Here is a 121,896-nt window from a genome sequence, read left to right as displayed (position 1 = left end):
ATGAATATATTACATGCTCCTTCATACCTGAATTTTATTAACAGCATTTTTACATGTTTTTTTAAAAAAATTTTTTAATTGAATTCAGAGTAAGGCAGAGAGAGAAACATCCACTGGCTGCCTCCTGCACACTTTGTCCTGGGTGGAGATCAAGCCCACAACCCTACCATGTGCCCTGACCAGGAATCAAACTGGTGACCTTTTGGTTCATGGGACAATGCTCAACCAACTGAGCCACTCCACTTGGGTATTTTTTTAAAAAATATATTTTTATTGATTTTTTACAGAGAGGAAGGGAGAGAGCTAGAAATGTCGATGAGAGAGAAACATCGACCAGCCGCCTCCTGCACACGCCCCACCGGGGAAGTGCCCGCAACCAACGTCCATGCCCCTGACCGGAATCGAACCTGGGACCTTTCAGTTCGCAGACCGACGCTCTTACCACTGAGCCAAACTGGTTTCGGCCACTTGGGTATTTTTTAATCTTTTTCTTTTTTAATCCTTACCTGAGAATATTTTCCCATTGATTTTTATAGAGAGTGGAAGAGAGAAGGAAAGACAGATGCTGATGCAAGAGACACATCAATTGGTTGCCTCCTGCATATGCACTGACCAGGGCCTGCAACAGAGGTACGTGCCCTTGACTGCAGCTGAACCTGGAACCTTTCTGTTCTTCTAACTGAGCAAAAACCAGCTAGAGCTTTTACAGGCTGAGATAAAGGATAATACAAATAGAACTTAATTCTGAACTAACACCTCTCATACTAAGAACTTCAAGGATGACTGTGATAAAAATCCCAAAATTTCTCTTGACAACCACCATAAAACTTGCTTTAAGCTTTTAGACCAGGATTAGTCAACCTCAGTACTCCTGGCATCTTGGGCTGGGCGATTCTTTGTGGGAAGCTAGCCTCTGCGTTGTGAGATGTTTTATTAGTAAAGTAGTCCTCTACCCACAGGATACCAGTAACAACTTTCCCTCCACCCCCACCCAGTCTGACAACCAAAAACATCTCCACATTGCCCAATGACCCCATGGCAAGGGGACCATCTTTGTGATGGTTTACATGTGTCATCGAGACTGGGCCACGGGGTGCCCAGATGTTTGGACGAACACTATTCTGGGTGTGTCTGTGAAGAAGGATTTAAATATATATTTTATTGACTTTTTACAGAGAGGAAGGGAGAGAGAGAGAAACGTCGATGAGAGAGAAATGATGAGAGAGAAACATCGACCAGCTGCCTCCTGCACACCACCCAGTGGGGATGTGCCCGCAACCAATGTACATGCACTTGACCGGAATCGAACCTGGGACCCTTCAGTCCGCAGACCGACGCTCTACTGCTGAGCCAAACCGGTTTCGGCTGTGAAGGTGTATTTAGATGAGATTAACATTTGAATCCATAGACAAAGCAGACTACCCTCTCTAAAGTGAGTGGCCCTAATCCAGTAAGTCAAAAGCCTGAACAAAAGAAAGACTGACCTTTCTCAGAATAAGGCAGCAATTTTCAACCAGTGTGCCACAAGAATTTTTATTTTATTTAAAAATATTTTTATGGATTTCAGAAAGAAAGGGAGAGGGTTAAAGACATAGAAACACCAATGAGAATCAATGATCACCTGTCTACTGCATGCCCCCTACTGGGGATTGAGTCTGCAACATGGGCATGTGCACCAACTGGGAATCGAACTGTGACCTCCTGATTCATAGGTTGATGCTCAACCACTGAGCCATGCCAGCCAGGCGCTATAAGAATTTTTTAAAACATGCAATACCTTACTATTTTAGTCAGGGCAGTGACCTATTCTCCCTTAGATTGTCAAATAAAAAACAACAGCAGCTGCCCTGACTCAGTAGCTCAATTGGATAGAACATCACCCAGAAACGCCAAGATTGCAGGTCAATCCCAGGTCAGGGCACATAGAAGCAACCAGTGAATGATAAATAAGAGGAACAATAAATCAATGTTTCTGTCTCTCCCTTCCTCTCTCTAAAAACCAATAAATAACTTAAAATGAAAAAAGACAACAGTCAACACAATAGTTGTCTGGTGAAAGTCAAAATTATACTTTTTTTTGTCAGATCGACAAAAAATACTTTTTTGGTGTACCAAAGAATTTTAGTAATTAGTTTGTGTTCTATGAGATGAAAGGTTGAAAACTGCTGGAGTAAAGGAGCTTCTGCTTGACTATAAGCTGGGACGTTGGTTTTTTCCCTGCCTTTGTGGGGCTGTTGGCCTTTGAACTGGAAGTGCACCATCAACTTTCTTGAGTTTCCAACCTGCCAAATGTAGATCTTAGGACTTCTCAGCCTTAATTTTTTGGCGATCCAATTCCTTTAATCAATCAATCAATCTCTCATGTGTCAACTTGACTGGACCATGGGGTATTCACACACATACACATTCACTCACTTGCATCCTGTTGGGTTGTTTCTCTGAAGAACCCTAATACGTCCTGGTTGAGAACCACTGTTTTAGATGATTGTTACTGGAGGAGAAGCAGTAGGGAGCAAATAGGGAAGAAAAAAAAAAGCAAAGGTAATATCTACACTTCTGGGAAAAGTGTAGATATTTCCTTTCTTTCCAGAAATGGTGGATGGATTGCTGTTGCTAAGAACTGGGCTCACTGATACACTTTTGCATCACACATCCAAAATGTTACCTGGCATAGACAACTTACCTTGACACTAGGAAGGTATTTAGTAGGTACTATTATAAATAAGAACACATTTTATAAGCTGAGATAATAAAAGATGTTTATGATCAGGTCACATTAATTTATTTTTCATAAAATACATCAAACCCACTGTTTTTCTTCATTGAACAGACTGTCCAACTATAGCGGGAAGGGCAAGGGAGGTTGGGGGGAGGGCTGTAAGAGATCAACCGAAAGACTTGGTTGGATGCATGCATATAAACAAAACCAATGGATACAAGACACAGGGAGGGGGGGCAGGTGAAGGCATATTGGGGGGAGTATGGGAGAGTGGGGGGTAGTTAAGGGGGGAAAAAGGAGAGATATGTACTATTATTTGTAATGCTTCAAACAATAAAAAAATTATAAGAAAAAAAGAATGTTTCTGAAGTAAACTCACAGAACATACAATGTATTATTGATTTCAGGTTCCTGTATCTTGCTGTGTTACTTGTTTTTGAGAATTTCTTCCATGGGCCTTGTTTCTTGTATAAGTGTTTGACATCCGAGTTTCTGTGAAAGTATTTAAGTTGATATCTGATGGTTTTATTTGGCACAAAATAGAAGAGTTGATGACAGTTAATGTCAACTGCACTGAGGCAATTTCTACTAAGAAATCAAGTGCACAGAGACATCCTGAAGCACAGTGGATTCTTCAAGGTCTTGATACCAATCACGGTGTGTGATTCCTTGTATTTAAGACATCCAGGTTTGGGGTTGTGTAATCTCACCTGTTTTCAAAAAGTCCAGCCATACAAACACAGAAGTACAGCATAGAATACTCATTTACAGATTTAACTCTAGACATGGAAAAGTTAAATATAATAAAATGCCACAGAACTACCCTTAGTTTAAAATATACCAAGTCACAGATTATATTATGAAAACTTCAATTACTACAAAAAATCGGTATTTATCAATGATTTCAATTACATCATCAAGACTATATATGCCTGTGCAAATCAACGTTAGTGGAATTATATATTTTCAGGTTCTTTTTCCATGATTTATATGTGTTTCCTTCTGTTTTAAATGAAGTCTTTCCAATACCATTTTAATAGAACATAATGAATTATTGTTATAATTACTACTCCATTTCTTGTCCCCATCTACCTTTTAGATTAGATTAAAAAAATGAAAATATTTTACCATTGCTTTCTTCTTTTCCTATGGATAAACAATATGTTTGGGAAAACTTTTAATAAAGCTGAAATTGATGTTTATTCCCCAAAATGAAAAAGGACTAATATCCTTCTTGGTAAAATCTAAAGAAAATATTAATGATTAAACTATTGTAGAAAAGGAATACTGTAATATTTGTAAAAAGTAAAAACAGGAATATTGTTAATTAATTATTGAGTGTTGAATAGTACATGACTGCTTCTAAGATGTTCTAGAATGTATGGTTTGGAATATTGAAGTTACTAGATTCAACTATACTAGTAGAATACATATAGTTTTCTTTATATGACTGCTTTTTATCAATAATAATAAGAGCTTAACACAGTTTTAATACAAATCCCCACAACAGACATGTGAGGTAGCGATAGCTTGTATCTATTTTACAGACAGAAAATCAGAGCAAGAAATAATAATCTCAAAAGATATAATATAAATCAAGAAATTCTTGCTTTCTTATTAGTCAGACTGCACTTATCAGATAGTGAGTTCTTACAATATGCTAATAAAGACAATTATTGAAATAGTATGTTTTTCTCCAGGGAATAACTATGTGTAGAATCTGGAAAAGAAGGAAAATTTCTAACCTAATCCAAGGGGAAAATGTCTGTTTAAATTTGCCTGATACATTGATTATGGTGCACATACATTTCCAGTTTTTAGTTTGGTAATAATGATGCAAACCATTATGTATGGCTAAAAATTATTAGCTCTATTTTACAGATGATTAGTCAAAATTAAAGGGTTTAGCTGAAAGAACTTTCTTTATACAAAGTAAATCTTCTAAGTGAAAAATAATATCTTTAAAAAATACACTCAGGGCACAGTGTTAAGTCATACCAGTTACTTTAAAAATATGCCTGTTGAACAAATGAAAACAAATTAAGTGGGTCAGTTCCCATACTACTACCCACTGGTTCTCTGGAACCCAGCTTTGGAGATATTTTTCTATAAAATGGAGTTAATATTTTCCCACTTCCTAAATCAGAGAGTATCATGAAGACTAAGGAAAGAACATTTGCTTTGAATTCCTAATAAAATAACTATGTGAATAAGAATAAAAATACAGTTAACCACTATTTTCTCAACCCCCACAAATGTAGATATGTTTCTGCTTTAAATTTATGATGTCTATCATGGTCAATCAACCCCAAATAAACTCTTACCATTTCTCCAGACCCTGTCCTGAACTGCTGCCCTACCCCATAACTTATATGTACCCTAGTCACATCCTTTAGACACAAACTTTTTGTATCAAGGACCAATGACTGAGGAAGTAGTAAAGAACAGAGAAAATGTATGAAAACAATGAAAATGAGAAAAATAAAATTTTACTTGAAGATGACTAAGGAATATATCCTAAAAGACATGAAAATCAATGTTAATATTTGTGTTCATTTTATGAGATGAAATGTTTGAGGGCAGTATGAGTTAGAATAATTACTTAAATGATTTAAATATAACATTTGACAAAGGCCCAGCCTGTGTGGCTCAGTGGTTGAGCATCAACCCACAAACCAGGAGGTCATGGTTTGATTCCCGGTCAGGGCACAAGCCCAGGTTGCCAGCTCAATCCCCAGTGAGGGGTGTGCAGGAGGCAGCTGATCAGTGACTCTCTCTCATCATTGATGTTTCTCTTTCCCTCTCCATTCCTCTCTGAAAAATCAATATATATATAAAATTAAAGTTCTGACCCCAAAGGGCATTTATTTTAACCACTTACAATACAATTGATCCAGGAAGCTTTACTCACTTGTCTAAGGTAGAAGCTTCACTCCTTTAGACAATGCCCAATGGTTTTATTCATTCAACCCTCAAGAAAAACTTACCTCTTCATAATTCGGCTAACCTCAATTTACCCAGAGAAATACTTTGCACCCTTAGAATGAAGTGGATTACTCTTTGAGCTCCTTCCTGACTGAACTCTGATGCTACCAAGAGCTTTAACCCTCAAAGGTCATGGTTGATGCCCTAGCTGATTTGCCTCAGTGGATAGAGTGTTAGCCTGTGGACTGAAGGGTCCAGAGTTCAATTCCGGCCAAGGGAAACATGCCTGGGGTTGCCAGTTCGATCCCCAGTAGGGGGCCTGAGGAAGGCAGCCAATCAATGGTTCTCTCTTATTATTGATGTTTCTATCTCTATCTCCCCTCTCCCTTCCTCATGAAATCAATAAAAATATATATTTTTAAAAGATCATGGTTGATACCTGGTCAGGCATGCCTTGGTCATGTGCTCAATCCCCAGTAGAGGGCATGAAGGAGGTAGCCTATCAATGATTCTTTCTCATCACTGATGTTTCTATCTCTCTCTTTCCCCCTTCTTCTATGAAATCAATAAAAAATATATTTTTAAAAATAAAAAAAACACATTGGATTAGGAAAATAACTCTGTGGTGTTAGAAAATGCAGATCTATTTGAATCTTTATCTCATATCTTCATCTCTGTGTACGTACCTTATTATTACTCTTTAGTATTTTTTATGTCTGACCTTATCTCATATCTTCATCTCTGTGTACGTACCTTATTATTACTCTTTAGTATTTTTTATGTCTGACCTTTCTCCTTTTCTCTCTTTTTAACTAAAATATTTTCTATTAAAAATGGGTATGCTCACAATGTTAAAAGGTAAATAAAAGCCATGTAAAATGTTGCAGAGCCAGTAAGTAAAACATAATTTAACAACTACTAATGATTTGGTATACCTATGCTTAAAACATATTTTATACACTGTAACATAGTTATGCCTTAAAATAACTACCAATTTCCTATATGGCAGAGAATATTTTAAAATAATTCTCTAGGGGCTTATTCATGTGAAACATTAGGCAAAAGTACCAGTCTAGAGTATTCTTTAAAAAAATTTCATTTACTTCATATTAATTTGGTTTTACTGAATCTACAACCTGGAAAAACTTAGAAATTCTATAAATAACTCTTTATTCTAAAGTTCTATATTACTACATTGACTTTTCTTTATTTCTAAATTGTGAATTAATTTATGAGAAGTTCACAGTCTTCGTTGAAGGTGATTTTAAAACCATGAATTAATATCTTACAACAATGTTAAAACTATGGATAAATAGTAAAGAAAAAAGTTAACAGAACTTGAGGAAAATAATTTATGAATAAAAAAAAATGCATGTAAATTCTGTCAGAATTGTTATTTCTGAAGAAACTGCTACTCAACTAGGATAGTGTCCACGTTTTCTGGTGTGAGCTCTGACTCCAAGGCACGAGGTGAGTCTAACTGTTCTTGCGACAAGCGAGAACTTTTCAGGGGGACATCAGACCAGCTTTCACAATACGGCTGGAATCTCTGGGTTAATGCGTTACCAAACCTTTGGCATCGGTTATATCTGTAAGATTTACCTCTGTGTGTATACATGTGTTCCAGCAATTGATTCTTTCGAAGAAACTTATGACCACAGATGGTACAACTTATTTTTCTTTTCCTTGAAAAAGAAAAATTGCAGTTTAATTCTACTGGCTCTGTGTCTTTGGAGATCAAAGACACTTGACTGATCTGCAAAGGCTCTGTGGTACCCCGGTTTGAGTGGTCAGGCTGTTGCTCATTTTCCTTAACAATGAAGGAGCTGAGCCTGCGGCATTCAAGAGCTTCGTTATTTTCATTAAGTGGGTGCACTTCACCAAGGTCATTACTTTCCAGAATAGAAGCAGGGACACCAAATGGGAGGGATCCAGATACATGGGTATGGAGATGTTGTCTTAGGTTACCACGAGAATCAAAACGTTCTCCACAGTAATGGCATAAGTGAATTTTGATACCACTTTCGGTGAAAGTGGGGCCTGTCATCTCGGATGAGGATGAGGAGTGGCTCTGGGCGATCACGGATTCTGGGTCACCTCTCTCCTGCTTGATGGACACTGGAGGCTTCTGGTGTTCCTCCAAGGCCTGGGCTGCAGGATGGACCTTCTGCTGGTCAGTGCCATCATCCAGCCCAATAGCAAGAGAAAGCTGCAACTGGGGGTGGTCACTCTGGACAGCGGCTCTGTTTCCACTGTTATTGGAAGGAGTTTCTTTGACCTCCAGCCCTTGCTTGACAACTGTTTTTTGAGTTGTTGAGATTTGGATGCCATACAAATTTGAGGACTGCACAGTCTCTGGTGAGAACACTTGATTCATTTCAGTTGCAATGTGAGAAAGGTAGTCGGCATGAAGAAAGCGAATCCCTTCCTCCAAACGACTATGATCCACAATCTGTTTTGGTCCTTTCCCCGTGTACATAATGTGCAACAAATAGCTGAATATGTCAGGCTGGATGTCAGTTGGTTGTATTTTTATGCATTCACTGTTAAAAATAAAAAACAGACTCACACAAAATGAAACAACCTAGTTAGTCTTTTAGTTAACAGTATACTCTTAGGATAAAGCAATTTTTTCCTAAGAAGCTCAAATTTAGCAATCTTCCTGGATGAAACACAGCAACAAAAGTTTAAAGTTTCATTGGGTATCAGTTTTATGGCTGAGCAACCAGTTTCCATGTCTCCAATCTACTGCCGAAAGTTAGGAAATAGACAGATATCCTGAATAGTTCAATGTTTATGTAGTGACTCCTAAGTGATACTAGCTGCCAGAGAGCAGAAAAATTACAAATAAAATAGGTATACTGCTTTTAAAGAACTTAAAAAAATCTATTGAGTATATAACCAAAAAAGGGACTCAAATAAATACCCATACACCCATGTTCAGTACAGCATTATTCATATTACCCAAAAGATAGAAACAACCCAAGGGTCCATCAACAGATGAATGGATTAACACAACGTGTCACATAGATACAATAGAATATTAATCAGTCATAAAATGGAATGAAGTTCTAATATCGGGTCTAGTAATAATTAATGTCGTTTTAAACATTCGTTTAAAATCTTGCTTGGCGTTGACTTGTATTGACATAACCTTCAAACACGTGGTATCTACAGAACGTGTGAAGTGCAATTAACAAGTTTTGCTTGAAAAAGTTTGTGTTTGGTTTGGTTTTTGTTGCACAACTAGGGCTAAGAAGATGGCGGATGAAGAGCATATTCGGCACTGCATGCTTTACGAGTTCCAATTAGGAAGAAAAGCAAGTGAGGCTGCAAAAAACATCTGTAGTGCTCTTGGTCAAGATGCAGTTAGTGCCAGAAAATGCCAGCGTTGGTTTGAGAAATTTCGCGAGGGAAATTTTTCGTTAGATGACAAGAGTGGTCGAGGCCGTGTGTCCAATTTTGATCAAGAAGCTCTTCAAGCTCTTTTGGTGCAAAATCCTCAAATTACCCAACAAGAGCTTGTGACAACTTTAAATTGTTCACAAAAAACAATTTCCAATCAATTGCGTGCACTTGGCAAAGTCCAAAAGTTTGGAAAATGGGTTCCTCATGAGTTGACCAACAACAACCGTAATCAAAGAGTCACAATTTGCAGTTCGCTCCTCTCTCGTCAAAACCGTTTGCCGTTTTTAGAGCAAATTGTTACCGGAGATGAACAATGGGTGCTGTATGTTAATTTGAAAAGGCGGCCTCAATGGTTGGACAAAAATGAGGCACCGCAGCCCACGCCAAAACCTGACTTGCATGCGAAAAAAGTGATGTTGTGTGTTTGGTGGAATTTTAAAGGAATTCTTCATTATGAACTTTTACCATCTAACCAAACCATTACAAGTGCAGTGTATAGTGCCCAATTGGAAAGGTTAGCCCAAGCTTTAAGAGAAAAAGAACCCGCGCTGATTAATCGGAAGGGCGTAATTCTTCACCACGATAATGCACGACCGCATACTGCAAGAATCACTGCTGAAAAACTGCGCCAGTTGGAATGGGAAGTTCTCCCTCAACCTGCATATTCTCCTGATATTGCCCCTTCCGATTACCATTTGTTTCGTTCTTTGCAAAACTTTCTTTTTGGAAAAAAATTTAATAATAAAGAATGCCTCAAAAATGCATTGACCGAATTTTTTGCATCAAAATCACAAGAATTTTACAATAGAGGGATTAAAATGCTTCCTGAGCGTTGGGCACAAGTAGTAGAAAACAACGGCAACTATATTGTTGATTAAATTTTGTTGTATTGCCAAGACCCGTTTGGCTCAATGGATAGAGCATCGGCTTGGGGACTGAAGGGTCCCGGGTTCGATTCTGGTCAAGGGCATGTACCTTGGTTGCAGGCAAATCCCCAGTAGAGGGTGTGCAAGAGGCAGCTGATCGATGACTCTCTCTCATTGATGTTTCTAACTCTCTATCTCTCTCCTTTCCTCTCTGTACAAAATCAATAAAGTATATAGAAAAAAAAATTTGTTGTATTGTTTAAATAAATTCGATTTAAAAAAGTATTAGAAAACGACATTAATTATTACTAGACCTAATACATGCTACAACATGGATGCACCTTGAAAATATGATAAGTGAAATAAGCCAGATACCAGGGGACAAGTTTTGTATGATGCCACTTGTAAGAAATATCCAGAATAGGCAAATTCATAGAGAAAGATGGTAGTTTAGCGGTTACCAGGAACCTGTGGAAGTGGTGGTGAGAAATTGTTACTTAAAAGGTATAGTTTCTGGGGAGATGAAAGGTCTTAGAAATAAACAGTGGTGATGGTTGCACAACATTGTGAATGTAATTAATGCCACTGAATTATACAATTAAAAATGGTTGAATGACAAATTTTATGTTACATATATTTTATATTTTAAAATATATTATATTTATTTTTTACAGAGAGGAAGAGAGGGAGATAGAGAGTTAGAAACATAGATTAGCTGCCTCCTGCACACCCCCTACTGGGGATATGCCTGCAACCAAGGTACATGCCCTTGACCGGAATCAAACCTGGAACCTTTCAGTCCATAGACTGATGCTCTATTCACTGAGCCAAACTGGTTTCGGCTATGTTACATATATTTTATCACAATAAATTTTTTTAAAAAAATGTAAAGGGTGTATTGAAATTGGTAATATTTAGAAATCAAGTTATGCTAACCTTATTTTGTCTTCCAAACTATATTAATATATATATATATATATATATATATATATATATATATATACTCTTTAAATCACAAGTGAATACAGGGATAACTTTGGAAAGCTTTAAAAACTCCATATTACAGTTCAAAAGTCATTTTTTACATATGAGTCTAGAATTCAGATAACAAATGGAAATAACTGTGTAACAAGAAATCAGGGAACACCCTGAAAAACTAGGATAAAGACAACCTGAGGGAAGAGTTGGATGTCAAGGAACAATGGAATCGGTCCATGGACTCCCCTGCCCTGAAGCAAAAGTTTGTAAGAGTGCATCAGAAAGCACTGGTGCCGAAACCGGTATGGCTCAATGGATAGAGCGTTGGCTTGTGGACTGAAAGGTCCAAGGTTCGATTCCGATCAGGGGCCTGTACCTTGGTTGCGGGCATATCCCAAGTGGAATTGTGCAAGAGGCAGCTGATAGATGTTTCTCTCTCATCAATGTTTCTAGCTTTCTATCACTCTCTCTTCCTCTCTGTAAAAACTCAATAAAATATATTTTAAAAAAACAACAAACTACACTTAAAAAAAAAAAAAAAAAAAAAAAAAAAAAAAGCAAGCACTGATGTCAGTATGCTGACAATCCATTTCTTTAGTCCTGAGATCTTGGGATTCCCTCTTGAGTTTCACTCTTAGCTTTGACCCACCCATCTCCACAATCTGTGGCAGGTTTTTTTTTTTTTTTAATATCAGCACAGAGCTCTGTTATCTGAGGATTTTTCAATTGCTCAAGAGATAACACATAGCAGGCTGCCACCTTTGTATCTCCTGGATTTACTTTAGCAAGGTACCGGGTACACAACAGGTATGAGAGGTGAGCCAACCCATAGCTCTCAAATTAGACTGAAGGTAGTGTTTCTAATCTAGTTCACAGAGAGGAAACTCTTTGGCATGGCAGAAAAGGCTACCCATTACTTGTCTCCGACTCTAACATCCTCGGTACTTTGTGCCATACATTCCAATCATTCTGATCTAGTCTGGTTCATACCTGCATGTTTTAATGCATGTTTTCCTCTACCTTCAATAAACTTTCTTTCTTCTACAACATCTGTAAAACAACTCCTGATCCTTTAAAATCTAGGACCACTGTAAAACTTGTTCCACTCTTCTCAAAATAGGGCTGCTGACACTCCACTCTACCTTGTGCAACATTTCTTTTATAGACTTACTACATTAATTGTTAACAACAGTAACTTACAGTGCAAAGCTCCTGTTCTAAGTATTTTAATTTTATTAATCCATTTCTTTTTATCAACACCATGGGTGGGTGCATTATTCTAGGGTTTTACAGAGAAGGAAACTGAGGCACAGAGAGAACAATTATACAGCAATTATTTTCTTTACATGCATTATCTTTTATTAGACTACAAATTTCTCCAGGGCAGAGTATAACTTATTTGTTGCTGGGGACTGTTACAGTGCCTAACATGTAAGTGCTCAATCAATAGTTGAATGAATGAACAATTTAAATAAATGTATAACTGAGCTCTGGCCAGGTAGCTCTGTTGCTTGGAGCATCATCCCATACACCAAGGGGTTGTGGGTTTGATTCCAGATCGGGGCATGAATGGGAAGCAACTGTTCGATGTTTCTCTCTTACATTGATGCTTCTCTCTCTCTCTCTCTCTCTCTCTCTCTCTCTCTCTCTCTCTCTCTCAAAATCAATTAAAAAACAACACATATCTTGGGTGAGGTTTTTAAAAAAATGAGAAAATCAACTTTCAAAAAGCAAATAAATAAAATTAAAAATGTATAATTGAGGCTGAAATCCTAGGTATTTCATGTAAGGTCTTTAAAAAAAATCATAGACTGTTCTATCACTTTCAACGTAGGATAGAATAAAGCTATTCTTTACCAAGAGCTCAGAATATGACCACCACTTCTCAGCCCTCTGCCTACATACCTATTCTATTGGGGTAACCTATATTCAAAAAAGCTTTTAGAAAAAATATTTGAAACAAATGATCTTTGAACTGTAATATGGAGTATAAGGTGAACAGAATTATGACATCGAAATCTTGATATGAAAGTGTTACGGAATAAAAATCAACAACTTAATATTTAAGAGCACAGACCTTTAACAGCACAGATCTACGTTTGAGTCTAACTTATTAGCCTTAGTAGCTGTATAATCCTGGATGGGAAAGTTACTTAACAACTGAGCCTTGATTTCCTATCTCTAAAATAGTATGGACAATAGTATAATTTACATCAGGTAAATACTCAGTGCTTGTATAAAAGAATCCTTCAATAAATTTGAGCTATTATTGTTTTTATTCTTATCTTCCAATGTGAATCCCTCACACTGCATTTAATTACTGATATATAAAAAAATATAACATTTTTTATGTGACCTCATAACAAGAATCCCCCAAATGATGTTATAATAAGGTTAGACATATCACAGTATTAAAATTCTTTAGATTTACAAAAGCACATCCTTACCTTGTTTGGTGAATAAATATCATCTTGAAATAGTTAGAAAAAGCAGCAAGCACTGCTCTGTGGGCTTTGAAGTAAACATCTCCAATAGCAACTGTGCAATCACACAGAAAACCAAATTCTCGTTGCATGTTCAGCTGCTGCAGAAGGACAAGGCTATGGCTAGCTGTGTCCATTGTGGCTCTGAGGAAAAGGAGAACATAAAGATTTTATTTACAAAACTGGCTACAGTTCACATAAGCCTGAGTACAAGGAGATCTACATTTAAATGAAATTATTCAATATTTTCTTTATTTTAATCCTCATTGAGGATATTGATTTTAGAAAGAGAGGAAAGGAGGGAGAGACAAATATCAATGTGAGAGAGAAACATTGATCAGTTGCCTCTTATATGCACCCAAACCAGGGATGGAACCCATAACCTAGGTATGTGCTCTGACCTGGGATTGAACCAGCAACCTTTTGGTGTATTGGACAATGCTCCAACCAACTGAGCCACCAAGCCAAGGCAACAATTTTCTTATTTTATTTTATTTTAAATTAGTTTACATTCCATATTATTTTGTATTGCCTTGGCTGAGTGGCTAGTTGGATTTCCCAGTCAAGGCATATAAGAATCAACCAATGAATCACAAATAAGTGCAGCAACAAATTGATATCTCTCTCTCTCTCTCTCTCTCTCTCTCTCTCTCTCTCTCTCTCTCTCTCTCTCTCTCTCTCTCTCTCTCTCGTTTCAGCTGTGCAGCATACTGGTCAACAATTTTCTATTAACTTCACCCCAAACTTAGTTAACACTAAATCCTCCTAATATGACAATTGGTATCAACTCTGCTGAAACCATAAATATTTATGGCTTTTCTTCATCTGGTAAGAAGGTATGAGTTGACACAGGAGCAGAAGGAAGGCCTGTCCTCTTTTATCTATGCAACCACAATGTTTTTAGTCCTCAGTTTTCTTCACTGGAAAAATGGGAATGGGATATTGATCCTTGCCTCAGAGCTAAATGAGAAGTTAGGTGAAAAGCACCTACCATACAATGTTCGGGAAACTCATCAGTCACAGTAAGGTCAGGAGCCCTTAAAATAGATGTCAAGCCACATCCCCTGATTTACAGGAGGCATGGAAGTCTCATGGGAAAGAACCTAAACCCTGATCTTAACTGGATTCAGACACATATACCATTAAGTACAGAGAGTCCTGACGGAAGTAGAATGCAGGATGGGTGCACTAGTCTCAGGGGGAAAATCATGCATGAGGAAGAACTTGCAAAAGAATTCTGGCAGAGCAGTCTAGTGTGAGTACTAGGGCAATCAAGAAGACTATGGTTCTAGAGGTGGGAGGCTGTGCTTCACCACCTTCTCCACCCCAACTGTTCAGAGAGCCCTGGAGCTTTAGGGAGAAGGCAGCTGGTATAGAGGGCATCATGGGGGGCTGGGAGAACCTCCTCTGAAAAAGCAGACCTAAAAAGGGACTGAAGTTTCCTTCCTAGCCAGAGAATCCAAGGGATAAGCAAGTGAGTGAGTGCAGTGTGGGATTAGCTGTCTGGACATTGGCAATAGCTTGAGGAGCAGACAGCTCAGTGATTGATAATATAATAAAGATAGTTAACATTATATAGAGCTTCCTATGTGTCAGGCAATATTTCACTGATTTAATTCTCAGTACAGCTCTGAGAAAGGGACTACGCAATGAATCTTACATATGATGAAAGTAAATCAGCAGAGAGTTAATTTACCCAAGGTCATTGCTAGTAAGCGGCAGAACAGGGGATTCAAACTCGGGCAATGGGTTCCAGGACTCAAATGTCCTCCCTTTCTACCTCCCAGAGAACATGGCACACAAACGAGAGGAGCCAAGGGAACAGTCTGGATTAGACAGCAAGGGGCCCCGGGAAGTCTCTGCAATATTTGGATTAAATGTTTGCTCCTGGGAGGGAAACCAGGGACCAGGGAGTTAAAGATGGGGGAACTGTACTGTTTAAACTTAAAACAAAAACAAAATCTTTTATGCAAGTTTTATATAATAGCTATATTCCTACATGTAATCCCTTCACCTCATTTTTAATTTTTATTTTATTGTTGAAAGTATTACAGATGTCTCTCATTTTCTCCCTTTTTGACCCTTCCACCCCACCCTCACCTCACCCCAGGCTTCATTTTTTTTAAAAAATATATTTTATTGATTTTGTACAGAGAGGAAGGGAAAGAGATAGAGTGTTAGAAACATCGATGGGAGAGAGTCATCGATCAGCGTCCTAACTACCATACAATGTTTGGGAAACTCTTGCACACCCCTACTGGGGATATGCCCGCAACCAAGGTACATGCCCTTGACTGGAATTGAACCTGGGACCCTTCAGTCCCCAAGCCGACGCTCTATCCATTGAGCCAAACCCGTTTCGGCCCAGGCTTCATTTTTTATTTTTTTGTAATTTTTTTTTTTTTTAAATCCTCTCCCCAGAATATTTTTCCATTGATTTCCAGAAATAGTGGAAGGGAGGGAGGAAGTGGGGAGAGAAAGAGAACATCTATGTGAGAGAAACACATCACTTGGTTGCCTTCCGTACACATCTCTTCTGGGGCTGGGGAATCTGCAACCAAGGTGTGTGCTCTTGACTGGGAACTAAACCCCAGACCATTCAGTCCCCAGGTTGATGTTTTAACCACTGAGCCAAGCTGGCCAGAATGAAAAAAAAATATTTAATCCTCACCCAAGGATATGTTTTTTTGTTTGTTTGTTTGTTTGTTTTTAAATATATTTTATTGATTTTTTACAGAGAGGAAGAGAGAGAGATAGAGAGTTAGAAACATCGACGAGAGAGAATCATCGATCAGCTGCCTCCTGTACACCCCCTACTGGGGATGTGCCCGCAACCAGGTACATGCCCTTGCCCGGAATCGAACCCGGGACCTTTCAGTCCGCAGGCCGACGCTCTATCCACTGAGCCAAACCGGTCCCGGCATGGATATGTTTTTTTAATTAATGAAAATTTTAATTTTTTTGAGACAGACGGACAGACATCAACGGCTGCCTCCCACACCCACTCTGACTGGGTATTGCACCTGTAATGTGGTCAGCAGCTATCAAACCCAGACTGTTTGGTGTACAGGTTGATGCTCCAACAAGAACTTAACCTTCATTTAAAAAATATATATGTATATATTTTTTTATTGATTTCAGAGAGGAAGGGTGGGGATATCATTGAGAAAGAATCATTGATTGGCTGCCTCCTGCATGAGCCTTGATCAGGAATCGAACCGTGACCTCCTGGTTATTGGGAGCCAAACAGCTGGGCTTCCCCTAATTTTTTAAAACTGTATTTCCAAAAGACAAGTAGGTACAGGGAACAATGTAACAAACACCCACCCTCCCACCCCTAAGCTCAGAAAGTAAACAATATAAGACCCCCTGGTATCTTCCCTCTCATTCCATCTGCCTACCTTGCCTCCAAAGGTAACCACTACCCTGAATTTGGTGTTTATGACTCCCCTATATATTGTCATAATATTACAGTATCTGTATATATCCCTTACAAAGGTACGGTACTGTTTTCCATTTTTATATAAATAATATTGCACTTCAGGAATTCTGCAACTTGCTTAAGTCTACATTCATACATTACTTTTAAAAATCCTACTTATTCAAAAATAAGTCTCTCCCTTTACTCCAATTAAAAAAGTAAACACAATGCCAAAACCGGTTTGGCTCAGTGGATAGAGCGTCAGCCTGCGGACTGAAGGGTCCCAGGTTCGATTCTGGTCAAGGGCATGTACAATACATTGGTTGTGGACACATCCCAGTAGGGGGTGTGCAAGAGGCAGCTGATCGATGCTTCTCTCTCATCGATGTTTCTAACTCTCTCCCTCTTCCTTCCTTTCTAAAAAATCAATAAAAATATTTTTTTAAAAAGTAAACACAAAACCCTTATCCCTTACATTCTCATTTTAAAGGCCTTTAAGTAACAATGAAATAACAAGATAACAAAACCTATCAAGACTTGAGCCTACCTCTAAGAATATAAACAAAATTCGAATTTTAGGTATTGTTCCAATCGGAAATTTCAGTATGTAAAAAACATGCATCTTAGATTCAGTGAAATGGGTCAAAGTGAAGTACCTTAAACTAGCCTATAAATTATCTCCAAACCGCCCCCCCATCATAAACATTTTCACTAGTTCTCTATACACACACACACACACACACACACACACACACACACACTACATTAATAGAATGAATTACTGAACCATATAGAAATGAAAATGGCACACTAAAAAGCCACATATTAGCCAAAACCGGTTTGGCTCAATGGATAGAATGTCGGCTTGGGGACTGAAGGGACCCGGGTTCGATTCCAGTCAAGGGCATGTACCTTGGTTGCGGGCATATCCCCAGTAGGAGGTGTGCAAGAGGCAGCTGATCGTTGACTCTCTCTCATCGATGTTTCTAGCTATCTCTCTCCCTTCCTCTCTGTAGAAAATCAATAAAAAAATATATATAAAAAATAAAAATAAAAACCCACATATTAAAAAAAAGTTGTGGTTAATGGTATATGAGTAACAATTAAATTCACTTGTCGAAAAAATATTTATTGAAGAGAAATTTAATAAAGAAAAATATTTGAAAGCATGCATTGCACAAGGCATTGGGACAGAAAAAGCACATAGCTGCTGAAATCAAGAAGATTATAAGCTAACAGTGGAGATAAAACATAATAATTACAACATGAAGTGGCAAGTGCTATAGAGCAGCTTGGAGAACAAGTTAAGTGAGGGGGGAATAAATAACAGGAAACCCAATGGAAAGTAAGCCATTTGAACTGGACTTAGATAAATAGGCAGAAGGTGAACATAGCATTGCAGGCAGAAAAAAACAGAATGAGTAAAATTACAGGGAGGGGCATAAATATATAGATAACTGGAGAATTCAGTTTGGTACAGAAAAAAAAAAAACCCAAGTAGTGATTAACAACATGGGGTCAGCTAGCTGACTGAATATATAGCTCACTGAATATAAACTAAAAGGTGCTCCAGTGGTGTCTGTTAAGATGTTGTCTGTGAGGGAGAACAGTGTAGTAGTCAAAGTCTGACCTCTGGAATCAGACAACTTGGATTAAAATTCTTGCTCTGCCACTATGCTGTATGGTCTTCACAAAACACAACTCTAGTCCTCTGTTTCACTTATAAAATATGGGTAATTATGGTATCTACCTTACAGGTTAAGATGATGCATATAAGCACTTAGATATGTGGTCCCATAGTAAGTGTTCAACAAATAGCAATCGTCATCATCATCACCACCACCACCATCATTTGGCTTCGAGTCAAGACTAGTCAGTTTAGTTGGAATATATAAACAAAATCAGTAAGTGAAAGGCATGACTAAATAAAGAACCAGGGGCCTACTGCAATATCCAAGTAATGGTGCAAATGAAGGAAAGAATACGATACACCAGACGTAGAACTGACGTGACTTGGCAGCAGATGGGATGTGGTCAGCTACAGAGATCAAGTCAAAGGTGAGTCTCAGAATTCCAGCGTGGGTAACTGGAAGACTGTTCATTCCTTCAGGTCATATTTGCAGAGTAACTGCCATGCACAGGAGTTGATAGAAAGGCAGGGATGCCAAAGAAGAGACTCAGAAACTGGCTTGATAAGAGTCAAGTTTCACTTTGGACACAGTGAGTTCAAGTGTTCACTTTAGGACATCTAAAGTGAGTACATGTGTTTAGTGATCTGAGTAGAGACAACATGCTGGTCTGAGGTTCTAGAGAGAGCAGGGCTGGAGAGGGAGAGGAGGTCCCCTAAAAGGACAAGGCTGAAGCTGCCTGAGTGAATGGTTCTATTGCGTAAACAAAGAGAAAATAAGGTAAGAATAAATTCCTGAACAACACAGAAAAGATACAATAAGAGAAATAGGAGAAATAAGAGAATACACTGTCATTGGGGTAGGATAGGGAGGTGAGGCGAAGGTGAGAACCTTGGCAAGAGGAGGTGGCAATGACGGAAAATGCTGCAGAGTAACTCGGGGATGAAGCCTGTTACAACACCCCCAAGTGTGTGACCAAAGGTTTTTGGTGACCTATGAAAACAGTTCGGAAGAACAGCAAAAGCAAAATATCTGACTGCAAGGCTATACTGGAAAGCAGCAGCCATAAGGAGTAGCTACATGTAAGATAGGTCATTGAGGATGCTGCAGATTGAAGATAACTTTCAGGCTAAAGAGGGGGTGGCACCTCTAGAAGCCAGAAGGAATGCAATCAAAAGTATAAGCAGAGCAGTGAGTCATAGAGAAAAGAGGGATTTCTTTTTCTGACAGTGGAGAGGAGCTGGTCAATGTGAGGAGCGAGTATTATTCTTTTAGATGTCACTGATTTACAAATTAGCAGTCAGTCCACATGCAAAGGAAGAGATAAGTTTAGGCCTTGAAAGGAACCTAGAATAAGCGTGGATGAGACCATCAAACCTCAGAGGGAAGGTAGGGGGAGGGATAAAGAGGAGAGATCAACCAAAAGACTTGTTTGGTCAAAACTGGTTTGGCTCGGAGAAACCAAGATGGCAGCATAGGGTAGTCACCCGAATGCAGCCTACCACAACAAATTTGAATTTAGAACTGGAAAACAGGGGAGGCATTTCCCTGAAGCGCCGGATGGCTAGCTGAGAGGAGGCTCTGCCATCTGGGAAGGAGAGAGAAGACACGCTGAACCTCAGGAACTGTGAAGGTACGGAGAACTGAGTGCGTGAAAAGGTGCTGGCTTACTCCCTCCCAGCGCGGAGAGGAAGGGCCGGACCGAGATTGCTGTGGGCTTACTCCCGGCGTGGAGAGGGCGGACCGCTAACGCGCGGCTGGTTTTCTTGTTCGAGAGGAAAACAGAATCACCCTATTGCTTTGATAGATGGCCCCAGACAGGGAGAGGCCAGACTGTCAGGCAGTGGGCAGAGATCTCTCAGAGGTGTGTGAAGCCAGAGGCCATTACTGCGAGACTTGGAGAGGAGCTGAAGGGAAAACAAAGTTTGTCTGCACCAACCAGAGACTCTGCCCCATCTCTGGCTGAGCACAGAAGTTCTCCCAGAGGCTGGTTTTCTCTAAGGAGGGACTGGCCTGAATCCAAAGCTTGTCTGCGCCTTTACCAAAGAGGTGTGCATGCCTGCAACAATCTTCCGAAACTCTCCATGAACAGGACTTTTCTAAGGCGAGACTGACTGGGAACCAAAGATTGTCTGCGCCACCCGGAGACCCCGCCCTATCCAAGCGGAGTACAAAAGCCCTCCTAGCTGAGACACTGCTGATCCTCACAGCCAATTGGCTTGGAGATCAACGCTTTCCAGTGATACCAACAATAAGCAAGGCTTAACAAGACTGTACACACAGCCCACAAAGGGCTACACCAAGACTGTCCACCGCAGGTAACTGGGAAGGCTGTGCTACTGGGCTCTACCAGAACACCTAGCACACAAAGCTATTTCATCAAATCAGGGAAACAACTAAAATGCAGACAAGAGGAAGGACACAAAGGAAGGATATGGAGGAAAAGAAAAGATTGGACATTGAGTTCAAAACTACAGTTATAAGGTTATTCAACAATATCCTAAAAAAGGCCAATAAAATAAATGAGACATATGAGGATATGAAAAGGGAGCAACTAGAAATAATAAGGGATCAACTAGAAATGAAGAAAACATTGTCTGAAATAAAAAATATTATACAAAGTCCTAAAAACAGACTGAAAGATCGCAAGAATCAAGACAAAGATTTAGAACACAAAGAGCCAGAGGACACTCCTCTGCAGAAGGGAGAAGATAAGAGAATCCAGAAAGTTGAAGATAGTGTAAGAAACCTCTGGGACAATTTCAAGCGAACCAACATCAGAATTATGGGGATTCCAGAAGAAGAGAGAGAGCAAGATACAGAAAGAATACTGAAAGAAATAGTGACAGAAAACTTCCCCCACCTGGGGAAAGATAGACTTACAAGTCCAGGAAGCCCGCAGAACCCCAAACAAAAGGAATCCAAGGAGGACCACACCAAGACACATCATAATTAAAATTCCAAAAGCAATTCCAAGAAAAGCAGGTAGTTACCTATAAAGGAGCACCCATACGATTGTCAGCTGATTTCTCAACAGAAACCATGCAGGCCAGACGGGAATGGCAAGAAATATTCAAGGTGATGAATAGCAAGAACCTACAAGCCAAAAATAGTCTACCTAGCAAAGCTATCACTCAGAATCAAAGGACAGATAAAGAGCTTCACAAATAAAAAAAGCTAAAAGAGTTCACCACCACCAAACCAGAATTATATGAATTGCTGAAGGGGGTTATTTAGGAAGAGGAAGATAAAGATAAAAATTATGATCAACAAATACATAACTATCAACAAGTGAATCTAAAAACCAAGGGAATTAAAAAATCTGATGAACAATATTAACTGGTGAATATAATAGAATCAGAGGTATGGAAGGGGAGTGGACTGACGATTCTCGGGGAAAAGGGGAGTGGGAGTGCGGGAAGAGACTGAACAAAAACTGTGCACCTATGGATGAGGACAATGGGGGATGGGGAAAGGACAGAGGGTGGGGTGGGAACCTGGTGGAAGGGAGCAATTGAGGGGGGGAAGAGGATCACATTTGTAATAATATGAACAATAAAGATTTATTTTAAAAAAAACAAAACTGGTTTGGCTCAGTGGATAGAGCGTCGGCCTGTCGACTGGGAGGTCCCAGGTTCGACTCTGGTCAAGGGTGTGTACCTTGGTTGCGGGTACATCCCCAGTGGTGGGTGTGCAGGAGGCAGCTGATCAGTGAGTCTCTCATCGATGTTTCTCTTTTCCCCCCTCTCTCTTTCTCTCTGTAAAAAGTCAATAAAATATATTTAAAAAAACAAGACTTGTATGCATGCATATATGCCTAACCAATGGACAAAGACACCAGGGGGTTGAGGGCATGAGTGGGAAGGTGGGGGGAGGGGGGGGAGATGGGAGGATAAGGACACAAATATAATACCTTAATCAATAAAGAAAAAAATACTTGAAATAAGAAATGATTATTTAATGCTAACATAGAGCATTTAAGTTTATAGAGAACTTTCATATATACATTCTTTCTGCTTCAGATAATTTCTTCAAGTTCATTCACTTTGTCATTTATCTATTAAATCCATTCAGTGAAATTTTTTTTATTTTTATATTTTATTGATTTTTGTACAGAAAGGAAGGGAGAGAGATAGAGAGTCAGAAACATCGATGAGAGAGAGTCATCGATCAGCTGCCTCCTGCACACCCCCCATTGGGGATATGCCCGCAACCAAGGTACATGCCCCCGACCGGAATCGAACTCGGGAACCTTCAGTCCCCAAGCCGACGCTCTATCCACTGAGCCAAACCGGTCTCGGCCCATTCAGTGAATTTTTTATTGCATATAGTATATATTATCAGACGTGAGCAGAGCAAGGACTATGGGCCAGGTACGGAAACTCACAGGGCAGAGAGCCCTGGATGCCTAGCAAGGGGCAAAACTAGGAAAACAAGAACCTTGCCTCCAGGGTAACCTATCCTCCTCTAGCACATCACTGGTCATGTGGTTTGGGATGCCTGATCTTCTTGTCCCTAAAGAAAACATCTAGCCCTAGCCAGTTTGGCTCAGCAGATTGAATGTCGGTCTGCGGAATGAAGGGTCCCAGGTTCAATTCTGGTCAAGGGCACATGCCCAGCTTGCAGGTTCGATCCCCAGTAGGGGGTGTGTAGGAGGCAACTGATCAATGATTCTCTCTCATCATTGATGTTTCTCTCTCCCTTCCTCTCTGAAATCAATTTAAAAAAAAAAAAAAAAAAGGATAACATGTAGGCCTTCGTTGTATTTCAGCTCCAGGCCCAGAAGACCAGCAAAACCAGACAAATGGCTGCCTCAGGACCAGCCACACTGACTAATGACCCTGCCCTGGCACCAGCTAATCACTGGAGACCACAACCTAGAAAGAGCATACCTGAAAAGCTGATGAATATTCCATTAAGTTCCTCCCCTGGAACCTCCCCTTTGATTTCCACTGCAAGAGAGATATGCTCAGGACAAAGGATCCAGTGCTTGCTCTCCCTCCAAGGAGCATGCCTGTGCCATTCCCTTCTCCCTCTCCTTCCCCCAAACTCTAAGGAACCCCATGAGACTAGCAACCTGGTACATTGGGCAGCTCATCCTGGGTTAATCCCGAGCTTGTCTCCAAGGCCCCCTTTTCTCGGACTTCTCAGTGAGCCACAGCAGCCTGGTCTAGGCTCTCCTGGTACTTCTTTTATGTCCTTCCTTTTTCCACTCAACTACTTTTGCTGCCATAATGGACGCAATACCCTCTAGCACAGTGCTGTGTGGCCCTTCCCTTTGGATATCCCCCTCCCACAACTGCTTTTCCTTAATTTAAAAAAATATATATATTTTATTGATTTTTTATGGAGAGGAAGAGAGAGGGATAGAGAGAAAATCATCTATCAACTGCCTCTTGCACACCACCTACTGGGGATGTGCCCACAACCAAGGTACATGCCCTTGACCGGAAATGAACCTGCGACCTTTCAGTCCGCAGGCCGACGCTCTATCCACTGAGCCAAACCGGTTCGGCTGCTTTTCTTAATTAAAAAGTTCTTTATTCACCGTTTGAGCTATTTAGACTGACTTTAATCTTTCAGTGTATTTTCAGGTCAAAATTTTTCATCTTATTGTTACTTTCTCTGTTGAGATTTTTTATTTGTTCATACATTACTAATTTTGCTTTACATCCATAAGCATAGTTATAATTGCTGCTTTAGATCTTTTCTGCCAAATCCAACCTCTGGGTCATCTTGGGGTTAATCTTCATTAATTAGGGTAATAATTTCCTGTTTCTTTTTTTAAAAAAATATTTTATTGATTTTTTACAGAGAGGAAGAGAGAGGGATAGAGTTAGAAACATCGATGAGAGACATCGATCAGCTGCCTCTTGCACACCCCCCACTGGGGATGTGCCCGCAACCAAGGTACATGCCCTTGACCGGAATGGAACCCAGGACCTTTCAGTCCGCAGGCCAAAGCTCTATCCACTGAGCCAAACCGGATTTCCTGTTTCTTATGTGTATTCATTTTTGGTAATATCCTAGACACTGTGATTACTAAAGATTTTAGATTCTATAATTGTCTTCTGAGTACTGATGTTTTTGTTTTTTGCAGATAATTAACTAGGCTGGACTTTAACTCCAAGTTCTGTCTCCCTATGATTCAGATATTTCAGTGTTATGCATGTTGTTTAAAGGCTGTTCTACACAATTATAAGTTTAGGAGTTGGCAAGAGATTTGAGCTGAGTTTATATGCAGTATTTAGAACTTTCACTCATCCTTTCTAGGGTTTCCTGCTTAGTTTCCAGCTATGTCGTCACTCTGAACTCTGTCCTCCTTTCTTCAAGCAAATGATTATAGGTTATTATCCCAGTTTTAGCCATCCCCTCATGTCACCAACTGGGGCCTTCTCTCAGAATAAAAGCCATAAAGTGGAAATTTATCCACTGCTGTTCCCTTCTTCAAAGTACAGTCTCCATTCCAGTTTCTGCGAGCATTTTGTCACTCGTGGATGACATCTGGTAGTTTTCAAACTTTTTTTTTTTCAAGTTTATTGTTTTTATCTCAATAAAACTATAAATTTTTATATATCTCAACCTTAATAGAAATTATTCAGCTATTACCCTTGATCAGCAGTTCTAAAAAGTTCTGGTCTCAAAATCCATTTACACTCTTTTAAAAAAAATTTATACACACACACACACACACACACACACACACACACACATATATATATATATTACCCTAGCTGGTTTTGCTCAATGGATAGAGCCTTAGCCTGTGGACTGAAGAATCCTGTGTTCGATTCTGGTCAAGGGCATATGTCCAGGTTATAGGCTCAAAGCCCAGGAGGGAGCATGCAGGAGGCAGCTAATCAATGATTCTCTCATCGTTGTTTCTATATCTCTTTCCCTCTCCCTTCCTCTCTAAAATCAATAAAACTGTATTTAAAAACAAGATGTTTATATATATACATACATATATATGTGTATATACATACACACACACACACACACACACATATATATATTGTATATATTTTTAATTTTTTTTTTTTTTTTTAAAGAGAGAGAAACATTGATTGCAACCCAGGCATGTGTTCTGATCAGGAATCAAACTGGAGATCTTTTGCTACATAGGTCCACACTCAACCACAGAGCCACACCGGCTCCATTTACACTCTTAAGAAAAGTATTACAACTGGGAAGATCTGTTGTTTGTGTGGGTTACCTTAATCAACAGTTACTATACAAGAAATTAAAGATGAGAACTTTAAAAATTTAAAATTTATTAATAACAAAACCCATTATTTAACATAAATAATATTTTCTTTTCTAAAACATTTTTTAAGTGAGAAGGGTGATATTGTTTTATATTTTACAATCCTTTTTAAAATATATATATATACTTTTTTTATCTTAGAGAAGAAGAGAAAGAAACATCACTGAGAATCATTGATCGGCTGCTTCCCGTACGCCTCCTACTGGGGATTGAGCCTGCAACCAGGCACATTCACTTGACCGAAATCAAACCCTTCAGTCCACAGGCCAATGCTCTATCCACTGAGCTAAACTGGCTAGGGCTATTTTATAATCTTCTTTAATACCAGGCTTTGAAAAATATAGCTGGCTTCTTTTCCATGCTTCTTCTTTCAATCTGTTGCCATGTTTTGGTTCACATCTATTAAGAGAATTTGGCCTTGCAAAAGAGAGACCCTTGTAGACCACTGAAAGGGTTTCAGGAACTTCCAAGGACCACATTTTGAGAAATCTGCCCTACATTATATTATTTTGATTCTATGCAGTAACAAAGCAGGTACTGAATTAGTTCCATTTTATAGCTGAGGAACCATAGGCTTGGAGAGCGTGGGAGAGGTACCCAAAGTCAGATAACTAGTTATTACGATGATGCTAGTAGTACTTCAAGTCTGACTTTAAATGCAAAGCCCTTTTTTCAAAATCCCCTTCTAGAACTTTCAACATATATATTGATGGCAGTTACAAATATACTGATTGAAATAAAGGGATAAATTTTCCAAGTTTATGAAATGAAACAAATTCAGATGTGTTTAAAAAACAACAACCAGCAACTTACATACATAATAGGTTCATTCCAACTTGTTTTCATAATAATAGACCTTTGATTATTTAAAGGCAACATAACTAGATTTTACCTCAGGTCAATAAAGCCAATCCATCATCACAAAGTTACTAAAAACATTTCCTAATATAACCCACTTTGCAATTTATTAGGTAGGCTTTTATGTAGCCTTTATTCATAGTTTCTTTGATCATCAATTTTATTTTGTCTAGTATGTGGAACAGCCAAAGTTTCTTATGCATACAGAAAGATCTTAGAGGTTACATTTGAGAATTTTCGGTGGAAGTACTAAGATGTGAGAGGTTGCAGAAAAATAATTTGTCATTTTATTATACTTACAAATACTAGAGCCAATATAAGACTGCTACCTATTAAAATACTTTATCTGTTATCCAAGTGGTGTTTGTACTACAATGGGGTTAGCATTATTTTAAACTACAAAAATCTTCTTTACTTACTAGATCATAGTAACTCTAGATTAGCTCAAACTAAGTAAACTAGAACAGCTTTATATCAGTATCTACATTTGTTTAATTCAAAGTTAGCTTGATATTCAATATCTTTGATTTTTATTTATTGAAGAAAAATCTATTGTACATTAGATGACTTTCAGACTTAGGGTAGCCAGAACAATGTCCTGGAATATACAGCTTTCCATTGTCTCAGGCTGTAAGAATATTAAAAAAAAGAAAAAAAGAAAGAAAGAAGAAAGATCTAAAGGAGTAAAACATTTATTTCTGTGGAAAACAAATAGTCTTAGATATTTTCTCTGTGGTTCCTACCTCTGTGACTTTTTTATTAAGGCAAGGAGATAGGAAAGTTGGCAGAGAAATGTGTACAGCTTTTTTGAGATACTCACTCATGGCTATAAATAAAAAGGTAAAGGCAGAGATATTCAAATCTGCCACATGATAAAGGTTTTATACAATGATTTAAACTTTTTAATGGTACTTTCACATAATTGTAAAGGTGTAACCTAGAGAAAGAATGTCTGCAGAAATAATTTTATCCTGAGATAGTGGCTTTTATTGCTGACTGTATTATAAAACTTTCCATGATGAGTTGTACTGAAGTCTAATTCCTACTCCAGACTAACCCAAACACAATCGCTGGGGATAAAGCACCAATCCTTCCTTAAAAAGCTCCACAGATGATTCTAATAAGACACCTCAGTGAAGAGCCACGGCATTTGAAGGGAGGACAAAGAAACAAGTCAGTCCAAGACTAATGATATGGCAATCGGCTGCTAAAACATTCGCTGCTAGAATTAGTGGAGAGGAATGGTGCACCTGTGTTTAAGGCACGAAAGGGAAATGAATGCAACACGATTATAATAATCAGTCATTAGCGAACACTGTAGTTCATTATTAATAATTATGTATAACAGGATAGTATAAAAATCAAGTTACGAAATTCTTATTAAAACGTCTCTTACATGCCGTTATATTGGCTGGCTGAAAAAATATTCATTGTGGGCCACATGCAGCCCATGGGCGGCGAGTTTGACATTCTTGCTTTAGAGAATACCTCACAGAGAAAAAGAAGCAACTTCATAAGAAGTGCTAAAAATACCAATTACATTAAGTGAACAAAAATCAACAATTATAACTCTAATTGTAACTTTAACCAGTTAGCCACATTAAGAAATAAAAGTGCTCCCAGACCTAGGCAGTCTGGCTCAGTGGAAGGGTCCCAGGTTGGATTCTGGTCAAGAGCACGTTTGTCAATTGCAGGCTTAATCTCCAGCCCGGGTTGGGGTGCGTGGGGGAGGCAACCAATGGATCCAATGCATGTGCCTCTCTCAAATCAATGTTTCTCTGTCTCTCCCCCTCTCTAAAAAAAAAAAGAAATCAATGGAAAAATATAGTCAGGTGAGGATTAAAAACAAAAAAAAAGTGCTCCCAAGCTAGTAGAATGGATAGAGAGGGGAAAGGAGGAACATACCATTTTCAGACTTTTTAAAAAGTATTTAGGAAAAAGAGATATTTACTCTCATACACCTATTTTCATATCTAAAAATGATGTAGAGCCGAAACTGGTTTGGCTCAGTGGATAGAGCGTCGGTCTGGGGACTGAAAGGTCCCAGGTTCGATTCCGGGCAAGGGCATATACGTTGGTTGTGGGCACATCCCCAGTAGGGGGTGTGCAAGAGGCAGCTGATCGATGATCCTCTCTCATTGATGTTTCTAACTCTCTACCCCTCTCTCTTCCTCTCTGTAAAAAATCAATAAAATATACTTTAAAAAATAAAATAAAAATGATGTGGAAATCCCAAATATTGTTTGAGGTAAGATCTGCAGTAATTCTAGGCATCTGCTTGGAAAGATCACTGAGAATATTACAGTAGAGGGTAAGAACCAATCATGCTAGATGGCACAGGAAGATCAGTTACGCTCTAGAAACCTTAACGGAACAGGGAAACGTTAGTTTGGGGCCTCCCACCTGTTGGCAGACACAGCCAGCTTATATCACATCTCTAACCCCCGTCTAACCAACATGTGGGAGGCCTGGTAAAGCCACAGCACCAGGCAAACAAAAATGCTAACACCAGTCTGTGCATAGTGGATCTTGAAAAAAAAAAAAAAAAATCAGAACCCTGTGAAGAAAAGGAAAAGATTCTTCTTATCCACTCTAAAAAAATAAAATGAAGACTTTGTTTCCGAAAGAAAAAATAAGGTACTGAAAGGACAGGAGAAAGCTGGAAAATAACAGTGCCAGTACAGATCTAGAGCATAGTACAAACAAAAATGGTAACTTCTGAATATAGAATGTTCCACAAACACGGGCTAATGAAACCTTTTGCTCAAAGCGTCTAGAGTTTTTCAGAAGAAACAAAAAGTCATTGTATATTGATTTGTAACCAGGGAAGAAATAATTAAGAAAAATTACAAAAAAATAGCTAATAACACTAAACACTTTTTCTAAAGATCAGATTAAAAAAAACAATTCCTGCTAGCAAAGGGAAAGAAGTATTAATAAATTCAATCAATAACCCCGAAACCGATGTCTGCTTCAAACACTTTATTTCCTCTTCCTCCACTCTCCGGAAGCAAGTTCAAATAGTTATCTTTCCTATCCTGAAGGGAATGATCCTGTTCCAATTATCAATAGCTACTATTATAAGGAGTAAGTACCACGTGCAAGGCCTGTGCTGAGAGCTCTATGTACACTATCTCTCTTAATCCTTACCGTGACTATCTGTGCTCTTCTTCTCTCCATTTTACAGAAGAGGAAAAACCTAGGTTTAGGACACACAACTAGCAAATGGTATAAAACGGGGTGCAAAAGTTAGATCTGACTCCATAGTCTGTGCTCATAACTATGAACCGAAGCAGCATTTTTCTTGATACTCTTTTATCAAAAGACTGAAGTTTGCAACTTGGAATAAATAAGCAGAAAGGGAGCACAGGAAGTGGTGTAGAAGTACTTTATAATTTATCAAGATAAGAGCACCTGCATGGCTTTTTTTGATGAGAGGGAAAAAAAAAGTCTGCAATCACATAAAACCCCAACTCTTTTCTGGCCCTGCTATTACTAAAACGGGCCGGTTTTTCTTTAACAAGATGGCCAAGCAGCACCTACAGACCACTGCAAACAAATCACTCCGGTTCAGTGGTGGGGAGGGCATTATGCAAGACTTCCCAGCACAGCCTTCACCAGGATATTTTACGGCCAAGGCACTCGGGCCCCTCCTCCCCAGAGCTAGACAGCCTGGCTCCTTCATATTCCCCTCAGGAGATAGGGTGGAAGCGCACAGCTCCACTTTCGAAGGCACAGAGGGCAGCTGAAAGTCCTGCTCAGCTTCTCTGGGCAACCACAGGCGCCAATAAATCAGCCACAGGCGATTTCTCTCATCCCCTTCCTGGCTTGAAGTGGCTGTGAGATAGAGTCTGTGCAAAAGAGCACAGACTAGACTTGGGAGATAAGTGATTTAGGCTTGAATTCTGCTGCAAATGGCTGTATCTTTGAAGCCAAGTAAATCCCTGAGCCTACTTCCTGGTTTGTTTGAAAAAAAAGAAAAAGAAAAAGAAAAAAAGGAAATAAAACTACCTCCTTTTGGTTAAGTATAAGAAATTCACGCAGGTACTTAATAAAAAGCAACCAAACCTGAGCAGAATCCATCTTCACTACCTCCAAACAAGACATTCAGGGCAGGGCTGGGCAAAAAGGTGTAGCAAAGCCTTGTGAGGTCCCTCCCTCCTTTTTCGCTGACCATGACTGTGATGTTTCACTGCTTCCTAATGACCTTCCAGCCACCAGTACTCATCTATTCCATGTCCCACCCATCACTGTTTGGTTCCCTATGAAAGAGCTGATGTCTGATAATGGATTAACAGTTTATTCTTAATTAAAACATAACAGATCGCCCAACTGGACTTTGGTGCCTTAACCTTATGGAAGCAAACAATGCTGTTAATGTTGGTTATTCTTGCAGAGAACAGGGCTGAATGGGGGGTAGGGAGGGGGAAGCTTTGAGCTTCAAAGTACATTATAGCCATTCTATTTCACCTGGAAATAGTGCCAACCCCATTTCTTAAAATACCAAACCCATCACACAATGACCAAATCTGATTTCTCAAGACTCTGGATCAAGCCCAGTATAATCACCTCTGACCAGACAGTCTCTATACTGAGCGGATTAAACTGGCACTGCACTCCTGGTGTGGCAGAGAGAGGACAATGACCAAGGTGTCCGGAGCCCTGAGTCCACTTATTCAAGAGGTGCGGGGCCTCAATCAAGCTGCACGCTTGCTCTTTAGGCCGGGTGTCCTCACCTGTAAAATAAGAGGGGTGAACTGGACTTTCCATTAACGCCCCTGTCAGCTTTAAAAATCTGTTGATTACAAAGTGTGCTTTACACACTTGGCAAAATCCTGTGAGTATGAACAGCTTTACCCAAAAGACCTGATTCTCAAGAGAATGCATGCCCAGTGTAATCCCTTGGGGGGGGAGGAGGGGGGGAAGGCGTTAATTTAGGAAACAAGTTAGCTGCTGTCAAGTTCCAGGTCCAGTCCAGGGGCTGCTTGAGCAGCTTGTTTCCTCCCAATGAGTGCTAGCTAGGGAAGGAAAGTGATACATGGGGGCAAGCTTTAAAAAAACACACACCACAAACAAACCTGGGTGTGCTTAGAATGGGATCAATATAATATGAAAAAAAAGAAAGGCATGAATCTTGAGTCGGGAGGGGTACTTCCTGCTCTAGAAACAGAGTAATCACAAAGGAGGCGGGGGAGAGGGGAGACAGTGGCCTCGCGCAGGCTGCCCCTGGACACCCGCCCGCTCGCGGGAGAGGTCGGGCCGTCCGCGCGGAGTGGCGGCCGGGTGTGCGGCGGGCGTCCTCGCGTGCCCCCCGCCTGCGCCGGGCCCCGACCACGGCCTCGTGCGGGCAGCGAGGGCGGCGGGGGTGGCTAGGGCATCCTCGGCCCAGCGCTCACTCGCGGTTGCCATTTTTCCTCGTTTTGCCCTGATTGACATGTCAAACGGACCGAAAACACCCCCTCTCCCCCCAGCTACTTGCATCTGTTCCGCGACCGGCGCAGCTGCAGGCCGCCGCCGCAGCCGCCACCGCCCCGGGCGGCACGCGGGCGGGAGGGACCGAGCCTGGGGCAGCCCACAGGGGCCGGGCCGGGCCGCGTCGCTTACCCAGACGCCGCCGCGGCGGCCAGCCGGCTCCTCCATGCGGGAGGGGCAGCTCCCGCGCCGCAAAACGTCACGCGGCGGCGCCGGCTCACGCACCCCTGGGGCCGTTCTCGCGCGGCTTCCCGCGCCGGCCGCCCCGTGACGGGCCCACGTGACTGCGCGCCGGGTAGCCGCGAACGAGGGGCGCCGGGGCCGGAGTGTGCGTGCGTGCTTACGTGCCAGCTCGCCCGCCCGCCCGCCCGCTCGCTTCAGTGGCCAAGCGGGGGGTCGGCGGCGCTCGGCGCCTTCGCCGCCGCAGTCCCCCAGTCGTGACTCTGTAGGCGGAAGCGCGGAGGCGAGCCTGAGCGTTACAGGCTTCCCACGCAACCGCGTGGCCCGGGGACTTTCCCCCGGGGTGTGCAAAATCATGGGCACCCCTTCCGTTCGGGACTGGGACTGGGGGGAGACGTGCCCGCGTGTCCAAGGGGAGCGTGATGAGGGCGCAGGGCCAGGGGCGCTGAGCCGCGGGAGCCTGGGAGGAGAGGGCGCGGGCTGGGCGGGGTGGGGCATGGCGGGGGAAGTGACTCCCAGCCAGAGGCCGGCGGGGTGAGGGGAGCGTGAGGAGCGGGCGACCCTGGACGGACTGGGCGAGGATGCCGGGACGCCCGCCCGGGAAGTGCGGGGAGGGAGGGCCCGGCTGGCGGTCCTCCCGGGAAGGGGTCTGACTTCGGACGGGAGTGGGAGAGCAGCATCCAGCCCTCGGGGGAAGCCGGGTGGAGCCCGGTCCCATCCAGCTGTGCAGACGGGAGGAGGAGGAGGAGGTCCCACGCCTTCCCCGGGGGAGAGGGGCAGGAGGGGCGGCCAGCGAGCTGCGGCCGCGCCGGCCCCCGCGGTGCGGGTTGCGCCAGCCTCCTCAGAGCCGCCCGACGCAGAAACTTGTTGCAACAAACAGGCGACCGCGGGTGCCCCTAGCAGCCAGCGGCGGGGCGGGTGGGCGGGCGGCGGGGAGGGAGGGGAAGGCTGGCTGGCGGACGCCGCCGCAGCGAGCTGGTGGGCAGACCCGGAGTCGCCGCGTAAGCGGGGCCGGCTCAGTGCGGTGCGGCGGGCGCGGCTGTGCGGCAGCGGAAGTCCTTTGTTGCAGCACAGTCCCCGGCGGAGCCAGAACCTCGCCGCGCCGCCCAGCCCGAGCGCCGCCCGCGCCGCCACTGCAGCTCGCGGCCCCTTCGCCTCCGCCCGCCTTCCGCGCGGCTTCGTTTGCCTTAAACTCCCTAAAACCTCCGCACCCCCGGTGCCCGCCGCGGCCGGTGAGTATCTGCCAGTGGTGGGACAATTTGCGCAACTTTGGCCCGCGCCTCAGGGCGGCGGGGCGGCGGGGCCTGGCGGAGTGCGGGGCCGGACGGCGCCGGGAGGACCCGCGCGGGGAGCCCGCCGGAGCGCGGCCGGACGCGCCGTGAGGAGCCGGCGACGGGCGGCTGCCGGGCCGCCTCCCGGTCCCGCCGCCCGCCGGGTCCGGGGCGTGAGGCCTCTCGGGGTCGGAGCAGGAGCCCCATTGGAGACGAGTTCCCGCATCAGTTGCCTTCTTTTCCCTTTCTTTCTCGGCCTTTATTTTATTTTTTGAGGGGGTAGGGGGGTGACGGAGGGGAGGTGTAGACGGAAGGCGGGCGGACGCGGCTGATTGACGTGCCCGGAGCCCGCTTCGCTCCCCGCCGCGGCGGCTCCCCGACGGGTGGGAGGGGAAGCGTCCCGGAGCCGAGGCCGCAGACTTGGGCGCGCTCCGAGGAGGAGGCGGAAAGCCGCGCGAATTCTTGCCACGCTCTTTCCCACCCCCTCTCGCCGGCACACAAGCTTTTTTTTGTTCGGCAGAAAGTGTGTGGGCTCGGGTTTGGGAGTTTTCGGTGGAAACGATCTCTTTCCCGGGAAAAGCGCTGTTTGGAAGTTGTGTTAGTGTTGGGCGAGTGTGCTGGACGTAGATGGGGAGTCGTTGCCGCTGAAATTCGTGGGCTTGGAGCTGAGCTCGGCCACCTCCCACTCTCCCAATTCTATCTAACCACGCATCTGTCTGCGTGTGATCCGAAAGGTTGACATGACATTTCCCAGGCTGGGAGCGGCAGGGAGATGTTGGTGAAAGTCCCTCGTGTTTCCTGGCGGCAGGAGGGGATTGGTACGTGTGTAATAATAATGTTCCTCAGTCGGCGTGGTCGGTACCTGCAGAGTCTCCCCTAGCCTGCGTGTGTTTCCACTTACAGTGTGTGTATCTCGGCGGGAGAACTATTCCAGGAACAGTTTTCCCTTTGCCACTCAAACCCCAAGGGATTGGTCCAGGCGTTTTGAGGAGACGTAGAATCAGCTTCTTGCGCTGAAGTTTCAAGCTGTTCTGGAGCAGATTTGGAGAAGGATGCAGTTCTTAAGATAATTTCAAAGCAATCACTGCCTTCTCATTTGAAACAAGTGTATTTAGATTCTGTGGAGCATTGTCATTGCAAATGGATAGGATGGGGAGAATTGGGACACAAAATGATGAAGCTTGACTGAGGACTGGCCGGCAGCACCTCAGAACTTTCCTCCAGATCACTTGCTGGATATCTGATAAAGTCTCAATAATAACTGAATGGCTTTGGGAGCCAGATGGGAGCTTCATCGTCTTAAATGGAGATTGAAATGAAAGCGTAGTGGCAGTGAAATTCTCCTCCAAAGATTAATAAAGGTAGTTTGCAGTAGAGCCTTCAGATAACGTATTTATTTTAAAAGCACATTTGTGTATTATGACCAAATTTTCATCTCACAGAATAACTCAGGTTGCACAGTCTCTCCTGAAGCCTTTCTATTCTTCCCACTCTTACGTGGTGGCCTACTTTGGGGTGGGGGCTAGGGCATCATTGTCAGAGAAAACAGGAACAATGTTTAACCTGGACCTACCTTCCCAGGGCATGAACACAGTCTCAGCTACTTGATCTGGACCTTGCGTTTTGATTTTGCTTTAACACCACTATATTTTTGTGCTTAGCACCGTTTCCCATTCTAACGGGTAGGAGAAAAGAAGTGCCTGCTTTCAGGCCTCTCCTCCATCCAGGAAAAGTGCTCAGCCTTTGCTATTAACCTTCTGGCTCAAATGGGGATAAAATGCAGAAAGTGTTCCATAGATTTTTATTTTTGAGCTATAATCTGTTGTCTTCCCCCAAACTCGAGGTATAGTTGAAAAACATTTGCTTGAGAGGTCACTTTGATCTCTATAGGATGTTTTCTCCTGATATTTTCTTCTTGTGCTAATATTTCTTAACATAAAATATTGAAATTATTTATTCTCATACTCTTAAAAAATGTAAATCCACACTCAACATGCTTTTATTGATTTTAGAGAGGAGAGAGAGAGAGACACACACACACACACACACACACATCCGGTGTGAAAGTGTACTGGATGACACTGCAACCAACTGAGCCACTCTGGCCAGGTCTATTCTAATATTCTGATATGAACCAAATCAAAAGTGATTCACGTCTCTTTTTTCCTCTCAAAACGGAAGTACTTTGCCTCGCTGGTGTGGCTCAGTTGTTCAGCATCGATCTATGAATCAGGAGATCACGGTTCGATTCCCGGTTAGGGCACATGCCCAGATTGTGGGCTCGATCGATGTAAGAGACGGCCAAACAACTCTCCCATCATTGTTGTTTCCATCTCTCTCTTTTCCCTCTCTGAAAGCAATACAAAAATTTTTAATTAAAAAATGGAAATACTTTATTATAAAATTCATGTTCTTTGTGAAAATTCAACCTACACTGAAGTTCATAAAATACAAAAATAAAAGTCATTCTGACTCCCACCTCCCAGACATAATGATTGTTAATAGTCAATTCCTTGTTTAAAATGAGAGAAAACAAGATTTGATCATAACTGTGCTGCTGTGTATGCCTCATCCTGCTTAGGGATGGCCTGTCAGGTGATTCATGGGCTCATGTTTTCTGTTCACTACTCAGATTGGTGAGCATTGACCAGGTAGAGGAAAAGGAAATGTTTTGCATTGGGCTGATTTGAAATTCTGTAATTAAGTAACAAGCATGAGAGTTTAAATATAACAGGGCTGCTATTTTAGGTCTGTCCGTATGAAGTACTTGTTGTACCTTGGTGGGCTAGTGTTAGTTCTCACACTTTAATATTAGTGTTGATGTCCAGCCTCTCATTGATTTATTACTAGCCAAACTCATTAAAACAAAACCAAACCCTCACATTGTAGGGAATGTCATAATTTATTATAAGTTGGGAAGGAGTGGGTATACTTGCCATGAAGACTATCGCCAAGATATCCTGTGCTGCTGTGGGATGAGGGGTTCCTCTATTCAGAGGTAGCATGCCAAACATGAAGGAAAGGAAATTAGAGGAACGAAGGGGATTAATGACGGTGGTTTCAGATATGGCATGGAAGGAGATGGTACATATTTAAGATAGTTTTTTAACTATATATTGTGGCTTGTATGGTAACTACAAGTGGTCTTAGTGCAAGTATAGACAGAGTCACATGTTACTTAGCCTGATATATTTAAGAAGAATGAGCTGTGACACAGTTGATGATGTTCTGAAAACAAAATAGTGCATACACATTCAATCACAACATTGGTTATTGGAGTATGTTGGAGACATGCATTTTTTTTTACACTACTCTGCTTTGTTTAAAATAATTTCCAAAAACAAAATTGTGAAATTAAAGAATTAAATCACCAACCAAAATTTCTATTCATTGTCAAAGATATATCCTTTTTAGAGAAAACTGAAGAGCTCCATTCCCACTTTAATTCTTTAGTATTACAGAAGGGCTTGCCCTGGTAAGCGGTGGGAGTCAGCAGATGGGAGAGGAGGTGGGGAAGGGGCAGGGCATTCTAATTGCCATATGGGGCACTATGAGAATGGGGTTACTGCACGACTTAGAATGTTTATTCCAAAGGGACATGAGTTCATTGTCATTGCCAGAGTGTTGTCTGGTTTATAAAAACTGAAACTTAGGGCTATGATTCGAAAAAGAGTTTGAGCCGCATCTTATAATTATGAGCATTTGATATCAGCCACTAAACCTGTTCCCTATTTACAAAATGAAGTTAATGAAAATACCCACCTCAGGGTTGTTGTGAGAATCAGTAGTATAATGCATGGGAGTGCTTTGTAAGTTTTGGGCCACTGTAAAAAGGTAGGGCAAAGGTTGTTAGTATGGGAGAATAATACAATAATCAATATATATAAAAGCCAAGCAACCAGAACAACAGAATGACCCGTTGCTATGACACTCATTTTGGCAGCCAACCGGCCAGTCGGAGCCGAAATCAGCCCCCCTAAACTCCCATGTGTTCCCCCCTTCCCCCTGGCCTGGCCCCCATGCACCGGGCTGCTAGTAAATAATAAGTAAACTTTTGCCAAAACTGGTTTCGCTCAGTGGATAGAGCGTCTGCCTGCGGACTGAAAGGTCCCAGGTTCGATTCCGGTCAAGGGCATGTACATTGGTTGCGGGTGTATCCCCGGTGGGGGGTGTGCAGGAGGCAGCTGGTCAATGTTTCTCTCTCATCGATGTTTCTAGCTCTCTATCCCTCTCCTTTCCTCTCTGTGGAAAATTAAAAAAAAAAAATATATATATATATATATATATTATAAAACTGTTTTAAAAATAAGTAAACTTTCACAAATTCACAACTGTAAACCTACTTTGCCTGACCCTTTATATAAAAGTTGCCATGATTGAAACAGTGCAAAAAAAAAAAAAGATAAAATGAAATTTATCAAATATCAAGGCTCAGGGAGGGATACAGTGATGACTAAAACAGTGCCCTGATCTCAAGGAGCTTGCAGCAAAGCAGGGGAGCCACATAATTATAATGTCAGTGTGGTGATGGATATAGTATCTCAGTTTGAATGATTTAAGATTTGTCTCCCTATAGTTGTAGGTACAGGCTGTTTTAGAAGCACAGAAGAGAGGTGTCTGAGAATAAGCTAGACATAGGAAAAGGTCTAAGCATATATGAAAGTATGAAGGCTTTTACTATGTTAGGTGCTGTAAGGATGAGGGGGGATCTTAAATCTCAAATATATTTAAGGATTAAAAATGGAGTTAAGCTTCTTAGAATGAACACACTTTTTATGATACTCTATTGGTTTCATTTCAATGACTTTTTAAAACAGGCATTTTTGTTGATTTTTAGAGAGGAACAGAGAAATGTGGGTGTGAGGGCGGAAAATCTATCAGCTGCCTCCTGCACATTCCCTACTGGGCGGGTGCTCTGACCCGAAATCGAGCTGGTAACCTTTTGCATGGGACTGTGCTCAACCAACTGAGCCACCGCAGCCAGGGCTTACTGACTTTCAAGTAGATAAAAGTGTGAATGTTTTCAGGGATTTGGTTAGAATTAAACATCAGCTAGCCCAGCTGGCGTGGCTCAGTGGTTGAGCCTCGACCTATGAACCAGGAGGTCATGGTTTGATTCCTGGTCAGGGTACACACCCGGATTTCGGATTTCAGGCTTGATTCCCCAGGGCTGCAGGAGGCAGCTAACCAATGATTCTATCTCATCATTGTTTCCATCTCTCCCTCCCTTCCTCTCTGAAATCAATAAAAATATATTGAAAATATCAGCTATAAAATTAGAAACAATACAATTGAAAAAATGTGTGCATCTGCTGAAAAAGAAACGGTAGGCCTTCCCATCATCGGAGAGCTGCCTCACCAGTTACTCATTCAGCAGCCTTTACTGAATACATGTTATGTTGCAGAGAAACAAAAGAGCCAAAATCCTTGCCTTTAAGTTGCTCATAATCTAGAGGGGACACCAACACAGGAAATTTTGGTTGCTGATTCTTATTTACCATTTAATCTGTGATAGGCGCTGTCTTATGATAAGTATAAATGGTAGGAAAGATTTCCATTCTCATTCTCAAATAAAAAGTGAGCCTGGTTGGTGTGGCTCAGTGGCTGAGTATCGACCCATGAACTAAGAGGTCACTGATTCAATTCTTAGTCGGGCCACGTGTCCGGGTTGTGGGTTTGATCCCCAGTGGGGAGCATGCAGAAGGCAGCTGATCAGTGATACTCTGTCATCATTGATGTTTCTGTCTCTCCCTCTCCCTCCCTCTCTCTGAAATCAATTAGGGGGGAAAAAGGGGAAAAAAAGAATCTAGGTACAAGTTGGTTAAATAACCTGCTCAGGGTCACACTAACAAGTGGTAGAACCAGAATTTGAACCCAGACAGCCTGGTTAGTCTGCTTTAACATCCACTTCATGTTGCTGTTCTGATGATTAAAAAATATAGTGTAATAAGTGCAAAATGAGATAATACACAGCAATATGAAAACCTAAAATAGTGGGAGAAGGAGGTGTTACAAAAGACTTTCTGGAGGAGGTGGTAAACTGATTATTAAATGATATATGGGCCAAAACTGGATTGGCTCAGTGGATAGAGCATCTGCCTGCGGACTGAAGGGTCCCAGGTTAGATTCCAGTCAAGGGCATGTACCTTGGTTTCGGGCACATCCCTGGTGAGGGAATGTGCAGAAGGCAGCTAGCTGATCGATGTTTCTCTCATCAGTGTTTTTAGCTCTCTGTCCATCTCTCTTCCTCTCTGTAAAAAACCAATGAAATATATATTTTAAAAAAATGATATATGGGAGAGTCAGACAGAAGAACCAATCAGCAAAATGGAGGTAAAAAAATATATGAAGAAATGGGGGGTGCTGGGGTGACAAGCAGTTCTGTGCTGCTTGAACATGAAATTTGGAGCAGGAAATAGCCAAACAAGACTAGATGGGTGGATGGGGAGGGCATTGTATGCCTAGCTAAGGAGCTTGTACTTGAGCCTGAGGATAGGAACTATTTGAGGTGTTTAAGCAGAAGAATGGTATGGTCTTACTTTCTTCATGAGTTGTCTAAGGGTGAGGGGTCAGTTAGGGAGCCTGTTGTAATAACTCAGGGTGATGATAGAGGCCTGTGGAGTTCAGGTAAGGTAGTGATGGAATAGAGGGGCAGATTAGAGAAATATTTAGTGAGAAAAATGGGCAAGATTTACCTAGTAATTATGAGTGAGCAGTCCCAAATGACTTCCAAGTAGTCTGAACGATTAGTGCATCGTTGCCAGCTAAGATAGAGAATACAGGGGAGGAGCAGTCACAGTCACAGAGTGAGTTACTTGGAATAGAAATGCCACAAAATGAACTCCAAGAATATGAATGCCACGTGCCAAAAGGGACTTTCTGGTCAAGCTGTTTTTTGCCGAGAAGCTTACTGTTCACACAGTGCCCTCTGGTGGTCATAAGATGCCATGTTGCCTCTTTAGGATGAACTGATCAAAATAGAGACTATTTGGATTAAATACTTGTCTTAGTCCACTTTTGAGGGAGAGAGGAATATTCCAGAAGCCACTCTGTTCCCTTTGTTTTCTTTGTGGATTAATTTCCTGTAATGCAGCTGAACTACAGAAACACCTCTCTTATTCACAAGTTTATCAGGAGCCCTTGGCTGAAAGCAAAAAAGTAAGGCAATTTGTTGCTTATCTACAATTAAAAATAGGTGAAACAAAATGCAGGAATTAAAACCTTATCTTATTCATAGAGCACTTCTCTAGGTCCTCATAGAAAATTATTTACGTAGATTCAGTTTCGATGAGTTTTTATCTTTTATGACCCATAACAGATTGAAATGGTGGGCAACAAGAATTCAGCACACCTTTTAGAAGAGACAGTTGTTGGCTTGACAAGGAGACAGAAAAACACTGACCAGCAAACCACAATCTCCAACAGCAGCAGTTTAGGTCACCTTGTAGGTGCAAACAACCCTGGGAAATTTGAATAGCTCTATATTTCAGTAATACAGTTGACGCACAGGAGAAAGCAGGCAGCCGATTATGCTGTACTTGGGCGGCTGCAGTTGGAATAGTAGGAAGAGCCCTACACTGGGATTAAGAAGGCCAAGGTCATATCCTGCCAGTCACTGAAACTAGATGTGACTTTGAACCTCTTAGGACCTCGGTTTGTTTTCTTTTTTCTTTTTCTTTTTTTTTCTTATTGATTTCAGAGAGGAAGGGAGGGGGGAGAGAGGGGAGAGAGAAATCAATGATGAGAGAGAATCATTGGTTGCCTCCTGCATGCCCCCTATTGGGGATCAAGCCCACAACCCAAGCATGTGCCCTTGGCTGGAATCAAACCCAGGGCTTTTCAGTCCAAAGGCCAATGTTCTATCCACTGAGTCAAACTAGCTAGGGTTCAGTTTGTTTTCTCATCTATAAAGCAGCAGGCTGAATTTTTTATCTCTTTGTAAAATTCTATGAACTGTGTTTACAATGATGACAATAATATTTAAGAAAAATTGTATTATACTTGGATTGAAAAAACATCAAAATTTTGTCATCTCTAATTTATGTAAGTCCTATGAGGAGTATGATTATCTGTATTTTATAGATGAGAAAAGTAGGCTTGGAAGGAAAAACATTTAGTGGTAGAACTGGTATTCAAATCTATTGGCGTCTGCTTCCTGGGCTCTTAGTTAATACTTTCATTTAACAAGCATGCATTCATTGCCAGCCATGTGGGAAGAGTGTGCTAGGCACAGAGAACACAAAGGCCAACAAGCCTCACTCTTGTCCTTGAGAGTTCAGTTAGGCACTGTTGTACAGTACTTACGTTATTATTAATTATATAAATGATACATTAGCACTATTACAGCCAACATACAGCTAGCTACATTAGAGTTTTTAAAGATTTTAGGGTATGAGCCCTGGCCAGTGTGGCTCAGTTGGTTAAACATCCATCACAACACAGGTTTGATTATTAGTCAAGGCACGTGTTGGGGTTTCAGGCTTGATCTCCAGTGGGAAACTTGCAGAAGGCAGCCCATTGATGTTTTTCCTTCTCTCTCTGTCCCTTTCCCTTTGTCTCTAAAATCAGTAAAAATATTTTTAAAAAAATTTTTTTTTAATTTTAGGGTGTGAGCATAAAACTCAGCCACCATTTACAGCATTGTTTCTATGGCAATGTTTCAGGCTCCAAATAACTAGCTTAAAAATAAAGTTTTAGAACATAATTATAATTTGAGGATTTCCTGTACTAAGTATTGAGTGTACAGTCTAATAATCAGCCAGAATGTGCCCTAAAAAGTGAATAAAATTTTCTAAACTTGATCGTGTCTATCATTTAAATGTCTTGAAGTGTGAAACCTTTTATCTTGGGGATCCTGTAGAACTGGTTCTTCCTAGAAATCTCTAGGGAAAAACCTAAAAATTTGATTAAGTTTAAAAATTGGACTGTATGCCCTGGAAAATGGTATTCTATGAAAGAATTTTATTGAGATGACATTTTAAAAATATATATATGACTTTTTTATTGATTTGAGAGAGAAGGGAGAGAGAGATAATGAGTGAAACATTGGTTGCCTCTTGTAAGCACCCCAACCGGGACTGAACTCGAAACCTGGCCATGAGCCCTGATGGGGAATTGAACTGGCGAACTTTTGGTTCATTGGACGACACTCAACCAACTGAGCCACAGTGGCCAGGGCTGAAGTTATTTTTATAGGTGGCGAATTGTCAAGGCCATAATCTCAGGCTGAAGAGTCATACTGCTTGTGTTCTAATCTTACCAAGTCCTCTGTAGCCTTCGGAAGGTTATATAATATTGTGTGCCTCTGTTTTATCTGAAAAATGGGTCTTCAAACATTACCTACTTTGTGGGTTTGTTAGGATTAAATGACAAAATTATTAACATATTTACATGTATACATACGTGTCTGTAATACATATGATAATGCACACAGACATTTGCTTAGTCTAGAGCCTGACCCATTGATGGTAATGCAATAAAACAAATATGCCTTCCCTCAATTACATTTCAAACTTTTATGCTGCTGTGTACCTTTTTTCAGTTATTCACAGTTACCTATACAGATTACCGAAATGCCTTTCTTTTCCTTTGCTTTTTCTTTTTTTTCTATGCCTTCGTTAAGGCTTCATTTAAATCCGACATCCTTCCTAAAATCTGTTAGAGTACAATTTGTGCTCTTTTCTTCCTAAACTCTTCCTGAACTTTATTCAATATAGTTTAGTACTTAATTTTCTCAGATTGTTTCTTGGTTTAAAATTTAATCCCTTATCTGTAATTAGCTCTGTTGTATACCATCCTTCTTTACCCTCTACCTCAATGCTCTGTGCAATATTAGGAATATTGTAAGTGTTCAATACATTCTGATACTCTGATTTATAAACATGAGAGAATCCTTTCATTTCATTTCATTTCATTTCATTTCATTTCATTTCAGGCTTCTTAAAAAGCTAGGCTGTAGCTCTCATATTAAATCCATGTACATACATTCAATAAGACATAGAAATAGGTACAAGGAAATATCTATATTAATCAAAGGGTAATATGCTAATTAGACCTGGAGACCTCCTGGCGTCCTTCCAGACAAAGCCATAGTTGGGGATAAAGGGGCAGGTAGAGGCAGTTAGGAGCAATCAGACCAGGAGGGGAGGGCAGTGGGAGGCAAGCAGACCAATGGGGGTGGGCAGTTGGGGGGAGATCAGGCTAGCAGAGGGGCAGTTGGGGGCGAGCAGGCCAGCAGGCAGAGTGGTTAGAGGCGATCAGGCAGGCAGGGTCAATTCCAAAATTCCTTTAAAGTTACTTTACTCACTTTACATGCTAATTTATAGTCCCTTAAATTATCATTTGACCACTGCTAGGGCAAAGGATCATCCAGTAAAACTTTTTCCAATTTAAGAGTTTTAGCTATGAAGGAAAAGTATTTCTGAAACCTTATTTTGTCAGTGAGAAATTTACTGAAATAGCTTGCACGCTTCAAAACTTCATATGTCAAATTTTATGAAGGTGTTAACATCATAGATATTTTTACATTTAAAAAAGTCGAATTTCGTGCCAAAAAAAGAGCGTTTGCGGGGAGTTTTAATTCATTATTTTGAAGAAAAGTGCTGCTGAAAGTTACTGTATACTTCGGGAAGCTTATGGTGAGCATGTTTCATCTCAAGATACCTGTGAACGCTGGTTTAAGTGCTTTAAAAGTGATGATTTCACTGTGAAAGACAAAGAATGTCCAGGTCAACCAAAAAAGAAGTTCAACAATTACAAGCATTATTGGATAAAGAAGTGTGTCAAACTCAAAAACAACTTACAGAAAGATTAGACATTGCTCAGTAAACATTTTCCATTCGTTTACAAGCAATGGGAAAGATTTTAAAGGAAGGAAAATGGGTGCCACATCAACAGCGAAAGACAAATGGAAAACCTTAAAGTCATCAGTAAAATGTTGTTTCATCGGCACAAAAGAAAGTCTTTTTTGCATCGAATTGTGACTGGTGATGAAAAGTGGATTTATTTTGAGAATCCTAACACACAAAGTCATGGGTTGGTCCAGGTCAACCATTTACATCGACTGCAAGGCCAAATTGCTTTGGAAAGAAGACAATGCTTTGCTTTTGGTGGGATCAGAAAGGTGTGGTGTATTATGAGCTTCTAAAACCAGATAAAACCATTAATACTGATCATTACCGAAAACATATAATCAATTTGAACTACACTGATCATAAAATGACCAGAATGAGCCAGAAGACATGGCAAAGTAATTTTGCTTCATGATGCGCACCGTCACACACTTCAAAACCAGTCAAAGACACGTTAAAAGATCTTGCCTAGGAAGTATTAACCTACCTGCCGTATTCACCAGACCTTGCTCCTTCAGATTACCACTTGTTTTGATCGATGGCATACACTCTTTCTTTTGTTTTTTTTAAAGGAGATCTTCAGGGAAATTATTTTTATTTTTTTAAAACATATTTTATTGATTTTTACAGAGAGGAAGGGAGAGAGAGAGAGAGCTAGAAACATAGATGAGAGAGAAACGTCCACCAGCTGCCTCTTGCACACCCCCTACTGGGGATGTGCCCGCAACCAAGGTACATGCCCTTGACCGGAATCGAACCCGGGACCTTTCAGTCCGCAGACCGACGCTCTACCACTGAGCCAAACTGGTTTTGGCAGCACACACACTTTCTGAGCAGCACTTCAAAACGTACAAAGAAGTGGAAAATTGGGTCTCTGAATGGTTTGCCTCAAAATAAGAAATGGCCAAAATCAGTTTGGCTCAGTGATAGAGCGTCAGTCTGCGGACTGAAAGGTCCCAGGTTCGATTCCGGTCAAGGGCATGTACATTGGTTGCGGGCACATCCCCAATAGGGGGTGTGCAGGAGGCAGCTGGTCGATGTTTCTCTCTCATTGAAGTTTCTAGCTCTCTATCTCTCTCCCTTCCTCCTCTCTGTAAAATACCAATAAAATATATTTTTTTAAAAACAAGAAACGTTCTATTGGGACGGTATTCACAGATTACCTGAAAGATGGGGGAAATGTGTAGCTAACGATGGATATTACTTTGAATAAAGCACTTTTGATGTTTCTCTTGAAATTACATGTTTTCATGGATTACAAAATCCGCATTATTAACCGGTACAGCTGGTATACAGTATAATTTAGGAAATATGTCTACTGGATAAGACTAGATGCAAATATATGGATAAAATTATATTACAGCCCAGCTGGTGTGGTTCAGTGGTTGAGGGCTGACCCAAGAGGTCACCAGTTTAATTCCCAGACAGGGCACATATCCTGGCTCAATTCCATATATGGGATGTGCAGGAAGCAGCCAATTGATATGTTTCTGTCTCATTGATGTTTCTATCTATCGCTTTTCCTTCCACTCTCTCTAAAAGTAACATATTTTTAAAAAAATCATATTACAGATACAGTTCAGATGGAGTAGTCATAAGTGCAAGAGCACCTGGGCAATAAGCTCTGTGTTAAGGACTCATGCTTCGTCCTTGTGTTCTTCGTTTCATTTTAAACAACTCATCACTAGAAAAAATTTAGAGATAATATCTATCCCTCTCCTCTTTCTCTTTGATTTATTATTCATTAAAGGTCTTTCTGGATCCTACATAAAATAGGCTTGGGATGGAGAGAGGTCAAACTTTTCTCAGTTTCTTCTACAGTTTTCATTCATAAATATAGTTTTTAAAGTGAATTTTAGAGTGTGGGTTTATCTTGGTTTACTAACAACTTTATTATCAGACATTTGAAATTATAAAGAACATTAGTTGCTTTTTGTATTTAGGTACGTACTGCATATGATTCCTCACAGTTTGGGCACAGATATCTGACTCAGAAAAGATTGGAATATTGTACCTACTTGAGATACTTGATCTAGTTTTTAGAAAAGGTGCAGTGGTTGCAATTTCAAGAAGGCAGTAGTTCTCATGAGCCATCTTCATTTCACCAATGCATGTCAACAGTACTATTTCATACGCATTCCTACCCGTGCAAGTCTATCTGAAGGCAGGAAAAGGAAGACTGGATGAGTCTTTAAGTAGTAGGGAAAAGGGAAGGACCCACGAGTGATCTGTGATGAACAGATAAAAAAAAAATGAAGTAAACTCGGATACTGTCTTAATTACTACAAGGTTTGAAGGGCTTGGGGACTGAAGAGTGAGCATGTTATTTCTGTAGTTATTGTTAAATGTTCTTTTTATGTTCAAATTGCCTAGGAACTTTTTTTTTTTTTAGTAGAAAACATATTCTGAAGTTTTATGTATACAGATTAAAAATTGAAACTAAAATTGGATTTTATTTTAGCTTTATAATATAATAGTAGGACTTCCGGTGCTTTTAATATTTTCCTTTCCTTTTTTTTTTTTTTTTTTTTTAATCAAAGTCAACTCCCTACATTAAAAATACTTAGTTTTGCCTGAGTGTCAAGCTAGATGGGAGGTTGATGTTCAATCAAGGCACATGCCTGGGTTGCGGTCTCAGTCAAGGCACATGCCTGGGTTGCGGTCTCAGTCCCCTGGTGGTGAATGTGCAGGGGGAGGCCTATTTCGATAATTCTCTTTCATTGATGTTTCTGTCTCTCCCTCTCTCTTCCTCTCAGAAATCAATAAAAATGTATTTTTAAAAAATTCTTATAGTGTCATCCAGCCATCCTGGCTCAGTGCTTGAGCGTCGACTTATAAACCAGGGGTTCTTTCTATTCCCTGTCAGGGCACATGCCTGGTTGCAGGCTTGATCTCCAATAGGAATGTGCGGGAGCCAGCTGATCAATGATTCTTTCATCACTGATGTTTCTATCTCTCTCCCTTTCCCTTTCTCTCTCTGAAATCAGTAAAAACATTTTAAAAGGGGAAATTATTATTTTAAAAAATACAGTATCTACCATAAGTTGTTAAGTGAAAAAAGCTAGTTGCAGAAAGTAATGTATATAGTATGATCACAATTAGGTTCAAAAAACAAATATACAACAAAAGCAAAACTATGTGTGGCACATGGTAGATACTTATATCTGTTGATTCTGTATGTACCCTTAGAAACTGAAGATACAATCCAGAGTGTTTGGAGAGGATATCTCTGGGAAAAGGTGTGCAGTTTAAAATGCGTTTTTATTCAGTATACTTTTATGTTTGAATTATTTGCAGTGAGCATGCGTTACTTTTGTATACATTTTTAAACAGTCAAAAAATTTCCAATCTATGGATAGACACTTCTCAAATAGGTCCACTTTGTCTTATACCCTACAGTGCATATCAAGCAATAAAAGACACTATTTTATTTTACTTTTTACTCCTCATCTGAAGATATTTTTTCCATTGATTGTTTTGTTTTTTAGAGAAAGAGTGGAAGGGAGGGAGGAGGGGCACAGAGAGGGGGGGGGGGCGGAGAGAGAGAAAAAAAGAAAGTGAGGTGAGAGAGGCACATTGATGAGTTGAATCAACCCAGGCTGCAATCAAGCCTGCAACAGAGGTGTACAGTCAGGCCTTTGATCAGGAATCGAACCCACGACCCTTTCTTCTGTGAGCCAACGCTCTTACCACAAAAAACCAGCCAGGGCAAAAAGACAGCTATTCTGACTCTACAGAATTATTGATTCTCCAGTGATCAAGAAAAAAGCAGTGATCAAACCTATTTGCTCGGTGTCATTTCCATGTAACTTAATAAGTTTTTTTAAATAGAATTTTTCTAAGGAAATTTTCAAACATACAAAAATTGAATTATACCTGTCTCCCAACTTTAGTAGTTATCAGTATATGACCAATCTCGTATCATCTCTAGCCCCACAGCCAACCCACTGTATTTATTTTCAAGCATATTTTAGATATATAATTTCATCTATAAAGTATCAGTAAGTATATCTAAAAGATAGAACTCATTTTTAACAAAACTAAAATGTCTTTATCACTTTTAAAAATGAGCAATAATTCCTTTATATCCACCATCTAATAAGTTTTTAATATTTTGCGGTTTAGTTACTAATTTTCAACTTAAGTTGCTATGTTATTTACTTTCATTGTTATATCCTTTAAGTACTTTTAAACTCATGTCTTTTTTCCTTTCAAATTTAATATACATTTTCCCTTGTGGAGTTGTAATGAAACCAAAATGGTGGTTTTTTTCTTGACTTTTCTTGTTATTTCTTAAAATCAAAATGAGAAGCTTGATTAAATGACTATTTTTCATTTTCAAATTTAAAACATGACAGATATATATTATTGAATTTTGCTACATTAGAATGGAAGACTTGATTCATACCTTGACTGTAATAGCAAAGTGACACAAGTCACAAATCATGATCAGTTTTATTCTTTTGTTTAAGTGCTTTTGTGATATCTTGTCTGACTGTAATATTTTTGTTTTACATAGGTCGCTAATTAATAGAAGATGGCAAAGCCCAGCCACAGCAGTTACGTCCTTCAGCAGCTAAACAACCAAAGAGAATGGGGTTTTCTCTGTGACTGTTGTATTGCAATTGATGACATTTACTTTCAAGCACACAAAGCCGTTCTAGCTGCTTGTAGCTCCTATTTTCGGATGTTTTTCATGAACCATCAGCATAGCACTGCACAGCTGAATCTCAGCAACATGAAAATTAGTGCTGAGTGTTTTGATCTCATTTTGCAATTTATGTATTTAGGGAAAATAATGACAGCTCCCTCCAGTTTTGAGCAGTTTAAAGTGGCCATGAATTACCTACAGCTGTACAATGTTCCTGACTGCTTAGAAGACATACAGGATGCAGACTGTTCTAGTTCAAAATGTTCATCATCTGCTTCCAGCAAACAGAACAGCAAAATGATATTTGGGGTGAGAATGTATGAAGATACTGTGGCTAGAAATGGCAATGAAGCCAGTAGGTGGTGTGCAGAGCCAAGTTCAACAGTGAATACACCACATAACAGAGAGCCTGATGAAGAGTCTTTACAATTAGGCAATTTTCCTGAACCACTATTTGATGTATGTAAAAAAAGTTCTGTGTCCAAATTATCTACTCCAAAAGAACGTGTGTCACGGCGCTTCGGACGAAGTTTTACCTGTGATAGTTGTGGATTTGGCTTTAGCTGTGAAAAATTATTAGATGAGCATGTGCTAACCTGTACTAACAGACATTCATATCAAAACACGAGATCCTATCACAGAATTGTAGATGTTAGAGATGGAAAAGAGAGCAATATCAAAGCTGAATTTGGTGAGAAGGATTCTTCTAAGACATATTGTGCACAGACAGACAAATACAGAGGAGACACAAGCCAGCCTGCTGATGATTCGACTTCAACCACTGGAAGCAGAAAGAGTAGCACAGTGGACTCTGAATTAGCCAGTGAAGAAAAAAGCAGAGCTGCCGAGAGAAAAAGAATTGTTATCAAGATGGAGCCAGAAGATATTCCTACAGATGGACTGAAAGATTTTAACATTATTAAAGTTACTGATAAAGATTGTAATGAATCCACTGACAACGATGAATTAGAAGATGAACCTGAAGAGCCGTTTTACAGATACTATGTTGAAGAAGATGTCAGTATTAAAAAAAGTGGTAGGAAAACTCTAAAACCTCGAATGTCAATGAATGCTGATGAAAGAGGTGGTTTAGAAAATACGCGACCCCCTAACAACAGCAGTCCATTACAAGAAGATACTGAGAATGCATCCTGTGAACTGTGCGGACTCACAATAACTGAGGAGGACCTGTCATCTCATTATTTGGCCAAGCACATTGAAAATATCTGTGCATGTGGTAAATGTGGACAAATTCTTGTGAAGGGTAGACAACTTCAGGAACATGCTCAAAGATGTGGAGAACCCCAAGATCTGACAATGAATGGGTTAGGAAATACTGAGGAGAAAATGGACATGGAAGAGAATCCTGATGAGCAGTCTGAAATAAGAGATATGTTTGTTGAAATGTTGGATGATTTTAGGGACAGTCATTTCCAGTTAAACAGTATCCAAAAAAAGCAGTTATTTAAACATTCTGCCTGTCCTTTTCGGTGCCCTAATTGTGGCCAGCGTTTTGAGACTGAAAATCTAGTGGTTGAACACATGTCTAGCTGCCTAGACCAAGATATGTTTAAGAGTGCCATCATGGAAGAAAATGAAAGAGATCACAGACGAAAGCATTTTTGTAATCTGTGTGGAAAAGGATTTTATCAGCGGTGTCACCTCAGAGAACACTATACTGTTCATACTAAGGAGAAACAGTTTGTGTGTCAGACATGTGGGAAGCAGTTTTTAAGAGAACGTCAGTTGCGACTGCACAATGATATGCACAAAGGCATGGCCAGGTATGTCTGTTCCATTTGTGATCAAGGAAACTTCAGAAAGCATGACCATGTACGGCATATGATTTCTCATTTATCTGCTGGTGAGACTATATGCCAGGTCTGCTTTCAGATATTCCCAAATAATGAACAGTTGGAACAGCACATGGATGTTCATCTGTATACATGTGGAATATGTGGAGCAAAATTCAATTTGAGGAAAGATATGAGATCACATTATAATGCCAAGCATTTAAAAAGAACATAAATCATTTTCTGTGTTCTAATGTTTAGTTCATAGCAGAAAAAAACACCAAAGCAAAGGATGTGAGCTATTTAGAAATTGATTTCTTAAGATTAATTGTTGGAAAAAAATTTCAGGCCCTTTTACCTTAAATACTTTTGTTTAGGATCTTAAGTATCTACATTTTAGGTGTTCTTACATGTTTTTGTTTTTTCTTAATAGAATTCTTTGTTTTTAGTTTGTTTTAGCTATGATTAAAAATTTCTTTTAAATGTAGACTACAAGTGGTTGTTACCTTTAATGATTATTAAACTTTAGTTTTTTATTAATAAGGTGATGACTTCACTATTTCTATGTGGGGTTTTTTTTTTTTGTTTTTTTTTAAGATTATCCTGTGAAATTTTAAACCCAACATCATTGGCCATTCCTATTTAAATTTTAAAAAGTAATTAGTTATTTGAAGCTATCCTATTCACTTTTAGCTTTTTTTAGCTTTTCTTTTTGGTAAGTTAAACAGTGATTTAGCCATTGTTTATTCCCCTTCTTATCAATAAAATTCATATTCTTATTACGCAGGTTAGGTGCACTGAATCTAAACCTGAAGGTTGACATGGGCTCAGACTTGGCCCCAAAAGATTGATAGACCTAAGAAAATTCCTATAAATGAATATTTTCCTATAATTGATAAAATATTATCATTTAATAATCACATTTAAAACTTATATTAAGTGTAAAACCCAATGACTTTACTCCATTTGAGAAATTTGTGAGGATAAGTCATTTTGTTTTGTGATATTAAATTTAACTATGATAGTTAATTAAAAAGAAATATCTTGTATTCATTTAAAATAATTTAAAATATTCTGATTTCTAAAGTGTGTTAGTTTATCAGTTATTTTTGTTTATATAAATAGATTTTAATAGTTCTTTAGGAATATGACATCTAAAGAAAAATGATTTTTCACCTTTAAAAGTACATACTTTTGGAACTTTGAGATTTGAGAAAGCTGCCATGTGTATTGATAAAATAAATAAAATTTAAAAATCAATTACAAATCTGGTTGTTCTATAAAAGTAGAGTGTGCAAAAAAACTGTCTTGTGTTTTATACTATTAAGATTTGGAGAAAATGTGCTTTGGCAAATTGCAGTTTATCACCATGCTTTCCTATTATTTTTTTCTGTAAAGGACTACAAACTTTGAGGACTATAAAATAATCACAGAGCATATAAATGGAAATAGTTTATCATTTTTTAGTTAAAGTAGTATTACTGTTAGGTATTGCTGACACAGGGTCTACATGAATTACATGTGAATTAAAACACTGGCTAACTGACCTGCCAATAAACACAACTATTGAATAGAATGCCTTTTAATGTGAATTACTTGCATTATAAATACCATTATCATAATGAATGGGATTTGAAATAACACCAATATTTAAAAGTATAATTTTGTGAGTATAAATAGTATTGCTCCTTTTTTACATCAGGTTTTTAAGATATGCAAGTCATATTTTTGTATACAACTTGCATTAAAGAACAAATTGCCAGGAGAATTGAGAGATCTATTGACTAACACAGACTTAGTTGACAGAGAAGTACTAGAGTACAGTGTGAGTCAGAGATTTATGGGGAGACTTTTTTTTTTAAGCTACATAGAAAAAGTGATTCATCTTAGTCTTGGATATAGTAGTTTAGCAAGTAATTAAATCTGAAATGCAACTTAAAATGAAATATGCCATATACATTATTGATAGGAACCTGATAAAAGTTCTGTAACAAACCCAGAGACAATCAGAGAATAGTGTAGAGAGGTAAGGGAAACTTAAATTTCTAAACTGTATAGTATAGGAAACATAATTTTCTCTGGGACCACTGTTATCCATGACCCTCATCAAAATCTATTGCAATGGCTTTTCCATCAAAAAAAGAACAGAGTTCTTTCTAAATACTACTACTACTACTAATCCATTTCCTAATGGATTGTCTACTCTATTAGGAAAGGTGATATAACTTAAGTGTTTTGACATGTACTAATAGCCAACAGTTAGCAACCAAATGTATAAATACTGAAGATCTGGTGCACGAATTTGTGCACACTGAAAGGAAATTAATTAGAAGAAATATTTTAGATCCTGGGGAGGGACCGTAGGTGGTTGGCTCCAGGGTGTGACCAGCCCATATTGCCCAGTCCTGATTAGGGGTGTCTCCCCCAGACCCCATTGGGGCTGGCCAGCCAGGAAGGGACTATGGGAGGGTTCTAGGGCATATCCAGCCCTTCTTGCCCAGTCCCAATTGGCTGGACCCCAGCAGCAAGCTAACCAATCGGGTGTAGTGTCTGCCCCCTGGTGGTCTGTGCATGTCATAGCGACTGGTCAAGCAGTCGATTGACCGATGGGTTAGACACTTAGCACATTAGGCCTTTATATAGATAGATTAAACCATCTCTAATTTCACATGACTGAGATATTTATAGTTCCACAAAGCCACACCTCAAAGAGTTTTCTCTATCTCATGTTATACAGAACACACACCTTTGGTTCTGGAACTAGCTACAGGGGAGTGCGGACTTTAAGTATAACGTACAGTTTTCCTTGTTAAGGTAGAGTTTAATTTAAAGGCTACTTACTTGCCTTTTAAAATTAGGAATGAAAAGTATCCACCACCTCTGACCAGCCCAGTTTCCTCTCATTTTTTACTTCTCCTAGGGTGGAATTACAGCTTTGGAGCTTACTATTGCTTCTTGCGCTTATTGCTGTGAAGACAATGAATCAAGGTTATGGAAGCTGTGTGCTCCTCTTGCCTTTATAATTTGAGTGATCGGGCTCCATATCTAAAAATGAGAGGAAAATCTGGATAAATATATGCACAATCTTGTTTTTCTTTCTGTCTCATAAACGCAGTCTTGCTTAAAAGGACTTTTGTTCTCTGCCATGGAATTCTAGAGTAATGGAAGCAGTGCCTAAAAGGCTTGCCATCAATTATAGTGCCACTCAGATGTTTATAATTTTTTAGTAAACAGGACTAAGAAACGCAAGAGATTAATAAAGCACAACCAAGGGGGAGTGGACAAGGACTCTTAATCACCCATTTATTCAGAGAAATGCCTTATCACATAAAGTAAAATAGCACATGTCTAATGTTTAATGTGTGAAGTTTGAATATAGACAAGGATTAGAAGAAAGATTCCAGGGGTTGGTTATAAAAATAAAAGAATTAAAATGAGTTTGCTAGGGCACTCAGAGCACCAATTAAAAGGTAAAATATAGACTGACCTAAAAAAATCCTATTTAAGTAATGTGGTTGAGGATAAAAATATGAACAAGTCATAAAAGTTGAATAAAAAAATAAATATTTGAAATTTTCTGTGATTTGAATAAAGATTGAAGTAATTTGGTAGGTTAAAATAATTTGATTATGCCCTGGCCAGTGTGGCTAGGTTGGGTGTCATTCTGTGCGATGAAAGATTGCTGCTTGATTCCCAATCAGTACACATGGCTGGGTTGTGGGCTCAATCCTTGGTCTAGGGTGTGCAGGAGGCAGCTGATCAATGTTTTGATCCTGCATCGATGTTTCTCTCTCCCTCACCCTCTCTCTAGAAATCAATAAAAAACACTTCTTAAAAATAGTTTGAATAGATTTAAAAAATTCAGAGCTATAGAATGCCCAATAAAACAATTATGAACATGCCAAGGACATGCCTAAATACTTGAGATAATATACCAACTTTTATATTCTAAAAGAGTGGTAAGTGAGGGTTATGGTTGTTGCTAACTTTCTTCCTGGTTAAAACAATAACTTGTTTCCCTAAATCACTTAAGGAACTTCCATATTTAATAGGTCTCTGGAAACTGCCCTCCCAAAAAACAAGTGAAATCATTAAACAAAAACTTGTCATTATTTTTAAAAGCTAAATCAGTACCAATCAAAATTAAAATAACCTGAATGTGTTTGTGCACACATAGCTTAAAATAAAGAAATTTGGTTTCTTTTTCTTAATTTTAAATGGTTTTATGAGTTTAAAAATTTTTGTTTTGTTGCTATTAATCTACTTTGGTCAGTTCCTCATTTTTCCTCACCATCCCCATCTCCTGTGTATCATCAAATGCTTCTCAGTGATAAATGCTACTGTTCTGCAGGCACCCTAGCATTACTCGGATCCTAGAGTAGTGAAAAGTTCTGTGGGAACATATCCTTGTGGTATGCTCTCCTTAATACTTAGGGTATAGTAAACGGGGTGACCGGTGAATGCCAGGGAACTAAAGCAAGTAGAGTTATATTTGGTGTTAAGAAATTGAAGTGGCAGGCCAGATTTGGAAACCCATAATCCATCCATCCTAGGGCTCTCACTAGTAATCCTTGCATCCATTTAGTTAGCACTCTTCCTACTCTGCTAAATGCTTTACATGTGTATTTCTGGTCTTTACAGCCTTATGAGGTAAGTATCATTCTAATTTTTCAGATGGGGACAGGTTCAGAGGGACTTTTTTCCTGAGACCACACAGAAAGTAAATACTAGATATGAGAGCTGGAATTTGAACCTAGACCTATCTGATTTCTACATTCCTGTATTTCATCTCAAAGCTACATACTCCACCTACCAAGAAGCACAAAGAAGGGCCTTTTCAGCCTAGGAACACATGTGATAAAGCTCCCATGAGACTCTGTGCTTCTTGTCCATCACCTGTCATCTGAGGTGCCTGGTACATAGCTGGTAATAGTGGTACCTAATGAACATGGTGAATGATGTAAAAATAATCAGTTGAAAACAAAACTTTTTATTTGAATGGGTTATTCAGGATGATGTTTTAGAAATAAAGACTAAATACTGATATGCTTCCATTTCCTTCATTTAAATTTAAAACACTTAGTGGTATTGTCAGCCACTTTTGGGACCCATGATAGGCACTCAATTAAAAATTAATTTGAATTCAACTTACATATTTCTATATTTGTGAACTATCTTTTCTTTTCCTTATTTTTGACTTTTATGTTTTAATTTTCCCCACCAATGCTCATTTCCTTTTAATGGTTATGAAACTGAAGAATAACTCAAATCATTTGAAAATATTCCCAAGAAAAATCAGGATCCCAAAATAAACAGTTTCCTCTTTTTGCCTTAACAGAAGATGTGGTTAAGAAATTTTTCATTTCTTTAAAAAACAAACAAAACAAAATCCCTGATTACCATAATGTGATTGGTTTGATTTAAAGTTTATAGAGCAATCAAAATTTGACTAAAAACAAAAGTTGTTCTTTTTGCCCCGCTGGTATGGCTCAGTGGTTGAGTGGTTACCAAGAGGTCCACAATCAAGATTCCTGATTGTCACATGCTGAGTTGTGGGCTTGATCCCCAGTAGGGGGCGTGTAGGAGGCAGCCCATGGATGTTGATTGTACTCTCATCCATGTTTCTCCCGCTCTCTAAAAAAAAGAAAAATAATAAAAATTTAAAATTTTTTCTAGTCATTTGTAATTCAATTTACAAAAAAACAAAAACATAAAAAACCCTATTGCTTTCTAGGGTAAACTTTAACAAGTCTTACTTGTAAAAGAAATGAAAGATAATCTCAGGGAACAACAGCTGTATATCCACCCCACCATAGAAGCAAAGTTTAAACAAATGAACAGTTATTTAATGGTTTAAGTGAGAGTTTCCTCCCAATTGAAACAGGTTTTAATGTCCTGCATCTTATTGCCAGATTTTTACAGCCTATACAGTAGGTTTTACTTCTGTGTTAAAATCTATTTCAAGGATCTATCTGCCAAATTTTATTTTTCACGTTAGAAGAATGGGTAATGCCTATATAGTCATTTAGGTTACCCCTTTTCATGGTCTATCAAACTCAAGGACATATTTACTGGGTAACATTGGGAGAGTCTTACTAAAGCCAGGTGAAATTTAGCTACCTAAAAAAACTATATGCTAGCAAGAGGCACAAATGCAAGGATTTAGAACTTGTATTGGTAAATATTAACTGACTATAGCAGCTTGTAAATTCATGCTAATTTTAAACCAATTTAATACCACCTACATATTTATATGTACATGCTTATTTGATTTTAGCGTTAAGAAGTTTAAATCCTATATAAGTTGTTCCCCTATTCAGGAAAACCAAATCATTGAGATTCATTAGTGACAATTATTCATCCTTTCTATCAAAACCACCACAGATCACTAGGGGGCAGGAAACCATTATGATTTCTCATCTTATTCATTTACTAACAGAAAAAGATGAGTGTGAAGATTATAGCTCAGTGCTTGGCTCTGGATTGAATGTATCAATGTACTAATTGCCATTATAATAAGTCAAATCACAGGAAATTAGAATCAAAGGATGACCCCCTCCTCACTCCCCCCAAAAAAGGCATGCTTTCATTTCAGAGTCAGGAATATTAATTTTATGTGAGAAAATTTCTATATCCTCACCTATTTGAGAAAGGAATAGTTAGGTAGACAGCCTTAAAGCCCCCAGTTAAAGTTTAAAAAGTCACTGTGTTGTTTTTATTCTACTTAAAGCAATTGCTTATACCAATGGGAATTAGCAGAATTCATTTTTAGATGAAATAATTTTAAGCATACAGATTATGAAAGTCATCTCTTCTTTCAAATGCTTATATGTTCCCTGATGTGTTGGGGTTGGGGATGGGGTGGAAGTATTTTAAGAAATAATCTCTTTGTTGAAAAAATTAAGGCAAAGTGTTGCTGCAAAAAATATAATTTTACCCACAATCACTGGGGCAGGCTAGGGAAGCTATGAATTTAGGAATTTGAAGGAAAACTGTGTGCTCCAACGTGTGTGTGTGTGTGTGTGTGTGTGTGTGTGTGTGTACTACATTTACAGAGTGTATTCAGTACTTAATATTTAGAGAAAACAATGTTAACTTGATGTTTCACTTTTAAATTTGTTAGGTCTATGTTTCAACCAGATTTGCCATTAATAAGTTAAAGTACATTGTAAAATTATTTGAAGGAAAACACTTAACTGTTTCCTTCCTCCCTACTTTCATCTACCTGGCTGACATTCTATCTTTATGTTACATATTTATGTGCTCTACCCATTCTAACTTAGATAATGCAAGGGAAGGGGGGAGGGGAGGGAGTGTCCCTATAGTTGGAGAATTATTCTAGTGATGAGAACACCTTATATTTGAAGGGTATAATGAGTTACATTGGGGAGAAATTAAATAAATTCAAGTTCTAGGAACTATGCTTTTGTTTCCATTCTTTGTTCTATTAATAGTGTGCTGGTCTGATGCCAAAAGCCATGAAATTCTGACCTAAGACATGTATCTTGCAGAGCAGTCAACTTGTAATATTATTTTCTTGAGTTTTGTCTTTTTCTGTGTGGCAGTGGTGAAATAGGGCCTTCTAAACCTCTGGAGAAGTGAGATCTGAATTTGGAGAGGACCTGGGGAAGAATCAATCTTCAACAGATAATCTTTAAATCCAGACCCAGGAATATCAGATCTGAAGTGACACCATCTTTTCTGTCTTCCTGACAAACCTCGTCAGCCCCAAATGTTCCAGTTGCAAGCATCCAAGAAAACTCAGAAAAGACCACTTTGAAATCATTTTGTTGTGACAAAATTGAATCACGGCGACTCTCCTAGTATCTGTGGAAAATCTGCTAAAGAAAATAGAATATTCATAAGACTTCAATGGGTAAAGTTACACCAAAATGAAACTATTTGCTTATTATCTTCAAGGGTCCCTTCTAAAAGGCTTGCTAGGCTACTGTAAATATCTATAATAATAAAAGCATAATATGTTAATTAGACCAGACAGCAGGATGACTTTCAAGATGAAGCCAGGGCTGTGAGGGCTGAGGCAGCCGCCATGGCTGCAAGGGCCAAGCCCCTTGCACAAATTTCGTGCATTGGGCCTCTAGTAATCACATAACTGTGCAAACATACAATTCTAAACTTTATCTGAATCAGAGTTCACATATTATGAAATGCTTTTAGACAATTAAAAAATTATACATAAAAATCTGTAGAGTATAAATAAAAGTGGGTACAGAGAAAAAAAGCAAGAACAATACTTTAACCAGAAAAGATAATATAGTTATTACTCACTGTAATGTAACACTTACCCTTTTTTTTACTGTATATATGTTACAAGCTTGATTATTAATATTAATGAAGCTCCCTTTTAAGTCTGTTAACTTGAGGGGGGAAAAACAGAAGTGGTATTATTTCTTCAACAGTGGTAGATTTTCACAATTCACAACCAAAAGAGTGTATCTTAAGACATTATTTTCTTTTGAATTTAGCAATATAACTTAATAGGACAGAATGAGTTTCTGTTAACACTTGTTTTCAGTATTAATGTTTCTCATTTTTCAAATTTCAAGATAAAATTCAACTAAGTGTTGAATAAAACAATGGTTAATATATTTTAAAAGTCCTTTCATGGGGAAATGAAATGTTTGGTGAAATTTTAACTTGGCTACAAATATTTTTCAAAAAATACATTTCTAGCCATATTATTTCCTTATTGTGAGTATACTTGTAGTTTTACTTTTGGTTAACTGTGTACCCAATTCATTATTATTTTATTATACAATATTAAGATGTCATATATTTTCAGAAATGTTTATTATGTTTTTATACCTATTCAAGTATTTTAATAAGGAGTTGCACAAAGAGATCTAACTTAGAGTATTCATGGAAGTATATGCAGTTAAGTAATTCAAACTCTAGCTATAAAATAGAATAACTTGAATATTAATTCTAATAATTAGATTTAAAAATCAGAAAAAGTTAATTACAATGTGTGGGTCCAGGGGCAAGAAAGTAGAGGAGAAATCCACTAAAGATTTCAAAATCAAAATTCAATGGCTTTAAAATAAAACAAGTAAGTTTAGAAAACTGTTAGTTTCTGAAAAAACAAAACTAGAGTTAATCTCTTTTGGGAGCATGAGGGAAGCCTATAGAAAACAAACTTATAACAAGTAGGAAACAGAAAAGATAAAATATATTATCAGTAATTAAAGGTTCCAGAACAAGATAGTAGAGATTCAATAATTTTAATTGGCTGGTAGAATTAGATTCACAAAAGAAATATGCTATAATTTTTATTACTAGAATATGAATATAATGATAAGAAGTGATTTAAATGCATTCTATAATTTGATTATTTTATGTATTTTAGTACAAAATGGAGTTTATTTGGTTACATAGAGAGTTTTTGTTACATTTCTAATCCATTGCTTTTACCTAATAAAATTTCCTCCTCTATGTTCAGAAGTTAAACTGTCTGTATATTACTTTTATTTAAACTGTACTTTTCAATCTGACTTTTAAAAAATTATGTCTGAAAAGTTACCAATTCCTTCCATTCTCTAATACCAAAATAATAAAGTATCTGATATAGCTAATTATAGTGGTCCTGAGAAGCTTCAGAAGTACACAAAGAGAATTACTAAAATGATTACTGCCAAATCCTGTTTTCTTTTAATACACAATGACTGCAAAAGTACTAATTCATAGCAAACACAGATAGCAACACATTAATTAGGTTTCTTTAAAATACAAAAAGAAACATTTATAAGAATCTACTGCCCTAACCGGTTTGGCTCTGTAGACAGAGCGTCAGCCTGAGGACTAAAAGGTCCCAAGTTTGATTCTGGTCTACATGTACCTTGGTTTCAGGCTCATCCCCAGTAGGGGGTGTGCAAGAGGCAGCTGATCAATGTTTCTCACTCTATCCCTATTCCTTCCTCTCTGTAAAAAAATCAGTAAAATATATTTAAAAAAAAAAAAAAAGGAATCCACTGACATAGTATTTCAAAGGGTTGGTTAATTCCTTTTTCAGAATAACAAACATAATTTACTTGTAGAAATAACTTCCTAACCAGTAGAATTCATTTTGTTTCTTTTCAGTTAAAGAACTTCCTAATTTTGTTTCCAGTGATCAGCAATGAGTACTCTCTTCATTTCAGATCAGTTCTGAAAGACAACTGTCATAGTTTCAGTTAATTTTAATTTTACTTAATTTAATAAGTGTCACCAATAACGGCATATTGAGTCTGACTGATTATTTCAGACTATTCCACAAGAGTCTATCCTCCAAGTTAGCACTCTACAAAATTGAAGTAGGTATCCACAGTATTTATAATAAGCTGTGGTCACAGATTTCTCTCCTGGAAAAGCCTTTCTTCTAGGTTTGATTCTGATAGCCTGCAGTGCCAGGCACAGTTTAATTGTAATTAATATCTATGGTTTAATTGTAACTTTTAAAGACAGTTTTCCAAGACTTAAAGAAGCAAATAGTGAAATTTTTCCTATATGACAGGTGATTGGATAAATATATTGGGACAAGATACTTCCAAGAATTAAAAAATGGCAGTATTTACAGAGGTCTAAATATAATAATTAGTTTGACACCAGTTTGAGCATAGATCCTCACCTTCTCTTCAGGCCAACATTACCTCCTCAAAACAATCCACAAACTTTATGAAGGTTGAATCTGGGTAGGGACTGAGAGACGCCAGAAAAATCCATAAAATTTTTCCCCTAGTAATTTGGGGAAAAATTTATTCTTAGTCTCCCTAGGGCAGGCCTGACTATCCATGTACAAAGTTTTAGACCTTATTTTATTCATCTTTGTATCTCTAGTACAAGTATTTTCAGATGTGACTGTTTCATCTTTTGATATTTGCAGTTTGAGTACAGAAATATAAGAGGTAGGCAGATAATCTTCCTCTTATGCAAGAAAAAATATTCAGTTTTTTTTTTTTATCACTTTTAATAAACTAGTGAATCACTACTGTGTTCCAGGTACTTTTCTGGCTGTTAGGGATTAATTAAAGAGGGTTTGATATATACTAAAACTCGGTTTTTCCACACTGTATTGAACCTCAGCCTTTGGATTTTAAAAATACTTTGAAACACATAGTATTTATAATCTGCCAAACAGATTTCATTTGTTGAAAATCAGTAGTAATTTCTATGTAAGTAGTAGGATTAGTAAACTTTGTCTTGAGTGAATGTTAATAGTCAAAATTCAAAAATGAATTGTAAAAACATAAGGGTATTTAGAAAAATTATTGATAATCCTACCATCTAGATAGAACCAATTTTGATGCATTTTTCATATACATAAGATTATCCTACATGTGGGATAAGAAGTTACATAAGTCTTGTATCTTATTTTCCACTTAATTATGTCAAAAACATTTTTCTGTGTCATTAAAATTCTTGTAAACAATTTTTATGGCTACATAATAATTCATCACATAGATATACTATAATTGATGTAATAATTTTCTTATTGTCAGATATTTAAGCCATGTCCTTTTTAATGTTGTTATCATAAATAATACTACCTGAATGTTCTATTATTTCTGGATAAATCCCACATGGTAATGCTAAATAAAGGATATGATTGCATTTAAAGTAAAGAAAAAATATTATCATTTTGCCTTCCAGAAAGATTGTACTAATTTAAATTCCCACTGGTAGAGTTTACCTGTTTTGCTGCACTGCTGCTGGCTATGAATATTATTTGACCATAAATTTGCTAAGTTGATAATTTTATTAGACTATATTTTTAATGAATTTTGAGCCATAATCATCAAAAAGAACAAGATTTTTAAAAATCAATACCAATATAGAACAATGTAAAAATTCCAAGAATGCTCAGTGTATGATACTGTTCTAGGACTAAAAAAGTTTATTTCATGATCAAAAAGTTTATCTTATGATCAAAATGCAAATACTGTGTCTTTCTGGGAAAAGCTCAGGATGCCATCTAAAGTGTGAAACATCAGTTTACTAGGTAGAAAGTTAGAGCAGAAAAAAGATATTTGCTAATGAAAATACAGATAAATTGCTACTGTGGTTTTACAAAGCCATGTTATAGAAGATGAATGTGGCAGTTAGACTGCATGAGTTGTTTGTAATAACTGTACATAGAGAGAGTACATAGTTACTAAAACCTCTCCCTTCTGAAGTTTTAATTTTAGTGTTTGTGTATATGAATTGGTATGTTTGCTTTTTGCAATCTTGCCTAGCCTGAGGTAAATGTGTGAGAGATCTGAAGAATTTGTTTTTCTTACAGTTGTGCTTTCTGTTGTAGCTGAGACCCTGTTTCTAAATCACATCATATTAGCTCTACAAAGATTTGGATTGTTCTCCAGCCCTCTAATTTCCCCCTTTTAAATATCTACATAAAAGACAATGTTTTGCAAGAGGGAAAAAAAATCAAGAGATAGGTACTCACAATTTAAGGCAGCTCCAATAGAAAACATTTGGTTTTATCTTTGTCTTCTTAATATTTTCTTTAAAAGATTTCCTAGTTCATATTTTTTCTTTATTTTATTTTATTTTTTCATGGAAAAGGAGATGGGAATTGTGGTTAAAACCAGTACTATTTAATGAGATGAACAAATTAGTAAGAAATATGTTTTTAAATATTGGAGATTACATATCCAAGAAAGGCCAATGTTCATTGATGAGGCTTTATAGGGTTCTAACAACATGACTTCTAGGCCCCAGATTATGTGTTTCTCAGACAAACAGCACTGTCTCACACAACTTCGATATGGCCTATCCATTACTACCCTCTTTCAAAGGATGTTCTCCACCTCCCATAGCCTCAGGGGGGTGGAAGTCATGGCAGATCAAGTTCTTAAACCTATCCTGTCCACCTGAAGACGCTGTTTCTTGCTTGTATCCCTGCTCTTGTAGTAACACTAACCTGTGTAAGATTTATAGTTGCCCGAGGATACAATGCTTTCCTCTTAACCCAAGCTCCTACAACCCGCACCGAGAATGCCTTTTCCTCCCCACTTCGCTGGCAAACTTCCGCCCCTGGCTCAGGCATGGCACCTCTTCCAGGAAGCTCTCACCCACAGCTTTCCGTCTGGATGGTGGCCCTCCTTTGTGTTCCCATAGAACTACTCTCGAATGATGTTGATCTCTTTGTTAGACTCCCAACCTCATAAAGACTATCTCCTTTGTCTTTTTAATCTCACATAGTAGGTGTCCCTTAAAGCTTTTTGAGTAAATTGCCTACAGCTTCCTCCCGTAATGTGAGGTGCGAGCCCAGCGATTTTGTTCCTGTTTCTTTCCTTCAGGAGCCCATTTATAGGATCAGCTTCTACCTCATCGCCCGGTGCCAGGCAGTGCTTCCAAAGCCATTCTCATGTTCCTCTTCCAAAATGAACCCTTCTCTTCCCTACCTTCTCTCACGTAGCTTGAGCACGGCTAAAGGGGGTCTCGCTCAGGGGAGCTGTCACAGACAGGACTCGGTCACAAACACGGAGCTGGGGAGGAGAGGGTCGGGCTGGGGCAAACGTGAGGCTTTGGCTGTAGATGTATCCCACGAATAACTCAAAGTGGCTGATGCAGCCCTTGAAACCCAAAATAAAGCAGTGGAGAGAACAGAGAGACGGAATCAGGAAGCTTGAAGGGGCAGGGCCAGCAGGAAAAATGGAAAGCGAGTAGAGAAAGTTTAGACGCCGGGAAGACGAGTTGCAGCCACTCCCCAGTTCCGACTCCGCGCGGGGCGGGGAGAGGGAGGTGGGAGGTGGGAGGCGGGAGGCAGGGGGCGGGGGGCGGGGAGTTGGGGGAAGGCCTTTTCAGGGTCCCTCTCGGGCCCCCGCCCGGGCTCCTGTGGTCCTCGCCCGCCAGGCAGCTTGCACCGAGCGCTCACACCTGCGGAGCCGCTGCGGAGCACGCCCAAACTCTGGGAGGCTGGCAGCCCGACCCCACAACACCAGGGTCATTTCCTTTTTGCCTCCGGCTTAGGGGGGAGTCGCCTTCACTCCGAGGCCCCCGTCAACATTAAAAAAAAAGCAGGTTCTAGCCCTATTTCCTCGGTGCAGCCAGCTCAATGAATTGCCCTATTATCCCCGAGAACTAGGGTAGCCGGTTCACTGGGCACTGAAACTGCACAGAAGGCCTAGAAACTGGGCGAACAGCCCGGGCAACTCCCCTCTCCGGGTCCCCTTCCGCGCCTCGCTCCCCTCTCCCACCACCACGCCCCGGCCGTTCTTTCCCCGCCCCCCGTGGAAGCCCGCGCTGCCCATTGGTCGCGTGCTCTGCCAATCCAAAGGATGTTGACGAATCCAGACCTGAGGGAAGGCAGAGTTCTAGAAAAAAGCGCGCACACCTGGGGGCGCGAGGGGGCAGGGGCGAGGGGCGTGTGCGAGCCCAACGCCCCCCAGCTGCGCGGGCTGCGCGAGAGCAGCCGCGGACCCGGCCGCTGGGAGACGGGGGCGGGGCTTCATTTGCATAACGGCCGCCCCTCGGTGCCCCGCGCGGGCCGCGGCCACGCCCCCCACTCCCTGGAAAGCTGTTGGGCCGCCGGCGGGTCACTCGGGCCGAGGCAAGCCCCGGCGGGCGGTCCTGGGCGCCGATTGGCTGCGGGCTTTCCCACAGGGCGGCAGGGCGGCGGCTATAAGAGCCGGGCGCAGAGCGGCGGGGAGCGGGAGGTGCTGCTGCTGCACGGCGGGCTGGTGTCAGGTGCCAGGCGACCGTTAGTGGACGCCGCCGGCGGGTTTTTCTTCTCTCCCCCGCGGTTCTCGCCTTCACGTCGCCCGCCTCTCTCTCTCTTTTCAGTCACGATGTCTGCCCGCGGCCCGGCCATCGGCATCGACCTGGGGACCACCTACTCGTGCGTGGGGGTCTTCCAGCACGGCAAGGTGGAGATCATCGCCAACGACCAGGGCAACCGCACCACGCCCAGCTACGTGGCCTTCACCGACACGGAGCGCCTCATCGGCGACGCCGCCAAGAACCAGGTGGCCATGAACCCCACCAACACCATCTTCGACGCCAAGCGGCTGATCGGGCGTAAGTTCGAGGACGCCACGGTGCAGTCGGACATGAAACACTGGCCGTTCCGGGTGGTGAGCGAGGGGGGCAAGCCCAAGGTGCAGGTGGAGTACAAGGGGGAGATGAAGACCTTCTTCCCGGAGGAGATCTCCTCCATGGTGCTCACCAAGATGAAGGAGATCGCCGAGGCGTACCTGGGCGGCAAGGTGCAGAGCGCCGTCATCACGGTACCCGCCTACTTCAACGACTCGCAGCGCCAGGCCACCAAGGACGCGGGCACCATCACGGGCCTCAACGTGCTCCGCATCATCAACGAGCCCACGGCGGCCGCCATCGCCTACGGCCTGGACAAGAAGGGCTGCGCGGGCGGCGAGAAGAACGTGCTCATCTTCGACCTGGGCGGCGGCACCTTCGACGTGTCCATCCTGACCATCGAGGACGGCATCTTCGAGGTCAAGTCCACGGCCGGCGACACCCACCTGGGCGGCGAGGACTTTGACAACCGCATGGTGAGCCACCTGGCGGAGGAGTTCAAGCGCAAGCACAAGAAGGACATCGGGCCCAACAAGCGCGCCGTGCGGCGGCTGCGCACGGCCTGCGAGCGCGCCAAGCGCACCCTGAGCTCGTCCACGCAGGCCAGCATCGAGATCGACTCGCTCTACGAGGGCGTGGACTTCTACACGTCCATCACCCGCGCCCGCTTCGAGGAGCTCAACGCCGACCTCTTCCGCGGCACCCTGGAGCCGGTGGAGAAGGCGCTGCGCGACGCCAAGCTGGACAAGGGCCAGATCCAGGAGATCGTGCTGGTGGGCGGCTCCACGCGCATCCCCAAGATCCAGAAGCTGCTGCAGGATTTCTTCAACGGCAAGGAGCTGAACAAGAGCATCAACCCCGACGAGGCGGTGGCGTACGGGGCCGCGGTGCAGGCGGCCATCCTCATCGGGGACAAGTCGGAGAACGTGCAGGACCTGCTGCTGCTGGACGTGACCCCGCTGTCGCTGGGCATCGAGACGGCCGGCGGCGTCATGACCCCGCTCATCAAGCGCAACACCACCATCCCCACCAAGCAGACGCAGACCTTCACCACCTACTCGGACAACCAGAGCAGCGTGCTGGTGCAGGTGTACGAGGGCGAACGGGCCATGACCAAGGACAATAACCTGCTGGGCAAGTTCGACCTGACCGGGATCCCCCCGGCGCCCCGCGGGGTCCCCCAGATCGAGGTCACCTTCGACATCGACGCCAACGGCATCCTCAACGTCACCGCCGCCGACAAGAGCACGGGCAAAGAGAACAAAATCACCATCACCAACGACAAGGGCCGTCTGAGCAAGGACGACATTGACCGGATGGTGCAGGAGGCGGAGCGGTACAAATCGGAAGATGAAGCCAATCGCGACCGCGTCGCCGCCAAAAACGCCGTGGAGTCCTACGCCTACAACGTCAAGCAGACGGTGGAAGACGAGAAACTGAGGGGCAAGATCAGCGAGCAGGACAAGAACAAGATCCTCGACAAGTGTCAGGAGGTGATCAACTGGCTCGACCGAAACCAGATGGCAGAGAAAGATGAGTATGAACACAAGCAGAAAGAGCTGGAGAGAGTGTGCAACCCCATCATCAGCAAACTTTACCAAGGCGGCCCTGGCGGCGGGTCCGGAGCCTCCGGGGGACCCACCATTGAAGAAGTGGACTAAGCTTGCACTTCAAGTCAGCGTAAACCTCTTTTCCTTTCTCTAAATTTTTCCCCTTTTGTTTTGGTTTCTTCTAAATGTCCTGTGCCAAGTATGAGATCTATTTTTGGAAGTCTTTAGCCCAGTGTATGCATATGAAAGGAAAGGAGCAGCAACTTAGTTTAATTATAAAAAGTTAGTTCTGAAGTTTGATTATTTGAGGTTTCTCTTTAATGCATTTTGCTGTTTGCTGACTTGAGCATTTTTTGGTTAACTTAGTGTTTGAGATGGGAGACCTGAAGTTTGCACACATGTTCTGTGGAAGCTTGGTAACAATAAAATACATAAGAGCTTGAATTGTTTATTTTTATGTACTACAAGAGGAGAGTCAACATTGCAGTAAAGTCAAGAACAGTCATTATTTTTGCACACAATTGCATACCTACAAATCCAAAGTAAAGCTGAAATTGATCTGAAAATTACTGTCTTGGAGTTTTCAATTTTCTCTTGGTACTGTTTTACCCATGTTTAAGATACTAATATGAGATGAAATATATCTAACTCAATCTTGTCTAATTCTCAAATGAGTTTCCTGCTTTAAATTACCAACAACTTAAGGGGAGAAGATCTGGGTAAACTCCCTCACCCTCCCCTCTTTTAATACAAAAACCAAACTGGGGTCTTGCACTGTACCCAAATTCCTAAGGCATGGCTTAAGTGTTCATGTGAAAATCCACCTGAATATTCCATAAAAATACAAGCTATATTCTGGGGTTAAGTGTAAAATGATTCTTTAAACTAAAAAAAGCTGGGGCAGGAGTTGTCTTCTGGTAATAGTATGAAACAACTTGCTTTTCTGTGTTTTAATTTAGTAACTAGACTCAGCTTAAGGCAAATTCCATAAGGATTTGTTTTGAGCAGGTATAATTTATAGGGGGATAAGAGAGATATGTATTTTTTCCTGATTTAGGAATCATAATGCTTTCTCAATATCTGCCTTAAATCACTAGATTTCTTTAAAGGCAAACTGCAAGATAGTTCTGTATTGTTAATATACAACTTGTCCATTTTCCTATATATCTGATTTGAGGTTGTTACAAATAGGAAAATTACAGCCCTTTGGGATCTACTATCCTAGGCCTTAAAATTCACATCCTTGGGAGAAGAGAGTTCATGTTTATTTTTCATTAAAATTACACTTCTGCTTTGTTCCCATTTATTCTCTTTAAGGGCAACTTAGGAGAAATTCTGTAAAGCTGATTGGAAAATGCATAATTAACTTAATGTTTTCACCACACACAGACATTTTGCTATCTCTTTCCAAGTGATGTAGATTTGCTTCATGTTGTTCATAACAGTGAATTATAGAACTATATTTTTAATATAGTAGTGGACCCTTCTTTTTCATGCAGAGAGATTAATTTTTGAATAATGGAATAAATTAGCCTAAAAACATTGGGCTTTGATAATGACCCTCACACAAGAGCTGGCTCCTATGTACATGGCTTTTCCTTTCTCCCTCTTCTCCTCTTTCTCCTCCTCCAAGCAAGTCTCATTTGGGTGGGGGAAGATAAAAAAGCAATTGTGAAATTGCTTCAAATAAACTTTAAAAAATTACACAGAAAAGTTAAAGATAATTTGGGGTTTTTCAATGCTGGAGTCAAGCTGGTGGAAAGTTTTTAGCAAGGAGGCAGTAAGGGTATTTCATTGACTAGAGATAATATCACATAAATATTTGACAAACTACCTTGCTACTAAGAGAACAGATCATTAATAGCCTTAGACTTTTAGCATTAATTTTTTACCAAGGTAATACCCATGCTATTAAACTTCCAGTAGTTCTTGATTTGTTGAAAGTGTTTATCCCTTGCTCTAACATCAAAATATAATGGAGTCTTCTGTGAGTGCAATTTGATATTACTATGACTCATTTTAGACCTTACTTTAGAAGACATTAGTTTCTAAAATATCAGAAAAACAACTAGTGGTAGTCTCTTTGATCGGGTGGCATGATCTCTGGTAACTGCCTATAGCACTAATTTCAATCTATGTAGATACTTCATTTTTTATTATTTTGAAAAGAAATTTGTAAAGCTCCTAGCCTTCTTGAGGTTTTTTTTTTTTTTTTTTTTTTTTTTTTTTTTTTTAAATTCTGTCTTCTCAAATGTATCTAGATCTCAATATTATTAAGATAAAGCCACCAAAGCACCCATTTAGTGTTTCCAGGGGTCAGTTGAAACTAGTAACCCAATAACTCCTGGGAACTTCTTAGCAAACGTTAGATCAGCCATAGTCAAATGACAATGGAAAAAGCACTTGATCTTAGGATAAGGCTAAATTACAGTTTAAGAATTAATTAAGCATTATTTAAACTTTAAAGTAGTGTGTTATGGTAGAGACTAGTGGTTATGACTAAAGCAAATGCAATACATATAGAATACTAAGGGATAAAAAATACATTTCTCAGCCCTAGCCAGTTTGGCTCAGTGGATAGAGTGATGGCCTGTGGACTGAAGGGTCCCAGGTTCCACTTGGGTCAAGTTGCAGGATCATCCCTAGTGGGGGACATGCAGGAGGCAGCTCTCATCATTGATGTTTCTGCCTCTCTCTCCCTTCCCTTCCCCTCTGAAATCAATAAAAATACATTTTAAAAAACACATTTCTCAGAATAGGCACTTAAATTCTTATCAGAATGCCGAAATAACATATTTGTCCCTATTTTGAGGCAACAAAACTAGACACCTGTTAAGACCTTATAGGTTGTTTACAGTATTTGAGATGAAATTTCAAAACAAGCTCACTCTTAAATTTTTATAGTAGTATTAATTTGATATATATAATGGAAATTCATTAAAATTGTACATTAGGAGATAGTAATATATATTTAAACTTAGCATGTATAATAGGATATTTGATGAATCATCTAATCAAGGGAGACTTAATGAGAATTTCTTTATCCTATATATAATCTTAAATGAGAATACATCCTTGCTATCTAGGTAAAATAAAAATATTTCTTTTATGAAGCTTAAATACTAGGCCCATGATAAGGCCTTTACCTATTTTAAATTGAATGCAGTTTTTAAAAATTGTGTGGTGAGGCATTTTCTTCTAGCTTGAGCACTGCAATTGAAGTTTTAAAGAATCTCAAATCTACACATTAGACAATTGCTAAAGGAATATGTAGATAGGTGAAGGAACAACACGAATATTCACTTGCTTCTGTAAATTTATAAACAGGTATGTGAAAACTGTTTTTGAAAGGCTACCCTTAAGCATTAAAATTAGATACAGAATTTCATTCCTTGAAGAAAAAGTCTGAAAAAAGAGCCCAGTGTATATTTTGACATAGCTCTTGGAATGGGTATATGCATTTCTGAAACTTAATAGGGTGATATTTAATGTAGAAATGTCTTTTAGAACAAATCAAGAAGCCATAGGCTCTTTCCTCCACCACTTTCAAAGTAATTAGGTTGTTTGTGAATTCAAGATTGGGGAAATAAGCAACCAACAATGGAGTTGTTAATTAAAATACTGTCATTGTCATGTCCTTATATGTTCATTTTTAAAGGTAGATTTATAACACTATAAATCTTTCCATTATTAATTACTTTTTTCATAGTATAAACATGCATTTAATTAATTTAATGTCTTGCACCTAAAATCTGAGACCAGCAACTTAGTTCTGTTATAGTCTCTTAGTTATATAACCATGAGAAGTTCTTTTAATTAGGGAAAAAATCCACACATACACACAAAACAAAACCTTTCCCTCACAAGACACTTGGAATTATTAGTATTTAAATAGTACCTTTATCCCTACTTTAAAATATCATGGATTTTTTTTTCCTAAAGAGAAAATTATATTTCCATTTTAGGTTGTGAGTTTCTAATGGCATTTAAAAAAAAAAACCTATTTGCTGAAAAACCTAACCTAAGAAATGAGTGGATCACTTTTTAAATAATGATTTAGCAATAAAAATATTTTCTTCCCTCTTTTGTGAGGGGTTGGTAATGCAGAAGTATAAGGTGGTCCTTCAGAGTAATAGAAAGTTTCCTTTAACTCTATGTCTCTCTAGCACATGTGAAATGACTTGTAACTTTTACATTGTTTTGGGTTCTCAACTCCTATTTTTACCTTAGTTTTGTATTTTAGACAGCATGAAGTTAAACTATGGTGAAGTGTCAAATATCTTTGTTTTTCTTCCCTTATTGGGATAAACTGGAGGTTGACACAAGTGTGGTCTGTCTTCCGGATAATGGTTGTGAGGTGAATAGATTCCAGGTTTTTCTCCCGGTCTCCTCCTCCCCTCCCCCCAAGTTGTATGGCAGCTCGGTGAGAAACTCTTGGTCACTGGGATAGTCTTACTCCTTTTCAAATGAGTCATCTTGCAGTAAGCCAGCCTTGAGGCCACACCTCAAAGCAGCCCTGCCAGCGTCTAGGTAGGTGGGTTTTTGTATATCTTGAGCAAATCAGAACAGCTAAAGCAATGGACTCAAGTGAATGGAACATAAATCTAAGTGACTACGATTTTATATCACTTGGTTATCTTACCAAGTAGTGAGGAGTGAAAGTAGTGGGAATGCCTATTGCCGTATTTTAAAAATTTGTGGAGCATACAGTCACCGACTATTTACTGAGCATCCCATCCAAGCAAGCGGTGGGGATAAGACAAGAGACTACCTGAGGCATTCCCAGTCACGGTGCATTGCTTACATCAGCGTTGGGGGGAGAGAACTAGTCTGCCTATCAAATCAATTGCAAGAAGAAATGAAAAACATGACTTTTGAAAATGCAAAGTGTAGGCGTAAACATACCAATTGAATACCCATTGACGCAAACCAAGTTGCTTGGAGCAGCACTGATTTGAGTCCTTATTAACGGCGGTGCTTTGCACTCACTGCTCCTCAGAATCCCTCCCAAACCCTCATTTGCGTGTCTTCAGACTTGTCATCAGTCGTCCCACCCTAGCTTTCACATCTAGTGATGCAGCAGGACCAAGTTTTGAAAACTTTAATTCCAAGCTTCCTCCCCTCATCTCTCCCCCACCCCCCACCCCGCCCCCTTCTCCTCCCGCCGCCCCCAACCCGCCTGGCCCCCTGGGCTTGAACTTGAAGTTTGGAACAAAGCGAAGTGGAAGTGAGTCCAGTTATTCTGATTACACACAATACAGTGAAGGAGTCAGTTCCTCACGGAATACAACTCCCCCCACACCCATCCCTAACCTCCGCCCCGCCCGGCACCGGCTCTGTCACAGGAGGGGCTGACGTTAGGGCCCCGGCGACGCCGCGGCCCGGGCGCCGGAGCCCAGGCCGCCTCCGCCCGCCCCGCGCGGCAGCACCGCCCGCCCCGCGCCCGCCCGCCCGGCTTCTGGCCGGTTGCCCGGCGACGCCTGAGGCGGACAGAATGAGGCCATGGCTCAGGTGCGGGAGGAGCTGCCGAAGAAGAAGCGTCTGGACACGCAGGGAGTTCTGCGGCACGAAGTGAGTGCGCCCGGGCCGCCTGTCCCGGCCCCGGCCCCGGCCCCCCAGCGGCCGCCCCGCCCCGCCCGCCCCGCCGCCCCCCAGCGGCCGCCCCGGCCAGGCCCGGCGGGCTGACTCCGGGAGGCGGGCGCGGCGGCTGCGGGGACAAACCCAGTGAGTGCGGCCCGGCCGCGCAGGTTGGGGTGTTGGTGCAGGTTCCACCGCTCCCCTCCGCACACAGCCTCCTGGGCCCGGGCGGCCCGGGGCGGGGGCGGGAGGCCGGGGCGCAGCTCCGGGGCTGCGGGGCCCTGGCCCTCTGCCGGCTCCTGCGGGGAGTGTCCAGCTCCGCAACCGCTCGAGGCCGTCCGAGCCCCAGTTAATCGGTTGGTTGCTGGAGACCGCGCAGACCAAGTTCTGTAACTCCCCCTGCTTCCCATGGAAACCACATTGAAACAAGCAGGGAGCAGGAAACCCGGACTTCATGTAACACACACACACACACACACACACACACACACACACACACACCACTGTAAGATTCTACATAGAGCAACTCATGGAATTACTGTTAAATGTTATTGTGAGACGTGGATTGTAAATTGAACTTTTCATTGTTTTTTGCTGCAATCATTTTATTTTACAACAGATGGGATTGCGATTAGGCATGTGGTACTGGAGAGATGAAAGCAAAACTCTTGAATTCAGAAGGTAAATTTTAATAAAATTTCATTATCGCTTTTTATAAAAAATTACATGTGCTTGGAGTAAAAAAAAAATTTCAAACAATACAGAAGGGTATAGAGAATAAAATAAATATATGTTGTAAACCCCGTTCAATGATAGGCACTATCTTACTCATCTTCCTGACTCTAGAGCCATTTACAGAATTTCTCAAAATAGACATTCACCAAATATTTGCTTTTCAATAAACCAATTAGATTCAAGCACAGGAAGACTAGAGGCAGGGGATCAATTAGAAGGCTAGCTGTAGGAGGATTACAAATAGTTACACAGGTAGAAACAGTCTGTCAGGACTAAGTCCATGTTGGTAGTAATAGAGAGATGGGCGCAGGACTAAGAAATATTTTAAAGATATTTGCGTAGAATTGATAGAATGTGGTACCTGGGTGTGAAGGGAGAGGGAGAATCAGGTGTTTAGATTGACCCCCAGATATCTGGTTTGAGTAATTGGGTGGCTGGGATTGTTCACCCGCATGCAGACTGAAAGAGGTAAAATTGTGATGTGTTTGAGGGTGCTATGACATGTTCACATGGATACGTGTTTTAGACTGTTGGACAAATGAGGCTGGAGGCCAGGAAAGGAGTTGGCTAAGCGGATGTAACTTATAGTTACATTATATTTAATGCTAATTAAACAAATAATTTAAAGGCTAAGCAGTACCTTAGAATCAGAATCAAACTTTTATATTTCATTGAGTATCTATTTCAGGATTTGAGTAATTAGTCATTTCCAAAGTAGTGATTTCAGTTTGTTCTTAGATATCTCAGAAAATTTTTGTTGAGTAGCTCCTGAAACTCAGTGTGATATAGACCAGCGTTTTTCAACCGCTGTTCCGCGGCACACTAGTGTGCTGCGAGATGTTGCCTGGTGTGCCGTAGGTGCAGACAAGACAAGAATTTTATAATTTTTCACTATTTTGTTTACTTAATATTTCATAATAAAGTAATTATAAAATACTTTCTTTGTGTTTATTTGATTCCTATTCAAGAGAATTACTTTATATATAGTCAATATAGGCACAGAGTTAAATTTTTTAACATTTTCTAATGGTGGTGTGCCTCGTGATTTTTTTCATGAAACAAGTGTGCCTTTGCCCAAAAAAGGTTGAAAAACACTGATATAGACAATGAGAAAGACATCAAGATAGCTTTGGGATTAGACAGACAAAAATCCATTTTTAAAGCACAGGTACATGTAGATTATAAATATTTAAATGTCAACATTTTGTTTCAAACTTCATATATTTATTATTTATTTTAATGTATGTTTTTATTTCAGAGAGGAAGGGAAGAGGGAGATAGAAACATCAATGATGAGAGAGAATCATTGATTGGCTACCTCCTGCACACCCCTTACTAGGAATCAAGCTCACAATTAGGGCATATACCCTGACCAGAACCAGGGACCTCCTGGTTCATATGTTGACACTCAACCTCTGAGCCACAACCACTGGGCAAACTTCATATATTTTTTAAGGCCATCTCAATCCTCTCTTCTGTGATGAAAATTGGAAAATACTTTTTACTTACTGACCTTCTTTATAAATTAAATAAATTTGTAGTATTTTTAAACATTCTCATATAAGCATTACTTTTTTTAAAAAAATTTTATTAATCCTCATCTGAGGATATTTTTCCATTGAATTTTTGAGAGAGTGGTAGGGAGGGAGAGACACACAGAGAGAGAGAAACACTGATGTGAGAGAGACACATTAATGTGTTGTCTCCCACATGTACCCCAAGCAGCACCAGAGATGGAGCATCCTTCAATCCACAGGCTGACACTCTATCCACTGAGCCAAACTGGCTAGGGCAGAATTAGTATTATTTTTAAAAACTAATTATCTTATTTTCCATTCAAACCTACTAATAAATTACAGATAGCAGTTTTACACCGACTTCCTTATTCATAAAATATTCATATTCATAAATGAAAGTTTCTTTTCATTTATTACCAAATTATTATTTGAAAATAGCTTGATTGATTTCCACTAATTTTGGAGAATATACATGGGATGGTAGCTTTGAAAGGGAGATTACATGCACAATGTTGAACAAAAAAGGCTAGACACAAAAATGTAAATATGCTTGTACTTACATATGAGTTTCAAATAGACCGAAAGAAAACCTATAATGGCCCAGCTGGCATGGCTCAGTGGTTGAGCTTTGCTCTATGATCCAGGAGTCATAGTTTGATGCCCAGTCAGGGCACATGCTATGGTTGCAGGCTGGATCCCCAGTTGGGGGTGTGCAGAAGGCAGTCAAACAATGATTCTCTCTCATCACTGATGTTTCTATCACACTCTCCCTTTCCTTTCCTCTTTGAAGTTAATAAAAAAAATAACTGTAATGATAGATGTCAGAATAACCGTCAGCTTTGGGGAGTTATCAACTAGCAAGGGCTGGAGAGAAGGCACAAGAGAATCTTCTGGGTCATGGTTACATTTTTACTATATACATAGTAAAAAATTCATCCATCTGTCCACTTCAGAATTATATACTTTACTACCTGTAAGTTATACCTCAATTTAAAAAGTTAAAACAAACAAACAAACAAACAAACCCCAAACTATGGACTCTGTGGAATCTACAAATTGGGGCCAGTTAGGAGAGATGGGGAAAGGAACACCATGAGGAATAGATGGGAGGGCAGCTCTTTTGTCGTGGGGCTACTTTGTGGTAAAGCAGCTCTGTGTGGCAGACCTCAGTGTCAGGGTCACCTTGGGAGTCCAGCTGCTAGGACAATACTGGGGAAGAGGAAAGAGAACATTGTGTTTAGGTCAGAGTTAGTGCTTAGATTTGATGGTAATATAGGTCCTGATTCTCTGTTAAAGTCTACGTATGCATATCCCATCACAAGTTAGAATGTAGGTTTGAAGTCAGAGAGGACTCGAGAGAGGGCCTTTTTTCCAGAGACAGGCCACCCCAGGGCATGGTGATGAGACAGGGCAGAGGCAGAGGAGGTTGAGAGGGGCAGTGGTAAGGGCAGGTGCTGCAGAGGCAGAAGGTCACTGCTCTCAGACTTATGTTGGGTATTGCTCCACGGGTCTCTGCTGAACGTACAGGACTGCACTGCATCTATGCTCTAGCCCTCTCCCACGGTAACATGGAGGGGTGAGATTAGAACTAGGGAGACAAGACAGTGATGCAGCAAACTGAGGAGGGAGGGGGGATGACTTGCAGGAGAAAGGAGAGTCAGACTCCCTCTAGAGCTAGCCAAAGAGGAAGAATGGTTAGACAAGTCAAAGGAAGGCTTCCTGGAGGAGGGGCTAGCCAAGCCAAGGTCTGAGAAGGGGCAGGAATTGACAAGGCAAAGGGAGGTTGGGTTGGGGAGGAGGAGAGTGCATTCTAGGCAGAAGGAACGTGCAAAAGCCTATTCTTGAGAGGGCGTGGGACATGTCTGGGAGTGCAGGTAGTTCAGCAGGCTGGGTGTAGAGTTCCAAGTGTTAAGAGGTAGAGGAGATCAAGGCAAGATCAGGAAAGGTCTTGCATACCATGCCAAGGAAGTTGAAATTTATTCAGAGGATTTGCGGGAGCCATCAAAGGGTTTTAAGCAGGGCAGTAGCCTGTGAGTAGAACTACATCTTAGGAAAATGACTCAGCCTGCAGCATGGAAAATAGTTTGGAGGGAGGCAAGACTGGAGGCAGGGAGATCAACTAAGAAGGAATTGCAGCCCAGCCAGCATGGCTCAGTTGGTTGAAATCATCACATACACCGACAGGTTGTTAGTTCCATTTCCGGTCAGGGCACATGTCCAGGTTTCAGGTTCCAGCTCCAGTCTGGGCTCGTACAGGAGGCAACCAATTGATGTTTCACATCTATGTTTCTTCCTCCCTCTTCCTTCCTCAATAAAATCAGTAAAAAAAAAAATAATAGGAGAATCCAAGATGGCTGCTTGGGTAGGCAACTAGCCGCAGCCGCACACAACAATTTTAATAAAATACAACTAAAATATAAAATGGACATTACCCAGAACTACAGGAAAGTCGACTGACTGGAAATCCTACAACAAGAAGCAAGGAGAAAACCAGAAGGAGGCGCGGAGGAGCTGTAAAAGCCTAAGGTACGGAGACGCGGCGCGCGGAGAGGACGGAGCCGGAGAGGAGGGAGGCCGAGTGCCTGGCGGGCGTTCCCAAGCGGAAAGGAGATAAACACTCCGACTGTGCTGGGCCCCCAACTGCTCTGAACCCCAGTTCTGGGCCAGACCCCGGGGACCCAGGCTCAGCCATAGGGAGCTGGGCTGTAAGTCGGAACCCCGGGGTAGCGGAGAAAGGAGGTCCCGGAGGCGCGCACACTGCCCCCAGAGAAGGGACGGCCGGCTGTGCCGCGGGATTGCCCTGACGGGAAGGAGACTGGGGCTCCAGACTGCTGTGAACGCCACCTCCAACTCCACTTCCAACTGAACTGAACCCCAATACCGGGCTCATTGGGGGAGAGCATAGACTGTTTGGCAGCAGGCGAAAATCGAGGGCACCTTTCTCTCAGAGGCGCCGGCAGCGAGCACTGAAGGACCCGCATAGGGCGGGGCTGACGGAAGCCAAAGCTGCAGGCTCCACCCTGAAACCCCGTCCCATCTGTAACTGCGAAATGCGACAACAAAATAGATCACAAACGAAAGAAATGGAGGACAAAAAGCGTCTGGATATAGAGTTCAAATCTACGCTTATAAGGTTTTTCAAGAATTTCCTAGAAAAGATGGATAAGGCCTATGAGGATATGAAAAGAGATCAACTAGAATTAATAAAGAGCCAACAAGAAATGATAAGGGATCAACAAGAAATAAAGAATACATTGTCTGAAATAAAAAATATTCTACAGAGTCCTAAAAATAGAAGGGAAGATCCCAAGAATCAAGTCAAAGATTTGGAACATAAAGAGCCAGAAGACACTCCTCCACAGAAGCTAGAAGGCAAGAGAATCCAGAAAATTGAAGATAATGTAAGAAACCTCTGGGACAACTTCAAGCGAACCAACATCAGAATTATGGGGGTTCCAGAAGATGAGAGAGAGCAAGATATCGAAAACATACTGAAAGAAATAGTGACAGAAAACTTCCCCCACCTGGGGAAAGAATTAGACTTACAAGTCCAGGAAGCGCACAGAACTCCAAACAAAAGGAATCCAAAGAGGACCACACTGAGACACATCATTATTAAAATTCCAAGAGCAAAAGATAAAGAGAGAATATTAAAAGAAGCAAGAGCAAAGAAGGTAGTAACTTATAAAGGAGCACCTATACGATTGTCAGCTGACTTCTCAACAGAAACCATGCAGGCCAGAAGGGAATGGCAAGAAATATTCAAGGTGATGAATAGCAAGAACCTACAGCCAAAAATAAGCTACCCAGCAAAGCTATCACTCAGAATCGAAGGCCAGATAAAGAGCTTCACTAATAAAAAAAAGCTAAAGGAGTTCATCACCACCAAACCAGAATTATATGAATTGCTGAAGGGGGTTCTTTCAGAAGAGAAAGTAAACAAAGATAAAAATTATGAACAACAAATACGTAATTATCAACAAGTGAATCTAAAAACCAAGGAAATTAAAAAAATCTGATGAACAATATTAACTGTTGAATATAATAGAATCAGAGGTAAAAAAAAAAAAAATAATAATAATAATGTTTTTTAAAAATTAGAAAAAGAAGCAATTGCTCTGACTGGCGTGCTAAGTGATTAGAGGATCGGTTTGAACACCAAAGGATCTAGGGTTCCATTCCTGGTCAAGGGCATGTACCTGGGTTTCAGGATCCTAAGCTCCACAGTTAGGGCTCATGAGGGAGGCAACCAATCGATATCTCTCTCTCATATAGATGTCTCCCTCCCTCCCTTCCATCCTCTCTAAAAGTCAATTTGAAAAAATCCTCAGGTGAGGATTAAAAAAACAACCACCAATTGCAGAAACTTAGTTAATAGATGATGCTAGCTAAAATTAAGATTGCAGCAGAGAGAAGAGAGGGAAGTAGAGAAATTGAAAAAATACCAAAGAATTGAATGGTTAGTGGACTGTGAGGGCTTAAGAATGGTAGAGGAATTAAGGATGACACATTTTCTGCCTTGGACACCTGGGCAGGTGGTGGCACCTCTTTGCTGAGATGGGGGAGACAGCAACAGTGAATACAAGATAAAGGGGAATGAGTTCAGTTTGGACATACTGAGTCCGAGGTGTCTGTAGGATGCCCAAGCAAAGGTGTCCAATAGGCAGGTGTGTCAGTTTATATGTCTACAGAAAGATCTGAACCATAAATATAAATTTGTGAGTTATTGGTATTGAGTAGATGAAATGACTCAGAGGAACTGAAGAGAGTAACCAAATGGAACCCTAAGATAGGCTCTCAATTTAGGGGACACAATTGGGAAAGGGGGCTTTCGGAGACTTAAGAAAGAGCAGCCAGAGGCAAGGAGGAAAATTTGGAATTTCATGAACCCAGATAATTTGCTTTGCAAAGTAACAGCTTGGTCTAAGGGGCATTCACACCCTATCTGGAAATCTTTTCCTTGGTATAAGTCTCCTTCCACATAGGGCAGGCCACCTTTTACACCTGCTAGCCAACAAGAGCTTGCAGACTTCTAGGTATTTTCAAGTTCAAATTAGGAGAAGAGGTTCCCCAACCTCTTACCCACCTGGCATTTCCTGGCCTCTTTCCTGGATGAGTGACACTGGAAGTCTTACCCTTCAGAGAAGACCTAGCACCCTCTTCACTGGCAGAGCTTGCCTTACCTTTTCAGATTATACCCTGAGGGAGATACCTATCCGACAGAATACAACAGGATACCCATAACCTCCATGCAAGAAATGGATTCACAGTAACAGACAGGGAAAGAGTGGTCTTTGTTTCTTAACAGGCAGTCAAGGAAGAGACAGTAAAGAGTGGTTTGCAGGGAGACCTGGGTTCATTTCCTAGCTCTCCTGCTTACTAGGTATCAGTCAAGTTGTCAAGTTACTTAGTCCTACTAATATCAGTCTCTCACCTATAAGATGAAATAATAATGCCTTGTGAGGAATACATGTGAGTGGCCAGATTATTATGATCTCTGAACACATAATAATCTGGCCACACTGTGTGTGTATGTGTGTGTGTGTGTGTGTGTGTGTGTGTGTGTGTGTGTGTGTGAGAGAGAGAGAGAGAGAGAGAGAGAGAGAGAGAGAGGAAGAGAGAGAGAGAGAGAGAGGTCCAGTGCATAAATTCGTGCATGGGTGGGGTCCGGCCAGCTTGACAGGGGGAGGTGACATGGTGGTTGGCTGGCCTGCCTGCTGGTCAAACTCCTGCTCAAGGGGACAATTTATATATTAGCCTTTTATTATATAGGATATACACTGAGTGGCTAGATTATTATGCATTCAGAGATCATAATAATCTGGCCAATCAGTCTAGATGGTGTTGCATAATTTGTCAGTATGCATGCCCATTTCTTATTTGTTAAAGAGGGAATACCTTTATTTACAGGCCACGTCTAGGTTGGCCTGTGAGGCATGCTTCCCTCTGACACAGTGTCAGCACTCCTATCCCTCTTGTCTCAAGTGGCCCTCCTCCCAGCTGGGAAAGAACCAGTAGCTTGTATGAGCCTTTGCCAAAGTCATTGACTCCTCTGAGGACACACAGCAGGGGAAACTACGCCTCCAGAAGCCTTGAACTGCTCTTGTTTGTCATTCTGGCCTAAGAGAAGACTACTAACTTATCACTGACGAGCTCCAACTTGTATGGAAGCCAAGAGTGGGCCAGCCCTCTGCATTTTAGTAATGGGTTCTACAGAGAAAATATGATTTTTTCCCCCTCTCATTTATTTCAGGGCAAAGGGAACCAACATGATTATTGTGTAATATTAGGAAAACACTTTAAGAAAATGCAGTTGTGAAAGGACCAGATTCTAAATGGGTTGTCAGGTTGAGGGGGAGGCCACGGAGGCCGTAGGAGGGTACAGAACTACCTACCTCAGACTGAGGGTTAGGAGTCAATCAGGTACAGTTCAAAGGACGAAAACAAATGATTACTAGTGATGGTTTTCAGTGATTCCGACTGCACTGAGAGCATAGGCTGCCTTTAGAGCTGGGAGGGCTCTCACCAAGAAATCTGTTTCATCAGGGAGCTAGAGAATGACTTCCTTCAGGTGAACAGCCACCAGGGCAAGTGTGCAGTGGGGAAGGCATGGCCAGAGGCCAGAGCATAAGGACTTAGCAGTAAATGCCGGCTATTGGCTAAGGGCAGGCACTGCCGGCCGCACATTTCAAACCATGAGACTTGGGTCAGCTTCTCTGCACCTTGGTCCTCTCCATCAGTGCCAGCCATGTACCAGATGACCTTGAGGATGTCCTCTAACTCCAAAGTTTTTATTTTATAATTCTAAGTTTGTTTGACTTGGTTCATAGGCTTGATCTACAATGATAGTCGCAAATGTATTCTTTCAAAATTTTTATTTTAGGGCTCTCTAGTCTCAAATTATCTCAAGCAAACTAAGAAGGCAAGAAACTTTAAATTGTAGGACCAGATTCCAGATGAAACTGAGAAAAGGGTACTCAATACATTAAAACCTTCCTCCAAACTTATCATGAGCTTTGTTTCTTGTGAAGTTGCTACCTTTTCCTATGGAAATGTTTTATGTATTACAGTATTTTAAAGGTGCTGATATGTAGAGGCTGAATATAAAGATTGAAATTTTAACCTTTTTCTAGATGGTTGTTCCATATGTAAATGCATAAGTTGAGTACTGCTGTGCCTCAAATTCCCTTTAGGCCCACTCACAACATATCCTAGTCCTAAGGTTACATAAGCTATGGTCATGATATGATTAGTTTTCCCCTGGGCAAAGGTTAAGTTCCTAATTTTCTCATTTCTGTCACAGTTTTACACCTGCAGTAGAACCCAAGGAAAAAGGAAGGAGAGGCAAAGCTGTTCACTTTGCTGAAATTGATGCTTCAGAGAGGTATCTTAATTTCCGGGCCGTCATAGCACCTCTCAGCAGAATGGGTTAAGCCTTTACAAACCTGAATATCACTCCCCTTCTCCTACACTGAAATGCAAATACCCATCAAGTAAAGAAAATGCACTATTTCATAATTATGATGGTAGTTACAATAGTCCCTATAAATGTATCCCTGTAATAATTTGCCTAGCTTTTTATTTTATTTTATTATTACTTTAAAATATATATTTTATTGATTTTTTTACATAGAAAAAGGGAGAAGGATAGAGAGTTAAAAACATCAATGAGAGAGAAACATTGATCAGCTGCCTCCTGCACACGCCCTACTGGATATGTGCCCTCAAGCAAGGTACACGGCCTTGACTGGAATCGAACCTGGGACCCTTGAGTCCGCAGGCCGACACTCTATCTATTGAGCCAAATCAGTTAGGGCACTTTTTATTTTATTTTTAAAAATACATTTTTATTGATTTCAGAGAGAGGAAGTGAGAGAGATAGAAACATCAATAAAGAGAGAATTATTGATTGGCTGCCTCCTGCATGCCCCCTACTGGGGATGGAGCCAGCAACCTGGTATGTGCCTGACTGGGAATCGAACCATGACCTCCTGGTTCTTGGGTTGACATTCAGCCACTGAGCCACATCGGCTGGGCAACTTTTAGCTTTTTTTTTAAAATCTGAAAATAATCTTCCCTTAAACAAAACCAAGCTTGAGAACTAGGCTATTGATACTTAATAGTAAAAGCCTCATGTACCTCAGGATAGATTAAAATCAACTAAAACCTTTCAAAGCACTACTGGAGACTGTTGTATTCTAAACAGGTTGACAGATAAAAGACTCGCTTCCAGAGAGGCTAAGTCACTTCAAGCCTTAGAGAAACGAGGTCTGCAGGGCAACGTTACACTGAATGATGTCAAATGTGAGTAACTGCTTCCTCATCCTTATGTCTTACGTGGTGTGACCCCCTAAGGCAGCTCTTTGTTCTTTCAATTGTCCCTCTTCTTTTTTGTAGTTGTTGCTTTGCTTTTGCTACAAGAGAGCGAGATGCAGCGGGTCTGTGCTTTTTCATCTTTTATGAGGTATGTAATGCTTGTGAGACATTTTAGATCTTTTATCCTTTATTATAAAGTAACTAGAGGCCCGATGCACGAAATTCGTGCAAGAGTAAGCCTTCCTTCCTCTAGCTGCTGATACCAGCTTCCCTCTGGCTGCTGGCAAGGACCTGGGTCCTGGGCTTCCCTCACAGCCTTGGCTTTATCCGGAAGGTCATTCAACTGTCTGGTCTAATTAGCATATTATGCTTTTATTATATAGGATTATATTTGATAAATGATGACAAATCTGATTTTTGGAGAAAGGCCATGGGGCTGGCTCTAAGCATGCCATTCTCTCAGGAACCAGGCCAAAGAGAGGATGCCAGCAGGCATAGGAGCCCACAATAAAGCCTCTGGGCAAGGGAGGCGGAGAGCATGTTGGGAGATGAATATGCTGATGTTTCCTGAGTTGCTCTTCCCAAGTAAACTGCTTACTCTCAAATCTTTCTGCCTTCGGGTTGGTTTCTGGGAGGACCCAACCCAAGACAGGTAGTTATTAATATCCTGGGGAAAACCTGCAATGCTTACCTTCATCCAGCTCTCAAGATATAGTTAAGGAAAACATGCCCTTTTGGGGCTGGAAAGGAGGCAGTAAAAGTCTTGTAAGAATATTTAGAAAGAAAACAGTGACTTCTAGTATAAAAACAAATGAGAAAGGATTGTAAATCAGTGCAATCTTTTTGGAGAGCAAGACTTATGAAACTTTAATATGCATATATAGTGTGCCTTAGCAATTTCACCTAGCAAGTTACCCAGAGCTATGGTCACTTGCAAAATCACTGCAGTACTGTCTATAATATATATATATATATTTTTGATCCTCACCCAAGGATATGCTTTCTCATTGATTCTAGAGAGAAAGAAAGGGAGAGAGAAAGAGAAACATTAATGTGAGAGAAAAACATTGATTGGTTGACTCTTATACACGCCCTGACCCACAACCTAGCCATGTGCCCTGTCTGGGAATGGAACCCAGAACCCTTTTGGTGTATGGGATGACATTCCAGCTAACTGAGCCACCCACCCAGGGCATATTTATAATATTTTCTAAAGACCTAAATATCCATCAATAGAGAGCTAATTACATAAATTTTGAGACATAGAATATCTTATCCAGCTGTTTAAAAGAGTGAGGATGAGGTGGGTTAGAAGGGGTTAATAGGGGAAGTGGGGACATATGTAATACTTTCAACAATTAAAAAAAAAAAGAGTGAGGAAAACCTATAGTATTGTGGAAAGAGGTCCTGCTACACAGATGCAAGTGACAAAAACAAGTTGTAAAAGTTTGTTTGTTACAAAAATATTAAGGTATATTTATGCATATGTATTTGTATTGGTATAGATTTGATTGTTTATGCTTTAGAACAAGCATGTCAAACTTGTGACCCACAGGCCACACAATGAATATTTTTTGCGGCCCAGCCAATATAACGGTATGTAAGAAATATTTTAATAAAAATTTTGTAACTTAATTTTTACATTGTCCTGTTATACATAAATATTAATAACGAACTTCAATGTTTACTAATGACTGATTACTATAATCATGTTGCATTCATTTCTCTTAGTCGCCTTATGTACAGGCACACCATTTCTCTCCACTAATACCAGCAAAGAAATTTTAGCAGCTGATTGCCACATCATTAGTCTTTTTAAAAAAAATATATTTTATTGAATTTTTACAGAGAGGAAGGGAGAGAGATAGAGAGTTAGAAACATCGATGAGAGAGAGTCATCGATCAGCTGCCTCTTGCATACCCCCTACTGGGGATATGCCCGCAACCAAGGTACATGCCCCTGACTGGAATCGAACCCAGGACCCTTCAGTCCGTAGGCCTACGCTCTATCCACTGAGCCAAACCGGTTTTGGCAACCACGCCATTAGTCTTGTACTGACTTGTTTGGTGTGGGCAACAGGAAATATTTTGCTTTAGGAGAACAGGAAAAATAGGTTTATTTGCATTACGCTTATTAATTTGTGCAGTTATTAAAGAGTCTGGTAAATCAATGTTCAAGAAAACATATTAATTTTTATTAAAATGTATTATTTTAACGATTACTCATTTATTTCAGCCCTTTGTATTGAGCATGTCTCTATCAAAATAAACTAACGTTTCTATGATCATTGAAGCTTTTTAAAAAATATATTGTATATTTCATTGATATTTTACAGAGAGGAAGAGAGAGGAATAGAGAGTTAGAAACATGGATCAGCTGCCTCCCTGTACACCCCCTACTGGGGATGTGCCCACAACCAAGGTACATGTCCTTGACCAGAATCGAACCTAGGACCTTTCAGTCTGCAGGCCAATGCTCTATCCACTGAGCTAAATGGTTTTGGCGAAGCTTTTGTTTTTTTAACACTCACATAAACTTAAACCTTGTTTATTTGGCCCGATTTGCCATTGAGTTTGACATGCTTGCTTTAGGAAGTTAGGGAAGTGTAAATGTTTCTTTTCCGCGTCCAGCGCTGCTAGAGAGCGGTCCAGTTCCTGAGTAGGGGAAGCTGGGGGTTGAGAAAAATGAAAGAAAGAGATAGACACAGAGATAGAAGGAAAAAGCTGGGGCTGGGGGGGACCACTGCCCTCTTCTGATGGAGAGACAGTGACCCAGAACCCATACAGCGTGTTTATTTTATACCCCAAATACCAGGAAGTTTTATTAAAAGTCAAGACAAACGAGATTATTTACATTCTTGGGTGGGCTTGATTCATATTCATTACTGGTGCTTGGCTGGATTTAAATAGTAAAACCCACTCCCTGGCACCTGGCAGAAGTGAAGACCAAGCTGACAACACTTCTGCCTTTTGGCAGAACGTGTTTCCAGGGCGTGGCTTTGCCTACCGCCCTGGATTCAGCTGACAATTTAAAGAAATGCCCATGTGCCTTCCCGGGCTCTGCCTACAGGTAAGGCTTCATAACCAACTTGAACAGGATGGTGACAGAGGGGTAAGAGGAGAGAACTTTTTACTTGCTACATTGGTGTATCTCTTTTTTTAAACAATGGGGAAATATTACTTGTGTAATAAAAACTTTTTAAAATTTAAAAATAATTGATAAGCAAAGCATCAATTTAAGTTATCAGTTAGCAGAATTATAATTTCATGTCTGACCTTCCAAAAAGCCTTATTTGAAAAATCAGATTTCTTACATCTTCAATAGATTTCTTACATTTAATAGAATTTTAAATGGGGAAGTAATTATATGGTAGATATGATAACATGTATTTCTACTTATTATGCTGCCTTCATATATGTTTTTGAGAAACCTATGTTTGAAATATGTTAGTGTTAATACCTTTTATTTTCATCTCTCATAGGAATAAGAATCTTGATAATTTCCTCATGGCATTATTGTACTATTTATCTCATTTCTTGGAAAAAAACTCACTGGAAAAGAAGCCCAAAAGCTATATGGTGTAAGCAGTATTTTGTGATGTGCTTTAGAGTTTTACCAGTATTAAAATGAACTTTTGTTTGTGGTGAAGAGGTGATGGAAAATTTTAAATCTTTGTGGTAAACTAAAACATTTTACATGAGAGGAGCTCACCAGTTTTTAAAGTTCACTGGATAACTCACCCAATGGATATTCTGGTGGGGAAAAAAATTCTAGCCCTAACCAGTTTGGCTCAGTGGATAGAGCATTGGCTTGCGGACTCAAGGGTCCCAGGTTCAATTCTGGTCCAGGGCATTTACCTTGGTTGCAGGCACATACCCAGTAGGGAGTGTGTCCAAGGCAGCTGATCTATGTTTCTCTCTCATTGATGTTTCTAGCTCTCTATCTCTCTCCCTTCCTCTCTGTAAAGAATCAATAAAATATATTTTAAAAGTAAAAAATAAATTTTAAAAAATTCCAAATAATATAGACTAGCACTGCCCAATAGGAATATAATTAGAGTCACATATGAAATTAAAAGTTTCTAGTAGCCATATTTTTATTTTTTAAAATATATTTTTATTGATTTCAGAGAGGAAGAGAGAGAGATAGAAACTCAATGATGAGAGAGAATCATTGATCAGCTGCCTCCTGCATGCCCCCCGCCGGTGATCAAGTCCGCAATCCAGGAATGTGCTCTTGACTCCAGTTGAACCCAGGACCCTTCAGTCTGCAGACTGACACATACAAGTGAAATTAATTTTAACATATTTTATTTAATTCAATGACCCCAAAATATTATTATAATATGCAGTCAACATTAGGTAGTTATCAATGAAGTGACTTACTATTTTTTTAATAAGTCTTTGAAATTTGGTATCTACTTTATATATAAAACATATCTCAATTTAGATTAACCACAGTAAGTTTTTTTTAGCCACATGTAACTTCATGGATACCATATAGGACAGTATAGATATAAATATTATGTGTATGCTTTTTTATGCTTACAAAGTTCTTACTAAAAGGTTAGTAAGTCTCTAGTAAAAAACTAAGCATTAGCCAAAACCAGTTTGTGTGTGTATGTGTGTGCAGAAGGCAGCTGATCAATGTTTCTCTCTCATCGATGTTTCTAAGCCTCTATCCCTCTCCATTCCTCTCTGTAAAAATTAACAAAATATATGAAAAACAAAACAAGAGAAAAAAACAAAAAAACTAAGCATTAAAAAATTTAACAGATTTAACCCTAACTGGTTTGGCTCAGTGGACAGAGCGTTGGCCTGTGGACTCAAGGGTCCCAGGTTTGATTCTGGTCAAGGGCATGTACCTTGGTTGCAGGCACATACCCAGTAGGGAGTGTGCAGGAGGCAGCTGATCTGTTTTTCTCTCATCGATGTTTCTCTCTATCCCTCTCCCTTCCTCTCTGTAAAATATCAATAAAATATATTTTAAAATTTAACAGATTTAACAAAAATAGCATTTCATATCACAGGGGGGAAAAACCCACAAAATTTCTTAGGCTGCATGTGAAGAATTTAACTGTGTTAGACAAAGGTGACTCAGAACGACACACACGGAAAGAATCTGGAACTCAGAATCCAGAGCAGAACAATGCCTCTCGGGCTTGGTGACCTTTCCAAAACCATGGAACTTTCCAAGTGCCCAGCCTGCCCTTTGCCAGTGCATGTGGAACCAACCCAGTGATTTAGCTGTTGGGAATGCTGGCAGAGTCAGTAACCTATTGCTGCAGAATATTTTCAAAATGCAAAATCCTTGTATACAACCAAGCAGTCTGATTTTATGGATAGATACATATATCTGAACAGCAGCTTTGTAAAGAACCAAATAAATAACTCACACACTACTGCTCCATTTAAGCCATCATAATATGCAACATCCATGTCATTTCAGATCTGCTTTTCAGAGCAGGGCATCCAGAGATCAGAAAGTGCTTCTGTGGGAGCCAGCAAAGGGGCTCACGCCGACTGTGGGCTCAGAATGGCTGAGGCGTCTTACTATTCCCAAACAGAAACTCGCTGGACTTTGGTGGCATGTTAGCTTATGTGGTGTAAGGTGTTTCCTCTCCTAATTCTGAGGAATGTTGTTAATATGGCAGATATTTGTTTCATTTCTTAATTTATGGAAATAGGTAACAGAAGAAAGGTTTTTTTTAGTTATTTTAAGACTTATTCAAACACAGTGGTATAAGGTAGGCTTTCTTAGAAGGACTCAGTTACAGAATGATAAAGAACAAGTGCATTATCTTTTGAGCATGCCCGTGCCTTCTTCCAACCTTCTTTTCTCAGGTGTGTATTTTCCCTTTCTTTCTCCTAAGCTTCCAGGGTTCTCAGGAGATTGCAAGTAGGGGAGCAGCGAGCAGCAACAACTCACCTGGGCTAACTCCCTGAACCTGTCTCCGGGGTCCTTCTTTTGCCTCTATAACTTGTTTCCTGAGTCCATTCTGCCCAGCTGGCTCACTTTTTCATCTCCGTGACTTTCCTTCCAAAAAGCCAAGGCAGCTTCACCGAGGCTCACCTTCCTCATGTTTCCAAACGGTCAGGGCAGCTCCGCCTAGAGTCCTCCTGTTGCTATGATTTTGCCTCTTCTAGCTTAAGATCTTCCTCTGATTTTCTGTCCCCAGCTTTAATAAACATATTCTCAAATAAATAAATAAGACTTCAAATCATTGATTCTATGGTGTGATCCTGAAAAAATCATGGAAACTTCATTTTCAGGCTTACAGTAGTCTGTTGCTTTACTTATTATCATTGAAACTAGAAGTCTGGTTCACGAAATTCGTGCACAGAGTGGGGAGTGTCCCTCAGCCCAGCCTGCACCTTCTCCAATCTGGGACCCCTCGAGGGATGTCCCTCTTACAATCCAGGACTGCTGGCTCCCAACTGTTCACCTGCCTGCCTTCCTGATGGCCCCTAACCATTTTTGCCTGCCAGCCTGATCATCCCCTAATCACTCCCCTGCTAGCCTCTTTGCCCCCAACTTCTCTCCTCTGCAGGTCTGGTCACCCCTAACTGCCTTCCCCTGCAGGCCTGGGTCCTCCCTGCCAACCTGCTCTCCCTTGCAGTCCTGGGTCTCCCCAACTGCTCTTCCCTGCAGGCCCTGTTGCCCCCAACTTTCCTCCTCTGCTGGCCTGGTCACTCCTAACTGCCTTCCCCTGCAGGCTTGAGTAATGCATATTATCTTAATCTAGTGCTTGGCATTTGGAAGAAAGGCCAAACTGTGAGAGAAGAGCAGAAAGGGAGGTGGAAGAATAGCAAAGATACCTTGGTTGGTTTTAGATGATGAAAACCCCTATTTCCAGAAGAAGAAGCCTTATCTGCATTTTACAGAAGAAGAAGAAACTATGGCTCAGAAAGGTTAAATAGTGGGCATATCCTGAAATTGGTGACATTAGAACCCAGGCCTGCCTAACTCCAAAGTCTGCTCAAACCAGTGTGCAAAGTGCCCACCATCTGCTACCAACCAACTCTGCTGGCTTTTCCACAGTTCATCCACTTATAATTGGGAATTACAGTGGATAGATGTTGATGTGAACAAAACTGACTCCATCTCTGTATCCCAGCTTTTGTTTCTCTTCAAGTTTCCATGCTGAGAACTCTGACCTAATTATTTTCCACCAGCACTAAAGCCTCAGTTAATGATTAGCTGTGCCCTGTAAACTCACACAATGTAATTATAAAGGTTTCTTTCAGTAAATGGCCAGAATGATATAGCAACCGAGATAAATATCAAACTCAATGTTGGCATCAATTCTGAGCAAGTATCCACCAGGAGATATGGTTTCTGGCTTGTACTGCATTCTTCGTCTCGCCAGTCATTAGTATTCCAGCTATACTATAGGATATTGGCTGTAATAGCTGTCTGATGGCAGAGTTTGCTATGCAGACCTAGACCACTGGATTGCCTGTCTGCCCTAATTTTGTCCCTTGCAAGTAACTTACCCTGTAGTAAGTTCTATTATAATGAATGGACTTGCCTGCTTCATTTTTGAGTCTTAAGATATCTCTGTGATTCAGTGGTCACTGTACCTCTACTCCACCGTCAGACATATAGTTTCTGAACAAAGGCACACTTATGTATGCAGTTATTTTAATGTATGCAGCTTTAAACATCATGTCATAAGTCTTTTTTGTTATTACAGTCTTCATAATTATAATTTTTAAAATATATTATTATTGATCTCAAGCCTACCTTATATCACTGCGAGGAAGGGAGAGGGAGATATATAAACATCAATGAAGAGAGAGAACCATCGATTGGCTGCTTCCTGCACGCCCCCAACTGGAGGTTGAGCCCAAAACCCGTGCATGTGCCCTGACTGGAAAGCAAACCAGTGACCTCCTGGTTCATGGGTGGATGCTCAACCACTGGCTGGGCCATAATTACAATTTTTAATGGTGGCATAACATTTCATCTATCTAATTATGTTATTGACTTACTGATTTACCTCTTAAGAGACAGTACGGTTTAGTGGTTAAGGGTACAAACTCTGGTGCGTGGCTTAAATTTCACAGGAGTCACACATTAAGTTAAATGCTATATTAAGTACCTGGCTATATATATATTATATATTTTGGAAACTTCTAGTTTTTTTCTGATAAAAGATAAATAATGTTTGTATTGAATATCTTTTTAAAATTTTCTTTATTGATTAAGGTATTACATATGTGTCCTTATTTCCCAATTACTCCCCACTCCCTGTATTGAATATCTTTATGCATTAGATTTTCCCCCCTAATTTTGGAAGATTAAAAAAAATTTCGGGAGAGATTATTGGATCAAAGTTTATGATCAATTGTATGGCGCTTGAAATTATTATCAAACTTTTTCCCCAGAGGGTTATACCTGGGCTTGTTTTAAATGTCAGGTTCTACCCCAACCTACTGAGCCCGAATCTTTGAGAGGAGGTGGCTTTGGGAATCTGCACTTTTAGTAAGAAACCCCAGGCGATTCTTACATATATTAAAACTTGAGAACCATTGGCCTAAAAGTCTCCAGGTCTTTCTTGACTGTTGTTTGCTTTGCTTTGTTTAGAAAAACAAAATAATTTTAGCTAGTGGCAGCTCTGGCAAAGCAGGGGTGGATGGCGAGGGTGGGGACTACGGAAGGACACAGGCAGGCAGGCACAGTGATGGCTGTCCGGTGCTTGCGGGAATGTGTGTTGGGTTATGGGAAATTTGGGCATTTAAAGTTGGAACCCAATTTGTCTGTTCCAGAAATCTGTTTTATTTCAGCCACTCGTAGGCCTTCTCATCACATATGGTAACGATTTGTGCTTTGAGGTATCCATATTATTCTCTCCCCCTCCCCCCCAGCATATCCTCATGTAGTTAGCCTAGTGATTAACATCAGAAGAGGCAATGATTTTTCCCTCTTGTTTAGAGTGCATTTCTTTGGTTTAAATCTTTCTGAAAATTAAAAGGCAAGAAAAATGCCGCCCGGCTGGTATGGTTCAATGATTGATTGGCAACCCATGAACCCAGAGGCCACTGGTTTGATTCCTGTCAGGGCACATGCCCTGTTTCAGGCTCAGTCTCTAATAGGGGCCATGCAGAAGACAGATGATAGATGTTTCTCTCTCTCCCTCTCCCTTCCTCTCTGAAATCAATTTAAAAAAAAAATTTTTAAAGAAAAAAGTTAATGACATGTTTTCAATAGCAGTCATTGGAATATGTTGTGGGCAATATTGTTCCCTTCTATACTGCAAGAACTATTTTATTTTATTTTATTTTATTCATTAAGTTGATTGGGGTGATATTAGTCAACATGAACATATAAGTTTCAGGTGTGGGTTTCTATGTTATAAGATCTGTATATTGCACTGTGTGTCCACATCCAAAGTCAAATCTCCTGTCATCTTATTTTTGGCCCCATTTCTCTCTCTATCTCCTTCTCTCTGGCAGTGACCACACTGCTGTTTATGCTCATGAGTTTCAATTTTATATCCCATGTATAAGTGAAATCATATGGTTCTTAGCTTTTTTCTGACTGACTTATTCACTTAGCATAATGTTCTGAAGGTCTATCCATTGCAAAAACTTCTAACATGCTCCAGACATGCTGCAACCTAAGAACAGGCTGCCTTAAAGTTCATTTGCAATTCAGTTCAAACTGGGATATGTTTTCAAGGGGAAGAAAGGTCATTGTAATTATTGCCAAAGTTCCACAGATGCCTGCTGAGCAAACACAGAGGTGCGAATAGGCTCACATTGAGTCCCAACCCTTAGCAGTGAGTGACATCATGAACCCAGGGAAGCTCAGGTGGCAGTCTCCACGTTTTAGCAAAACAGCAGGCAAGTGGTCTGCTAGCGGCCTCAGAAACCAGGATAGGTAATAAATTAGGACTGCCTGTATATAAAATTAAGGATATACGGCATAAAGTATAAAGAATCTATAAAAAGCCGAACCTGATTTTGGCTCAGTGGATAGAGCGGAGTGAAGGGTCCCGGGTTCGATTCCGGTCAAGGGCATGTGTATTGGTTGCGGGCACATTCCTGGTAGGGGGTGTGCAGGAGGCAGCTGGTCGATGTTTCTCTCTCATTGATGTTTCTGGCTCTCTCTCCTTCTCCCTTCCTCTCTGTAAAAAAACAATAAAATATATTTAAAAAAGAAAAAATCTATAAAAAATTGAAACTGGCTGACATGGTTCAATGGTTGAGAATCGACCTATGAACTAGGTCATGGTTTGATTCCCAGCACATGCCTGGGCTGCAGGCTCGATCCCCAGTATAGGGTGTGTAGAAGGCAGCCTATCAATGAGTCGTCATTGATGTCTCTCTTCTCTCTCTCTCTCTCTCTCTCTCTCTCTCTCTCTCTCTCTCTCTTTCTCTCTCTCTTTCCTCTCTGAAATAAATAAAAAATATATTTTTTTAAAAGTGAAAATTCACCATAAATTTGAGATGCTGATGACAGTGATAAATACCAAAATATCAAAGGACTTTGAGGACCTCTGCCACAGCTTGAATAAAATAGATGAAAGGATGCCTGGTGTGTGGATTCACTTGTATTTCCTTCAAAATAGTTTATACTTCTGGCTTTCCATTAATTAATGTAGGCATTTGCCAAAATTAATCCAAATGATCTTTTTCTTTTCAGGGGCCTTGTGGAGAAGAAAGAGATGGAACTGGTTTTAACTAAGTTAGAAGCGGCACAGAAAAACTTGGCGCAGAAGTACTGTGTCCTTGTCCTGGGCTTGGGAATGCCCGAAAAGCATCACATGTGCTGCGGGAGGTGAGTGCACACTTAGGATTTCATTCCAGCTTCATCTGTTTGTATATCCACATCCTTAAAACTCTTAAATTTGACTTTTGGTGCCCTGGAGAAAGGTTCCTTTTTTGTTGTACAGAATAATTGAGCTCAGCTGAGGCTCTGCTTCTAAAACATGTGATGTTTCTTTTGAGAAAGCCAAGAAAGTATGGGAAGAATCCCAGAATCTCTGCTGATATTTCAACAACCATCTACTGCTTGGGTTTAAATATGTCTTCTCTCAGTCCTGGCTGGTTTGCTCCAGTTAGAGCATCAACCTGGGGACCCAAGGTCTTAGGTTTGATTCCCAGCCAAGGGCATGTACCTGCATTGCAGGTTTGTCTCTGGCTCCTGTCAGGACATGTGCCAGAAGCAACCAGTCAATGTGTCTCTCACGTCAGTGTTTCTCTCTTGCTCCCCTTCTCTTCTCTAAAAAAACCAATGGAAAAAATATCCCCAGGTGAGGATTAACAACAAGAAAACGTCTTTTCTCTCAGCATATGTCAGATTAATGGAATCTTGCTCTCAACCAGGAAGGCTTCCTGCTGCCACACAAAGGCCACTGGGCTGCCTGGCAAGGGAGACCGAGGGATGGGCCAGTGTTTGATGGGTGTGTCCCCTGCCCTTTTCCTGCTTGTTTTCATGCAACAACAGTTGTGGATACAAGCTAGTGAGGTGGTCCTATTTGTGGGAAGGCAGTTTTTACCTAAGGATGACAATTTATACACTACAGTAATTAAAATTTTAAAGTGTCTTGCCTGGCCGGTGTCGCTCAGCATCCACTCATGAACTAGGAGGTTGAAGTTCCATTACCAGTCAGGACACATGCCAGGATTTCAGCCTTGATGCCCAGTAGGGAACATGTAGGAGGCAGCTGATCAATGATTCTCTCTCATTGAGGTTTCTATTCCTTTTTCCCTCTCCCTTCCTCTTTCTGAAAGCAATAAAAATATATTTTAAATTTTTAATTATTTTTTTGCTTTATTTATGCTACTTTTTTTATTCATTCATTTATTTAAATTTATTGGCGTGACATGAACAGATAGGTTTCAGGTGTATGTTTCTATGTTATAAGATCTGTATATTATACCGAGTGCCCACCACCCAAAGTCAGAAAGTCAGATCTTCTGTCACCACCTGTGAGGGCTTCCTCAAATAGGACTTGAGTTTATTGTTGTTTATATTGATATATTTTCAGTTCAGGCTCATTTTCTTTGTTTTTGTTTGTTTTGTTTATACATTAGTTTACCTGTGGTTTTACTTTCTGAGATTTTCATTACTAGTGGTCAACTATGATCTGAAAATATTAAATGGAAAATTGAAGAAATAAGCAATTCACAAGTTAAGTCGCACTCTGTTCTGAGTATTGTGATGAAATCTCATGCCATCCTGCTCCATCCTGGGATGTGAATTGTCCCTTTGTCCATCGTCTCCACGCTGTATAGCTCCCTGCCCATTAATCACTAGTGTCTCATTCAGAAGGAAGAGCACACTGCTGTCCCCAGGCATAGATTATATTTGCATGGTGTAATGATATCTTTCCACTTCTTATTGCACCCAATCACCATAACCATTGTTTATGATTTCTTTTCTTTTTCTTCATTTTAGACTTACCCTCTGGTTGCTTTATTTCCATACCTACTAACACCTTATGTTGTCTCTTCATCATATTTCCACTCCACCCCACACTCACATCACCAGTAGCATTTGGAAGAATACATTTCTTGGCTTGTTTATCCTGAATTTATATCAATTAACCTTGGATAAAACACTCCAGGTGTTTCAATCTAGGTAATCTAAAAAGTTGGAGAAAAACACATTTGGACTCATTACCAACGTATCTTGCCAGCACTTATGTGCCTAAATAGTCTTGGGGCAACAGGTATTAATCCTGCAAAGGGACCTTTTGAAGATAAGGATTTGTATAGATCACTGAACATTTGAGCTTCCCTCTCAACCTAGAATTGTTATCTGTTATATTGCAGGGAGAAAATATCAAATACACAAAAAGACTGGAAATTCTTTGAGGTGAGTCACTTACGTTTGGGGCTTTTCTCTTTGATGTAAACTTGAAGGATAGCAATAACTAATAGCCATTTGCCAGGTGCTTATTGATAGTGAATACCCCTTTTCAAAAGGATGCTAACAAACTGTATTTTCGGTCTGATTTTCCTCCTACGGAGATTAGTACATGTGTAATTTCCACAGCTTTTTAGGAACGTTGAAAAATTGGGTTGTCTGTGTTTACATCTATTTAGCAGTTTTATATAGACAGGTGGGGGTTTTCCATACCATAGCTCTGGGTTGTGATTCTTGCCTGTTTTCCGTTGTAGTCCTTTTATACTTTCTGTACATATGTAGCTTGGATTGTTTTCCGACGTCAACATTTCTCCGAGATTGAGGAAGAAATAGGGAGGCTCTTTCGTACCAATATGTTCAATATTCCTCGAAGGAAGCGTGAGGATGAAGAATCAGGAGGTGAAAAGAAACGCATGACATTTGTACAATTCCGGTATGGCCTTCTGACATTCCTAAGCTCAAGAATATTTCTAGAAAATAGGATGATATGACCTACACGTCACCTTTCCCCCATAGGAGAATGATGGCAAAACGCCCAGCGATTAAAACAGCCATTCACATGCGCTCCCCGGTCATGTCTACTCTGCTGCCATCTCTCAGAGAAAAAGCTCAGAATATCTTTGAGAAAAAGAACCTAATCAGCACCAGATTGCCAGCCCAGATGCAAGAGCACATAGAAAAGATGGAGTCTGTGCCCATGCCAATGTAAGTGGCCCAAGGAACGAGAAGAGAGGGCCCCGAGGTTGGGCTAGGAAGGGAAGGGGCTCAGATACCATGCCTCTGCCAAAAAGCTGACCAAAGATGAAAGCACCATCTTCCAGCCCACCCCTGCCCCTTTCCACCTGTTTCCTCTCCAGAGGAACACCCAGTTAGACTAGAAAAGATTGCTAGACATTAAGCTAGTTCTAGTTTGGACAAGTGAGTAGCAGACTGTATAAGGCTGAGGTTTTTCCATTAGAAGAATCATCTTTGGGAAAGACTGGTACAAAATCTGGTGTGGGGCTGAGTTTTTGACCCATATTTAAGACCACAGTGGCTCAGGGAAACAGGGAATGCTAAAAAAAAAAAAAAAAAGCTGTGTGTATGCACACAACCACAGCCATACACACCTTAGTCTTTGGCCTTACTGCTTCAGCTATACCAATAATTCTTTCCACAGAGTTGGCATTTTGGGGCAGCCTCGATGTCTGTTCAACCCCCATACTCTTCTCCCCCTTGAACCAGAAGAAAAATCGTCCGGGAGACAGTCTTTCCTGATAGAAAAAAACAACGTAAAGATTCGGGATACACTGGACTTGGTCATGAAAACGCTGTCCTCTCAAGCATCAGTCCCTAAATAATCTGGTACATTCCATTGCTGTAATTAAGTTTGCTTTGTCATTTACTTAACTCCCTGGCTTCTGTGTAACTAGAGTAACATATCAGGACATTTAGCCAGTGTCCTAGTGGACTAGTGAAGAGATATTCTATTTATTAATTTCTAAGTTCATTTTTGCTTTATAACAAAGTGTCTTTGATATGTTTGTAAAAAATTTTATAAAAAGGCAAATTAAATATTTTAAACATTAAATCTCTTTCTATGGCTATATTATTACTGACAGTAAAATATAAAGTATATCTGATTCATTTAAAAGCCTTTTAAGCCAAAACCGGTTTGGCTCAGTGGATAGAGCGTTGGCGTGCAGACTGAAAGGTCCCAGATTCGATTCCAGTCAAGGGCATGTATCTTGGTTGTAGGCACATCCCCAGTAGGGGGTGTGCAAGAGGCAGCTGATTGATGATTCTCTCTCATCAGTGTTTCTAACTATCTCTCTCCCTTCCTCTCTGTAAAAAATTCAATAAAATATATATTTAAAAAAATTTTTAAAAGCCTTTTAACATATATGTTTCATTAATTATTTTATTGATTCATTTAACAACAAATATGGATTAAGCCCCTTCTCCATTCAAAGCTTTGTGTTGGGTTATGTAGAGAGAGATCATCATCAAGACGAAGGCCATATCCTCCAGGTCTGGGTAGTAGAAAGGATGAGTAAAATACGTGCCTGTTTACAAAACAATACTGAAGATGACAGAGGCCAGAAAGAGGTTAACACTGGTGCCCTGAGAGGACAGAGCAGAAGAGCAGTCACTTGGGGGGGGGGGGGGAAATCACAGTGTTCTGATTGGAATTTGCTGTTGCAAGGACCAGATGGCACTAAAGAGGGACTTCCATTCAGAGGAAGAAGGCATGCAAAGGCAGAGATGAACAGTGTGCCCTGTGGCATGGGCATGATGTAGGTGAAAGGGTGTGGTGGTAGAGCAGGCTGGAAGGTCCAGCTGAGTGTCCGGCTAGGGACTGGAGGATGCTATTTGGTAGACAGTGAAGATTAGGAATCTCTAGTGAAGCCAGTTCCCTAGGTGGAATACAGAGCTGCTGATTACATGATATTATCATTTTAAAAGTCCTGTAGGCCAAAACCGGTTTGGCTCAGTGGATAGAGGGTCTGCCTGCGGACTGAAAGGTCCCAGGTTTGATTCTGGTCAAGGGCATGTACATTGCTTGCGGGCACATCCCCTGTAGGGGGTGTGTAGGAGGCAGCTGGTCGATGTTTCTCTCTCATCAATGTTTCTAGCTCTCTATCCTTCTCCCTTCCTCTCTGTAAAAAAAAAAATCAATAAAATATATATTAGAAAATAAATAAATAAAAAATGAAAGTCCTGTAGGAGTTTAGCCAAGTGAAACAACTGCACCGAATTTACCTTTCTGTCTCACAGGGTATCATCAAACTCTCACATCCTTTTAGCATTTAGCTAAAAATTCATTCATTTCATAGAGAAAGCTGGATACCTTTCCCAGGTGTAATGCCGGGAGCCGAGGAACGCCAGCTCCAGGCTATTGGTCACGTGGGGCCGCTTCTGTTAAACCTACTCTGTCTTCACTCTCTCATCCTTTGTTATCCAGGTTAGTTTCTATTTCTCCTGTTAAAACGGCGAAGTTTCAGTCAAAATCCAGGATTATAAATTAACCCTTGCCGGACTTTTTATTTATGTAGAGAATTTGGTTATAATGCACTCTTTCATAACCCATTTTGTATAGACCATGTTGACATGGTTTCATTTTTGTTTCTTGTTTTTGCTATTCTTAACAAATACAGCCTGGAAATTGTGAGACTTTTGTACTGTCTTTATGAGGGCACTGGGCTTTCTCTGACTCCTTTCTGAACTGCAAGACTGGTGTACTTCATTTATTAATGCTGTCTTTTGTTTATTAATTATTTCACTCTACAATTACTATGTCCCCATTCTGTGCTGTGCACCATGTTTGGTGCTGGGAACTCAGTGTGGGAAAAATATAGTCAGCTCTGACTTGGAACTGACAAGTCTTGGGGGGAAGACAGACAGGAAACAAATATTTAGATAATGAATTAATTGTAATAGTGATGAGTGTGGCAAAAAGAAGAGAATGCTATGAGTGTATATAACCGAAGATTTGCTCATGTGTGGGGGATTGTCAGAAAGGGAAAGTCCTTCCTGAGGAAGTGACATTGAAATCTGAGACTTGAAGACACATAGCAATTAAAGAGGTGGGAAGTGAGTAGGTGATATTCCTGACTGTATTAGCTATCTATTGCTGCATAACAAATTACCCCGATAAACAGTAACATTTATTTGTTATCTCACAGTTTCTAGGGCTTAGGTATCTGCGTACAGCTTATATGAATCCTCTGACTCGTCACCTCTCAAAAGCTTTCTAAGTGTCAACTCGGTTTGAAGTCATCTAAAGGCTCAATTGGGGTTGATCTGCTTCCAACATGACTTAGGGGTTGTTGGCAGGATTAAGTCCCTGGTAGGCTGTTGGACTGAGGCCTCGGCTCCTCATAAGCTATTGGCCCAAGGTCTCCCTCAGTTCCTTGCCATATGAGCCTCTCCATAAGGAGCTTATAACATGTCGGTTGGTTTCATTAGAATGAAGGAATACGAGAGGGAGAGAAAGTGCAAGAAGTTACAGTCATTTACAACCTAATATTCGAACTGATGCCATCACTTTTGCTCTGTTCTATTCATTAGAAGAAAGTCACAAGCACACCTCCAGGGGAGAGGGCCACACAAGGCGGAGAATATCAGGAAGTGAGGATCATTGGGGTCCATCTTAACAGCCAGACTGCCACACTGGCAGGGGAAACATGCAAAGCTCCTTCAGGTTGTGGTGTAGAGAGGAAGGACAGAAGGATGAGATGCGGCTGGAGAACAGGCAGGAGCCCTGTCCTGGAAGGGTCTGTAAGTGCAGTACGGATTTATAGATCCAGGAGGTGTGTTGCAATTTGGTTGTTCAGTTTGTGCCTTGCACAAAGGCACCAGTGAAGGGCACCGATGGGGTGAAATCCAAGTACATATCTCAGCCTGATTCTAGTTCTCTCCAGGGGAAGTCCCTGTTTGTAACTCCCAAGTCAACAGCCTTAAATTGAAGCCCTTTGATGGTTTTTCCGAAGGTGCATCATTAGAGCTTACCAGGAGGGTTCTCTGTTTATTTAAAATATTCAGCAATTAAGAGAATGAAAAGACAAGCTGCAAGCTGAAGAAAATATTCGCAAAACATATCTGATAGAAAACTTGTGTGCAAAATATAAAGAGTACTCTTAAAATTCAACAAGAAAACAAGCAATCCAATGGAAATAGGCAAAAGATATGAATAGACACCTTACCAAAGAAGATATACATTGGCAAGTGGGTGAGGAAGTGAGCATTCTCATATTCTGATGGGGGAGTTGTGGTCTGGTGTGAGTCTTGTGGAAAGCAGTTTGGCAGTAACATATGTTCTTTTGGACTTCCATGTGTATTTTGTGTATTCACTTGGGGCTTGTTCAAATATCTGGCTCTTTGATGCCGATCTGTAAGGGTGTTATCCATTACTGATTCAAGACTTTTTGAGGAGTGAAACTATGCCATTCCACCCAGCTCTGTGACCCACTAGACATTTCAGAAGTGCTTTTAAGGATGATTATGAGAGTGCTAAATAATATATATGCGTCATCTTGAATTTGTTAGTAGCCATCAGTCATTTATTGATAGTCTACTCCGCGCTCAGTGCCTTGCGAGGTCTATGCCGGACTCAAAAAGTATAAGATGGAGTTCCTGCCCTCAGAGTTGAATTACGGACAAAGCTCAGTAACAGAATGAGGGAGCGAGCAGGTAAGACTGTTTCGTGCAGTAGAGTCTAAGGGCTCAGCAATCAGCCAGCTCAGAATTATCGAGGCAGAAGTAATGAGCTCCCCAGGAAGGAGGAGCGCACATCTCCTTTCCAGTGGTCACTCCGTCCTCCTGCACCAGCGCCTGAGGAACACTTACCGCGAAGCACAGCTGGCGCCTCTGAGTTTGCCTCTTTTCCTGGCAGGCAGTGACTTCTCCTTCACAGTGTATTTCCGGGCAACCCAAACACTTGAACTAAGGAAAATTTCTCTATGTAGAAACGTGTCAGGTAATAAATGTAGAAGGTCCCAACCACTCTTATGCTAAGAAATGTTATATAGTGTTTTGTTATTTCCTAAGGATGTATTTAATTATCCCATAGTAATTATGTATTTTCAAATCAATTTGTCATTTATTTTCCATTTAGTTATTATACATTCTGAGTCACAAGTATCATGTGTGTACAAATTCAGACATGGTTTCCTCAGGGAAATTGTATTTTTTTTTTTATTATCTTTATACTAAACAAATAAATAAATGTAGAAGGAATAATAGAGTTAGGATATTACCATCTTGCAAAACTGTAATGGAATGATGGCAGCGAGAGACATCGAGTCATAACGTGCCCCCAGGGAAAATATACACCAACGATGTATTCCTGGAAAAAAGCAACAACGCCCAAAGCAGACTGAGATTCTAAATCTAAAGTTGGATTTATAGGAAATTCAGAAAAGAAGGAGCATGCTAAATAATACTATAGGGATCCAATCAGAAATTTCAAAATGGGGAGAACTCTGAAGAAAAAAATTATCCTACTCTTCAAAAAATAAGGGGGTGGGAACAAGGGAGGGAAACCTTCAGGGTAAGAAAGAAACTTATTCAAATGCAATGTGTGGACCTTGCTTGGATCCTGATACGTACATGTGACCCTTGAACAACAAGGGGGTTAGAGGCACTGACCTTGCAGTAAAAAAATCCCTGTATAACTCTGCATCCACAGTCCCAACTGTGGATAGAAAATACTGGTTTTGATTTGAGGTCTGTTGGATCCACTAATGCGAAACCCAGGGATAACGAAGGCTGACAATATAATTACTGAGAAAAATACATGTATAAGTGGACCCATGCAGTTCAGACCTGTGTTGTTCAAGATATATATATAGCTGAAACCGGTTTGGCTCAGTGGATAGAGCGTTGGCCTGTTCCCTCCCTTGTTCCCACCCCCTTATTTTTTGAAGAGTAGGATAATTTTTTTCTTCAGAGTTCTCCCCATTTTGAAATTTCTGATTGGATCCCTATAGTATTATTTAGCATGCTCCTTCTTTTCTGAATTTCCTATAAATCCAACTTTAGATTTAGAATCTCAGTCTGCTTTGGGCGTTGTTGCTTTTTTCCAGGAATACATCGTTGGTGTATATTTTCCCTGGGGGCACGTTATGACTCGATGTCTCTCGCTGCCATCATTCCATTACAGTTTTGCAAGATGGTAATATCCTAACTCTATTATTCCTTCTACATTTATTTATTTGTTTAGTATAAAGATAATAAAAAAAAAAATACAATTTCCCTGAGGAAACCATGTCTGAATTTGTACACACATGATACTTGTGACTCAGAATGTATAATAACTAAATGGAAAGGTCCCAGGTTCGATTCCGGTCAAGGGCATGTACCTTGGTTGTGGGCATATCCCCAGTGGGGGGTGTGCAAGAGGCAGCTGATCGATGATTCCCTCTCATTGATGTTTCTAAATCTCTATCCCTCTCTTTCTCTCTGTAAGAAATCAATAAAATATATTTAAAGAAAAAAGATATATATATGTAGTTTTTATATGTATAATAGCATGTACATATATAATATTATCAGGAAAAATTACTACTTAGGGGTTTTTGATAATAAAGAATTATTGGTAAATTTGTTAGGTGTAATAATGTTATTGTTTTGTACCCCCACCCCTTTAGGGACATAAAAGTAAACATTTACAAAAGGGGGGGAGTAAAAGGCAGGCAATGGAAATGAAGGTGAGAAAAAATGAGCAGCTATTAACTCTCCATAAACTGTCGGATATGGCTGCAGATTGACTGGTGAGTATTACACCCTCTTCTCTAATCCTTTTGCTTTGCAACAAGCACAGACCAGAGCATGCGTGAGAATGTCAAACCAACAGGACATGCCCGCAAGAGAGAGAAAACAGAAACAAAATGCAGTAAATCCACTGCATGCTGAGACAGCCAGAATCTGCTTCAGGCTGTGCCAGCAGCAGGGCAGTCTGGCCTCAGATGGATCCTGCAGAGGATTTACAATTCCTACTCCAGGGGAGTGTGTGCTTTTGTGTGGCTTCTCTGGGCCCACTGACTATGAATAATGTGCGGGTTCCTCCCAAACACTGATGCTTAATTTGGGAATAATTATCTTCTCTCCCCCCACCGCACGCCCATCTCCCTGCACACAAACCCTTCATCCTGAGCTGGTAATTACACAGGGATGCACCCTACAAGGCACAAAACGAGCATTTGCTGGAGGACACGAGTCTAAGTCATTACCCATGAAGATTGTGAGGAGGGCCCTAGATGTCATCACAAGACTCACACTGCAACATGTACCCATTAAAGAACAATTGGGTGGGTTTTCAGAATGAGGAAAACTTTTTTCCACTAGCTCTCACAGCAAAGCAGGGAGAGCGGTGGTTACAGCTGCTGGCTTTTCAAGCCAGAACCCTGAGGTACAGAGCTGTGGTTACCCAGTCCAGAATTGTAAGTTTGTCTTACTAAATCATTGGTTTATTGATTCACAAATTAATATTTATTGTGTATCCGCTGTACTGGGCCCTGAGAATACCCCCATGGCAATGCAGCCAGATGACATGGCTGGAGTTCCTCCTTGTGGAGGGGGGAATGAGAGGGAATTAAGAGGGGCCAGATGCCCAGCTGGTGTAGCTTGGTGGTTGAGTGTCAACTTATGAACCAGTAGGTCACAGTTCGATTCCCAGTTTCCTAGGTTGTGGACTCGATCCCCAGTGTGGGGTGTTCAGAAGCAGCCAATGAAAGATTCTCTCTCATCATTGATGTTTCTCTCTCTCCCCCTCTCCCTTTCTCTCTGAAATTAAAAATGTAAAAAATTTTAAAAAGAAGGACCAGATGGTTTGTACTTTGTAGGTTGTTGCAAAATGTTGAGATTTTATCTAATCGTGACTAGATTCAGATGGAGGGTTTTAGGTGTGACATGATCTGATTTATATTTGAAAGAATTACACTAGCTACTATGTGGAAAGTGGGCTGGGGGTGGGGATGGGGGATTGGAGAATGGAGACTGGGAGATCAGCCCAAGGCTACAGAGGGGGTCCAGGGTGGGGAGATGGTGAGCTACTAGAGATGGATTCCAGATAAGGTAGGGTTGACAGGTTTTGCTGGTGGATTGGATGTTGGGAATGAGGAAAGAGAAAGCAAGGATAACTCTAAAATTTTTTCCCTAAGCACCTGGGTGTTCAGTATTTCCATATGGAAGAATGGATGAGGAACAGGCTGAGGGAGAAAATCTTGAGTTCATTTCAAATGCCAATTAGTCATCCACATAGAGATGAGTCAGCCTTCAGATATACAGGCTGGCACAAAAGTAGATTTACAGTTGTTTGTTTAGAAAAAAATTACAATAATTAATACATAAGAATATAAGAATAAACTGTGCTTTATGCATTCCCAACTGTAAATCTACTTTTGCCCACCCTACATAGATTGGGAGTTGGGGAGAAATCAGAGGTGGAAACACAGATTGTAACTGGTTACAGGACTAGATTAGATTGCCTAAGGAGAATGTGAAGTTGGAGAAGAGAAATGACTAGCTATAGGACACTCTGCATGTTAGAAGGGGCATAGGAGGGGCAAGCAAAATGTAGCAAATCTCTCAAGTGCTCCAACAACTCAACTCACCTTTAGAATGTGCCACCAGCCAGTGAGGTAAGAGAAAACCAAGAGGGTGAGATTTCATGGAAGACAAGAGAAAAAAGTGTGACATGAAGTAGGAAGTAGGCAACTGTAGAAATGCTGCAGAGAGAACTAGTAAGATGACAACAAGAGAGCTAACAGATTTGGGAACATGGAGGTCAGCTGTGTATACTCAGAGGCGAGGAGCCCCTTGAAATGGGCTGAGTAGAGAAAGACAGGTGAGAAAGTAATAACCAAGACTACGGGCAATTCAAAATTTGCTGTGAAGGGGGCAAAGAAATGGTGTAGTAGCTAGAAGGTGATGTAGGGTCAAGGGTCTACTAGGTTGGGTTGTTTTGGTTTTGGGCTTTTCAGAGAAAGGAGTTAATAGAGTTTGTGTGCAGGGATCTAGTAATGAGTGGGTGGGGTGAGTAGGGATACTTGTAGGAGCTGAGAGCTTGAGGACTGGGACCAGGAGCACAGGTTGGGGGTTGCTCTTAATGGGGAAAGACATGCAGTTACAGGAGGGAAAGCAGAGGGTATGACACTCTTTCTCTCCTGAGTGTCATAGTTTTTCCATGTTTTCTTAGATGTTCTTCTGTGTCTCTTAGATACCAAGAGGTCCCCACTATGTGCATCATTTGGACCAGGCTCAGTCTGAATTTTCAGTAGAATTTTGGATAGCCAAAAGCATAGCCCAAACAAGTGCATTCCTAATGGTGGGCCCCCAGACACCACATGGGAAAGACATAGCTGTGTTATGAAGTGTTTTTTGTTTTGTTTTTCTAGAAATCACATTTTTGGGGTGGTCACCTGCTCCACTTATAAGTGCAGCTGTGAAAGTTGTGTTTTGCATTTTATTGTTTTTCCCCCCTTAGGGTCCCTCAACTAAGTCTTGGATCATCAAGCATTAAAATTAATAGTTCTTGATCTTTGAGTACACTTTTCCTCTGTAGAACTTTTGTGCCCTACGGGTTACATTTTATTTTTTTTTTTTATTTTTTTTTATTTTTTTTTTTTCCTAAAAATCTATTGCTTTTGTCCGCATTTTTTATACATTGGTGTGATATTACATAGAGCATTGTTTTTTACTATCTCTAAATATAACCCTTTCTCATCCTTATTATTATTTATATTTTCATAGTTGTAAATTTTTAGTTATGCTTATTATCAACTTTTTTTTCTCCTGTACCTTTTCTTTGCATACCTTTTTTTGTTTTAGTGCTTTTTTATTGACTAATAAGAATGCTCAACACACAACAAAATATCAAAACATTTTATGTGTGATACAAATGCTAATGTATTCGAGTCTAAATTTTAATGTAGTCAAGTGTATCAGATTGTCTTTGTAATTTTTCTTATTTTTTTTTTTTTTTAAATAAGTTTTTATTTTTCATATTATTACAAATGTTCCTTCCCCACCATTGCTCTCCTCCACCAGGTTCCCACCCCACCCTCTGCTCTTTCCCCTCTCCCCATTGTCCTCATCCATAGGTGCACAGTTTATGTTCAGTCTCTTCCCACACCCCCCTCTCCCCTTTTCCCCAAGAATCGTCAGTTCACTCCCCTTCCATACCTCTGATTCTATTATATTCAACAGTTAATATTGTTCATCAGATTTTTTTAATTTCCTTGGTTTTTAGATTCACTTGTTGATAATTACGTATTTGTTGTTCATAATTTTTATCTTTGTTTACTTTCTCTTCTGAAAGAACCCCCTTCAGCAATTCATATAATTCTGGTTTGGTGGTGATGAACTCCTTTAGCTTTTTTTTATTAGTGAAGCTCTTTATCTGGCCTTCGATTCTGAGTGATAGCTTTGCTGGGTAGCTTATTTTTGGCTGTAAGTTCTTGCTATTCATCACCTTGAATATTTCTTGCCATTCCCTTCTGGCCTGCATGGTTTCTGTTGAGAAGTCAGCTGACAATCGTATAGGTGCTCCTTTATAAGTTACTAGCTTCTTTGCTCTTGCTTCTTTTAATATTCTCTCTTTATCTTTTGCTCTTGGAATTTTAATAATGATGTGTCTCGGTGTGGTCCTCTTTGGATTCCTTTTGTTTGGAGTTCTGTGTGCTTCCTGGACTTGTAAGTCCAATTCTTTCCCCAGGTGGGGGAAGTTTTCTGTCACTATTTCTTTCAGTATGTTTTCGATATCTTGCTCTCTCTCATCTTCTGGAACCCCCATAATTCTGATGTTGGTTCGCTTGAAGTTGTCCCAGAGGTTTCTTACATTATCTTCAATTTTCTGGATTCTCTTGCCTTCTAGCTTCTGTGGAGGAGTGTCTTCTGGCTCTTTATGTTCCAAATCTTTGACTTGATTCTTGCGATCTTCCCTTCTGTTTTTAGGACTCTGTAGAATATTTTTTATTTCAGACAATGTTTTCTTTATTTCTTGTTGATCCCTTATCATTTCTTGTTGACTCCTTATTAATTCTAGTTGATCTCTTTTCATATCCTCATAGGCCTTATCCATCTTTTCTAGGAAATTCTTGAAAAACCTTATAAGCGTAGATTTGAACTCTATATCCAGACGCTTTTTGTCCTCCATTTCTTTCGTTTGTGATCTATTTTGTTGTCGCATTTCGCAGTTACAGATGGGACGGGGTTTCAGGGTGGAGCCTGCAGCTTTGGCTTCCGTCAGCCCCGCCCTCTGCGGGTCCTTCAGTGCTCGCTGCCGGCGCCTCTGAGAGAAAGGTGCCCTCGATTTTCGCCTGCTGCCAAACAGTCTATGCTCTCCCCCAATGAGCCCGGTATTGGGGTTCAGTTCAGTTGGAAGTGGAGTTGGAGGTGGCGTTCACAGCAGTCTGGAGCCCCAGTCTCCTTCCCGTCAGGGCAATCCCGCGGCACAGCCGGCCGTCCCTTCTCTGGGGGCAGTGTGCGCGCCTCCGGGACCTCCTTTCTCCGCTTCCCCGGGGTTCCGACTTACAGCCCAGCTCCCTATGGCTGAGCCTGAGTCCCCGGGGTCTGGCCCAGAACGGGGGTTCAGAGCAGTCGGGGGCCCAGCACAGTCGGAGTGTTTATCTCCTTCCCGCTAGGGAACGCCCGCCAGGCACTCGGCCTCCCTCCTCTCCGGCTCCGTCCTCTCCGCGCGCCGCGTCTCCGTACCTTAGGCTTTTACAGCTCCTCCGCGCCTCCTTCTGGTTTTCTCCTTGCTTCTTGTTGTAGGATTTCCAGTCAGTCGACTTTCCTGTAGTTCTGGGTAATGTCCATTTTATATTTTAGTTGTATTTTATTAAAATTGTTGTGTGCGGCTGCGGCTAGTTGCCTACCCGAGCAGCCATCTTGGATTCCCCTACGGGTTACATTTTAAAATGAAGGTATTTTCTCTTTTCGAATTGACTTTCCTGGGAAATACTGTCTCTCCTAAAAATGTACTGTAATTACTTTAATCACAAAACAAGAATATATGACCTATCATGGTCCTCTTTTTCGTTTGCTGCAAGGAAACATGGATACACATTTAATGCTCTATCTTGAGAACTTGGAGCTTTGTTCTCTCAGGTTTTCATTTTTACAGCTTTGTGTGTTTTTATACTTTTTCTTTTTTTTGTTTCTTTTTTAAAAATTAATTTTTTTTCTTTTGAACAATGGCAGATTGGCATGCCAATGGAAAGAAAGAACACAGAGCAATCCTGCAAACCCTTTACCCATTTTCTCCCAGTGGTAACATCTTGCAAAATTATAGCACAATTTCACAACCAGGATATTATAAATAATTCAGTTAACATCTTTAGTTGATTTCTGTTTTAGGCTGTTAAGTTAGAAATGCCAATAGTCATACAAGTAAGGATGAATCAGCCACAATAATTCCATTCCCACAAGAATCCCTCATGTTGCACTTTTATAGCCACTCTAGAGGCCTGGTGCATGAAATTTGTGCATGGGCAGGGTTCCTAGACTTGGCTGGTGATCAGGGGCTATTGGGGCCTTCCTTTGCTCCGTGTCATCCTCTGGTGGTCAGCACACTTCACAGTGAGCGATTGAACTCCCTGTTGAACTCCTGAGTAGACACTGCATATTAGCCTTTTATATATATAGATACTTCTCTCCTGCCCCACCCTCTCCTCAACCCCTGGCAACCACAAATCTGTTCTTCATTTCCTGTAATTTTATCATTTCAAAAATGTTATATACATGGAATTATACAGTAGGCAACTTTTCAGGATTGGCTTTTTTACTCAAAATAATTTTCTGGAAATTCACCCAGATTATTGCATGTAGTATCGGGATATGTGAGTTGTTTCCAGCTTTGGGGCTATCCTATATAATAAAGAGGTAATATGCAAATTAACTGTCATGCTGCCATAAGATGGCTGCACCCACAGCAGAGGCAGCGTTCCCATAATGAGCGATCATTAGGGATCTGAGGCTGAATGGAGCCGGGCCAGGGTGGGGGACCTGAGGCTGTGCCCCCTGCCTGGCGGGGCTTGACAGGGGACCTCAAGGCATGACCCCACCCTGGCCTGGGCTGGGGGACTTCAAGCCATGCCCCCCCCCACCCAGTGGGGCTTGATGGGGGTCCTCAGGCTATACCCCCTGCCCTGGCACTGGGCCAGGGAACCTTAGGCCATGCCCCCCGTCCCAGTGCCAGGCCAGGGGACCTGAGGCTATTCCCTCTGCCCAGCAGGGTTTGATGGGGGTGGGGCTGGAAGGTCTGGGTCTCATGTGATTTCTAGGCACCCATGGGCAGGAACTTGACTCTGGGTTCTGTGGCAGGTCCCAGACTCTGACAGGAGGAAGATCTTCATATACATTTTACTAATTTTCTTTCATCTCTGACATTTCTACTATAGAGAAAGGGCAAATAGCAATATTAAAATATTTCCTCTAATTAATTCTCCTTTACTGTGCACTAATTTCATGCGCCAGGCCACTAGTTACAAATAAGCTGCTACAAACACCGATGCACAGGTTTTGTGTGAACATAAGTTTTCATTTTTCTGAGCTTATACCTTTTATAGTGAATTATAGTAAATCTTTTTCTGTGAGTGGATAGTATATAATCTCTAAATAAACAAAGACAACCTACTTTATTTGTAGTTGTGGTTATTATTAGCATGCTATTATCTTTCATCTTCCCAGCTTCCCAGTCTCTAATGCCTCTTGTGGTCTGGGGAGAAAAGTAGATGAACTTGGCACAAAAGTTCTATAGCGGGGAAGTGGGCTCGGAGATCAGGTGCTATTAATTTTAATGCTTGATGAACCACGACGTGATTGAGGGATCCTAGGGAAAACGCAGATGAACACCATTTGTTTGAGGATCCGGAGGAGCCTGAATTCTGATACATGCTTTCAATTACTTGCTTTTACATGGCTCTTATGAAAACCACTACATTAATAAGATGCTGTTCCTATGCCCAAGGGGCTCACAGTTCAGTGGGAGAGGCATATGAATGTCTAAATAGTCGTGAGACAATGCACTAACTGCCATTCCAAAATCTGCTCATGGCAGAGCTGCCAGTAGCAACCTCCAGTGACCAGAGGTGGTGGCAACAGGGGTCTCACATGACTGGTCAGTGATGTGGCCTAGCCTTTGGTTATGGCTAGTTGTCCATTCCTCCCCTTATTCCTGTCTTTTTTCTAAGCCTTCCTGGCAATTCTACCCCATTTACTCTCAGTAAACTCTCTTTCTGTTTAAATCACTCAATGCTTATTGATAGGCCACTACTATCAGGTTCTTAAGAAACATTCCAGCCAAAACCGGTTTGGCTCAATGGATAGAGCATCGGCTTGGGGACTGAAAGGTCCCGGGTTTGATTCCGGTCAAAGGCATGTACCTTGGTTGCGGGCATATCCCCAGTAGGGGGTGTGCAAGAGGCAGCTGATCGATGACTCTCTCTCATCGATGTTTCTAACTCTCTATCTCTCTCCCTTCCTCTCTGTACAAAATCAATAAAATATATTTTAAAAAGAAAAAAAAAGAAAAAAACATTCCAGAATGGTTTGATGCATGAGAATGTGGGGCTAAGTCTCACTCAGTTGTAAGAAAGCTGAAATACTTCATGTCAGTTGGCAATTAGACACTGTCCTTAAGCCCTGAGGTCCCATCTTTCCTAGTTCCCCCCTCAGACACTCTCCCCTATAATCTGTCATCTTGAGGGATTAGGCACAGGTGCTTGGTACTAAAGATGACATTCTTTCTGATTGTCAGATGCTTCTTGTGATGCATCTAAATGTATACAGTGTACATATATAAGTGGAAGTAAGAGAAAGAGTGATTAAGAAGTAATCCCATTTACCATAGCACCAAGAAAATTAAGAAACCTAGGAATAAACTTAATTAAGGATATAAAAGACCAATACTTGAAAAACTACAGGGTACTGAAAAAAGAGATAGAGGAAGACATAAACAGATGGAAGAACATACTGTGTTCATGGATTGGTAGAATCAACATCATTAAAATGTCCATACTACCCAAAGCAATCTATAGATTCAATGCACTCCCCAATGGCATATATCACAGACCTAGAACGAGCTATCCAAAAATTCATCTGGAATAAAAAAAGACCCCTAATAGATGCAGCAATCCTGAGAAAGAAGAACAAAGTAGGAGGGATCACAATACCAGATATCAAGCTGTATTATAAAGCCACTGTTCTCAAAACTGCACAAGAACAAACATATAAACCAATGGAATAGAATATAGAACCCAAACCACTATGCTCAATTAATATTTGACAAAGGAAGCAAAAACATACAATGGAATCAAGATAGTCTCTTCAATAAATGGTGTTGGGAAAATTGGACAGATACAAGCAAAAAAAAAGGAAACTAGACAACCAACTTAAACCATACACAAAAATAAACTAAACGTGGATAAAGGACTTAAACATAATATGGAAAACCATAAAAAATATTAGAGGAATCCACATGCAGCAAATTTTCAGACATGTGCTGAAGCAATTTCTTTACTGATACAGCTCCAAGGGCAATGGAAACTAAAGAAAAAATAAACAACATCAAAATAAAAAGCTTTTGTACGGCAATAGAAACCATCAACAAAACAACAAAAAATACCACTGCATGGAAGAACATATTTGCCAATGTTATCACCAATAAGGGTAACAAAAGAAAGATAAACACTCAATAAAAAAAAAAATGGGCAATGGACCTAAATAGATACTTTTCGATAGAGGAAATAAGGAAGGCCAAGAAACATATGAAAACATGCTCAAAGTCACTAATCATCTGAGAGATGCAAATAAAAACAACAATGCGGTACCATCTCACACCTGTAGAATGGTTACTATCAACAAACGACAAGTGCTGGCAAGGATGTGGAGAAAAAGAAAGAAACCCTTGTGCACTGCTGGTGGGAATGCAGACTGGTGCAGCCACTGTGGAGAATAGTATGGAGTTTCCTCAAAAAACTAATAATGGAACTCTCATTTGACCCTGAGTTCCCACTTTGAAGAATATATTCCAAGAAACTGGAAACACCAATCAGAAAGGATATATGCATCCCTATATTCATAGCAGCACAATTTACCATAGCTAAGATTTGGAAACAGCCTAAGTGCCCATCAGCAGATGAGTGGATTAGAAAACTGTGGAAGATCTATACAATGGAATACTACACTGTAGTAAAAAAGAAGGAATTCTTACCATTTGCAACAGTATGGATGGATAGAACTGGAGAGCATTATGCTAAGCAAAATAAACCAGTCAGAGAAAGATAAATATCACACAATGTCACTCATTTGTGGAATATAATGAACAACATAAACTGACAAACAAAAACAGATCCAGAGACAGAGAAGCATTGATCAGACAGTCAAACCTTAGAGGGAAGGTAGGGAAGGATTTTTTACTGTACATTTAATTTCCTTTTTGTTAAATCTTCATTTACATTTCATGTCCTTTTTGTTTTTAAAGTGTTTATTTAGCCCAGCTGGTGTGGCTCAGTGGATTGTTGCCCCGTGGACCAAGAGGTCCTGGTTTCAATTCCAGGTCAGAGCACATGCCCAGATTTTGGGCTTGATCCCCAGTAGGGGGCATGCAGGAGGCAGCAATTGATATGTGTTTCTTCTCAATGTTTTTATTTCCTTTTCCCTTCCTCTCTGAAATCAATTAAAAATATTTTTAGTGTTTATTTATAGATTAAATAGTGCATTACACATGTACTGTATATAAGAAAGGTTTAAAAAGGGAATCATTTGGGAGACTAGAATAGATTAATTCAATTTACATTATTTCTAAGGGGAGAAAGGGTTTTGGTTTTCAAACAAACACTTCTCAAACAGCCTTCTGGAGTGAATTAAGTCCAATAACCGAGGTTTGACTGTATTTATGACAACTTCTTCACAAATGCGAACTTACTACATTCCGAATGGCTAATGTGAGATCCTCCCATGTTAGCACATGTGGATTTACTTCCCCTGTCAAGCGGCTGCTTGGTGCCCCATTACATGGATTTAACCATAAATGATATATAACCAATTTGGGGAGGTTTTAAAAAACAGAGATGCTTTGCCCCCATGTGTCAACACCACCTACAAGATGAAGATGCCGGAGTTTAGGGAGAGTTTGACCATATGAATTTTCCAAACCCTCCAGGTGGTTCTGACCATTGGTCAGGTCTGGAGTTTATTGGCATAAGCAACGCAATCGTTCACCCTACAAATATAAAAGCAAACAAAAAGCCACAAAACTTCTGTTTTTAAAAAAGGCCCATCTTCTCCTTTATTTTATATCTGGTGTCCTTCTCTCTAGGACACCAGATATAAAATAAACTATATAAAAACCTGTGCTTAAGGACTTCCAACACTTCAGTTTATAGTTGCCCTGGCTTGCTACCAGATTGTAAATTTTCTCTGTTTAGCAATAACTAACAGTCACGCCAGTCCAGAAGCAAGATGAGGGGCCGAGCCCTCTCCGTAGATTCCAGATATCCCGGCCAAGCTTTTGCTTCCAAAGAACATTGCTCTCCCTCCTATATTTAGAATAAATTCCATTTTGGTTGTCCTCCAGGAACTGGGCAGTGGCCAAACATCAGTATTTCTTCAGATTTGGAAACGGGTCTTGTTTCTTCATAAGTCGCCATAGAGCTCACATAGTCAACTGCAGTTCTTGGGAAGGGTCAAAATGTGAACTCGGCTCACCACTCCCGGGCTATCTGGAAGCCAAGAAACTGTATTTATAGGTAAAGAGGTTTATATAAATACTCTCCTCAGTGACTCACATGCTAAAGTTGAAAATAAGCATTTTGTGTTTGATGGATGATAAACCAAATTAGGTGGCATTGCTCATAGCCCCCTCAGTGAGAATTAAACTCAATGTGACCCTTTTAGATTGGCCTGGACAAATTTTTACATGATGATTTATACCACCACTACAAGATGAGAAATGACTCATACGAGCAACTGTGTGACAGTACAAAATTGGTCAGCAACAGAGACGTGACTGAGAAAACAAAAGAACGCGAAGCTGGAACGTTAATGAGGGAAAGAAAAACAAAACTCCTGAATACCACATATGGTGCTGGGCAGGCCTTCGCTGCAGAGCGGGCCTATCCAGAGGGGCCGTCACCATTTGGGAACTCTATCTGAAAAAATAGACTGGGCCCTGAAAGATGTGGGCGGCTTATGAGATGGGAGGAAAGGCCGGGGGGTGGGGAGGGGGGGGTTTAACTAATTGAAATTATTATTCTTTTAATTGACTTCAGAGAGAGAGAGGGAGGAAAGGGCGGAAAGAGAGAGAGAAGCAGGGCGGTGAGGGGGGGCGGATTTTTTGCTCTACTCTTTTGTGTATTCATTGATTCTGACTAGGGATCAAACCCTCAGCCTTGGTGTATTGGGATGATGCTCTAACAAACTGAGCTACCTGGCCAGAGCCCTAATTGGGATTATTTAAACTTAGAAAAAAACACACACTTCAGAAACAACTTAAAAACTGTCTTCAAAGATTCACGGTATGATATAAAGAGGGTGCTGAACATCTTTTTTTTCTTTTCCAGGTGGAAAACAAGAGGTACGTATATAATAATTCAGATTAAGCTAGGTCAGCGTTTTTCAACCGCTGTTCCTGAGATGTTGCCTGGTGTGCCGTAGGTGCAGACAAGACAAGAATTTTATAATTTTTCACTATTTTGTTTACTTAATATTTCATAATAAAGTAATTATAAAATACTTTCTTTGTGTTTATTTGATTCCTATTCAAGAGAATTACTTAATATATAGTCAATATAGGCACAGAGTTAAATTTTTTAACATTTTCTAATGGTGGTGTGCCTCGTGATTTTTTTCATGAACCAAGTGTGCCTTTGCCCAAAAAAGGTTGAAAAACACTGAGCTAGGTCTAAAGATGTGCTTGCTTGAGGCAGGCTTGTGTCCCGGGCACTCAGTGTGAGTGCCTGGAGTACAGAGCATGGACGCTGGAGCAGATTGCCTTGTGTTAATCCCAGCTCCGCCACTTATGCCCTGTGAGCCTTGCATGGGTTACTTACCCTGCAGCTGATTCCGTTTTCCCCACGTGAATGAGTGCCTGCCTCATAAGGTTATGGGAAGGAGATATGAGATGACGTGTGCAAAGCCCCAAGGCATGTGTGGGGTTATTGTCTGATCACTAAGGTGGTAAAACTTCTGGAATGGGCTCCTGGTGGGACCTTGAGTCTATTGCTAGACATTTAAAAGACTCTCAAATTAGTTCTAATTGGAGTCAACTCTTTCAATAATACATGATGTGTGTGCTAAATACCTCACACAACATTGTAGTCGTAATTTCGAAATTGCCTCCTCCTTTCTCATTCATATATCAGAAAATTATAAATCCTGTGAAGCCAGCTGTGGCTGCCCTGCACACAGTATGTACTGGTACATGCAGTCCCATGGATTGTGAGCCTGGATGTGGATATATGCTTCTTCACTGTTTGATATAACAGAGACATTATCAAATAATTTTCATGACACACCATGGAATAGAGTCATTCCTGAATTTTGTGCCAGTGTGCTTATTTCACTGGATTAAAATAAATTCCGTTCAATTCCACTTACAGGTACTGAGTACTCCTGCTAGGCCCTTAGAAAGACAAATAACGCTTGTCCCCGGCCTTTAGAGGCCTCAAGGTCTAACAAGAAAAAGAAGAAGCAAAAATAGCTCATGTTGCTATCATGTGATAGATGGCACATTTCAGGTGCAATCTGGCATGGAAGCTTAGAGTCTGACTGATGATTTTTGCCTGGAAATCACCGAGAACTCACAGAAACCCAGACGCGTAAATCACCCTAAAGAAAGCGGGGAAGGCAGAGCATTTCCTGAGGGGGAGCTGAGCGTAGGGAGTGACTCTGCGGGGTCCGGGCCTGGCTCAGTGTGGCGGAGGGAGCAGCACGGTGGTATAGGGAAGAGGAGCAGAGCGAGGGATGGGCCCCTGATTGCAGGAGCTGACAGTGTTGGGTGCCTTCCGGGCGCTGCCAGGGCCCTATGCCACCTTGATGTCTATTGTCGGCGATTGTGGGAAGGGACGGGTGGTCTCGCCCAGCTCCTCTTCTGCCCTCTGTGTCGGGAAGGTAGTCACATCAGCTACAGGGACTCCATCTTCCCCCCCCCTCCCCCCCCCGCCGAGAAGAAATTCCACATTTTGTCATTGTTGTCTTAGGGGAGTAAGGCACCTTTTTATGCAGCAGGAAGGGTTGAACAGGCACTGGATTTAGAGTCACATTCTAGGCCTGGGTTCCAATTCCAGCTCTGCCACTTACGAGCTACGTTCCTCAGGGTGGCTGCTCATTGGCACTCCGTGTGAGGGGTTTACCAGTATGTTATTGTTACCGTTGTGATTTTGCCTAAGGCGTGTTGGCATGGAGCTGTGACATCGCTGGTGAACATGAACATGAAGCAGTATTTGAGGCAACAAGAATTCAGAGGCTGGTGCAACCACTGTGGAGAACAGTATGGGGTTTCCTCAAAAAACTGAAAATGGAACTCCCATTTGACCCAGTAATCCCACTCCTAGGAATATATCCCAAGAAACTAGAAACACCAATCAGAAAGGATATATGCACCCCTATGTTCATAGCAGCACAATCTACAATAGCTAGGATTTGGAAACAGCCTAGGTGCCCGTCAGCAGATGATTGGATAAAAAAAAACTATGGTACATCTACACAATGGAATACTATGCTGCCATAAAAAAGAAGGAATTCTCATCATTTGCAGCGACCGGGATGGAATTGGAGAACATTATGCTGAGTGAAATAAGCAGCAATGAGAGAAAAATACCACATGACCTCACTCATTTATGGATAATAAGGAACATTATGAACTGATGAGCAAAAGGATAGATACAGAGACAGTAAAAGAAACAGACTGTCAAATTACAGCAGGGAGGGTAGGGAGATATGGGGGAGATAAGAGATCATCCAAAGGACTTGTATGCATGCATATAAGCATAACCAATGGACGAAAAACTCTGTGGAGGGAGGGCATGTATGGAAGTGGGGGTGGAGTGGGATTGGTAAGGTATGTACACATATAATACCTTAATAAAAAAAATGAGAGGGGGGGGAAAAAAAAGAAGTCAGAGGCCGTGGGTTTAAATTGCATCTCTGCCTTACAGAGATTTCAAAAGCACCACTGACAACTCAGTAAGAATCCTGTGTGTGTGTGTGTGTGTGTGTGTGTGTGTGTGTGGAGGGGGGGAGTTGTATGGGGGTGTGTGTATGGAGGGAGGCTGTCTATCTATTTTCAACAATTCTTAAACATTAGAGGCCCAGTGCACGAATGTTGTGCACTCAAGGAGTGTGTGTGTGGGGGGTTGGGGGGTGGGGTTCCCTCAGCCCAGCCTGCGCCCTGTTGCAGTCCGGGAGCCCTCAGGGGATGCCTGACTGAGTGGGCCTAAGCCACCAGTAAGACATCCTTAGTGCTGCTGCAGAGGCAGGAGAGGCTTCTGGCTGAGCGGCACTCCTCCTGCATTGAGCCCCTGGTGGTCAGTGCACATCATAGCGACTGGTAGTTCTACTGTTTGGTTGATTTGCATATTAGCCTTTTATTATATAGGATTATCTAAGTAGGAAAACAATAAACACCAGATCAAGATGTCCTATCTGTGATCAATGGGATAGAAAGAACTCTTTCCTCCAATCCTGTTTCTAGGGATTCTGCTCTTAGAATTCTGCTCTTAGGGATTCTTCTCACAGACATATGTGAGAAGTAGGCACTCATCCCATTTTTTGTGTCTGTTCCAAAATGCTGGAAGTCTACAGAACTCTACAAGTCCAGGGGAGAGTTCAAGGAATTCCACCCCTGAATGTTGCTGTGACGGTTTCCACGTCAGGAACAATGAGCAACAGTAAGAGAGAACCAGGACGGCCAGGAGGCGGACACAGGTGTCCCTGCAGATTCAGGCCCAGCGGTGGTTAAGGACTCTCTATTCATCTCTCTTTAGGCAGCAGGATTGTTCTCTATGTTTTTCTAAATAACAAGAAGCAGAATTCTGTAATAAATCACCCCCTCCCCCGGGTTTGCAGGGAAGGCAGCACTGGCACTATTGACCAAGCAGCTCGGGATCCTGAGGGGACAAAGTTGCATGTATGTTCCTGGGCACCAGCTCTGGGCATAGCAAACGGCCTCAGCACCCCTGATGGGAAGTCTCGGCTTTCAGGGCGGAGCTGGGAGAAGCAGCTGAATGAGGAGTGTTCAGTGCTTTCCTGTGGCACTAGGTCAAGGCTTTTTTCAAAGCGACCAACAGACCGTCCTTTGTCCACTCCAGCTCAGTGACACCCGCGGCCCCAGCAGCAATAATTGGTGCCCATCACGAGACACCGCACCCTCGTCACATGCTGTGTCAGTCTCTGAAATGAGCCTGGACGAGCTGGCCCCGCGGCCCTGCCCCTAACCTCCGGCCAATAGCTACTTCCACTCCTTTCTCTTCTGTGGTGTCTGGTGTCACAGATGCCAAAAAAACAAACAAACAAAGAAAAAACCCACACCTCATTGATTCAGCATGTGGGATCATCAGAGCTGAACACATTGAAGTTTTCCTTTGCAATACCTTCAGGGAAACGTTTGATAAATAAAAGAATAAGCCCTGACTGGTTTGGCTCAATGGATAGAGCTTCGGCCTGCGAACTGAAGGGTCCTGGGTTTGATTCTGGTCAATGTGACAGTGGGCCCCATCTGCCCAAGAGATAAGGACTCTGGAGACAGACCTGGCCAAGGGGGAAAAGTTAAAAAAAAATAAAATAAAGTCAGTTATAACTCAGTGCCGGGAATTCCCTTGTAGTAAAATATGCAGACCTCCCTCCAGACCTGGCTAGGAGATTGGCGTCATCAAAATAGCAGCATCCTGCACTTCTGTTTGAAGTCAGAACAGACATTCTGCTTGAGGCAAAAACAGGCCAGGTAGTGTAAACTACCTGAGAAATAGCTCAGGAAGGCCAGGTCTTTGTCCTGAGGGGCCAATCTGGGAGTGACATGCCATCGGTGGGAGGGGTGGAGAAAAAGAGGTATAAGAGGAGGGACTACCCCTCCAACAGGGCTCTCACCTGGGTGTTTGCCGGCTGCTGCGTCAGCCAAGGTTTAAGCCCGGATTCGAATCTGTAATAAACTCTAGCATGCTTAATCAAATTAGCTCCTGTGGTTCATCTCTTAGGGACTCGCTTCGTAACAGTCAAGGGCATGTACCTTGGTTGTAGACACATCTCCAGTGGGCGGTGTGCAAGAGGCAGCTAATTGATGTTTCTCTCTCTCTTCCTCTCTGTAGAAAATCAATAAAATATATATATTTTTTAAAAGAAATTTATTCTCTCTTCTTAAAGGAAATCTTTTTAAATTTAACAGATCTAATATACTTGAAATTGTGCACAGAAAGCCTTATCAAATAAAAATTAATAAATATATTTTAAATGTTATGAAGGTTTTGGCCTCTAAAAGAACAAAATGAAGTAACTAACTATTTCTTAAATTGACAAAAAGCCAGTAGCCGCCTGCATTCTTAATTAAGCTAGAGACAAAGGGGCAACATTTTCGGCTTGTGAATCAGATGTAAACATTTACTAAATTTGCTTTGCTTTTTAAAATGAAGATACCTACTTTAATTACTTAAATAAATTAGCTTTTTAAATTATAATCAAGGTTTTCAGCTAAATGAAAAGCCAATATTTTTTTATAAATAATTGTAATAAAGACCAGAAACAATTAGTGAGATTTTTGTTTATCTGCAATATAAATTTGACTGTCTTTTAAAAAAACGAATTAGACAGCCGCCATGATGGCCACATGGCTTGCTGGTCCCATGGGGGCTGCCATCTTGAAATAACAAAGGCCAACCCTTTCCTTTTGAATAAGCCAATATCTTTGTAAGCAATTTGATTAAGTATTCTAAAATAGTTACTAAAACCTCCCCATGATCCCTCTGTGGGTGGAAATAAGCCTAAGTCCTTTAAAAAATAAAATTCTAGCTTAATATTGTAAAAAGGAGAAATTTGAAAATTTTGAAATCTCTTTCACTGGTATTTACAGGATAAACTGAGAATTGCTATTAAAATATTAAATCTAAACCATACTAATGGTCACTATAACCTTAAGAGAAATTGTTTCATTGTGACAAAGATTTTTAAATGAAACTTTGTAGCCTGAAAATTATTTTAGAAGGAAATAAAGAGAAGTTTCCTTCAAATATCTCAAGGATTGTAATTGATAAGCAATGTTGATTGTAAGAAATGCCTGACGCCTCTGAGAAGAAATAGTACCATTATAGAGATGATTGAAGCGTGTCAGAATGTGGGATTGGGCACTTTTCAAGCAAATTTACTCACTGCTGCAGTAACAGGTGTTATAGTGTGGAAAAGCAGGACATTTCCAAAAGGAATGTAGGCAACCTAGAAGGACACAAGGTAGCACTCTAGGGAGAAGCGTAAACATTCAACCTCCAGATTCAATCTCTTGGTGTCCTAGATGTCAGAAAGGGAACCATTGGGCCAGTCTGTGTAGATTGACATTTCATAGAAATGGGCAGTCTCTAGATCAAGATAGAGGGGCATGGTCAATCTCTGGGAAAAGGCCAGAGGGGCACCCCCACTCCCCAGCCCCATCATCAACAGGAGAAGTCTGTCCTACAAGGCCCACAGTGGATTCCCTCATCTGAGCAACTCCAGAAAGCGCAAGCCTGGATCCTAACAGCACTATTTTGATCACTTTGATTCCAGATATTGCTTGGCAAGCTATTCCTACAGGAATTTGGAGACCTGTGCCTCCGGGAACTTTAGGATTAATCTTAGGGAGGAGTGGAAATACTCTAAAAGGATTAACTGTTCTGCCTGGAGTCATTGATTCAGATTATGAAGGAGAGATTAAAGTTATATTAGAATTTAATCATGTTATGCAACTTGCTCCAGGACAAAGAATTGCTTAGAATATAAGACGACTTTTGAAACGAAAAAAAGTCAACCGAAAATCGGGGGGCAAAAGACCAAAATTGCACAAAAATTACCTGCAGA

General features: G+C 40.8%; 4 protein-coding genes across 18 annotated transcripts; 3 read left to right on the top strand and 1 right to left on the bottom strand.

Annotated features, from left to right (window-relative positions):
- Nucleotides 1-2,759: 2,759 nt before the first annotated feature.
- On the bottom strand, nt 2,760-32,277 carry ZBTB25 (zinc finger and BTB domain containing 25). Of its 4 annotated transcripts, XR_014793414.1 has the most exons (5): nt 32,158-32,270; nt 31,123-31,289; nt 13,344-13,523; nt 6,433-8,187; nt 2,760-6,365 (listed from the first exon to the last, which is right to left on the bottom strand). XR_014793414.1 is itself a non-coding variant. In XM_084866864.1 (4 exons), the coding sequence occupies exons 3-4, from the start codon at nt 13,514-13,516 to the stop codon at nt 7,056-7,058; spliced, it is 1,305 nt and encodes a 434-aa protein (XP_084722990.1). In that variant the 5' UTR covers nt 13,517-13,523; nt 31,123-31,289; nt 32,158-32,270; the 3' UTR covers nt 2,760-7,055. The 4 variants fall into 4 exon arrangements, 3 of the variants coding, with proteins under 3 accessions (XP_084722990.1, XP_084722991.1, XP_084722992.1); XM_084866864.1 differs by having other exon boundaries at nt 2,760-8,187; XM_084866865.1 differs by lacking the exon at nt 32,158-32,270 and adding an exon at nt 32,033-32,146 and having other exon boundaries at nt 2,760-8,187.
- A 440-nt stretch (nt 32,278-32,717) lies between these two features.
- On the top strand, nt 32,718-62,380 carry ZBTB1 (zinc finger and BTB domain containing 1). Of its 3 annotated transcripts, XM_084866616.1 has the most exons (3): nt 33,135-33,437; nt 48,846-50,761; nt 58,336-62,380. In XM_084866616.1, exons 2-3 carry the CDS (start codon nt 48,864-48,866, stop codon nt 58,370-58,372), a joined length of 1,935 nt encoding a protein of 644 aa, XP_084722742.1. In that variant the 5' UTR covers nt 33,135-33,437; nt 48,846-48,863; the 3' UTR covers nt 58,373-62,380. The 3 variants fall into 3 exon arrangements, with proteins under 3 accessions (XP_084722740.1, XP_084722742.1, XP_084722741.1); XM_084866614.1 differs by lacking the exon at nt 58,336-62,380 and having other exon boundaries at nt 32,718-33,437; nt 48,846-51,313; XM_084866615.1 differs by lacking the exons at nt 33,135-33,437; nt 58,336-62,380 and adding an exon at nt 33,994-34,294 and having other exon boundaries at nt 48,846-51,313.
- A 2,987-nt stretch (nt 62,381-65,367) lies between these two features.
- On the top strand, nt 65,368-68,812 carry HSPA2 (heat shock protein family A (Hsp70) member 2). Its single transcript, XM_084866608.1, has one exon. It carries the CDS (start codon nt 65,557-65,559, stop codon nt 67,459-67,461), a length of 1,905 nt encoding a protein of 634 aa, XP_084722734.1. The 5' UTR covers nt 65,368-65,556; the 3' UTR covers nt 67,462-68,812.
- A 3,843-nt stretch (nt 68,813-72,655) lies between these two features.
- On the top strand, nt 72,656-97,945 carry PPP1R36 (protein phosphatase 1 regulatory subunit 36). Of its 10 annotated transcripts, none has more exons than XM_084866895.1 (12): nt 72,656-72,921; nt 73,544-73,608; nt 82,483-82,563; nt 83,386-83,483; nt 83,577-83,643; nt 86,473-86,565; nt 86,978-87,076; nt 94,147-94,281; nt 96,282-96,324; nt 96,630-96,808; nt 96,892-97,080; nt 97,535-97,945. In XM_084866895.1, the coding sequence occupies exons 1-12, from the start codon at nt 72,853-72,855 to the stop codon at nt 97,713-97,715; spliced, it is 1,299 nt and encodes a 432-aa protein (XP_084723021.1). In that variant the 5' UTR covers nt 72,656-72,852; the 3' UTR covers nt 97,716-97,945. The 10 variants fall into 10 exon arrangements, with proteins under 10 accessions (XP_084723021.1, XP_084723024.1, XP_084723023.1 ...); XM_084866897.1 differs by having other exon boundaries at nt 72,659-72,921; nt 73,547-73,608; XM_084866898.1 differs by lacking the exon at nt 82,483-82,563 and having other exon boundaries at nt 72,657-72,921.
- The last annotated feature ends 23,951 nt before the right edge of the window (nt 97,946-121,896 follow it).

Source organism: Pipistrellus hanaki, assembly GCF_964339955.1.
Source record: "Pipistrellus hanaki genome assembly, chromosome: 1".
NCBI lineage: Eukaryota > Metazoa > Chordata > Mammalia > Chiroptera > Vespertilionidae > Pipistrellus > Pipistrellus hanaki.
This window is presented reverse-complemented; position numbering and strand designations above follow the sequence as displayed.

What these genes read in the sequence shown, in the direction of transcription:
- ZBTB25 (XM_084866866.1), bottom strand. Translation starts at nt 13,516, where the DNA reads ATGGACACAGCTAGCCATAGCCTTGTCCTTCTGCAGCAGCTGAACATG. An exon ending in ATATTTATTCACCAAACAAG is followed by an intron (nt 8,188 to 13,343) that starts GTAAGGATGTGC and finishes TATTTTTAACAG; the next exon opens with TGAATGCATAAAAATACAAC.
- ZBTB1 (XM_084866614.1), top strand. Translation starts at nt 48,864, where the DNA reads ATGGCAAAGCCCAGCCACAGCAGTTACGTCCTTCAGCAGCTAAACAAC.
- HSPA2 (XM_084866608.1), top strand. Translation starts at nt 65,557, where the DNA reads ATGTCTGCCCGCGGCCCGGCCATCGGCATCGACCTGGGGACCACCTAC.
- PPP1R36 (XM_084866895.1), top strand. Translation starts at nt 72,853, where the DNA reads ATGGCTCAGGTGCGGGAGGAGCTGCCGAAGAAGAAGCGTCTGGACACG. An exon ending in GAAATTGATGCTTCAGAGAG is followed by an intron (nt 82,564 to 83,385) that starts GTATCTTAATTT and finishes TATTCTAAACAG; the next exon opens with GTTGACAGATAAAAGACTCG. An exon ending in GCTTTTTCATCTTTTATGAG is followed by an intron (nt 83,644 to 86,472) that starts GTATGTAATGCT and finishes GCCTTTTGGCAG; the next exon opens with AACGTGTTTCCAGGGCGTGG.